The sequence below is a fragment of the Vulpes vulpes genome, chromosome 1 (genome assembly GCF_048418805.1).
Source record: "Vulpes vulpes isolate BD-2025 chromosome 1, VulVul3, whole genome shotgun sequence".
In the NCBI taxonomy this organism is placed as follows: Eukaryota; Metazoa; Chordata; class Mammalia; order Carnivora; family Canidae; genus Vulpes; species Vulpes vulpes.
In genome coordinates this window covers 182778687-182922865 of record NC_132780.1, presented here as the reverse complement: position 1 = coordinate 182922865, position 144179 = coordinate 182778687, and the positions used below count along the sequence as shown (strand labels likewise).

The following is a 144179-nucleotide window of genomic DNA, read 5'->3' as shown; positions in this document are numbered from 1 at the left end:
CTTTGAACAATTTAGCCTGTATTGCTTTTCTCCAAGAAGCCCCTTGTTGTTCCTGTTTCATTTTCTAAAGTTTGATGTGGGGATGGAGGTAAACTTTTCTAAAAGGGAAGTGGAGATATGACCGTCTTCTTAGAAGAGGAAAAAGAGGAAAAGAAGGAAATAGATAGAAAATACACATAGGATACACATGAATCTAAAAGGAATTTGACAAATTTCATGAAATAAGAGTTTAGAACCACTTTAACACTCATGACAAGTACTCTTACCTCTCAGAACTATGGCCTAATAATGTTCTTCTATATGATTCCCAATGTTGTTTCTTCTTTTTAAGAGGTAGAATACAGAGGGCCTGAATTCAAGCTGGCAAGACTCAAGTTTTCCATTAGTAATCATGGCCTGAACTCCAGTAATGGCAACATGGGGGGAAAAAAAGGAAATAAATTGAGAGATGCTGCAGAGGGATAAATTAAAGATGGGCGTTTCAAGAATTAAAACGAAAGAAAATTGTGGCACCATTTATAGTATATGGAACTTATATATAATTGACAAGGATACAAAAATATGAAATGTCTTGGATGTGTGGAAATGGGTCTAATTTTGCATGTACTGAATTGGAAGTGCTACTGTAGCACTGAGGTGAAGTTGTGCAGCTGATAACAGAATAAAGAGACATATATTATGTGAGCTGTTGGAATTGAATATATAGATTTTAAAGTGATCTGCTTGAAGGTGACTATAGATAGTTAGAAGGTAATCAATGAAGAAGTTGACATTAAAGGAAACAAAAGAAAGCTTGAGATAAAATATGGAGTAAATTGGACAGCTGAGTCAAATGGAAGATGAGCTGGCCAACATAGATAAAGGGTGGTGAGAAGTGCGATTTCCAGTGTTCAGTGGGTAAATTAGCTTGCTTGTGTGATATTGTGGTTATAGTAGGAAATATGTTTTTTGACATCCTTTCAGCACAGAGCTCCTAAAACCCTTAGGTTTTCTCTAAGTGATGGGAGCAACAAATGAGTTTTCATTATGGTAATGAGATGGCTTTTGGAACACACCTAAAGAAGAGGGCTGGTTGCCAGGAGAACCAGGCAGAAGGTTAGAACTTTAAGTCCCACTCCCCAAAAAAACAACCTGGGAAGGGAGAGGGGCTGGAAATTGAGTTCAGTCACCAATGGCCAATGACTTAATAAAGCATGCCTATGTAATGAAGCCTCCATAAAAACCCCAAAAAGATGGGGCTTGGAGACCTTCCAGGTTAATGAACATGAGAAGATTAGCAGAGTGGCAAAGCATGGTAGCTCCACATGCTTCCCCCATGCCTTGTCCTATGCATCTCTTTCATCTGTCTGTTTCTGAGTTATATTGCTTTATAACGATCTGGTTATCTAGTAGGTAAGATATCTCTGAGTTCTGTGAGCTGCCCTAGAAAATTAATCAAACCCAAGGGAGGGGATCATGGGACTCTCCAATCTGTAGCCAGTGAGTCAGAACTCAGATGACAAGTGTCAGATGACACTTCGAGTTGGCACTGAAGCAAGCATGGGGGAGCAGGGCAATCTTGCAGGACTGAGTCCTTAACCTATGGAATATGATGCTATCTCTAGGTAGATAGTGTCAGAATTGAGTTGAGTAGGACACCTAGCTATTGTCAGAAAATTGGTGGTGGTATGGGGAATACACACACACACACACACACACACACACACACACATTGGGTATAATACCCTTAGGCTGCTGTAACAACATACCATAGATAGGTGGCTTAATCGACATTTGTTTTCTTAACCTTCTGGAGGCTAGAAGTCCAAGACTAGGGGGTCAGCCAAGTGTGAAATTCTTCTGAAGCCTCTGTCCTTGGTTTGCAGATGGCTGCCTTTTCACTGTCCTTTAGGGTCTTTTCTCTGTGAAGGAAAATCCCTGCTGTGTCTCTGTATGTCCTAATAGCTCTTTCTTATAAAAACACCAGTCAGATTGGATTAGGGCCTACCCTAACAGCCTCATTTTTACTTAATTACATCTTTTAGGCCCTATCTTCAAATATAGGCTCATTCTGGGGACTAGGACTCAACATATACATTTTGAGGGAATACAATCCGACCTTAACAGTGAGGGAGAAAAAAAGCATTTCAGGAAAGGCATACTGAAGAAATATCTACAATTAATTATAGGGTGATCAAGGATGAAGAGATTATAAAATACAAGCTATGGAATTCATAAACAGAATAGTGTGATAGGGATAGAGCACAAAGTAAAGGGTTTATGGTTCACTGGTTGAATGGGCAATGATGACATAGCTGTTGAAGTTTGAGACTAGAAGTACTATTTTTTTCGAGTGCAAAGATTTGAGCATATTCTGTTGAACAGGGGAAGTTGATGCTACACAACAAAATAGATATAGTTGGAAAAATTGTGAAGGACTTTGGAAGAAAATGGATTAAAAAGAAAGGGGTTGGGGCATTTAATTTGCATTATATATATAATATATAAAAAATATATTATATATATATATTTTCTGAGTTATGGATGAGAGAAGTTGAATATGCCAGTTGGTCTCAACCTTCATTAAAATAGGTTGCTAAGCCATCTTGAAATAAAATGAAAAGTGTTTGTCTTTCTCTGACTAGCTTATTTCACTTAGCAACTTGTATGAGGTATCTAAAATAGTCAAAAACAAAGAAACAGAGTAGAATGCTGGTTATCTAGAGGCTGGGGGAATGGGAAATGGGAAGTTGCTGTTCAACCAGGTATAAAGTTACCATTATATGAGATGATTATATTTTAAAGATCTGCTATACAACATTGTATCGATAGTTACAATACTGTTTTTTTACACTTAAAAATTTAAGAGGTATTTTTCATTTTAAGTGCTCTAACAACAACAACAACAACAACAGCAACAACAACAACAACAGCAGCAGCAGCAGCTCTACCTTACTGGTAATGAAAACAAGTAGGGAATGATGGAGAGAATATAGAAATTAATATAATGTTGGTGTTGGGTAGGTTTAATAGGATGGAATGAATGGGAGGTTGAAAATAGGAAATTGTATCTAAAGATGTGTTCGGTGGAATGCTGGAGAAATCATAAGAATAGAATTTTTTCTCCTTCAGAAGAAACCATGCTAATACTATGGGTTTCAAGGATTTGGCAAATAAAGAAAAGTAGTTTAATTTTACTGAAGGATGGGTGAGAGAGGAGCTAATATCAGGCAGCTGACATTAACAGAAGTAATCACTTTTTTTTTTTTTCTGTCTCTCTTAGTGGCTCTGCTCACTATAATAAAACCACATTAGGAGCTAAGGGGTTATTTTAATTCTGTAACAGTGCCTCATCTTTGAATTATCTGAGTGGTTTTCATTATAAACTTTTGTTGCAAATTTTAATAGGCTGAATATACAGAGCCTTAGGAAAGCTAATTTGTTTCTAAGGAATTCTTTAATAGCTATTACAAAAACTAAGAAAAAAAAAACAGGCCTTAAAAAAAGGATTAAAGTTGATTTATTTATGTCTCAGAAATTGCAAGCTAACTGAAAATACAACATGCCTCAATGCATGGAAATTGTTGTCATAAAAATAAATTATCTCAGTGGATATGCATTCAGAAAGTGGTAAATAATGCTATTCACTCATAGGAACACATTTTAAACTGGCAAAAATTACAGACATCTCCCATTAAGAAAGATAGCCTCTTATGTTCTTGTAATATAGACACAGTAAATGGTATAAAATCACAACACAGTCAGCAAGTCTGGAAACTCATGAGGTCATATCTACATAATGATAGTACTAGGATCCAGGTTCAAAAATTATATTGTGCTCATGTTGCCTGTTCTCATTCTAGAACAAAATAGTGTAGCTAAAATAAAAATAGATGAGCAGATTTTTTATCTATGGTTTCCTAGGATCAGAAAAATTTGGTACATAATCACACTCACAAGGACATAAATTTGGCAGGTGGCAGGGTAACATATTCACTTCCATTGCAGTTCAAAAGCAAAAAGAGTGCATAAACCTTCTATTCTTTTTCTCTGATCTGTTCTTCCTTAGAAGCCCCAACACCCCACTGGGCAGGTGAAAGAAAGAAAACTAAATTTACCTAGTCCAGTAATCTTAGTTTGGGTCAATAATATCAAATGACTCTTTAAGTTATTCCATTTCTTTGGACCAAAAGGTTTTCTTTCAAATGGCCGTCTCTTCCCTTTTGAGAGAAGGTGGCCATTTATGCACTGTCATGTCAGCAGAAGAGATTTAGGCTGTAAACTCACATGTTAAATGCAGGAGCTCTGATAATACTAACTCCACTTTGTTTATGTCTCAACCATGACCTCCCTTGGGACTAAGTGTTCCAGGCTCTTTGGAGGTTGATACATACCTGACCAGAATTCAGGAAAGCTTGTTCTGATCTTCCCTAAAGTGTAGATAACTAGTAGACAGAACATAGTTTCTTCCCCTCTGGCACACAGACTGTGCCACTTTAGATAACTACCCTTTGACTTCACCATATTGCCCCTACTCTATAAAATCCGGATATTAAGGTCCAGACTTTGTGGAGAATAGCTGTGTACTGCCCTGCCCATTGTCCACCCAATCTTTCCATAAATTACCCTAAACAAAACTCTGTGTAAGTGGTATGGAGTGGCTTGATTACATTTTTTTTTTTTTTTTAATCTCAAAGTGACTTCTCAGTCTGGATAATTTTTTACTGCCCCTTCTCTACCTTCTAACTGTGCCCCATGCATCCTCTCTGATCTTGGCTGTGGAGGGTCTTAGACTGGTCAACTCTCGAGTTCAGTAAAGTACGACTAATCAAATATCACTCTATGTGTGTCGTGCTGGCACCCACTTTTGGATTATGGCGACAGATACTTGTCCTATATCTCAAATTTTCAATCTGTAATAGCTCTGTCAGAAAACTGGAGGTTGGACACGACGTCTCCTATCCCCCTTTGCACATCTGCTTTCCCTCTCAAGGTATGTCTGAAGGCACAGAGCCTTAGTACAACAAATAAAAGCCTAGAGGAACATGTGCATGCACAACTTCAAGTCTATCTACATACCTCTGGCCATCACCGTTGAACCAGTACTTTTATAGCACCTTGACACATTGGATCCAGAGCATTTTACCAGGGATTTACAGTTCCCATCACAATTCCTATGGAACTATGCCATTTGCTACAATGTTTCCAAATTCTAACTTACAGGAATGCATGTTTTTTAAAACCCTCACCTTAAAGTTTGGGTACTGAGTGATAAAGAAAGGAGTTTTGACCTCGAAACTACCTTATCTTCCTTAGGAAACTATCTTACCTTCCTATAAACTCAGTTTATAATGTTCAAAATAGTATTTTGATGAAAAACAATTATCTTCTCTGCAATATGAAAGAAAAATATGAATGGAGTCTATTAGGGTTATTGCTTAATATACTAAAAAGATTTAGAAAATTATGTCTCTCTGGAAAAGTTTAGATATCTAGATAATTGTTTTTCATCAAAATACTATTTTGAACATTATAAACTGAGTACAGCATTAATTCTTTAATTCCCTTTGCATTCCTGCTGCATCAACTATTACTCTCCACACATAAACTGAAAAGAATGCCTTGATGTACTAGTGGGACAATTACAAACCCATTACAGAAAAAAATGGTGCCTTAATATATTCCAAAACATCAGATCCACTACACCTGAAAGTGAAACTGTAGACTTAGGGTGGAACTGATTTGAATTTGGAATGTATTATCTACTAATTTCCTCCAGACTTTCCACTAACTTCTTTTGGATTGAGAGAACCATGCAAGTATAATTCATATTTTATCATTTCCCTATTACCAGAAATCAGGTAATTTCTAAATCAGAAATTGACTCCCTTGTGTAACATGAGCTATCCTTGAGAACCTGTAACTCTAAGATGATCCACTATCTGATGAAAAAAACAAAATTTTAAGAATCCATTTTTTGATGTATGGTAGGATTCTATTAATGTCTATTAATTGTCTACCTTTGTTACTGTTCTTACAAAAACCTAGACCTCATTCGTCTCTCATATGGCTTTGTTTTCTTTATCACCTTCACCCTAAATTTGACCTTTATAACCTGTACCAGTCATACCTATTTGTATCTATTCAAAATAATTTCTGTATTAGTTTTCAATAACTGAGTAACAAATTACCTCATAATTTAGTTCTTAAAACAAAAGACATTATCATACCACTCTGTGTATCAAGAACTGGAGAGCCCTTGAGGGTACTTCTGGCTCAAAGTTTCTCATGAAGTTGCCATCAAGATTTCAGCTAGGCTGCAGTTGTCTGGAGGATTTGCTGGAGCTGAAGGATTTGCTTGGAACCTCACTCATAAAACTGTTGGCAAGAAGCCTTAGTTCCTTGCGGTTGTTTGTCAGAGGCCTCCATTCCTCAGGATAGGGGCCATAGGAAAGCTCTAGTGTTCTTATGACATAGAGAAAGCTGCGTACCTTTTATGATCTAGTCTCAGAACTGTGACTGGCTATTACTTTCACTTTCAACATATTCTATTTGTCAGGAGCAAGTGATTAAATCCAGCCCACATTTAAGGAGAGGGGGAAGTAAGCTTTACTTCTCTAAAGGGGGAACATCAGATAATTTGTGGATATATTTTGGAACCACAACACCCTCCTCCAGAGAACTACTTTTCTGTCATAATAATGCATTTGACTTTCATAATGCTCTCCTGAACCCAGGAGTTATGTAATCAGATAAAGCCAGTGACTTCCATCCACTGGACAATGATGGTGCATTTTAGAGTTTAGTGCTAAAGCTTTTTCACTCTTCCACCCAAGAGATGTGTCTATACTTACTTGTTATAATCCCCTTACCAATATGCTCTTTGCTTTCCCAAATCTATAGATTTGTCCACGAGATTCCTGCCTGAAATACATTTCTAAATAATTTCTTCATCTTACTATATCTTCTGAATCTTTATGTATAAAATCCTAATATATCTCTGAATTCTAGTTCAAATACTACCTCATATTAAGGTGCTCTGTATTAAGAGTACCTTACCCCCCTTTCCCATCCTCTTATATTCTCTCAGTCTATCCTTTATTTCAGCCATTGCCACAGATTCACACAGGTACCCCCATGAGCTATACCAGTGATCTTTTACTTTCTGTCCCAAGCTTCTCTGACACAGAACACCTGTGGGAACCAATCTGGGCAACCTTGGAGTATGAGAGCATTAATGTCCCAATGGGCCACTATTAATAGACAGGAAATAATTGCTATTAAGTTCTGACTTCCTTTGTCCTTTAGACAGGCAGTTCTGGGACATACCCTTCATGGCTCCACAGAAGGTCAAGGGAGAATCAAGCCAAGTTGCCATCAGTTGTGACTGATGTAAGAATGTACTCTGGGGCTGGCATTTCCTTCTTCCCTATTTCCCTCAGCCTGATCTGACACTCCTCTTCCCTGTGACTATTCCTGAAAATAAACTACCTCTTAGCAATATTCTCTACTTCTGTTTCTAGGTCAGTAGCTTGAGGAAGACATTCTACTTGGTGATAATGAAAAGCAATCACTTCTTTCTTTTCTATCACAGTAGGTCTTCTATGTTGTCCTTATTATGCCCCCCTGTCCTTGGCTGTAAAATTTCTTAAAGTGGAAACAGTATGCCATTTATCTTCACAGCCATGATGCTTACCCCAGTGTTTTTAACATCATAGGTTTTTAATCATTTCTTGAATGAAGACGTAACTCTTAAATTCCTTAAAAGGAGATGACATAGTGAATACATATGCATGTTGTCCACAGAACCAGATATGTAACTTCGCTGAAATGTGCACTATAGCATTTAGTCAATGAGACAAGTCAATTTCAACTTGTTTATATTCTCAAAATAGATGCAAACTCTGGCAGTTTGGATTTTGGGAGGCATCTCTTCTAGCAAATTATAGCTGTAGATTTATGGGGAACTTTCAGGGATTTTAAGGACTTAATAAAGCCCAAACTTCTTGGGAGAATCATCTGAGGCTGTGTTTTGTGACACACGCACACACGCACACACACACACACGAAAGAAAATAAATTACAGCATAGCCAGATTAATATAAGATTGAAAAGCATTATTTTAACATAGAAACCAGCCCTATCATTTCCCTTTGCCTGTGTTTCACAATGTTCTGCTGTTATGTAGGAGATTTCTAGAAAAAAATTCCTTATCTTTTGGTTTGTCTATTTTCTAAATCTTCACAAAGTCAACATCTTTCATTTTAAAGAGTTATAAGGTATAAATGTTTTCCCTGTTCTCATTTGACTTAAAATTAATTTCCCACACACAGTGCCAAAATATTTTTGAAAATGCCTATCAGATCATGTCATCATCCTGCTTAAAAAAGGGGATGTTAGAATAAATCCACCTCTTACCCAAATTACATAGCTCTGTATCATCTGACTCTTGTCTCTCCCAGGTTTCATACCATTCTCACTGTTGATTATGGTGCTAGGCACACAGTCCAGTATTCTTTAACATTCCGGTTTTTTCTCATGTTGGGATCTTCACCTTACTTCCCTCTATCTGGAGTGCTCTTTTTGCATGTCTGAGTCCTTATTATCCATCAGTATCAGTTCAATGTTATCTTCTTAAGATAATTCTCCCCTATAATTGTATCTAATGAAACCATACTTGATCATTTCTTTCACAGCACCTTTTACAATCTAACATTAAATTACATGTTTATTTGATTATTATACATTTTCCTTGTCTCTCTCCACCCCCATTAGGTCCATTAAAGCAGAAGGGTCTTTTGCTATATCCCTCTTGATCTTCCCATAGCAGGGGGTATTCAGTAATTCTATATTGAATAAATGAATGAAAATCAGTATATAGCAAGGTAGGAAGAGGATGGGGTCTTAGAGTCAGACCGCTTGGTTTAGAATATCAGCCACACTGCCCACTAGCTATACACCATAAGCAATTTACTTGCTCTCATTATGCCTCAGCAATATGGAATTGATTAAAAAAAAAAAAAAACCTCAACATTATTGTGAAGATTAAATGCCTAGAACACAGCTCAGATTAACAAGCACTCAATGAACTTAGATTTGTCAGGTTAGGGAGAAATATGGCCTTATTTTAAAAGATGAAAACTGCCTATATCTTTACTACTCATTTTCAAAATTAGGGATGCTAGTAATTAGAGGAAAAGAGAGTGGTGGTGGATATTCTTTGTTATCTTTACGTAGAAAGAGAAAATTTTAAATGTTTCCATCAACAAGACCCCTGAAAAACTGGGCATAATCATGGGGTGATGTAGGCTTGCCCAAGAAAAATGTCTAGGAGGCAGTGATGGTTCTTCATGGAGTACCACGCATAATGACATGAAAGATTCTCAGAAAGAAAGGTCAAGATGGGTAAATGCTAGAATTTCCTTAGACTAGCTTATGAAAAGACTGAATAATTTTCCGAAAGTGGTTTTGTACAAATGAAAAACACTATTTTGAACCAGAAGTAATGGATAAGCCAAATTCAAGTTTGTTTTTTTTTTTGTTTGTTTTTTTTTTTTTACTTTATTTCAGTCTTTTGAAACTAGGGTTAGATAGCATGATGAAATCAGTAATAGGAAATAAAATTACAGGATTTGTGAATGTATTATAACACATACATTTTGAAATTCTAGATCCACACAATACACTCATTTTGAAGATTTTAAAAAATATTCTATGAAAAAATTCACCAATTATGCCATATCTAACACCAAGGAAAAGGTCCTGAAACTTCAATAGGTAAAATAATTGTATGGTAATATTATGCAACTATAGATATGTAGTATTTAACTCCAAATAGTCTGATTCAGTAAGGTTGAGTAGGCTTGGAAATCCGTTTTAAAAAAAACTCAATGACCAGTCATATGACAGGCTGCATGAGGACTAAACTTAAAACTCTTTGTGTTAAAGATCTGTCAAACTGGTAGTACCAACAAATTAAGAAGGCATTTTCACAGGGCTTATTCCACAAGGGAATAACAAGCCCAGATTTTAGATGGTATGAAAAGAGGGGAATAAATCATTGAAAATATAAATACCATCTGTTCACAATCTAAAAACCTGATAACTAACATTGGTTGTATTAACTGATAACCAGAAAAAGTTGAAATACTTTAGAGAACGCAAGCTCTGTATAATTACAAAGCTTAGGGAAAAGAAATATTACAATGAAATGAAGACAAAATTTCATATCTTTCTTTCTTCTACCCTTCCTGAGTATTTTATTTCCAAATAGCTACATTATACCTGAAGTAAATACAAGGTGTGCTAACTGTTCACATGTACCTTAATTTTATACCTATGAATGTGCATAATCAAGGGCAAATATGTTCCCATTGGAGCCTCAAGTGACATGAGCCAATTTGTCATTTCTAAAAGAATTTTTTTCCCACTGTGTGATTCTTTCTGTGTTTTACATTCAGCAACAGGTAAAACTAATCTATACTGTTAGAGGTCAGGATTGTGGTTGGAGGGGTAGAGACTGGGGTTGGAGGTCTGGGGAGAATGAGGAGGCTTTGGTGGTGCTTGTGATATTCTACTTCATGATCTGGGAGCTAGATACACATGTACTTTCTAAAACTGTTTTGTAAAATAACATTTGTTGTTTTAGAATAGTTTTAGATTTATAGAAAGATTATAAAGATAGTACTGAGAATTTCCATATACCTCACAACCAGTTTCCCCTATTAGTAACATCTTATATTTGCCATAATTAGTTTATTCAGATTTTCTGTTCCAGGATTCTATCCAGAATTCTACATTGAATTTAGACATCATGTCTCCTTAGCTGTAACAGTTTATCAAAGTTTTTTGAGTTTTGATGACCTTGACAATTTCAAGAATATGGTCAAGTGTTTTGCAAACTATCCCTCAATTAGAATTTGTCTCATTTTTCTCATTATTGATTGAGGTTATGGGTTTTTTGGGGAGAAAGTGCCATTCTCATCACATCATATCGAGAGTACATACTATCAACCTGATTTACCACAGTTGATGTTAACCATCTTTACTTGTCTAAGATAGTTATTGTCACTGTAAAGTCATCTTTTTTTCTTCCTTTCTATACTGTGCTCTATGGATGGAAATCACTATGTGTACCCACACTTAATGAGTAGGAAGTTATGCTCTAACTACTTGAATTTAGGTATCCTAAATTATTATTTAGGTATTATTAGGTATACCTAAATTATTTTAGGTATCCTAAATAAATTATTTGGAATTCTTCCACACAGGAGTTTTATCTATTTTCTTCTGTTTATTTGTTTATTCTGTTAGTTATATCAACATAAACTCATAAATATTTATGTTTTACTTTGGATTAAACTAATATTACTTTATTATTTGCTCAAACTTTACCAGCTTTGGTCACTGGGACCCATTTTAGCTGATTCCAGTGCCCTTTTTATGTATCCATACATTGTACCTTTTTTGTTTTGTTTTTGTTGCATTTGTTTATTTGTTTTGGTGAGCATTTCCTTCCTTCCTGGCATGACAAAAAGCTCCAGGCTCCTCATATATTTCCTGCCTCAGGCCTAGAATCAGCTATTTCTTCAAGGAGCAACTGGCTCTTTTTATTGGAGAAAAATAAAACCAAGATTTGAGAGCTAAACGTGATCACTATTACTAGGATGTCATTGATTCTAATCCTTTTCAGCTTACACAAAAACGCGTGTGTGTACCAGCTTATGTATGTTTAAATATCCATAAATATTTCTATATGTCATCACCTATATCTACATTAATCTGAATATAAATATAACATAAATATAAGAAAACTCTATTCTATTACTCCATGAATCCTTCCAGCTCTTCCTCTTACCTGTAACCTCTCACTCTAATAATAAGAATCTTGGTTCACAATGTATGCAGTCTATTAATTGGTCAGTTGAAGTATACATGTAAAACATTATCAGAATTATTAACCAGTTATGCTGTGTGAAACGGTTTTATCAATTAGGGTACAGTACTTACATGCAGTTTCTTTTGCCTTTTGTCTTACAGACTTCACACTTTTCCAAAGTCACTTCAGTCATCGCCTGTCACTCCATCCCCTTTAGTGAAATTGTTTTAAACATTTAACTCTGCATTCTATCCTATGGTATCTTTTTAAATATTTAAATGATTAAAAATTTTCATACATAAAGGTTCATTCTTTTTGCTATAAAGTTCTATGGGTTCTGCTAAATATGCAGTTTCATATATCTATCATTACAGTATCATACCGAACAGTTTTGCCTCCCCTCAAAATTCCATCCCCCTCCCCTTCAAAATTCCATCCCCCATCATCTTCACCCACAACCACTGAACCCCTAGAAGACACTGATCTGTTTATTGTCTTTATAATTTTGCCCTTTCCAGAATATTATATAATTGTAAGTATATGTATGTAGCCTCTCAGACTGGCTGCTTTTCTTTAGTAATATGCATTTTAGATCCAACTATGTGTTTGTGTGGCTTGATACTTTGCTCCTTTTATTGTTGAGAGTATTCTGTTGTATGAACATAAAACAGCTTGTTATCAATTTACCTATTGAAGAACATCTTAGTTGTTTCTAGTCTTTGGTGGTTATATGTAAAGCTACTATAAAAAATTGTATGTGGGTTTTTTGTGGATATACATTTTTAAATTATTTGAGCAAATGTCTAAGAGTTTGATTGCTGAATCACAAATTAAGGTTATGTTCGGCTTTGAAAGAAGCTGAAATGTCTTCCAAAGTGGCTGTGCCATTTTGATTTCCCTCCAGTGATGAATGACAGTTTCTGTTGTTGTATATCCTAACCAGCATTGGTAAATGTCACTTGTTTGGATTTTAGCCATTCTAATATGTGTATATGGTATCTCATTATAGTTTTAGTTTCTTTGTCTTAATGACATACAACATTGAGAATTTTTTCAGGTGCTTATTTGCTATTACTATATCTTCTTTGATGAGGTATTTGTTCAGCTCTTGTGCTAATTATGTTCCGATTTAACTTAATTTTGTGTTTGAAGAGTTCTTGTATATTTGTCATTTGTTCTTTATCATATATGTGTTTTACAAATATTTTCTCCTAGTCTGTGGCTTGTCTTTCATTCTCTTAATATTATCTCTTGCAAAAGCTTTTTATTTTTTTAAAGATTTTATTTATTTATTCATGAGAGACAGAGAGAGAGAGAGAGAGAGAGAGGCAGAGACATAGGTAGAGGGAGAAGCAGGCTCCATGCAGGGAGCCTGACATGGGACTCAATCCCAGGTCTCCAGGATCACGCCCTGGGCTGAAGGTGGCTCTAAACTGCTGAGCTACCTGGGCTACCCGAAAAGCTTTTCATTTTATTAAAGACCAGCTTACCATGTTTTTTCTTTTATAGATTGTGCTTTTAGTGTTGCATCAAAAATTAGTCACCAAATTTAAGGTCACCCAGACTTTCTCATATATTTTCTTCCAACAGTTCTGTAATTTTCCATTTTACATTTGGTATCTACATTTTTTATGTAAGATATACATCGAGGAAAAAATCTTTTTGTTTTTTGTTGTTAGTTTTGTTAAGATGGATCTTCTATTCCAAAACATTTTTACCAAGGGCTCAGCCACCAGAGATTGAGTTGGATTAAAGAAAAGTTGTCTCCAGGAGTTGTCTGACCTCAATTAGACGTACCAAAACTTTGGCAATGTTTCCTCTAAGTGTGATAGCTGTGTTGGCTGCCAAGACCAAGCTCCAGCTTGGTGCTATGAGACCTCAGAGTTCCAGTCCATTGCTTATTGTCCATGCTTCTGGATGTGGATCTTCTCTGGCTTTAGGTGAACTTGAGGGCTCCTAAAATCTTAGGTTGAATCTTTAAGGCTGTATCATGGAGAAGGAAGGTAGAAGGTAGTGGTGGGTTCTACATGGCATACACTTGTATCCTTAGTTGCCATGTTTGAGGTTCAATCCTATAAATGGTTTTATGCTAAAGAAAAGACAAAATAGCTTGACCTGATTATATAAATGAAATTTACTTTGTTCTTGTGCAAATCTTACTTCAGCAATTGATACCAGGAGGTCAGATTGATAGACAGCTCTTTGGAAACCATAGCACAGTTAGAAACGCAGGTGGGTGGGCATGGCTGACATTTTAAAAAGTAGATTTATTATACAGCTAATTCTAAGGTTCAAGTATTCTCCCTTAGGTTGGAATTCAGTTTTTTGTTAATTAAAAACCCATTTATCTAAATTGTATTAGGTTTCCCACAAATCTGAAATGTGAACACCTGCAAGTGATATTGACATTCTAAAGCTCTGGCTGCATAAGGGTGGGTGAGTTATTTTTCATTGTCAGAAATGCCCTTTTTCCAGATCTCTATATGAAGAAAATAAGTATGTAACAGAGAAAAAAAATGAAGCCCAGCATTATCCTCTGAGAAGATGGATATTTTTTAGAAGCAAGGGAATGTCACTATATTGATAAATCCTTATTCTGAATTATTTTGCAGTGGATATTTAGAAGTAGTAGAACATTATGATAAATGAAAGCTCTGAAGCCAAACTACATGGGTTTGTATCCCAGGTCCAAAAATGACTGAATAGTTGATCTTGCACAAGTTACTTAATCTCAGTTTCCTAATGAAAATAGTATGTTAATTACATACATTATCATGAGTCTAATGTTACCTATGCTCACAGGGAAATATGCTGGCTTAACTTAGTGCTGCTTTGGTCAGGGGTGAGGTTCTTGCTTCGGCCCTGTTTCCATCAGGATGTTCAAATTTCCTACCATCTTTTTAAGAGGGAGTTTACAAACATCCAAACTGTGAAAGAGCAAGTTGTTTACCGTTGATACATTGGTAGGAATAGGGGAAATTAATGACCAACCCCAGTTCCATCTTAGAGGTCTCTCCAAACAATCCAGTCTCTCCTTTAGGTTTTAATGTCACATCATTTTTTATCTCTCGTTTCCACAGGCTATTTTATCTCACAAAAAGCCTGTTTCTGAAAAACAAAACAAACCAAAAAAACAAAAACATGTTTTTCCCTTTAGATTGGCAGTTTTTTTATATCTTTCTTTTCCCTTTAGTGTAAGATAGACAGAAAGAAAATAGCCCCTGGGTTACAGGTGTGAAAGAGGAGGGAAGAGAAGCATGGAAGGTACTTATATTAATTAATACTTCAGGATATAATTTGACCATACATATAATGCCCAAAGTTCAGTGACTGGCACCCGTAAAAAGACTAGTAACAGACTTGTTATTATATAATCATATCACCACTATTATGATGACTGTCTTAGTCAGTTTGGGCTGCTGTAACAAAATACCACAGATTGAGTAGCTTATAAACAACAGAAATTTAGTGCCAGCATGGTCAGGCCAGGTCCCTATCACAGACTTCTTATTGTATCTTCCTTTGGTGGAAGGGGCAAAGGTACTTCCTGAGGACTCTTTTATAAGAACACTATCTCATTCATGAGGGCTCTACCTGCATGACCTAAGCAACTCCCAGTGTCCCCACTTCCTAATACCACCATTTTGAGGCTTTATATTTTTAACATATAAATTTGGATGGGTAGGTGGTGGATGGGACACAAACATTCAGACCATAGAAATGACCCAGAAAGTTTCCCTGACATGGGGTTTGGAAAAGGTTATAAATAAGAATTCCTGACTAGAGAGACTTAAAAAAAAAAAAAAGAAGAAGAAGAAAAAGAAAGAAAGGAAGAAAGAAAGAGAAAAAAATAAAGAAAACTGTCCTGACCACTTCAAATAGCCACCAAACCAATAATAGAGACCAAAGAGAGAGTGACCCATGGGATAAAAGGAATCAGAATTGTCCTGAATGCTTTCTTGGACTAGTTTGTACATCACTCTAAATAGCACCTTGATCTCAGATCCAGGAAAGACAAAATCAGTCCTTCTTAGGCACCCAAATACATTTTGGTAAGTGACAACAGATCATTGTGCAATGAACAGCAAGATAAGTAACACACGTAACTTTCACATCAGTCTGGTCTTGAGTGTTGGTCGCCTCAGAGCCTCAGATGGTGCCAAGACCAGGGCTCACTACAAGGTCCAGGCTGGGTGACCCCTAACATTTTCCTTTTCTTTTCAGGACAAATGATTTCCAAGTCATTTGGAATAAAGCAAATTTAATAAATAGGAAACTCTTATGCAACTGGCTAATGTTTATTAACCAGAAATGGTGAGGTAGTTAGAAGATTGATCCTATATTAAGGGTTTAAACAATTTGAGAAATCATTTTTTTATTTCTTGGGTCACTTTTACATGTTGTAACCAGAAGCTAGCGTTATTCCCGTTACTAGTCATCAAGCCTATTCCTTTTCCTGACAGGATAGTCTCTGAAGCTACTCTGCAGCTACAATGACTTAATCATAATTTTTTATTTGTTTTCACTGAACATGCAGATTTTTAGCACTGAACCTCAACTTGACTTTTACATAATAATGGCCTATTTGCATATGCCTTACATGTTAATTATTATGCTGCTAATCTCTTTGCTATAATTAAAGTTAGCACTTCATTATAAAAATCCTATTTTCTAAGTTTTATAGCATGGCAGTAAATATTTCCTGAAGCTAATATTAACCTACCCACTTATTTGCAGTTACTTTTTATGTATTGAGATGGATGCGTGTGTGTGTGTGTGTTTGTGTGTGTGTGTGTGTGTCTGTGTGTTTACCCAAGTGTGAGGATGGTAAAGTTTAGAAAGTTTTGTATTTTTGTTGTTTTCATTACTTAACCTAGAGTTAGTTTACGTGTTTCACAGTGATTGCACAGATTCATTAATGGTTGTTTTATCTTTATATTAATTTGTGTTACATATATCTGATGCAATATTTCCTATATTCCATTTATATTCCTATAAAATAAAACCTTTTATTTTAAATCACTTCTACCATCTTATGATTTGTGTGAGTTTTGAATAATCTAACTATTTGAGTGTCTTCTTCCAATGGAAATAGACTCTACCAGAACTTTGCTAAGGGCTGACACCAATATTGACTCTGCCAGTCTTACTAAATTTAGAGACTCCAAGAGAAACACAAAGCACAGATATCATTTACTTTCCATCTAATTTCCAAACATAAGCCATATCTATTGTCTCTTCAAATCCATCTTTACTAACTGAAGAAAATATTCTGAAAAGAATTTGTAACAGTATGATTGGTTGTCAAGAGACCAAAGTTTTGTCTAGCAGTTTGACCAGCTACATGCCTCTTAACTTCTCTGGTATTTGGTTCAAAATATGAGGTTTTTGATGAGATCATTTGTAGGATCTACATGCTTTAAAATTCTGAGATTCTGAGACTGAAATTTTAAAGACCTATGCTCAAATCCAAATCTACTCTGATAAGCTATTAATTGGTCAATTGATCTCCCTGGGGTTAGGTTTCTCATCTGTGAAACAAAAGAAAGGGCAGTTTGGGTGGCTCAGTGGTTTAGTGCCGCCTTCCACCCAGGGTGTGATCCTGGAGATCCGGGATCAAGTCCCACATTGGACTCCATGCATGGAGCCTGTTTTTCCCTCTGCCTGTGTCTCTGCCTCTCTCTCTCTCTCTCTCTCTCTGTGTCTCTCATGGATGTATGTATGTATGTATGTATGGATAGATAAATAAATAAATAAATAAATAAATAAATAAATAAATAAAATCTTAAAAAAAAAACAAAAGAAAGAAGCATCTGATATCTATAGGCTTTTTCAAATGTAACATTAAGGATTATAAATTACAAGTGCAGCAAAATAATGAAACCAGAAACAATGGCATGTTGAATGGATGTATTATGTTCTGCTTCTTCCTAAAATACCATTAAATGACCCCAAAAGAATGTTTATAAGATTTGGAGATTTGAAGATTTGGAAAGAAAATCTTATAAGAAAATGACAGAACAATGAGAATGGGAAAAGACACAATAGCAACAAAATTTGGAGCAAATGACTTGGTACACGCAAGAAAACTGAACCCTAAGCAACGGTAGGGAAAGCAGAACAGCAACTATATTTATACTGTGACCCTTGAAAAGGATCCAGAATTCATTTTACTAGTTAATTCTTAAAATGGGGCAGACAGTAGGGCTATACAAGGTTGATTGGATATCTCTTTAAGATATTGGTAGACTTCCACATGCCCTTCTCAATTTTACAACTGAACAATGCCTCCTCCTCTATCTAGAGAGTGACTGAAGCTCTGTTTAAGGATTGAATCATAGTGAGGGTTTCTGAACTGGGGGAGAGCAGACCAAGTTGAAAGTTAGATTCTATACAGAAAAGAGGCAGAAAATTAAAGTACACATATTGATTAAGTCCTCAAATTGTATCCCTCACTTGGTCCCTAGAATCTAGCAGCCAAGTCAGGAGATAGAAAGAATCCAACTACTCTTGATCAATCAAGAGGAAAAACCTAATGATATTGACAGAAAATGTCTCAATAAATAAATAGTCCACATGAACATCCCACATTAAAGCTACACTCAATACAATCTTACCTAGATGTCCCTATCAGTGTGTTATTTTCAACTCTAAAACATAGATGGACAGCCAAGGATTAGTAATCTGACATTTTAGGGATGCATTTAATATGAAAGGGAAGGCCAAAAATAAACACAGAAACAGAATAAAAGGATAACTTGGAAAAAACAATCTTTTTAAAAGCAACGTGATAAGGAATTACCAAAAAGATTTGAAAAGATGAGGCGGAAGTATAGGGATCGAGGGATGAAGAGCAGGAGGGGGAAGAGAAGCCATTCTCTGGATAACTGATGTAGTAAACTGAGCCAAATTTCAACCAATCAATACCCAGGAAGGAAACTTTCTAAGTTATTGACCAATTCATTCCTTTCTTTAATATGAAGAATCAGAGGTAAATTTCAAGCTTAAGGAGTATTCAAACATAAGATCCTAAAATAAGAACTTACAATGAACTTTTATTTCAAAGGCTCTTTTAGTCATGGTTATTTGGATTCATTGTCTCAATTTTCTACTCAATTCTCTTAGCTACATTCTGGCTGCAGTGACACAAACATGCTGAATTCTTTCTCTTTGCTTGTTTTGGAACTGATTCAGAGGGAAGTCTCTTTCATATCTCTAGAGGTCCTCTGGGGGACTAACAAGGGCAATCCCAGGTGTTTGAAACACACATACATTGGGGGACCCACTGATTTACTCCTGTCATTTTCAGAACATTGTGGTAAAGGGGTGTATTAGAAGTATGAATTGGCAAGGACTGTGGCAGATCTGTCTGAAACAATGGCACAGTCACCAGATGGAGAGGAGGGACTCACTTAATGGTCTGGGACCCCAGTGGAGAGCATATGGCTGTGCTCATGAAAGGAAATCCACATGTACGTGGATCCATATGTTTCATCTCCTTCCCGTGGCATTATCCAGGGAAAACCAGGAGCCCAGGCCCAGATTATCACTTTACGTGCTTACTGTAACACAGTGGCCTGCTTGGTATGTGCAATTCACAGGCTGAATTGCTCACTTTTCTTTCAACTTTGTAGGTGTCCAGTTTCTATATTTTAACCCAGTGGTTGGCCTGGCCTAGGAGCTCCCAGCTAAGGGAGGAGGCTATGCTGCATGAAGTAGCCCCTCTGTTTTGTGAAGTAGATTTGAGAGCAAGTGGAAGAGGCAAGACACAGCTATTCTAACCTATTTTGTGGGAAAGGAAACCAATATGCATCCTGTGTTTGTTTCTCTGCTACTGCTTTTTTTTTATTAGTATGCAGGAGGGTAATTATTCTTAAAACACCAATTTTTAATTTGATTGGTATTTACTTTGTATTCTTAGGTGTGGAAATACTATTTAACTATATAGCATGCCAGTGATATCTCTTCTTGTTCCAATATTCCCTACTTACTTCACAGAGGTGAAAGAGATTGTCACACTTCAATGAAGGATCCTTCATAAACTGCAAGTGCTAGTTTGAGAAAGCTGACATTTGAGAAGTCATGCTGTGTTTCCATGGAAACTACTTGCAGTTTTAAGAAAAATTCTTAGAGCCAGATTTTAATCTCAAATGCAAGAAGCACAGAACTACACATTCTAAATGGAGAAGAGAAATGGAGGGATGGAAAAAAATGCTAATTTGAATGCACAGAATGATTGTTCTTTGCAAATTTAAAACCTCATCCTAAAGTTGTATTTGTTGTATGTATATAGTTTGCTAATAGTGCATCCAAGTTTGATTTTGTCAGAGGTCCAAGTGCTTTGATTTAAAATGAAGCATTTTAATACGAGACTCATCTTCAATTTTGGAGGGAATTTGAGAAAGCTATTTAAAAGGAAGAACTCTGTGAAGGGCTACTTTTGCAGTAACCCACGATGAAGCTATGAAAGTTTGGCATAAACTCATCTCTGTGGAAATATAGCACCATTCTTAGGCACTAAATGACAAATTGGCTGTGTGTTAAAAACTTATTACAAGGATGGGCAGGGTGTGATAAATAAAGACTTAGAATAAAGGAGTAGGATTCTTTTGTAATATTAATAATGAAAAAGAAATGGGAAAAGGGAAAAGCTTTATGATAGTCTCAAAAACATTCATACGTATGTTGGCACATTTTAAAAGTAAGTTGGAAGGAGATATGAGGTATTGCTAGCTAAGACAAAATGTCTTTCAAAAGTTTTGAAAGGTCTTTTGAATGTTCTTGCCATCTGTGAAAGATCAAAGCCAACTAGAGGATTAGTGAATAGGTGATGAATGTTATAAAATGTCCTAAATAATTCTTTTTTCTCAGTGAAATTTTCAGAAAAGGATAAGTTAATGAGAATTTCTTAAAAGCCTAGATAAATACTGCTATGATCGTTGAAAAAGGAGAATGGAGAAAAGGTCCCTTATTTCCCAGAAGAAAAATAATGAATCTATCAGAAATGTGATAAATCATCAAAACCATGTATATAGCTACAAATAAATCATAACACTAGGTGACAGATCTATTGCATAACAAAATTCTTTATCAAGATATAAACATTTTAGTGGAAAACTGTCTTTTTTACAACCCAACAAATGGGAGTATTTTGATATTTTAATTTTTATGATTTGCTGCTTTGCTAATGCTTCATCTAACTCTGGGAACTTCTATGCATTGAGATGTAGTAGTGAGTAAACAAAGAGAGGACCTAACAGGTCATGGAGCTTAAATTCTAGAAGGAACGACAGACTATAAAACAGCTATATAATATTGTCTTTTGGTAAAAGATCCTTGAAGCAAAGTGATATACTACAAGGAAATAGAAAGTGATATGGCTGCTATTTTAAATAGTATAGTCAGGGAAGGAATTTACAAATATCTTGGGGAAGATCATTCTGGACAAAAGAAACAGCAAGTACAGAGAAAGGAGGAGCCTGAGGAGCACACCCATATAGAGCACTCTAGACACAGCAAAAAGGTCTGTGTGGCTAGGGTGGAGTGAGCAAAGGAAGACTGAAGTAAAGATGATCAGGACAGGCTAGATCATGCAGGGTTAGATGCCTACTAAATACTTTAGATTTTATTCCTAGTGTGAGGGGAGTCTTTGGATGGTTTTATGAAATATCATGATATAACTTAACATATTAAAAAGAATCACTCAGCTACTAGGGAGGAGATAGATGCATGCTTCCAGAAATAGAAACAAGGTGAGAAATTACATTCAGGAAAGAAATGATGGTGCCTATCCAAAGTGGCCTTAGTAAATGAGTGAGAAAGTTTCATATTTGGGACATATTTTAAGACAGCACTGGCATATTCTCCATTAAGAAAATGGATGTGGGATGTGAAGTAAAGATTGAGTCTAAGGATTTTGGTATGAAGAACAGAAAGTATGCTGGGAAAGCAAATGTTTGTGGGATGTGGAAAATTGAATTCAGTTTTTAAAAAGTTAAATTTAAGTTACCTATTAGACATCCAAAAATCAGACTAGCTATATAAGCTTAGTCATTCAGGTGAAAAGTCAGGGCTTATAGATACAATTTTGGAAGTTATATCCTATAGATATAGTTTTGGACGTTATATGCATATCCATGAGATTTAAAGACATGGAACTAGACAAGTTTGCCTAGAAAAAGAATGTGGATAGAAAACAGAGATGTACAAGAACAGAGCCCAGAGCCTTGTAACTTTCATGAATATGCAGCAAGGTAGAATGCTAAAGAGCAATGAATGTTAGAAGGAAAACCAGAAGTGGGTGATATCACCAAAACTAAGAGAAGAAAGTTCTTTGGGGTGCTTTGGTGGCTCAGTTGGTTAAACATCTGCCTTCAGCTCTGGTCATGATCTCAGGGTCCTGGGATAGAGCCCCATGTCAGACTCCCTGCTCAGCGGGGAGTCTGCTTCTTCTTCTTCCTCTGCTTCTGCTCCTTCTGTCTCTCTCTTTCTCTCTCTCTCCTTCAAATAAAATATTTTTTAAAAAAGTTCTTCAAGGAGGAGGAAGTGATTCACTGTGTCACTGCTGAATTTGAATAAGATGGAGACTGAGAATTACTTTTTAAATTTGGCAATTTGGAGGTCATTAAAAACTCTAATAAGAGCATTTTTAGTGAAAGAAAGATTAATTGGATCTAAAAGAGAATATCAAGAGATGAATTATATAAGAGAGTATAAACAACTTCCTGAGTTATTTGCTATATAAAGGAACAGAGGGCTATAACTGGTAGGAAAGAAAGTCAAAGGAAAGTTTTATTGTTGTTTTATGATGGGTATATTATATATTCTTCTATGAAAATAAGAACCATCCAATAGATTTAAAAAAATGGAAGATAGAGAGGGTATAAATAATTCTGGAAGCAAAGTCTTTGAGGTGAAGAGAAGGAATTGGGTTAATTGCACAATTCAAAAGATGGCCTTAGGAGCATGGAAAGTTTATACATTGTAACAGGAAAGACAGTTGAATAATCAAGGAAAAAAAAATTAGGTAGATTGGAATACTTGCTAATGGATGTAGAAATTCTCTTCAGACAGCCTCCATTTCCTCAATGAATTCCAGAGGTCATGTACAAAGAGTTTTTGGGATTCAGGGGTGCATTAGTTGTATATTGCTGTATAACAATATCACAAATTTAGCAGCTGAAATAATGCAGATTTATCATCTTCCAATTTCTGTGGGTCAGGAGTCTAAGCATGGTTTATCTGACCCTTTAAAAGGTTGCAATAAACTAAAAATAAAAATAATAAACAAAAACAAACAAACGAACAAACAAAAAGGGTTGCAATCAAGGTTCCAGCCAAAGCTGTGTTCTCAAGATTTGACTAGGGAAGGATTCGCTTTCATACTCATGTAGCTGTTGGCAGGATTCAGATACTTGCAGGCTGATGCATTAAGGGCCTTAGTTTCTTGTTAGTCTCTTGCTTCTGTCAGCGGATTCCCTTCAGTTCTTTGTCATGTAGACTTTCCAAGTAAATCCGCTTGCTTCATCAAAACCAGCAAAGGGGAGTCTTCTAGCAAAGCAGAAATCATAATCTCATATCATAACCACGGAAATGAAGATCTATTAACTTTTGCAGTATTTTCTTGGTTAGAAGCAAGTCCCAGGCCCCCACACACACTGAAGAGGAGGAAATTATACAAAAACTTGAGTATCAGGAACTTGGGATAGCTGAGGTTGTCTTAGAGTGTGTGGACCACAGGAAAGAATGGGAGTTTGTGTCAGATTAAAAAATATTTAGTCCCATGTGCAGACAAATTGAGAGGGGATATGGGGTATGGACTTTTTGTCAGGGGGACTAAGATAAACAGGAAAAAGACACAATGTTATTTATACTGATAGTATCTTATGGAGAGATGGATGATTAAGTCTAATTATAGACCCATCTAGGAACTGGTTCAAGGTTAGGTTTGGATAGTTGGAGGATGGAAAGTTATGGTCATAATGAAAGTTAAGCCAACTCCCCCGCCTTACCCCGACAATACCTGATCTAATGGATGGTTCTTTCCAGCAGCAGTTAGCTTTTAGTATGTCATTATAGCACAATTAAGCACGGAAGCTCTAGAGTTGAACATGTCTAGGTTTAAATCCTGGTCCTATAATTGTTAGGTCTAGAACCCTGTGCAGGTTACTGTGAATCATTTTCCTCAACTAATACACATACCTCCAGGAGGTAAGTGCTACTATTATTTGCATTTTTACAGATGAAGAAACTAAAACTGGAGTTAAATTAGCTCCTTTAACCTCACACAAATGATTTGAAGCTTAAGGAAGCAACAAACTTAAAATAGAGCCAGTAGATACTCAAAAACTATTAGTCATAAATGCTATTTTCATCCAAGATGGACCAACATGCTCTAATCAAATTACATGTAGGAAGAGTAATAAAAGTTCAAATATTACCTTAGAGTTTATAACTTATGAAAAATGTAATAGATCATCACCACTAAAACTTACTTTCAAAGACCACAAAGTTCAAGGCAGGTTATAACATGTGAAAGTTTCTTTGGTATTTATATTTAACAATTGAAAAGAGAATTTAAAAATGTATGGCATCATACTTTGTATCCCAATAATTCTATCTATAAGAAAAAAATCTGGTCTGGAGAGATGTTATTTGTAGCATTTAGTTTTTATTTTATTTTGTCTTATTTTATTTCATTTATTTTTAGAAAGGAAGGAAGGAAACTGGGAAGGAAAAAGAAGGAAGGGAGGAAGGGAGAGGGAAGGAAAAGGGAAAGACAGAAAGCAAGAAAGAAGTGAAGAGAAAAAAGAAGAAAAGGAGACCCTAGAGAAATTTTTAAACTTTGAAAATGAAGTACATGTAAGCTTATTTCCAACTTGATTATCAAGCTTTCAGTGAAAGTGTCACTATAAATTGTCAGCTCACTTGAAACTAGTTAGTTAAAATAGGTTTCTCAAATTCATAGTTGAAAACATTTTATTTCTTAGAACACAGTAATTACCACTAAGAAAGCATGATGCTTATAAATGGTGAATAAAAAGACATTTCTCTGGAGTTCTTGGAAATCAGTGCACAATAAAGTAGAAATATTTCAGTTTATGAATTCTTGGATTGATGCCTACAAAAGGCAAAAAGTCAAAAAGACTGAAATGTTCCAGGGTATCATTAAAGAAAATCAATATTTTCTCAGCTATCTTAATAATATATAATGCCATAATGCTGAGCAACAAAAGAACAGTTGTCAATTAGTGAAAGATACCTTAATTAAAGAAAAGTTTTGGGTGTTTCACTAATGATAGAGAGATTACTGAGATCAATCTCCATGACTTTATAATACATCTGCAGAATATCAGATATTACTTGAAGAAAGTGAATGTTTGAAAATGTGGAGAAAAGGGAACCCTTGCACATTGTTGATGGGAATGTAAATTGGTATAGCCGTTACAGAAAACTGTATGGAGGCTCCTCAGAGAATTGAAAATAAAACTGCTATAAGATCCAGTAATTCCACTTCTGGGTATTGATTTGAAGAAAACAAAGGCACTAATTCAGAAAGATACTTGTACCCCTATATTCACTTCAGCATTATTTACAGCAGAACAGATATGGATATATCCATAGGCTATAGATAGATGAATATAGAAAGTAGATGTAATACATCCTCACACACACACACACACACACACACACACAAAATGGAGTATTACTCAGTGATAAAAAAAACAATGAAATCTTGCCATTTGATATGACATGAACCTAGAGGGTATTATGCTAAGTGAAATAAGTCAGAGAAAGACAAATACTATATGATTTGAAACAAAACAGAACAGGACTCACAGATACCAGAAACAAACTGATGTTTGAGGGAGACGGGGGGATGAGGAACAGGTGAAAAAGTTAAGGGGATTAAAATGTACAAGCTTCTAGTTATAAGATAAATAAGTCATGTAAAGTACAGGATAGGGAATATAGTCAATTATAGTATAATAACTGTATGGTAACAGATGGTAACTAGACTTAAACTCCATCATTTTCTAAAGTATTTAAATTACCTTAGTTAAGTCAAAGTTAGAACATTTGAAACTGCTATCATATTGTATATCATCTATATGTCAATGAAAGATTAAATTAAAATGAAATAAAATAGAATAAAATAAAACCTTTTTAAGTGAATCCAGGTCTCAACCATAAAAGAAGGAATTTTAAGTTTATTCATACTTATGTAATGTAAGAAATCTAAGGATAAAGAAACTTATTATATGTGAAAATATCCATTATTAAATGTGTTTCATATAATTATCAAATACTATAATTATCAAATACTATAATCATGAAAATTTCCAAATATGAGTCTGTGGCAGCTGACATGGAGAAAAATATATAAAATAGTGGGTTCTCAATTATTAGTCATCCCTGCATAAATGTATTTTCTTATTTTTTAAATTTTCTCAATTTATAAATTATTGAATGAAACTTTATAAAAACAGCTGACTTTATGTGGTTTTTTAATTATAACAAAACAATTTACAGCATCCTTTCTTGATTAAAACTCTTCACAGTATAGGAATAGAAGGAACATACCTCAATATCATAAAGGTCATATGTGAAAAGCCCACAGTGAATATAATTCTCAATGGAAGAAAACTGAAAGCTTTTCCCCTAAGGTCAGGAACATGACAGGGATGTCCATTATCCAGTATTATGTTCAACATACTAGAAGTTCTAGCCTCAGCAATCAAACAACAAAAAGAAATAAAAGGCATCTGAATTTGCAAAGAAGTCAAGCTCTCACTCTTTGCAGATGACATGATAATATATATGGAAATCCCAAAGACTCCACCCCAAAATTGCTAGCACTCATACAGGAATTCAGCAAAGTGGCAGGATATAAAATCGATACACAAAAATCAGTTGCATTTCTATATATTAACAATGAGACAGAAGAAAGAGAAATTAAGGAGTCAATCCCATTTACAATTGTACCCAAAACCTAAGATACCTAGGAATAAGCCTAACCAAAAAGGCAAAGGATCTGTACTCAGAAACTATAGAACCTTCATGAAAGAAATTGAGGAAGACACAAAGAAATGGAAAAATGTGCCATCTCCATGGATTGGAAGAACAAATACTGTTAAAAATGTCTATGCTACCTAGAGCAATCTACACATTCAATGCGATCTTTATCAAAATACCATCAATTTATTTCAGATTTGGAACAAATAATCCTAAAATTTGTATGGAACCAGGATAGACCCTGAATATCCAAAGGAATGTTGAAAAAGAAAACCAAAGCGGGAGGCATCACAATTCCAGACTTCAAGCTCTATTACAAAGCTGTAATCAGCAAGATGGTATAGTACTGGCACAAAAACGAACACATAGATCAATGGAGCAGAATAGAGAACCCAGAAACAGACCCTCAACTCTCTGGTTAACTAATCTTTTACAAAGCAGGAAAGAATATCCAATGGAAAAAAAAACAGTTTCTTCAATTAACACAGATTTAAACAAAAGATCTGTGTGTATGGTTTTGTTATTCAGTCCTCCTTACTGTTGAATTAATTTAATATTCATTAATAAGCACCCCTTTTAACATAGGCAGAAAATTATTGGGTTATATTGTAAATGTAGCATATTAAGAAATAATGTCCTTATTGAAGCTAAACAGGCCATGCTTACTTGAGGCAACAAAATCAACATACTTAATTTAAGTGTTTTTTTCTTCTTTGTAAAAATCTACAATGGTTAAATAAATAAATCATGAATAATTTTCAAATTAAGCTTAAAATGGATTTATAAGAAAAATATTCATAAAAGAACAAGTTCAAGAAGCTGCAGCATGTAGAAAATTCTATATCACTTGGTGTTAGATGTTATTAGATTTTGTGAGCAAATCAATCTGAAGTTTTCTCAAAACTGCCAATTCTTAGAGGATTATTCATGCATCCTCAAAAATACTTGCCACTTTTCCTTATAGAAATTAACATATTTTTGGTAAAAAGTATCTTACTATTCTATTATTCAGAAATAAAGCGCTTTAAAACTGGCACACTTAAGTGTCTCAAACTCTTTCTTTTTGCTTGACTAAGTTCACTCATGGAGAGAACACCCACAAACTCATCCAAGCAGTTGTCACCAATTCTACCTGACTCAGTGGTTCAACCACAGTAGGGCAAATACTTGATTACCATAAGAAATTTTTCAAATTGTAGATGCTTAGAAATAACTGCTCCACCTAGGGATCAGCAGTCCACAGGTAGTAGACCACTAGTCAATAAACTCAGTTATTCTTCTTAAGCCCCATTTCTGTTTTATCCATCAGTCCTTAGTATATTATTCACCTTAAGCAAAAGTTTGATGGTTTCAGGGCTCAAATTATATACCTTTTACAGGAAATCCAATCCACAACAAATAAAGTTTTTGTGTATTAATTTATAATTCTCAGAAGGTGGCAAAATGTCAAAAATTATATATCATAAAACTTGTTTTCCTCTTTTTTTAAATTAATTAATTAATTATTTATGATAGTCACACACACACACACACAGAGAGAGAGAGAGAGAGAGAGGCAGAGACACAGGCAGAGGGAGAAGCAGGCTCCATGCACCGGGAGCCCAAGGTGGGATTCGATCCCGGGTCTCCAGGATCGTGCCCTGGGCCAAAGGCAGGCGCCAAACCGCTGCGCCACCCAGGGATCCCAAAACTTGTTTTCCTAAAAGGTGTGTACAGTGGAATTTGGCTCTTGATTCAGTTATTTGATGTAAACTTGGGCAATTTATTAACTGCTTTCTCTCTCCATTAAGAAATTGATGCCAATAACAATCTATTTCCTAACATATGTGATGTACTTAAGACAAAGCTGGCTCATAGTAGGAACTCAGAAATTCAATAAGGTATTTTCTTGGTTAGCCCATGTGTTGGGTTCTTAGGCTTTAAAACTTTAGTGACTCCTTTGTGAATGTTTCCTAGCCTTTCAGAGAGGACGTCTTTTTCCTTATCTACCTGATGTCTTTTCCTTATCTACCTCTATGTTCAGACTTACAACAGTATATGCAGTTGTATTAATCAGAACTATTTCAGTTTCGTGAATGAAATCTAACTAAAATTAGCTTAATCAAAAAGGAAGGTTTACTGGCTTATGGAATGGAGCCGAAAGGCAGACATAGATTAGGGTAGAATTTGAGAGTTCCAAATATGTTATCAAGGCTATTTTTTCCCACTTCTTGCGTCCCTCTGCATATATTTTTCTCAGATCAAAGACTTCCATGTAGGACAAAATATATCTATGGAGTGCTCCACGCCTATATTATTAGAGCATAACTGAGCTTGGTTCACATGCCTAGCCCTGGAGCAATCACTGAAGCAAAGAGAGTAGATTCATTTGCTAGTTTATACTAACCCAAAGATACAGGGATTAAGAATACTGCCAGGACCACACAGAATAGGGAAAGATTGTCCCTCAAATACAAAGCCAGACCTTTTATCATAAGAGTCAAGGGACACTGGGCAAGCGGAAATGACAATTGTGAAGAAATTATTCTTTGGCTTCTAACATGTGAACTCCTTCGGCATGGAGATATTACCTTCATTTTATTTCCTCATTATCTAAAAGTAAGTACATTATATATGTGTTTGATGAAAATAATGGGTGTAATCTAAACTAAAATAGACTAGTCAAAGGCAGCCTGCCTGGAAAGCCCTCACTGATATTTCAGCAAATTGAAGAAGGTGAGGGACCACCATGGTATATTTGTCAAAACTAAGAAAGGAACACTGATTACTTCAGACTTTATTCAGGCTTTATTTATCAATTTATTCAGTAATTGTTCCCTTAATGTCCTTTTCTTGTTACAAGGTCCAGCCCCAGAAACCATTTGCATGTAGCTGCCAAGTTGACTCAGTCTCTGCTGGCCCGGGACAGCTAGCCTTTTTGTTTCATGACCTTGGGAGTTTTGTGGAGTTTTGCTTAGATATTTTGTTGAAAGTCCCTCAGGACTAGACTGAGATTATTGTTTCTTGAAGAGGGGACCACAGAAGCAGTATATTTTTTGAAGTCAGAAGAAAACAGATCCTATTTGCTGATGAAATGAGTCAGCAGAAAAGGGGAGATTTAATGCTGTTCAAGTAAGAAAGGGCTACTTACTGTCAGAGTCATGCCTTTGAGCACACAAGAAAAAATAGGATTTCGAACCTGGAGGAAGAAATTGGCCTTAGATGAAACAAGGATGGTTTATTCATAATTAAAAGAAGGTCTGATAGAGTTTATGAGCATAGCGGCTTGCAGGGCAGTGCAGGTGGTGGCAGTAGCTTATGCACATTTTCTTTTGATTGTGTGTTAGTTTTCCATGGCTATATAACACATTATCACAAATTTAGCAGTCTAAGATGAATATTTTATGATCTTACGGTTTCTGTGAGTCAGGATACCTGGCATGGCCTACCTGGATTCTCAGCTCCAGGGTCTCATAGGGCTGTACTTAATGTGTCAGCTGGTGCTGAGGCAAATGTAAAGCTGAGTCTTCCCAGCTCATGGGCTGTTAGGGGAATCATTTCCTTTTAGCTGTAGACAGGGCTCACCTGATTAGATTAGCCTACCAAGGATTAATCGCCTTTTGATTAACTTAAAATCAACTGAGTAGGTATCTCAATTACATCCTCAAAAATCCCTTCACCTTTGCCATATAATAATTGTGGGAATGGTAGCGCATTAACTGTGATATATTCTGTTTAGAAATAAATTAGAGATCCTGCTCACACTTAAGGGGAGGGGATTATATAAGAGCATGGCTCATTGAGCATCATCTTCAATTGCTTCTACTTAGTTAAGTAGGGAGCAAGATCACAAATTGGATAGAAAAGGTAGTGGAGGTTTCAGGAAATGGGAAAAAGGATGACCTACATCTAAAAATGTGTACCGTTTGACTAAACAATCTCTTCAATATTTCTCCAAAATGTGGTTTCCTTGGATAATGGCTTATTCAACCCAAATATCATACTTTTGTCAATTACTTAATATTTTGAATGGTATTTCACAAATAGTTAAGAAAAAATCGACTCTACTGTCTTTCTTAAGATTGAATGATCTATGAGGAATTATGATTAATGGAGAAATGAGGTTAATATTCAACACATGTTTTTCTCAATCTTAATATTGATTGAAAAGCATGTCAATATTTACTTTTAAAAAATTTCTGGTGCATGTTCTCTTTTAATAGCTGTGTTAAATTTAGCAAAACATTTAGTGGAAAGAGCACAGGGATTATGCAAATAGCTTAGAAGCTATGACTATCTCAAACATTATACTGTTAGGGTAAATGACTGATTACGAGTCTGTTTAATTGGGACACTTCTAGAATTTCTGCCACTAATGTGTTCAATCAACAAAATAGCTTTACTTTTACATAAGCAATGCATTTTTTTTTTTGTCTTTTTGGTTTTGTTTGCATTACACAACTTTCCTGAAATTGACTTCATAAAAAAAAGGGTCAGAAAACAAACAAAAAATCTTATGAGACACAACTACAATCTTATTTCTAGTATTTTAGTTAATGAAGATAAAAAGAAATTGTATCTGCCAATATTATTTGGTTATAGCCATCAACTCATAGAACACATCTATAATTTTCTTGCCAGTAGCTCGAGGAATAGAATAACAATAATAAATGTTCATGAACAGAAGCTTCTGTGTAACACATTGTTTTATACATGCAAAGCTTCATATAAATCTGTCTTCAACAATAATTTAATTGGCATCTACTCTTTGCCAGACATTGTGAGTGTAAAGGTGGAAAAGACACATTCCCTGAGGTTTCAAAGTTATAAAGAATGCTACATTTCATTACATTTAGTATTGGGTCTATGTCTGCCTTTTAAGAAAATGTATATATCTATTATGTTATTTTTTCTATATGTGATATATTTATATTCTTAAAAAAGTGAAACCAAAGATATTTCCCACCCCCAGAAAGATAGTCATGAAGCTTATCTCAAAACAAAGTAGCAGAGTACCTGAACTGGGTGATTGCAGGGAAAGTGTTGGGTGTAGGCAAAATACTTCTAGATAAGTTGGCCCTATAGGAGAATGAGATAGTTTAGTCAGACTCACCTCTACTCAGCTGTGGGACATTGGCAACTTCTGTAATATACTTTATTTAACTATAAAGTAAATAAAAGCTACCTCAGAGTTGGATGCATATTACATGAAATAACATGTATAACACTTTAACACAGCATTTGATAGATATTAGATATTTTTTAGAAATATTTATTTCCTTTCTTGCTTTGATTTTCTGATCCAGTCTCATCCTTTTTTTTTTTTCCAAGTAGGAGCAAATAAGTGAGGGACAATGAGAAAGACATCGCACACACATGCACACATACACACATATGTTTCCATGGGTTTATGAAATAGCAAGTTGTGTTTAATAATCCCACTGAAGTAAAATAATATTGTCACAAAAATTTTGAGGGAAAAAAATTAACCAGGAGATGAGACTGTTGCTATATGAATAGAACAGTAATGAGGCATCTTCTATACCTTTGAAATTTGTGCTTTTATTCTACAGGAAATTAGCTGTCACTTAAAGGATTCAAAGCAAGAGAATGACCTAGATTCTGGGTCTGGAGATTGATTTGAATTAAGCAATACTCTAGTTATGTAAACCAGTTGAGGAAATCTAACAGGCCAAGTGAAAAATGATGATGTCCTGGGTATGGTCAGAGGTTATACAGATAGAGAATGGCAGAGAATGGCATAAATATTTAGGAAATGTCTAGGGGGAAAAAGGTAGCAGTACTTAACTGGCTGATGTGATTTAGGGCACTGAGAGTGTGTAGTAGGGCAAAGGATGACTCTACATTTCTGGTTGTGTGGTATGAATGACAATGTTATGAATTGAGATAGGGAAGCAAAAATGAGGGAAGATGTGAAATTCTATTACTAGTGGAAGTGACATTCTTGGCCATAGTGTAAAGATATGTTTAACTTGGGATGCCTGGGTGGCTCAGTGGTTGTGGGCTCTGGGTGTGGTGCTGGATCCCAGGACCGAATCCCACGTCAGGCTGCCTTGAGGAGCCTGCCTTCTCCCTCTGCCTATGTCTTTGCCTCAATGGGTCTTTCATGAATAAATAAATAAAATCTTAAAAAAACGATATGTTTAACTTTATAAGAAATTGCCAGTGTTTGAAAGTTGGGGAAATATTTTATACTAGCACCAGAAAAGTACGAGTCCTTTAGCATTGTTAAGTCTTTTTTTTTTTTTTTAATTAATTTTTATTGGTGTTCAATTTACCAACATACAGAAAAACACCCAGTGCTCATCCCGTCAAGTGTCCGCCTCAGTGCCCGTCTTTTTAATCTTAGTCATTTGTATGAGTGTAGTAGTACCACACTGTAGGCTTAAAGAACACTAAGATACAGACAATTCATCTCTCTCTCTCTCTCTCTCTCTCTCTCTCTCTCTCTCGCATATGTATGTGTTGACTGAGAGGAGTTGTATAGCTCTGAATTTTGGCAAACGTATAGTGCTGTTGAGTAACCAAAAATAATTTTGTGCCGCCTCTTTGTAATCAAGGCCCTGTCCCCGAATCCTAGACCTCGGGGACCACCAATCTATTTTGCCTTTTCCAGAATATCATAGAAGAAGAATCATAAAGTATATACAGGCTTCCCCTGCTACCTGAGGGTTTGCTTTATGCCACTTTTCTTTCAGGAAAGACCTACATTAGTATCAATTTTTGCTAACCAGAAGAAATTCGAAGAGGATTTTCACTTTTGTGAAATGGTAATTGCTTCTGTCTTCACATGAGTTTAGCTCACAAAGGTTTCATAGGAACATTCTTTCAGATAAGTGGGGAAAACCTGTACTCCTTGGCAGCTGACTTCTTTCACTGAGCATAATGCACTGAGATTTATCTATGTGGTTGTATGTATCAGTTTTTTTTATTACTACTGAACAATATTTTATTATATGAATGTATAACAGTTCATTTGTCCTTCTGCTTACTGACAGACATTTGGGTTGTCCTTATTTTGAGTATAAAAATGACAGAGGTGGCCGACATTTACTGATCATTAGCATGTTTCAGGACTATTTTAGGCACTTTATTTGTATTAACATATTTAATACCCACAATGATGTTATTTGAAAGGCAAACATTGGAGTAATAAAATCCAGGGTGGATGACAGATGTTAATTTTAAGGTTTATATGATTATATCAAATCTGCTTTTTTCACATAGTTTATATGTCTGTAGAAATGCAGGCTTTTACATTTTTGTTGATGTTTTGATGTTTTAAAAGATATAAATTATGTTGTTTTGATGTTTTTAAAGATATAAATTATTTATTCATGACAGACAGAGAGAGGCAAAGACATAGGTAGAGGGAGTAGCAGGCTCCCTGCAAGGAGCCTGATGTGAGACTCAATCCCAGGACCCAGGGATCACACCCTGAGCCCCAGGTGACCCTTTTTCGTTTTGATTTTGATGCTACTGATAACATAAAATATTAGTTCTAAATAGCAATCTTAGCTGTTATCCAACCCAATGCCTTCATTTTAAAGATAATGGAAACCTGGCAGATGAGTTATCAGTAAACATTTTAGTCTCCTTTTTTGTAAATGAATGGTGATGTACTACCAATTCAGCAAATATGAATCTTTTTCTGTATAAAATTGTAAGCAATATAATTTCTTTTCCCTTCTGGAACTAATATATATTTGACTCAGCCTTTCATTTTGATTATTTGTAAGAAAACTTCTGTTACAAATATAGCTTATTGGGTACAAGGGATCAAAAAATGTTAACTGCATCACCTGAAACATAATGCTTTGTTAAACACTTTAAGTATTCTGAAAGCAGGAGGCTAGCACCTTATTCATGTGTAATCCCCTTCACCATTATACACTCTGGCAAAAATTCAAGAAATATTAATATTTTTTAAAATGGGAAGAATTGCTTGAAAGATACATGGACTTTTTGAGACAAATGGATGGGTGCGTGGGTTGGTGGATAGATATATAAATGCTTTTAGTGATTGTGTTTTAGCATGATACTGCAATCACATATTTTAAGAAAAAGCCTTATGAAATTTGGTCTTGACATATGATAATGAGGATTTTGATAAAGGTATCATTCATTATATTACAGTTTCCTTTCTGAGAACTCTCAAAAAGAAATTCCTCTCTTAATATTAAGACAGATATATATATATATACATGTCAATTATACATAATTGATATATATTTGATTGATATTATATATATAATTGATATATATATATAATTATATATATATAAAATTGACATGTTACATCAGTTTCAGGTGTACAACATAGTGCTTTGACAAATCTATACATTATGCTATGTTGACCACAAGTATGGCTACCATCTTTCACCGTACAACACTATTATAATACCATTGACTATATTCTCTGTGCTGTACTTTTCATCCCTGTGGCTTTTTTATTCCAGAACTAGAAGCCTGTGTCTCCAAACCACCCCCCTTTACCCATTTTGCTCATTCTTCCACCCCTTCCCCTTCTGGAAACCACCACTTTTATTCATGTGTCTGCTTCTGCTTTACTTGTTCACTTTTGTTTTTTAAATTCCACATAGAAGTGAAATCATACGGCATTTGTCTTTGCCTGACTTACTTCACTTAGCATAGTACCCTCTATGTCCATCCATGTCTTTGCAAATGGCAATATCTCATTCTTTTTATAGATGAGTAATATTCCTTTGACTCTGTTTACCACATCTTCTTTACCCATTTATCTATAGATGGACACTTTGGTTGCTTCCTTTATCTTGGCTACTGTAAATAATACTGAATAAACAGGGATGCGTGTATCTTTTCAAACTAGTGTTTTCATTTTTGTGGGTAAATATTCAGTATTAGAATTACTGGATCTTATGGTGTTTCACTTTTAATTTTGTACAAAACTCCTCCCATAGTGGCTGTATCAATTTATATTCTCACTAATGGTCAATGAGGGTTCCCTTTTTCTCTGCATCCTTGCCAACACTTTTTTTTTTCTCTGAATTCTAGCCATTCTGATAGGTATAAGGTGATATCTCATTGTGGTTTTAACATTTCTTGATGATTAGTTGATGTTGAGCATCTTTTCATGTCTCTGCTGGTCATCTGTGTATCTTCTTCGGGAAAAAGTTTATTCATGTCCTTGGCCTATTTTTAAATCACATCTGTTTTATTGATGTTGAGTTGTGTAAGTTCTTACATATTTTGGATATTTACCCTTTATTGTATATATTATTTGCAAATACCTTCTCCCATTCAGTAGGCTGCCATTTCATTTTGGTGATGGTTTCCTCTGCTGTGCAAAAGCTTTTGATTTTGATGTAGTCCAATAGTTTAATTTTGTTGTTTCCCTTCCCTAAGGAGACATATCCACAAATATGTTGCTAGAGTTGAGGTCAGAGATTACTACATATTTTCTTCTAGGAGTCTTATGGGTATAGGTCTCACAATTAGGTCTTTAATCCATTTTATTTTTGGGTATTGTGTAAGAAAGTCGTCCAGTTTTCCCAGTGCCATTTATTGGAGACTTTTTCCAACTGAATTCATAGATTAGTTGACATATGAGCATGGGCTTATATCTGAGTTCTATTCTGTTCCATTGATATGTCTGTTTTTGTGCCAGTGTCATACTGTTTTGATTATACAGCTTTGTAGTATATTTTAAAATCTGGGAAAGTTTTGTTTTTCAAGATTGATTTGGCTATTTGGGACCTTTTGTGGTCCCATATATATCTTAATATTATTCTCATTCTATGAAAAATGCTGTTGGCATTCTGATAGAGATTGCATTGAATCTGTAGATTGCTTTGGGTAGTATGGACGTTTTAGTAATATTATTCCAATTGGTGAGCTGGTGTATCTTTCCATTTGTGTTATCTTCACAATTTCTTTCACCAATGTTTAAGAGTTTTCAGAATTCAGATCTTCTACCTCATTGGTAAAGCTTATTCCTAGGTAATTTTCGATAGTTTTAAATGGGATTGTTTTCTTAATTTCTCTTTCTTGTCATTAGCATACAGAAGGACAACAAATTTCTATATGTTTTTTATCCGGCACCTTTACTGAATTCACTTATTTCTAATAGTTTTTTAGTGGAATCTATAGGGTTTTCTGTGTTTTGTACCAGGTCATCTGCAAATAGTTTTCGTTCTTTCTTACCAATTTGAAAAAATGTGGTAAGAGTAGACACCCTTAAGATATAAATAAGTTTTATCTTACTCTATGAACATTGCACAACATGTAGATGATGTTTGTTTCATATTGGCTACTCAAAAGCTTAAATTTGTAATCACCAGTATAGCAGTGTATTTTCCATAAGATTGTTTTCCTTTTAATGCTGGGTTCAACATGTATTCCTATTCTTGTTCAACTGAGACTTTTTGTCACGCTATATATTCTAACAGATCACTAATATCCTCTTGGAAACAAAGCAGATAAGAAAGGCAGGTAAATAGAGAACAAGAAAGAAAGGTTGAATAGCAGGCCTCAAAAAGGCAGAAAATAGGTTGCAGAAGTGGGGGCTATAATTAAATACGATTACAGGGTTTTCTACTTACTTTCCAGGCTTTAAACATGGATTCATATCTACTAAGTAAAAGAGCCAAAGGACTTCAAGTCCTTCTCAATAAATAAAATTAATTCAAATCAGCTATTCAAAAGCCAAATTAGGGTAAAGGGAGAAGACTGGCTAAGAGATATGAACCTCATTGTTGGGGTACTTTATTTCCGATCTTCCATAAAACCTGGGAAGACATCATATAATCAGAACCCTCATGGATTCACTTTCACTGAGTTTTGTTACATACTTAGGATTTACTCAATAATCATCACCATAACTAGTCCCATGATAAATCTTTGTAATTTTATAAATAATGTTCTCAATAGTTTTATATTCTTTATATCAGAGGTCACAAATTAGTGACCCTAACCAGAAAATACTTTTAAAATCTTTTCTGATATTTGCCAAAATGTTATAATTAGAAAAATTTATAGACACGTGGGCATACATACTTCATTTTAGTGACCCATAACTACAAAATGAACATTGACAGAGCTAACTAGCAATTACTCCTTTTAGGTGAGAGTGGTCCAAAGTTCCTTGGACTCTCTAGGGTCTTCAACCTGATGCATTTATTTACATTACATTGCCTGACAGGTTCCTGTAGGTTTTTACATTTTTATTATGAGGTATAATAATGCCAATGTGTGAAATTGTTTTTGAAGTGTTTTTGTTTTTTTTGTATAGTTAATATACGTTACATTAGTTTAGCTGTACAACATAGTGTTTTAACATCTCTATACATTATTGCTATGCTCACCATAAATCTAACTACCATTTGTCCCACACTATTACAGGACTGTTGACTATATTCCCTATGCTTTTTTATTTTAAATTGTGATGACAAGGTAAAGTTTACCTTGTAGAGGAAAGGAGGTGCTTCTTTCTTGACCAAAAAAAAAAAAAAAAAAAAAAAAAAAAAGCCATATAATATCTTGTATTAACTACTCAGAAGCTTGATACCAAATATGTAGTCAATCATATATGCTAGCATTGTATATATATTTTTTCAAAATCCCATTTTTCATTGTTCATGTATTTTTAAATTCTCTTTATGGAAACAATACTTTAAATCCTGTCTTCAAATAGAGTACACATTTTATTTATTTTTAAATATTTTATTTATTTAATCATTGAGAGACATACAGAGAGAGGCAGAGACACAGGCAGAGAGAGAAGCAGGCTCCATGCGGGGAGCCTGACTTGGGACTTGATCCCCGGTCTCCAGGATCAGGCCCTGGGCTGAAGGTGGTGCTAAACCGCTGAGCCACCCGGGCTGCCTGAGTACACATTTTAAAAAGAGAAAACATTACCTACACTTGATATAGGAGTGACTCAAGTAAAAAGAAAACAATGAAATAAAATATTAAACATTAAAATAATATTTTATTTGGGGATTATATTGTCTTTAGCTAAGAATACATAATATTCATGAGGAAAAATAGAATTTGAGCTCAGCTACTATTCATAAAATGATCGTCACTCAACATTTTTTTTTACAAGACAGCTAAAAAGAGTGTAGTTTTCAAGAATGTACTTTAATTAGATATAACACCAAGTTTTCAAATAAGAATTTAGCAGCCTTGCAGTTAACTTTTTACAAGAAGCCAGAGATTAGATTGCTCTATTTTAATATTAATGGCTTAATAGCCTGCCACATGGCTAATGAATCTAAGTAATTAAAAAACAATACATAGAATGGCAGCATTCAATAAATACAAACTTTGACTATAACAAATGTTCTGGCACGCTCTTCTTAGGTGACTATATAAATTTCTAAACTTTATTGCATTTATTACAATTGAATTTCTTCTAAATATTTTTCTCTTTTGTATTTGATAGTTTCAAAATCAGGGTAAAGATCACATTAGACATTATCAAATTAATATAGTACTGTTTTCATAATGGCCTTTTGTAAAATGCACTCAAACACTTTCATGCATGAACATAATTAATACATCTTAAATGTGGCTGAATAGTTAAGTAGTTATCCCTTTATTTCATGTTGTTTACAACAATCTTTGGTCAGACTGACCAATTCTTTCAAAAAGTCAAAAACAAACCATGATGATATAGTCATAAGTTGAGTTATGTATATAGAATTATCAAACCATAGAAACTCATTGTCTTATTTCATGAAATATTTATTTCATGGGGTATTTTCTGAAAGTCTCTTTATGATTTATGATAATTTATGATTAAATTTATGGCTAATTTTTTAATATAAATTGAGAAACAAAGTAAGATGCTTTTAAATGAAATCTAGAACATCCAAAGTAAAAAGTGCTGTTTTAACTTCACTAAACTTCAGATCTGTTACCATATATAGTTATTTTTAATACTATAAATTATGTAACAACAAAAGCCACATTGAAAAAATGTTCCTCTCTTCATTGATGAAATCTAACAGCACTACTCTAAGTTCTTTGATCAGACTGGAATGAGTCTCTATAAAGTAAGTAAGCCAATGTAGTACTTGAATTCTCAAGAATGATGATCTTACAGGAAGCATACAATAACATTTAGACTTTGTTATGTATCCACATAAAGTCAGTATATAATTTAATTTGAAGTACATTTTTTAAAAAGAAGTTCTGAACCAAAAAAATTGTTTTGCTTGTGGCCTGGCCCATTTATCATTTTGAAATTGTAGATATTTATAAAAATAACTGAAATTTTGCTGGTCATAAAATATTGCTTCTATGCTATGGGACATGAAAGTGTTCGACTTTAATTCAAAATTTAGACACAGACTTTCAAGAGCTGTTTCTGTAGGCACTGTAGAGTTCAGGAACAGTCTTCATGTTTAAACTGAGTAACTGATCAGTTTGAAAAAGTGCAGGGTTAGAAACTTGGTAGATTCTCTGGTGGTCTGTTAGAGCTAACATATGATTATGCCCAAAGAATAAAAAAAATAAAACATCTCCAACCCACCCACCCCCCAAAAAAAACCCCCACATTTTTTGTGGGTGTGTTTAACTAATTCACAGATTTAAAATGAATATATAGTTAAAGACACAGACTTTGTGTTACATATTTAAATAAAGAAAATATACAGAGTGCTGAATGAATATTACTTTTCATCTGTTAATCAGAAATTAAACATATTTCATAAATAGAAAGGAACACATTTTTATATCTAAGATACACGATTTCATGTATGCTTTTATTAAATGAAAAGTTAGTTACTACATATAACAAAATAGCCTTTTAATTACTTTTAAAACAGAAAAAAAGTTAATGTATAACTTAAACATTAATAACAGCAGTTTTTGACAATATTAATCCTCAAGGGGAACAATGAAAAAAAGACTGTTTTCTATAGAGTCAAAACAGATTGATTAAACCATAAAAGAATTATGATTCATGCATTGCATATATTACACTGTTTGACAGTTATTTTAGTTTATTGAATTCACATCTAGATAGTTTAAATTAGGTAACCAGTTCTTTGCTTTTACATGTGATCATAATGATCCAAACTGTGTTATAAGTCCAATGATAAAGGCAGCTGTAATGAATACCTGAGGAAGATTTTTGAGAGCATTCCTCCCTAAGAATAATGAAATTATTAAACAGGCAAAAAGACACAGGATAGTCATATAATTATAAATTCTTAAACCACTCTGAGATCAGATTCCAAACATTTTCCCTTGAGAACAAATCTTTTTGTTTTACTTTGAAATCTGATCATTACAGGCTAGTTTGAGTAATGTATTGGGAAGCACAACAAAGTTCAGAGGTAAAGAGTACTGCTGTACTAGATTATCTAGGCTTGCAAGGGGAGCAAGATAGAAAGTGGTGGTATTTGTGCTGAGGTTTTGTAGACCTTGGTTTTATAATTTCAGAACTATTTCAAAAATTTTTCTGTTACAGTAGGTTCAGATATGCAGTATAAGCAATGACAAAAATTCCTCTGTGGTAGTTATTTCTCTAAATTTAATAAAATATGGTAAAAGTGATTGTTAGACATATTTACAGTTTATCCTATGATAACATATAGTGGCTAACTGGATATAAGAAAAAAAAATCCACAGGTTAGGAAGAGGCTTCATTATATCATTATAGTGATTTATTATGATAATTTCTTCTAGAAAGTAGATTACTACTATTGTTTGCATTTCACATGGCCTGATCATTCTCTGAGAAATGGCAAATTCTTAAGGTTTAAATAAGTTTTATATTAATCATGCCTCTTTTCAAATAAAAGATATTTTATTTCAAAATTACTAACTAAAAATAAATTTCACCACCTGGTGGGCTATTTTATGATAAATTCTACTGTTACCTTATTTCTGAATGAGTATCTCTAAAACCTGAAGATTTATATGTATTATTGTTTAGTACTGCCCTACTGCTTCTCTTTAGTAAATTAAATATCTAAGGAATAATCATGTCATAGTATATTTTATAGTTCTACTTAACTCTAAGAATTGAAGAATAACAATCTATTAATGAGATTCATTTTTTAGCATATTGATGGATTAATTTGTCATAATATGATAAACAACTGATCACAAGTATTGAATATGATAGGTACTGTCAAAGTATAATGTTTTTACATGGGGATATTTTGTCTTTTAAATGAGATTATTCCCATCACTAAGTGTTAAACTTAAAAGTCAAACTTCAGGAATGAATTTAAGATATAAAAGAATTTTCATTTCTATGTCCTTAAAATGCAAAGTAATTTTTCTTTATTTTGTTAAAATAGCTTAAAATATTAAGAAGGGAAGCTAATGGTTGGTAAGAAAGAAAAAGATTGATACTAACAGTTGGTCTCTGATTAACATTGAATTAAAAACATGAATGACAAGGCAAAGATTGACAGGTATCCAAAAACTTGTATTTTGGTCATTCTATCTTCATAATAACTATAAACCAACTAGGTTTTCTTAACAGAGAAGCAATCATTAACTTCTATGACAGAATTTTTCATAGCTTTTAAAGCAGACACAGTAGACATGCAAAATACCTAGCATGCTATGTTATCAAAAAATCTTCAAAGAATGATGCATATTGTGCTGCAGAAAGCAGGCCTTCCTAACACAATATGATTCACAGTAAGGCTTAAGTTAAGATTTTATTTTCCTTAAGAATTCTTATTGGAGACTGGACTGTATTAGTGAACAGACTGGATGACTGAATCTTTGAAAAAAAAAAAAAACTAATGAAATATACACTATCTTGTAGATCTTATTTTCTTCACTAGACATATCAAATATACACATTCTCTCTCGTTGGGCCCAGAATACAAGCAGGATTTAACTGTGCATTCTCTATGTAATAATGTCAAATAACATTATTTGCACAACTTTTCTCTCAGATTTTTTTCAGTGCAGAATTGTGAAGGGTGACAATGATGATATTAGCATTTTTTTAAAAATTACAAATTCTTTTTATTACATATATACTGATGGGATAACTGCCAAACAACACGAAAGGTGTTTATTGAAATTAGGTGATTTCTATAATTATTTATGCATTAGGAAGGAGGCAGCTTCTGATCAACTGTATAACCTGCTCTTTCCTTACTATATTTCTCAGACCACTTGCGAGTTAGTTCTAGATAAAGACTTGGTTTATGAGGCCGGTAATCCAGGTATATTGTATTACTGGTTCTTTTGGGAATAGCTTTTTCAATCTGAGTTCCTTCATGCCACTCATTGAAAGAGGTGATAGAAATTATACTGGGATGGGCATGGAGTGCAGCATCCAGAGCAGTTTCATAGTACTTCCCGTTGATTCGGTTCCGAGTGTTCTGAGCGTTCCATGGACGGATGCTGGTATCTATATATCCTGGGCCCACACTTGGGATAAACAGGAGATTGAACTGATCACAAAAAAATCTTAGCCTTGCCCAATTCTCATATGATGAGCCATAAGTAAAGCCATTTGTGGCAAAATATGTGTAAATTCCATCAAAACCACCTTCAAGAATATCATATCTGTGTTTGCTCTCTACTAGAAGTGCAATAAACAGTCCATCATAAGGAGAATTGCGGATGCTCTGAGACCCTGTGGGGGTTAACAAATTGGCCCATTTTTCAGGCTTTGTGATATAAGAATCATAGATATAAAACATAGGAAGAGCATTGCCGGTCCTAGTCTTGTACCTATAAAAGGCTGGATGATTTCCATATCTAGAATACAAAAATATGTAAAAGTGAAGTGAATATCTGCAACTCATTTTCCACAGACAATAACTGTTTCTATATTGAAAATAGTTGAAACACGCTATCCACTTTCTTTGGGGGATCAGTTATATTAAGGGTAATCATTAAGAATGCATTTTTAATTTTGCAGATTGGAAAAGTGAGACACTGGATACATCAAGACATTACCTAACAAGAAATTAATTATCTTATATTGAAGTTTACAAATGATGACCAATACTCTAAAAAGCCTATTTTCTATATGAATATGTCAACTGCTTTTTTTCTACCAGTGATAAATGTCTCACTGTTGCTGGTAGGTTTCCTTTTAAGAGTACAGTATCTGTCACAGGTTCCTATCAGTAAAAATCCTTGAACACAATGAAGCTGTAGAAATTTTTTTTCTTGTAATCAGACTAATTATAAATGAAAATAATGGATGTGGGCCCACAGATATAAAAGCAGTTCACATTTTATAATTTGAACCTTCTTTTGAAAAGGCAAAACTCTGTATTAGTGATTTATGGATACCAATTTAAAGTATCAGCCAACAAATCATAAATAAAGCTTAATAAACACAAAATCAGTAATTAGAATCTATACAAAAAGTGAATCATAAGGAATTTCAGAAATGTTCCTCAAAATGATTATTTATTATAAAATTTAGTATATCAGACCATAAGTCTTCAAACTCAAATATAATTTAAATGTACTCTTATAACTGTATATTATCATTGGGTCATAAAACAGTAATATAAACAAAGAAACTCACTTGTCTATAATATATTTGACATTTTTGTACATGTTTTGATCATCTCGATTGCTATATGGTTCAATGTGAAAAGTGACCTAAAACAAAACAAAAAAATCGATTAGAGAAAAAATTATCTATAATGTAAAAATAAAAGTATATATTTTTAATAAAGTGATTTAACAACTTTAAGATAAATACTTATTAAACATAAATATTAACAGAATTCTAGCAGAAAAAGCCCTTAGTCAATTTTGTTACTGTGAAATAATATGCTCAAGAGTCTACTTTTTAACTACTTTAGGGAACTATGTGAAGGGAGGTACTAAATGAGGTAGATGGTTGGAGGCAAAATGGACAATCTGAATTCAGAACTCAAATGTTTGACTACTATGCAATACTTCTTCCTATATGTTTATTTCTTATAAAGAATAAATAGGGATATACTCTACATCCAGAGAAGTCTCTTTAAAAAGAATATGGTACAGAAAAATCTGGATTCTATTCCCAGGTGTGACCAATCAAGTTTACATCTAAATGGAATCAATAGCAACTTTTTTTTTTTTTTTTTTTTTTTTAAGATTTGAGAGGAAGTGTATACCAGTGGGAGGAGGGAGAGAATCTCAAGCAGACTCCCCCCTGAGCTCAGAGGCTGCCTAGGAGCTAGTTCCTACCATCCTGAGATCATGATCTGAGCCAAAATCAAGAGTCAATGAGCCAAGCAGGCACCCCATTAGCAAATATCTTAAAATGACAAAGTCCTCTATCATTAAAACATTTACAATTAATGTAATCAACATTTAAATAATCTACATTTAATGTGTACTATTACTCAAAGAATTTGTCATAAAATTACCGGAAAAATAACACCCACTAGTACTATGAATGCTTATTATTATGGTTTATAGATGTCTACCATAATTGGAGAAAGCAGTAATCAAAAGTATTTTTTTAAATACTGTGCACAGAAGATTCATTCTTTAAACTAAAAAACATTAGTTATATATAAATCAAGAAAAATTGGTTATGGCTAGTAAAACTATTTGTATGAAACTTCTAAAGTAGTGTAGATTGTCACTTAGATCTGTAAATCAAATTTTGACCAGTAGCCATTGAACATCTTTATGACAATCTAAAAAACTTCTTGATGTTACTCTGATTTAGGGTTTAGTCTCTATGAAGCATGTATGGAATTAAAAACTTCTATGCTACTGCAACATAAAATGCTTTTGTTTTCGGGTCACCATGGTGGCACAACTGGCTAAGCATCCCACTCTTGGTTTCCGCTTACGTTGTGATCTCAGGCCCACCTCGGCTGTGGCTGTGCACCGAGTCTGCTTGGGATTCTGTTTCACTTTCCTTGTGGCCCTCCCTCTCATGCTGTTTAAAATAAATAAATCTTTAAAATGCTTTTGTTTTCAATTACCCAATTAATGTAAATTGAATAAATAAGTAATATGAATACTATGAATAATAAAATGAATTTTACTTCTTGTCACAGAATTTTAAAGTCAGACAGCATGTAGTGAAAATATTCTTAGTATTATTGAAATCCCATTTTTATTAAAAGGGAAGTTTTATCAGTAACGAAGGTTAAAAACAATTCTGTGTATCGGAAGCATTGCTAGGACAGTCATGGTTTTCAGTAGCTCTGGTATTTGCTTTTTAACTTCAAGTGAAGCAGATTGGCAAGGGTATAGGTATTTTCGTGTTCTTATCTAATGTTACCTCGGGTAATTCTCCCTTTAGATGGAATGTTGTATTTTCTAAGCTTCCATTTTATATATAAAGGGTACTATATTTAAGCAAATAGTACCATGGCATCCTTTCCTTCTTTTGCAAATTATAGATCAAAAAAAGCTGTTATTGAAATACATTATTTTCATTTTCCCTCATATAGTTCAAACTTATTATAATAAAATTATGATGTGATCTAGTTACTAGTCCTCTTTCATTGGGAAAAATCAATTAGACCAATACTAAAGTAACCTTATAAATGACAAAATATTCTCTATATAAAATCAAATGTTTGCATTAGCTTTAGATTAGGAAATAACAGTCATAAATATGCCCTCATTTCATGTTTCTACACTTTTGACCTTTTTAGCTCTTCCTCACCCTGCAGCCAAAGTGAACTTTCTAAAGTGAACATCTGATGATTCTGGAGAGTGGGGTCAAGCAACATGCTTGCCATAAAATATTCCCATTTATCCTCCCTCCAAAATCAAAGGATTAGACATTCATACATGAACAAAAGGACTCTCGTGGGTGTTTTTAGCCCTATTATCTTATACTCTAAGGAATCCTCTGTATGGGCTGGGAACCACAGGAGCCAGCCAAACTTCCTAGACCCCTCTTGCCTCTACAGGACAAAAATCAGGTAAGTGTAGAGGGAGTAGCATGAGAAAGAGAACTTGCCAGAGTTTCGCCTTTTTTTTTTAAAATTTTTATTTATTTATGATAGTCACACAGAGAGAGAGAGAGAGAGGCAGAGACATAGGCAGAGGGAGAAGCAGGCCCCATGCACTGGGAGCCCGATGTGGGATTCGATCCTGGGTCTCCAGGATCATGCCCTGGGCTAAAGGCAGGCGCTAAACCGCTGTGCCATCCAGGGATCCCGAGTTTAGCCTTTTCTAAGGCAGACTCTGGCACACCACTGTAAAGGGGAGAAAATAGAGGAGTTTGTCTGCCTGAGAGATAGTAAGAGAAACTTTCACTGGGCAGTGGGGTGGTTGCCAGGAAACAATGAAGAGTGCTACTTTATCTAGTGGTGGTGACCTCTCCTGCAGGGAAAAGAGAAAAGCAGTGAGTGCCTAGTTATGGCAACTGGAGAAATCCATTCTCTCCCTCAGCACTGGAGTAGGTAGGAGATCTATAACTCGGGGTTGGGAGGATATTGGGAAAGCAGCAGATAAGAATTTCAAATGGTGTAAAAGGGATTGTGCTTAGCAGGGAATACTACTGCTGGGATCATCCTACTGGGTGTAAATGCACCGGATGCTAAAGCCACATCTCTCTCCTCATGCTCTGTTATTTCTTATGCAGGATCCCATGTGCCACTGTGAGAGCAGTCTCCAGGAGATAAGAGAGCGGGCTCAGAAACCACAAACTTGAGCTATAGCATTACTTCTAGAAAACAAACAAACAAAAAGATTTTTGGCCTGGTACATGATAAGAACCAGGTAAGACATATAAGCTTTAAAAAACTGCCACAAAGAAGGTACAAAACTGGAACAGGTGCATCTTCATAAACACAGAGGAAAAAGATGACAATAGCAGTACTATAGAACATAACACCCATCTGCAGAAGACAAAAAGAAGAATTAAAGAGGTATGTACTACTTCAAATGTGAAAGTACTAATGAATTTCTACAAAGGTTATGAAAAATCAAGGAAATATGGCACCACTAAAAGAAAATTATAATCTTCAGCAATCAAGCTCACTGGCACAGAATAGTTTAACTGATAAAGAATTTTAAATAGTTGTAATAAAGAAACTCAACAATTTATAAGAAAATTCAGAAAGACAATTCAATTAAGTTAGGAATCAAAAACACAAATAAGGGCAGCCCAGGTGGTTCAGCAGTTTAGCGCCACCTTCAGCCCAGGGCCTGATCCTGGAGACCCAGGATCGAGTCCCACGTCAGGCTCCCTGCATGGAACCTGCTTCTCCCTCTGCCTGTGTCTCTGCCTCTCTCTCTCTCTCTGTGTCTTTCATGAATAAATAAATAAAATACTAAAAAAAAAAAACCACAAACAAAATGAGTTCTTTACCAAACAAATTCTGGATCTGAAAATCCAGTAAATGAGATCAAGAATGTAACAGAGAACATATATATGAGGCAGACCACAAGGAAGAAAGAATAACTGACATGGAGGATAAGAATTTTGACATTAACACAGAAGAGGGAACTTAGAGTTAAAAAAAAAAAGTGAAGAAAGCCTAATGAGTGCTGATTATCCATAAAAAAAGACAAATATCAGAATAAAAACAAAACAAAACAAACAGCGGAGGATTTCCTAAACCTGAGAAAAGGCTTGCCTACTGAACTCATAGATTATCCTTTTATCTCTAAACAAAATGACCTTGTATAAGACATAAATTCTCACAAATCAGTACTAAAGAATCATAAAGGCATTCAGGTTAAAAAAAAAAGTAACCTACATAGGAATTCCCATTAGTCTATCAGATTGCTCTGTAGAACCTCTACAGGCCAGTAGAGAATATAAGGATATTTGAAGTGTTGAAAGATATAAAATTGTCAGCCAACAATACTTATCTGGCAAAGTTTTCCTTCAGATGTGAAGAAATAAAAGCTTTTCCAGACCAACTAAATCTAAAACAATTCACCACCACCAGACTTGCCTTGCAAGCAATGCAATAAGGGATTCTTCAAGCTAAACAAAGACAGGCTGACCAGCCACATGAAAACAGAAAAGTACACAACACACTAGGTAAACGTAAAAAAATATACCTTTCAGACTTAGAAAACTAACTGTAAATTAGGATGGTGTGTTAGCTATTCATCTACGGTATAAAAGTTAAAGGAAAAGCAAGAAAAATTACAAGTTGTTAATGCAACTCAAAAAAAAAAAAAAGGTATACATACATTGTAACATCAATAATATAAAATAGAAACTTTCTAGGCAGTCAGAAATAAGTTATCCTCAGCCTGAAATGGTTTCATCTCTAAGATATTTTATGCTAGCCCCATGGTACATACAAGACTAAAAACCCACAGCCGATCAACAAAGAAGGGGAAAACAGAGCATACCACCATGGTAAATAACCAATTTACAAAGGTTTCTACCTAGAAAGAGAGGGAAAAAGGAAAAACTGAAATACAAAACCAGGAACCAATTAAAATAGCATCAGTAAGTCTCTACATATTAATCATTACTCTACATGGAAGTGGATTGAACTCACTAATCAAAAGGCACCCTGGTTGGCTGGACAAAAAATATGACCCAATTATTGGGTGCCAATAAGAGATGTACTTCAGCTTCAAGGATGTGTATAAGACTTGAAAGGATGGGAAAAAAATACTCCATGCAAGTGGAAACTGCAATAGAACATCAAATATCAGCATATAAATTCAAGAGGACTGAAAAATTAAGTGTTCAAGTGAAAATCATTAATATTTTATGGGAATATTTTCATTGGCTGGGCAATGATGCTATATTTTAGTGTTGCTTCTGGTAATACTTTCCCTCAAAATATCAACAGATATAATTTATTGTACTTACACTAATTACTGCTAACTTTCATCTTTACAAAATTGTGTCTCTGTGTCAAATACTTTTGTTTCTTTGTAGTTTTACTTTATAATTTTGTTGAATAATAACTCTAGTAGGAAAAGAAAAAAAAAAACAGTTCCAATTCAAGATAGGGACCTAGGAAGAGCCTATAACTCATCTCACATGGACACACTGAGTCTATAGTTATCTATAGAACAATTTCCTCTGGAAAAAAAAAAGAAACCCTAAAACCTGGTACAGTGACCTCTTCGCATGTGGTATGCAAGGGCAAAACCACATCAAAGTGGGCAGGAAAGGTGGAGGCACAATCTCACCATAAACCCCCACCCCTGACCCATAATCAGATAGGGTTTTAAAAGTTGGAGCCTCTCCCTGAGAAGCAAAGTGTTTGATCCCACATTGGGCATCGTAACGTTTAAGACTGGCACCTGAGAGATGAGACTCCCATACACCTGGCTTTGAAAACCAGGGTTTATACCTACCAGATTAATGGGGATACAGTAAACTGAAAAATGGCTCTTCAAAGACTCGTGTGCAGATTCACTTGTCCCAGGGCCCAGTACGGAAGGAGTCCTTGGCAGGTGCCCAGACTTTAAGATTAGCAAACAAATCCTTCAAATAAAGCAGTGGTCTGAAGGGCAGGTGTCTACTCTGGTGAGTGCCATGTTCCTGATCTCTCTTGGTTGTGCTATAGAGTAATAATATCTTCTGGAGAAGAGCTTTTATCCATGCCCAGGATCCTGGTTTTTATGTCTGGTGCTCCAGTTTTGCGGTTGCCACCCAGAAACACCCCTTGATCACTTGGTTCTAGAGAATGAGCAGCTTGTTTTTGTGGGTCCCACAGGACTGTAACAATCAAAGAGGCAGTTTGGCAGACCAAGACTTCCAGGGCAGAGTACAGATAGCAGACCGAATCTCACTCCCAGTCTGAGAAAGAGGCCCATTTGCTAGTCCAAGAGCTCTGACTGGAGGGTTTGATATGACGTTCTTGGTTTGGCACATTTATAGACATCCACAGAATTGAGTTCAGTAAACAGAGGCCAGTTGATGCAATGTTTACACTCTCCATCTGCCTTGCTTAAGCTTGCCCTTAAGAGAGGAACTTCTATTCTTGGCTGGTGCCTTGGTTTTTACAACTGCTTCTGGGGGACACCTCTACATCAACTGGCTCTGGAGGCCAGTGGAGACAATGCTCATAAATCCCACAGGATTATAACCAATAGAGAAAGAGTTCTTAAACAGCTATCACCCCCAGGGCACAGCAAGAGGTAGAGAACTAGGAGCTCAGTCTTTTTGTGAAAGAGGCCTATTAGCTTATCATCATAGCTGCAATCTGAGAAGCAGGCTTCTAATTAAACACACATTTAAGGGATGACTGTAAACCTTTCCCCGAGCCCTGAGAGGGCAGGTATTATCTATCATTCTCCCTCTTTTGTACTCCAAAGTATCAGCATCTCTTAGGAGGGAGGCCTTACATGTGTCTAGTGCCCTGATTTTTGTGGCTACAACCCAGAGGATAACCCTTCATTACCTGGCTCTGGTAGCAACTGAGCTTGAGTTCCTGAGTCCCCCAGAACTGTAATAATCAGACAGTTCTTGGGGTACCACACAGAAGACTGAAACACATCCCCATTCTGTTAAAAATGGTGACTTGCTTGTCCTGGAGCTTCAGCCCTAGGGACAGGCCTCAGGTTTGGCACCCAGCTAGAGCCTACAGAAGTGCTCTCAGGGAATGTAGGCCAGGGAATGCTATCTTTGTGCTCTCCTTCTGCCTCATTATAGCTTATGGAATCTTCAAGAAAGGAGCTTATAAATTTGCTTAGAGCCCTAATTATCACAACTACCACTCAGACAATGCCTCTAGATCACCTGGCTCTAAGGGCCAGTGGGTCTTATGTTTGTGGTCCCACTGGACTATATATATTTGCATTGTTTAAAAGCTACTGCCTAAGGGTCTGGCTTCTAAATCAGCCTGAATCTAGATGCTGACTGAGGCCCTCCCCCACTTTGGGTTGCTAACTGGTACTGGAACACCACAACTACAAGGATCTACTAGAAATAAGAAGATGCTTGGACAAACACAAAGAATTGAGAGACAACCAGAAGCTAGGGCAGGGTTGAATGTTAAAAAGTGAGAACTTTGACAAAGGGATAGGGAACATAAGAAAGTACCAAGCAGAAGTCAGTGCTAAAGAATAAAATAGCTGAACTGGAAAAAATACAAGAGGGGTTCAATACCATGAAACAGAGGAAAGGCTCAAACACAGGACAAAGAAACTCCTCAATCAGAGTAGCAATGAAACAGAGGAAAGGCTCAAACACAGGGCAAAGAAACTCCTCAATTAGAGTAGCAATAGATAGATAGATAGATAGATAGATAGATAGATAGATAGAATGGAAAAACAGTGAAGCTCGATTAAGGGACTTACAGGATAAAATCAAGCAAACTAACATTTGCATGATAGGACTCCCAGAAGGAAAACAGAGAGAAAGGGGCAGAAAACTTATCTGAAGAAATAATGACTGGAAATTTCTCTGAGGAAGGAAAACACCTCCAGATCCAGGAAGCTCAGAGAATTCCTAGAAAGATGAACCCAGAAAGATGCACAGTTAGACATTACCAAATGTTTTCAAATGTAATTAAAACATCAAAAGTTAGGAACAAGGAGAAAATCTTAAGAAGACTAAGAGAAAAAATAGTTGTAACCATACAAGGAAGCAGGCCAGAAGAAATGTCACAACCAAGAACACTCCACCTAGCAAAGTTATCATTCAGAACTGGAGAGATAAAGAGCTTTCCAGACAAGCAAAAGCCAAAGGAGTTTATCACCACAAACCTGCCTTACAAGAAATGTTAAAGGGACTGTTTTAAGTAGGAAAAAAAGTGTGCTAAATAGTAACAACTTGTGAAAGTATACATTTCACTGGTAAAAATAAATATATATTGAGGGTAGTGAATTAATCATAAAGCTAGCATGAAAGTTAAAAAATAAAGAGTAAAAATAACTACAATAATTAAAAGATACACACAATAAAAAAAATATAAAATGTGATATCAAAAACGTAAAACAGGATGTGAAGAGAGTAAAACTGCAGAGCTTTAGAATGCATTCAAAATCAGCTTAAATCAGATTGTTATAAATTGTTATATGTGAGCCTCATGGTAAACACAAAGCAAAAACCTATAGTAGATAAGCATATACAAAATAATGAGAAAAGAATCTAGAAACACCACTAGCAAGCCATTAAACCACAAAAGGAAGTAAAAGAAGACAAAAGAAACAGAGGAATGGAAAGAAAACCACTAACAAAACAGCAAGAAGTGCATAACTATCAAATTACTTTAAATGTAAACGGACTAAATTCTCTGATCAAAAGATCGGGCAAATGGGTTAAAAATAAAAAAAAAATAAGATTCTATGTGGTACCTATAAGAGTACTCAGATATAAGAATATGCAGTCTGAAAGTGAAGGGATGAGAAAAGATATTCCATGTAAATGGAAACCAAAAGGAAATCTGGATTCGCTATATGTATATCCACAAAATAAGGTTTTTTAAAACAAAGACTATCATAAGAGGTTAAAAAAGGAGATTACATAATGATAAAAGGATCAATTCAATTAGAAGAAAAGCATTTGTAGATATTTATGCATTCAGCCACAGGAGCACCTAAATATATAAAGCAAATGTTAAAACATCTGAAGAGAGAAAAAGCAATTCAATAACAGTAAGGAACTTCAATACCCACTTATATCAATGGAAAAATCAATTAGTAAAAGGAATTATAGGCCTTAACATGTCAGAACAGATGAGCTTAACAGATATTTACAGAAAATATAATTCAAAGCAACAGACTGCACCTTCTTAAAGTGTATAGTCATTCTCCAGGATAGATTAGATGTTAGGCTATAAAACAAGTCTTAACAAATTTAATAAGAGGGCACCTGGTTGGCTTAGTGGTTGAGTGTTGTCTGCCTTTGGGTCAGGTCATGATCTCAGGGTCCTAGGATCAAGTCCCACATCAGGCTCTTCACAGGGAGTCTGCCCCTATCTCTGCCTCTCTCTCTCTCTCTCTCTCTCTCTCATAACACACACACACACACACAAAACAAATAAACTCCAAATTTAATTTAATAAGATTGAAACCATATACTACATGGTCAGAAAAGATGTCTGATAAAAACAATTATAAGAAAACTGGGAAATTCACAAACAAGTGGAGATTAAATAACATGATACTGAACAACCAATATATCAAAGAAGAAATTAAAGGAAATTTAAAAATTCCTTGAGACAATGAAAATAGACCTAAAAAAAATACAAAAACTTAAGAGGGGGAATTCTTAGCAATAAATGCCTACCTCCAGAAATAAGAACAAATCTCAAGTAAACAACTAACTGTATGGGTCAAGGAACAGGAAAAAAAAGATAGAGCCCAAAGTTAGTAGAAGGAAGGAGATAACAAATCTGAAGCTATATATATAAATATATATATTAATTAAAAAGTTTGGAGTTATTTATAGGAAACAGACTAAATGACAATGGAAAAGAAACAAAGAGCTGTTTCTCTGAAAATACAAATGAAATGGACAAACCTTTAACTAGACTCACCAAGAAAGCTCATAAAAAAAAAAATCAGAAATGAAAGGTATGTTACAAATTAACCACAGAAATACAAAGGATCATAAAGACTACAATGAACAATTATATGCTGATAAACTGAAGAACCTTGAAGAAATAGATAAAAAGACAATCTAAACAAACCAATTACTGGTAAGGAGATTGAGTCAGTAACCAAAAACTTCCAATAAGCAAAAGTCCAGGACAGAATGCTTCATTTGTGAATTCTATCAAATATTCAAAGAATTAATAACAATCCACACTCTTCCAAAAAATAGAAAAGGAGAAAAGAGCAAATTCTTCTAAACTGTTTTTACAAAGCTAGCATTACCCTGATACTTAAACCAGACAAGGATGCCACAAGAAAAGAAAATTATAAGCCGATATTCATGATAAACATAGATGTAAAAATTATCAAAAAATATTACTAAACTCTATTAATTACAATAGCCAAGACAACAGAACCTACATGTCCGGTGAAGGATGAATGGGTAAAGATGTAGCAGTATGTATGTATATATTCTCTCTCTCTTTCTCATACACACACACACAGACACACACACACACACACGGAATATTATTCAGCTATAATAAAGAATGAAGAATAAAATCTTGCCATTTGTGAGAACGTGGATAAGCCCTGAGGAATTTATGCTACGTGAAATATGTCAGATAGTAAAAGAGAAATGCTAATATGATCTCACTTAAATGTGGAACAAACAAATCAAGCTAACAGCTACAAAGGCAGGGGTGGGAGGTTGAGACATGTGAGCAAAAGTATTCAAAATGTACAAATTCCCAGTTATAAAAAATGTTAGTCATAGGGATGTAATATGCAGCATGGTGACTATAGTTCCTAATAGTTTCAAACTGCACATTTGAAAGTTGCTAAGAGAGCAAATCTTTAAAGTTTTTATCATGAGAAAACTTTATAATTACACGTGGCTGATGTTCACTAGCTTTACTGTGGTGATTATTCCACAATATATATAAATATAAAATATTTACATTTTAAACCTGAAACTAATATAATGTTACATGTCAGTTATACCCAATTAAAAGAAAAGAAACAGAGTATCTCAAAATAAATGAAAATGGAAACACAACATACCAAAACCAATGGGATGCTGCAAAACTAATTTGAGACAGAAGTTTATAGTGATGAAAGCACATATTAAGAAATGAGAAAGACCTGAAATGATGCTACACGGATGGAAAACTATAGACTCTATGAAGAGAGGCAACAGCCTAACTTTACACCTCAAGGAACTAAAAAAAGAACAAACTAAGCCCAGAGTTAGAAGGAGGAAGGAAGTAATAAAGATCATTGTAAAAGTAAATGGAAACCAGAAAAGCAATATAAAAGACTAATGAAACTAAGAGCTGTTTGTTTTGGAAAGATTAGCAAAATTTACAACTCTTAAAGGAAGACTGAGAATATGAGACTGAAGACTCAAATAAAAAGAAATTAAAACAGACACTACCAAAATAAATAGGATCATAAAAGACTACCATGAATAATTATATGCCAACAAATTAGATAACCTGGAAGAAATGGATAATTTCCTAGAAATACAAATAGGAAGTCTGAACAGTAGCAAGTAAGGCGACTGAATCACTATCAAAAACTTCCTGACAATGGAAAACCATGACCAGATGTCTTACCTAACTGGGAAATTCTACCAAATATTTAAAGAAGAATTAATGAAGCCATTTTATGAGGCCAGCATTACCCTGATGCCAAAGCCAGATAATGATGCTACACGGATGGAAAACTATAGACTCTATGAAAAGAGAGGCAAATATTTTCAATATTAACAAACTGAATTCAGGAACTCATTAAAGGAATTATATACCATGACTAAATGGGATTTATCCCTGGGAATCAAAAATTGCTCATACTTAAATCAATGAGATATATCACATTAATAGAATAAAAGATTAAAAACATAGGATCAACTCAACAGACACAGGAAAGACATTTGAAAAAATACATCCTTTCATGATAAAACCCTCAACATGTATGATATAGAAAAAACATACCTAATGGCAATAAAGTTAAAATACAACAAACCCACAACTAACATTATAGTCAGGGAAAAATTGAAAATTTTTCCTCTAAGATCAGGAATAAGACAAGTATGCTCACCTTACCACTCTTACTCAATATAATTGGTATAAGTCCTACGTAGAGTAATCAGTCAAGACAAAGTATCCAAATAGGAGAGGAATAAGTCATTATTTGCAGATGATAGGCCCTTATATATTGAAAACCCTAAAGACTCAAAGTATTGGATTTAATCAGTGAATTCAGTAAAGTTGCACAAATTAAAACCAATACATGGAAATCAGGTGCATTCTATATACTAACATACATCTGAAAAGGAAAATAAAATCGATCTCATTCACAAAAGCATCAAAAACAGTAATAAATACAGAGGAATAAGCTGAGAAGTAAAAGATCTGTATATGACTTTGCTAAAAGAAATTGAAGACAACATAAACAAATGGAAAGATATCTTGTGTTCACAGTTGCAAGAAATAATATTGTTAAAATATTCATGCTACCCAAAGCAATCTATAGATTCAGTGAAATCCTTATCCCAATCCAATGTAATTTTTCACAGAAATAGAAAAAACTATCTTGAATTTGTTTGGAACCACAGAAGACTCCAAATAGATAAAACAATCATGAAGAAAAAAACAAAATTAGAGCTATCACACTTCCTAATTTCAAACTATCTTATGACGCTATGGTAATTACAATAGCTTGGTACTGGCATAGGATAGACAGACATATGGACCCACAGAACAAAATAAAGAGCCCAGAATTAAATCCCTGCATATAAGGTCAACAAGTACTTGGTAAAGGGATCAGGGATATCCAGTGAGGAAAGGATAATCTCTTCAAGAAATGATGCTGGGAAAACTGTATAACCACATGTAGGGGGGGGAAAAAAAAAGGAGCCCTATCTTATACAACTCACAAGAATTGCCTCAAGGCGGACTTAAAGACTTAAATATAAGACCTGAAACTGTAAAACTCCTAGGAAAAAAACACAGGTAAGAGCCTCTCTGACATCAGTCTTGACATGATAGTTTGTGTGACACCAAAAGTACAAAACAAAACAAAAACACAAGAAAACTCCACAAAAAGCAGTAGGTGGGACTATATCAAACTTAAAATCTCCTACACTGTAAAAGAAACAATAAAATGAAAAGAGAACTATGGAATGGTAAAAAAATATTTGCAAACTATGTATTAGATAGAAGTTAATATCTAAAATTTATAAAGAACTCCTACATTTCAGTTAAAAAAATCTGATTAAAAAATGGGCAGGGGAACAGCTGAGACATTGTGTCTAAATACACAGACACAATATCCAAATGGCCAACAGGTACATGAAGAGGTGCTCAATATCACTAATCATCAGGAAAATCAAAATAAGATACTCATAATAAACAGATGTGAGGTGCTATCATCAAAAAGAAGTGTTGATGAGGATGTGGAGAAAAGGAAACCCTTGTGTACTGTTGGTGGGATATGGAGTTTCCTCAAAAAATTAAAGATAGCACTATCATAATATAGAAATTTCACTTTATTTATTCAAAGGAAATGAAATCACTATCCCCAAAAGATACCTGCACCCTTCCATTCCTTCCAGTATTATTTACAATAGGCAATATTATGGAAACAATATTAAGTGTCCAATGGATGAGTGGATAAGGAAAATGTGGTATACATACACAATGGAATGCTATTCAGCCATGAGAAAAAAATAAATCTTGCTTTGTGTGGCAACATGGGTTGATCTTAGGTCATTAATCTAAGTGAGATAGGTCAAACAGAGACAGACAATGTAGGATATCTCTTATATGTGGAATCTAAAAGAAAATGAATGCAAAAAACACAGCAGAATGGTGGTTGCTAGGGCCTGGGGCCTGAAGGAATTGGAGTGATTTTGTTTAAGGGTATATACTTGCAACTAGTAGATAAAAATCATGGAGATCTAATAAACTGTAGTACAGTGGTTATACACAATAAAACTATATTATAAACATTAAACTTGATAAAAGACTAGATCTTAATTGTTTCCACCACTGGAGAAGATAATTATGTGACATGATAGAGGTATTAGCAAGTGCCACAGTGGCAATCATACTGTGGTAGTGTAAATTTTATCAGTGTGTTGTAAACCTCAAATTTTCATGTTATATGCCAGTTATAGCCCCCAAAAAGGAGCTAAAAGTCAGATCATGCCTCTTCCTCCAATTCCTCCATTCCCTACCTTTACTCCTTTATACCCTTCATCTCCCCCTAGAATACAAATGAGGTCTTCCTACACCCATATGGTGCTTTAATACTTCGTCCTTTTCTTGCAGTTACTTGTGTTTGTCCCTGACCTCCACCAAACTGCAAAGTTCCTTAAGGTACAGGGGTTATATTATTTGTAATAGTGCCAGCATCTGGAACAGTACCTGCCAGGTAGCAGGCCCTGCATGAATGCACACATGAGTGAGTAACTTCCATGCAAAACTGGTAACAAATTGAAGTGCAGGTCTGCCATTAAATACCCCATTTGTGTAAGATTTACCAAGTTTTCACCACAAATTCACCCTATTAAAATAAGAACAAGAAGACAAAAAGGGGGAAAAAGGAGACCATGGAGAGTATAACATCTTCCAAATGGAGCTAAAAAATAATCTTAAAGGGAACCACATACTATATGCAACTTTTAACATAGCCAAAAATCTGTGTGAGCCTGAGAAACAGATAGAATGATGACTTGAGAGCCATAGGCCAAATAAATATTGGATGCTGATAAATCAACAGTATGAGAAATGGGATTTATATATATAACATAGAACAACATTTGTTATTTTAAATACTAAAAATGTTGGTTCTTTCATTGAATCTGCTGATTTTCTTTTACCTAGATGGATGGGTTAATTCAGTCAGATTGTAATGTGATGATGTTGTATAATTAACCACTCACAATCTCAGTGGCTTTCAGAGACAAACATTTGTTGCATAGTTATATGGACTGGCTATGTTGGCTCTGCTCCAGGCTGTGGATCAGGTTCAGATCTGCTCCATGTGCCTATCCTTCTGGGTCCTAGGAAGAAAGAGCACCTGGAGCATGCTGTTCTCATAGAAAAGAATACAACCATGGAAGCATATACATGTTTATGCTCAGACATGGTACATATTCTTTCACATCTCATTAGCTAAAGTAAGCCATGAGGCCAAGCCCCACATCAATGGGTCAGGAGGTACACTCATTCTTTTCCATGGAGGGAAAGGAGGAAAGGAATATCTACTAAACAATGACACAACCCATCAAAAATATGTCTCAAACACTGTTTCACTGTTGAGCTCTTTTTTTTTTTTTCTTTTAATTTAATTTGGAGAAAAGTATGAATGGGAGGTAGGGCAGACGGACAAGGAGAGCAGCAGAGTCCCCACTGAGCAGGGAGCCCCACAGGGGGCTCCATCTCAAGACTGTGAGATCAAGACCAGAACCAAAATCAAGAGTCTGATGCACAAGGAACTGAGCCATCCAGGAGAGCTCCTCACTGCTGTGTTCTTAAAGGTACAGAAGGATGGCAAAGATAGAGTGGAAAAGATCTAGCTCTGATTTTTATTATATGATTTCTACAAAACCACCTACTCAGTGACAGTTAAAAGTACAACAGCAGCCCTTGTTCCAATGAATATGCTAACAAATATATCAAAGAGCAGATATCTAAATCTCTTTGAAAACTTCTAATTTATATTTTACTTTTATTCATTGACTCTGCCCCCCTAAGAAATTAATTAGTCCATGTTTGCTAAAGATAAAGCAAAACAAGTAACTAAAGTGTCAAACATTTTTGTTATTCTTGCTCATTTGACTTAAAGCACTCACCTAAAATTACTCTTGGTTGAAGGTAGTAAATAAAAGCTGCAATTACAAATTACTTAGTGACTAATACTAGTTAAACCATTATGTAATCAGAACTAATGAGGTGTGACAAATGCTTTACTGTGAGACAAACTCATTCTTTAACAAACTCTCTATTCCTAAACAAAAAACAGAATGAGGATAAAAGGAAAAACATTTTCAGCTCAAAAAGTAGAAAGAGTATAACAAACCCAAAGAATGATTAATTTTATCAATCAAGATTGAAGAGAACGAATACATTAAAACTATTAGAACATTTAATAAAAATTATTCAAATATTTTAAAAATAAAATTGATAAATTGAAGGGCTGCTTTTTTGGCAGGAAGGGGCTAAGCAACTCTGTACTAATCAAATTGTAGGAAAGGGGAGATTATTTCCTTGTGCTAAAAAATTAGCAAGGTAAAAAGAGTTGTTACTAATAAACCCACTTATTTTAAAATTTCAGATGTGGGAAGTTATGCACATCGTAGGCCCCAGTCTATTAGCACAGAATTCACAATATTATTCATCTCTTCTATCATTGCCTTAGAACTTTAATTTTAGTAAGTTACTGTCATTATTTAAGCATTAACTTTTCTTTGTATTAGCAGGCAAAGTTTCCATTCTTTATAAAAACAGGATATATTACACTTTATCTAATTATTAAAAAAAAAATCTGTTCAACACTACAGAAATCACACAAAAATCCAATAAATAAAATCATCTTATGGTTTCATCCTGTCATTCTACAAATGAAGAAGATAAGCCAGGAAGATAAAGTAACTGAGATAACTCTAGTCTCTTCCTGTTCTATTTTTGTAAGCACTGCATAGTCTCTCGCCAGACACAAGGCCAAGAAATTATCCTAAACATTTTGTAAAATATTAGCCTGTCTGGTTCCAAGTGTTTCTGACCATTAGATATAAAAACTAAAGTACAGAGAGACCAAGTATGTTGACAATTAGACATCTTTGCCACATTCTCCTAAACAGGAGAAAACCAAACCTATCCTCAAGCATCAGAACACCCTCATTTTACCTTTAAATTCCTGAAAGTACGTACTAAAAAGCCAGCTTTCTTGAGTTGTGAAGGCCTTTTCCCTCTTATCTCCCAGGATTAAAGTACCTATAATTACATGGACAGAAGAGTGGTCTCTGGACCTGTTTTGTGGAAGATAAATCATATTATTTATCCAGTTTCAGACCTGGTGCCAGAATTTGCAAGGTCTGTGTATTTGCAGATTTCAAGTGCCAATGAGAGCTTACTGAATGGTACTGGGGGATATGGCAAATGACAGCTCTTTCCAGTCAGCTAATTTAGGAGATGCAGCCTTAAGAGCTTTAGGATTATAAAGTAGAAAAATAAGGCTTTATGGACAGGAATGGGGGGTGGGGAGAACCTGCCTATTTAGCTGATCCTGTTTCCCCAGAGTTCCAGTTCTACTCCCCAATAAATTACTGAATCCTTATGCTGCAAAAGAAGAATTAAAACTAATTTTTCATATTTTTATTTGGAAACAAATATTTCTACAGTGATCTATATCATCTCTTAAAGAACTCACTTAATTTACCTTGACTGGACAAACAACCCTGTCTTCCATTAGGATATATAAACTGCAAGGCATTTCAGACAAAATAAAAACCCTCAGTGATTTTTAAGAGTAGTAACAACCTGAGAATTCAGAGTAAATAGTCTGTAGTGAAAAGACACTGAGTCACATTTTCATTAAGATTTGCTAACACACTACCTTAAAAAACAGGAATAAACTTGAAGAAAAATGAGCAATCTAAGAATTATCAGACATGAAAATTATTGCCTAAAACAGTAGAACAGATAATGCAAAAAAACAAAACCAGTATCATGAAAATAAGATTATTAATAAACATTCCTTTTATATTTCATTCTAAGTGATTCTTGAATTATATACTATAATCTCATATCAAGTGGTTTGTTTCTGTACTATTATGTTTCATTGATCTTTCTGCATACTAGTACTAATGCCTTACTCCTAATATGTCATTTTATAGTACATGCAGTTATTTGGAAAAAGAAGTTTTCCCTTCATTAATAAACATTAAAAAAATTTTTAAAAGATTTATGAGTGAGAGCATGTGGGAGGAAGCAAGAGCAGGGGAGGGGCAAAAGTGAGAGGGAGAAGGAAAAGCAGACCCCTGCTGAGCACAAAGCCCAACAGAGCGCTCAATCTCAGGATAACCCTGAGATCATGACCTGAGCCAAGGTCAGACATTTAACTGACTGAGCCATGTGGACAGCCCTAAAAGTCTTACTTCTGTCTAACTTATTTCTATACTTTAGGATTAAGTGGTTAAATTCCGCATTTAAAATCTCATCAGAATTTTTTATTGCACTTAAATTTTTAAATCATATTAAAATATAAAATATAAAATACAGGGGTCCCTGTGTGGCTCCATCAGTTAAATATCTGCCTTCAGCTCAGGTCCATGATCCCAGGGTCCTAGAAACAAGCCCCCACACAGGACTCCATACTCAGTGGGGAGTCTGTTTCTCCCTCTGCCCCTCCCCCTGCTAGTGTACATTTTCTTGGTCTCAAATGATAAAATCTTTAAAAAAAAATGGTTATTTGATAAGTGAAGTCTTTTACTAACCTATATCAAGTTGAACTCACATTATTAAAAGATGAATGAGTTTTTATTTCCTTGAAATTTCAGTACCCATTAAGATGATATTTTATCTCCTGCAAATAATTTTTACTTAACACTTATATAGTGCTATGTATGACATTGAGTACTTTTCAAATATTACCTCACTGTAAAGTACAGTTTCTTACTTCTTCCATTTGAGAAATGAGAGAACTGAGGCATAAGATAGTTACATAGTTCTTGTAAGTGGTTGAGCCAGGACTGAATGCTGAGATACGGATGCAGATTTTATACTCTTAAAACTATTCTTAGATTCTTACTAATAAATGCTTCTTACCTAAGTATTCTTCTGAAATTTTGCATATATTTTCCTTAGTAAGATCAGTCTATAATCTTTTTTTAAAGATTACTTATTTGAGAGAGAGAGAGAGAGAGAGAGAGAGAGCAAGCACTGGTACAGTGAGGCGGGGAGGGAGAGGGAGAAGCAGACTCCCAACTAAGCAGAGAACCCAACTTGGAACTCCATCCCAGGACCCTGACATCATGACCCAAGCTGAAGGAGACACTTAACTAAAGGAGCCACCCAGGCGCCCCAGGATATAAATCTCTCTCATGCTATATAAACTTGTTTGGTTGGAAACCAATAGAACAGGGCAAAAGTGAGTCACTTGTAAGATTATGTCAAGAAAACACGGCAGCTTCTCCACTGGACTCTGTCCCAGATCATTCACTATGAGGAAACTAGCTTCCATGTCCTAAGGAGACTTAGGTAGCTGTGGAGAGGCTTAAAAGAACCAAAACTCCCACTTCAATAGCTGAAAGGAATGGACACCTGTTAACCTTCACATGAGGAAGCTTGGAAGTATCTATAGCCTTCAGATAACTTCAGTACCAGTAAAGAGATTGCCTATAACCTCTTGGGAGAGCCTGAACCTGACTCACCAGGGTAAGCCACTTGCGGATTCTCAGCTTTTAGACAATGTATTCGATAATACAGGCTTGCTTTAAACTGCAGAATTTTAGGGTAATTTGTTATGCAGTAGTAGACAATAAGGAAACTTCTTATTATATTTCAGTATCATAAGAATCCACTGTTTCTCAAAGGTTGACTAGAAGTGCCAGGTGAAATCTGATGCTATGGGAAGACAAGTTCAATAAACTTTTAGAATTTTATAGGACACAATTAATTTAGATTATTTAAATTTCTTCCTGCACATAATTTTTTTTTATTTTCTAAGAAGATAGCCCATTTCTCATACATTTTAAATATGGTGATATAAAATCTAAACTCTCTTCTGTCTGGGGTATTTTAATATTTGGCTTATATTTTCTTTTCTTTTTTTCCTTTTTAAATCTCACCAGTGACTTTTATAGTTGTAAGTGAAAAAAAAAGATGGATTTATCCAGGATACTGTTTTGAAGGTTTTGTGTTCTATTTAATTGCTTGCTTCATCCTTATTAATTCCTCTTCCCCTTTATTATCAATATCCCAGTAGTATTGGTAATGCAATAATTTTATCAGGGCTATTTTTATGTCTTAAATATCACTCTTGGTTTTTCTTTTCAAGTAGTATTTTAACTAGAATTTTACAATTAATTTTTTTATTTGATAACTTTTATTGTTTCATTATACGGAATAGGGTCAAAGAATGCAGAATCTATGGTTATATTTCTTGTGAATTTATTAAGATTGATGTTGCCACCTACTACATATCCAATTTTTGAAAATTATCTGTGTATAAATAAAAACAATGGTATTGTCTTGCTATTTAGTATAAAATTTTCGTTTGCGGTGCTACTGAAAACCTTTAAAACATCATTTGTTTCCATGATTCATTGATTTCCATAAGAAATAAAATCTTACACTGTGAAAAAATATCCATTTGTAACACACTTTAATGCTACTACTGTGGGCAGCCCCAGTGGCGCAGCGGTTTAGTGCCACCTGCAGCCTGGGGTGTGATCCTGGAGACCCAGGATCAAGTCTCACATCAGGCTTCCTGCATGGAGCCTGCTTCTTCCTCTGCCTGTGTCTCTGCCTCTCTCTCTCTCTCTCTCTCTCTCTCTCTCTCTCGTCTCTCTCTCTCTCTGTGTTTCTATGAATAAATAAAAAAAAAACCAAAATCTAAAAAAAAATACTACTACTACTACTATTACTACTACTTCGTCTTACACCTGTCTTTAGACTTTCACCTGCTTTTATATGTAAGTAGATATGTGTGTGTAGAGGGTATATGTATTAAATACAGTTTAAATTACCGATTGTGACAAATTTTTGAGCAGCAGTTTGTTTTCCAACTACTTTATAAATACTTAATTTCACACAGTTAACACTTATTTTTAATATATCTTTGATATCTAGAGTTAAGAATATAAATCTACTTACTATATTATCTTCATAAAAGAACATTTCAATCCTTTTCTAAGTAAATGTAAATGAAAGTAATATATGCATATAAAATAGTAATGGATCTTTAATAAATTATAATGTATACAAGTTTTGGAATTCATGATAGGATTTTTTTTTACAAAAAATACAGTATTGGAAAAGATTCCCATTCATATTTTCATACACTTTTAATAAAAATAAATATTCCAGAAACTAATATCCTCATGTCCAAAAGAATTAACTTATGAGTAGCTTGATAATAAAATGAAATATCTTCAGAGGGTCCAGCTTAAGATGGTGACATAGGAGGACCTTAATTCATTTCCTCCCATGAAAATAACAAATAAGTACAAGAGTACAAATACAACTAAGTAAAGAGTAATTTCCTCTGTAAGAAATCCAAAAAGTAGCTGAGCTACTTCTATACGATCAAGCTAACAAGAAAAAAACCCCATGTTGAAATGAATACGACAGGCTGAGACACAATCTAACCATAAACTCCAATATCAGTGCAGCAACCCACAATCATGAGGGACATAGATGCAAAAATTTTCAACACAATATTAAACTGAATACAACAACACATGAAAAAGATAACACACCATGATTAAATGGGGTTTATTCCAGGAACACAAGAGTTATTTCATCAGCAAATCAGTCAATGTGAAACACATTAATAAGTAAAAAGAATATCATCTCAATAGATGGAGAAAAAAACATTTGACAAAATTCAACATCCATTTATGATAAAAGGTTCAACAAAGTGGGTATAGAGGAAATGTACCCAACATCATAAAGGCTGTATAGAACAAGCCCCCAGCTAACATCATACCTAATGGAGAAATGCTGAATTTATTTTCCTCTAAGATCACAAATAAGACAAGGATGCCCACTCTCACCACTTTTATCCAACAGAGTAATGGAATTCCGTACCAGAGCAACAATGAAAGAAAAAGAAATAAAGGAATGCAAATTAGGAAGAAAGAAGCAAAACTATCATTATTTACAGATGATATATGACATAGAAAACTCTAAAACTTCATCAAAAAACTGTTAGAATAAACAAAATTTAGTAAAGTTGCAGAATACAAAATCAGTATACAGAAATATGGTATTTCTATTCAATAGTAATGAACTATCACAAAGAGAAGCTAAGAAGATCCCATTTATAGTTGCATCAAAAATAATAAAATACCACAGAATAAATTTAACCAAAAAGGCAAAAGATCTGGATGCTGAAAAGTATAAGACATTAGTGAAAGAAAGGCAAGAAAATCAAATGGAAAGACATTCCGTGCAACAGAACTGTTAAAATGTCCATACTACACAAAGTAATGTATAGATTCAATACAATCCCTATGAATATTCCAAAGGCTTTTTCAACAGAAATGGAGCAAATCCTAAAATTTGTAATGGAACAACTACAGAGAACCAAAGCAATCTTGAGAAAGAAAAACAAACCTGGAAGCATCAATGTCTTTGATTTCAAATTGTATTACAAAACTATAGTAATCCAAACAGTAGGGTACTGGCAAAAACAAAACAAAACAAACAAAAAACTAGACACAGATCAATGGAACAGACAGAATAGAAAGCCTCCCTCTCCCCCAAAAACCACATGCAGATATGGTTAATCTTCAACAATGGAGCCAAGAACACACAATGGGGAAAGGCCAGTCTCTGCAAATAAATTGTGTTGGGAAAACTACAGCTACAAGCAAAAAAAGAAAAACTGAATCACTAAATTATACCATATACAAAAGTAACTCAAAATGGATTAAAATTGGGACACCTGGGTATCTCAGTTGGTTAAGCATCTGCCTTCAGCTCAGGACATGATCTAAGGGTCCTGGGATGGAGCCCCTCATCAGGTTTTCTGCTAAGCAGGAAGTCTGCTTCTCCCCCCCCCCCCCCCTGCACCTCACTCCACTCGTGCTCTCGATAAGTAAAATCTTTTTAAAAATGGATTAAAATCGAAAACATAAGTCTAGAAAGTATAAAACTTCTGGAAGACAACACGGGTGGTAAACTCCTTCACACAGGTCTTAGTGATGGTTTTTTGGATCTGACACCATAAAGTAAAGACAAAAGCAAAAATAAACAGTGGGATTACATCAAACTAAAAAGCTTCTGCACAGCAAAGTGAAAGGCAAATAGCAAACGGGAGAAAATATTTACATAGTACATATTTAATAAGGGTTTAATATCCAAAATCAATTTAAAAAGTACAACCCAGGGTCACCTGGTTGGCTCAGTCAGTTAAGTGTCTCCCTTTGGCTCAAGTCATGATCTCAGAGTCATGGGATCAAGTCCCACATGGGGCTCTCTGCTCAGTGGGGAGTCTGCTTCTCCCTCTCTCTCTATACCTCCCCCTGCTCAAATAAATAAAATCCTTAAAAAAAAAAAAAAGAAGTACAATCCAATTTAAAAAGGGGCAGTAGTTTAGACTATCTTTCCTAAGAATATATCCAGATGGTTAACAGGTACATAAAAAAGAACTTATCATCACTTCTTATCAGGGAAATGCAAATCAAACCACAATGAGACATACCTGTTAGTATGGCTATTATCAAAAATATAAGAAATAACAAGTGTTGGGCACCTGGATGGCTCAGTCAGTTGAGCATCTAACACTTGGTTTCAGCTGAGGTCACGATCTTAGAGTTGTGGGATCAAGCCCCGTGTCAGGCTCCACACTCAGTGTGGAATCTGCTTGAGATTCTCTTTCTTTCCCTCTGCCCCTTGCCCTGCTCATGTGCAAGCCCCTTCCTCCCTAAAATAAATAAATCTTTAACAAATAATAAGTGTTGGAGAGGATGTAGAGACAAGGGAACACTTGTGCACTATTGGTGGGAATATAAATTGATGAGGCCACTATAGAAAACTTTATGGAAGTTTTTTAAAAAATTAAAAATAAAACTACCATATGATCCAGTAATCCCCTTTCTGGTATTTATCCAAAGGAAACAAAAACAAGCTTGAAAAAATACCTATGCTTACTGTATCCGTACAACATGCTTCAGAGACATTACGGGTTTGGTTCCAGACCATCATAATAAAATGAATATGGCAAAAAAAAAAGTGAGCCAAATGATTTTTTTTGGTTTCCCAGTGCATAAAAAAGTTATGCTTACACTACACTGTAGTCTAAGTTTACAATGGTATTAGGTCTAAAAAAACAATGTATGTGTCTTAATTAAAAAAAAAAATTTTAATGCTAAAAAGCACTAGCTATCATTTGATCTTTCAACAAGTCATAATCACTCATCGCAAATCACCTTAACCAATATAATGAAAAAAGTTTGGAATACTGTGAGAATTACCAAAATGTGATGCAAAACATGAAGCAAATACTGTTGGAATATAGTGCTGATATATATATGCTATATGCAGCCTTGCCACAAAATGTCAATTTTTAAAAAAAATATAGTATCTGCAAAGCACAAAAAGCTAAGCACCACAAACAAGGTGTGCCTATATTTACAACAGTCAAGAAATGAAAATAACCTAAATGTCCATTAATGAAGAAAATTTATATAGACAAGGTGAACATTATTTTACTACAAAAAGAAGGAAATTTTGTCATTTGCTACAACGTAGATGGACCTTGAGTTCATTATGCTACAAATAAGTCTGTCAGATAAAGACAGATATCGTATGATCTCACTTAAATGTAGAATTAAAAACAAAAACAAAACAACAACAACCTCATAGATACAGAGAACAGATGTTCTGAGGTGAGAGGGGGGAGAGGGTGAAAACTTCTGGAAGACAACACGGGTGGTAAACTCCTTCACACAGGTCTTAGTGATGGTTTTTTGGATCTGACACCATAAAGTAAAGACAAAAGCAAAAATAAACAGTGGGATTACATCAAACTAAAAAGCTTCTGCACAGCAAAGTGAAAGGCAAATAGCAAACGGGAGAAAATATTTACATAGTACATAGTGAATATGGTTAAAAGGTACAGACTTCCAGTCATAAAATAAAAATATACCTAGGTATATAATGTATAGCATGGTGACTATAATTAACATGGTATTATACATTTAAAAGCCAATAAGAATAGATCTTAAAAATTTGTATCACAAGAAAAAATAATTTGTAAAAATGTGATGATGAATGTCAACTAGGTTTTTGTGATGATCCTTTCACAAAATAAACATATCAAATCATTATGTTGAACACCTGAAACTAAATATGTCATATGCCAATGATATCTCAATAAAAATATAAAATTAAATACCTTCAGATTATATTTATGAGCTTTATCCAAAATAGTTGGTACCAAGTCATCAGTATTTTCTCCATTCTCATCATTTGTACCAGGTGGGTACCAAGATAGGGCTAGTACACCTAATAGAAAAGGCCAAAAAGAAAAATAAATATAGGAACAGGAGTAACTAGAGGTATTCTAAAAAAGTTTTTAAAAAGGTAGAATAAAGATCAAATTGTTAATAATAGAAAAGAAATACATTATCATATGAGTTGTTTTCTTACTTAGATACTATGTATGGTTATTTACTTTATATAGTCATATTTGTGAATTTTTTTATCAGATATGAATATATTTTAGTTAATAGGTTTTACTTTCCAGAATAAGTTTAGGTTTACAGAAAAATTACACAGAAAGTAGTTTCCATATATTCTCCTCCTACACCCCTCTCCAACTCACATACAGGGTTCCTGTTATTAATATCTTGCAGTAATGTAGTATATTTGCCACACTTGAACCAATATTGATACATTATTAAGCAAAGTCCACAATTTACATTAGGGTTCACTCTTTATGATGTACAGTTGTATGGCTTCTGACAAAAGCATATGTGCCCACGATTACAGTATTATGCACAATAGTTTTACCAACCTCAGAATCCTTTGGCATCCATCTATTCATCCCTCCTTCCTCTCCCTCTCAATTCCCTGGATAATAACTGATCTTTTCAGTATCTCTACTGCTTTGTCTTTTCCACAAGGTTACATAGGTGGAATCACACAGTAACTCTTTCGGTCAGCCATCTTAATTAAGGTTCATTTATGTCTTTTTATGAATTTATAGAGCATTCTTTTTACTGCTGCATAATATCTCATTGCACAAATGTACCACAGTTTATCCATTTACATACTGGAAGATACTATGGATACTTACCATTTGGCGCAATTATGAAAATTCAAGGAAAAAATTAGTTTCTCCTTGTATTACTTACTTACTTTTGAAATGATATATTACAAAATAAGTTTTAGAAACATAAGCCTGCAAAAAAAAAAAAACCACTAACTTTGAAGGAATATTGGAAATCAACTAATTCAAAGCCTCACTAATATATAAAGAAATGAGAGGCCATTAATAAAATGCTACTTATTTCTAAATCATTCAAAATACTCTTCAAGGCATGGAGATAAATACAATAGTACCAAAAGAGAAGCATGTGGAAATACAGAAGTGCAAGGTTAGAAACTGGCAGAGAACTAAATTATAAGCCTTAAACTTTATAGTAGAACCACAATGTACAGAGCAGCCCCATCTAGAGAAATAAAACAGAACTGTCATCAAAGTTTACAGAAAGAGATGTCTGTATCATCTATCCACTCTGAAAATAAGGAATTTTTTTTTCAAATTTTTATTTATTATAGTCACAGAGAGAGAGAGAGAGAGAGAGAGAGAGGCAGAGACACAGGCAGAGGGAGAAGCAGGCTCCATGCACCGGGAGCCCGATGTGGGATTCGATCCCGGGTCTCCAGGATCACGCCCTGGGCCAAAGGCAGGCGCTAAACCGCTGCGCCACCCAGGGATCCCTCCACTCTGAAAATAAAAATAGCAATAAGAACACAAGAAGTAGAAAAAAAAATCTATAATACATCAGATGCTTTAGGGAAGCTTATGGCTAGCCACGAAGGGAGTCCACCATATAGAGAAAAATGCTGGTAAGAAAGTGTCTGGAAACAATGGATCAAACATCTAAGCTGCCTACTTAGCCTAGCTTATAAAAAGAACACTATCAGTGAAAAGTCACAATCAAAATATTCTCAACATAGAACTTATGAAAAAATCCTGCAAGAAATAAATGAAGAAAACAAAGTTGAGACAAAATAGTAAAGGAAGAATATACAAAAGAAAGAAAATGCCGTGAAGCCTAGGAAAATTGTAGGCATAGCATTCTTCCATGAAATACAAAAGATTCCTGTTTCTAATAATAGATTAGGCTACACAGAACATTTCCAATGAAAAAACTTATTAAATAAAATGTGGATTACAAAAATCTTAAAGAGGTGGAGAGTAAGGAATTACTTGTCCAAACTGAGGCAAAATCATGAAGAAGAGAAGTAAATGAGCAAGGAAATCAGTCTGCCCAAAAGAGTTGGCAGAAGTAAACCAATCCTCAAAACTGTGGATTAAGTCCCAGGTTGAAAACACTTGGGAAATTCTCTAGCTTTAAAGTGACAAGTATTTTCTACTGTATTGAACAGCACAGATATGGGACATTTTCATTATCAAGAAAGTTCTATTGGACAGCATTGCTAGATTATTGATTCTCCTAATACTCTAACCATTTCATTCTTCTCTACTGATTTTTCTTCCTCATTTTCCTCGTTGAAGTTATATACTAAGGCTTGAGAAGAATGTTCTTTGTTCCTCATTTTCTTTCAGATTTTTATTGTATCAAATTATCCTTTCCATATGTCTAATTCTATCCCCATACTGTGTTCCACAGTCTAAATTATCTTTGTACAGTGTCTCTTGGACTATATGACTCATGAGTTCTGAGTAAGTAATGGCCTGTGAAATAACCCAATGATGATGGTCCTCCTCATGAGGAGGGTTGGACCACTTACAGAGGTAACGAATCATCACAGCAACCAGAAAACTTTCTCTAAACACATAAACTAGGTATCATTTACAAATATGATTACTGTGTCTTTCTACTATTTCAAATGTGTAGTGAAAATAGATATTCTTTGAGGTCTATTCCTAGAATATTAGCAGTTTGTTTTTTATTTTTTTAAGATTTATCTATTTGAGAGACAGAGTGTGTGCCAAGCAGGGGGTGGGGCAGAGGGAGATAATTTTCAAGCAGACTCCCTACTGAGCTCAGAGCCTGATGTGGGGCTTGATCTCATGACCTTTGAGATCGCAACCAGAACTGAAACCAAAAGTCAGACACTTAACCAACTGAGCCGCCCAGGCACCCCTAGCATTTTATTAAATACAGATGTCCTATTGATTATGTTGTTCCTCCATAGCACATACCACAGGGCCTTCAATATAAATGAAACCCAATTATGTTTTCTTCCAATGTAGTCAAATAATGAATCTAGACAGATAATAGTTAAGAACACAAGACATGAAATCAAACCTAGAGAATCAAGTTCCCATTCCATTATTTGATAGGTATTTTTTATTTTACTTAAATTTCCATTTGTAAAATGGATATAAGTTCAGTTCATTCTCTAAAAGTATGTTTTAAAAAGTACAGAGAATGAATTAATAGAATAAGACCCCCACATAATTACAAGGAAATAAAAAGACAATGACAAATAAAGTAGGATGCATTTAACTCCGCAAAGTTTATAATAGCTTCTCATATAATTTACTGTTTCTTTCTAACATATCAAACGTTATTCCAAACTAAAGATTTAGAAGAAAGGCAAGCCCAGTTCTAGACATGAATACTATTGTCACTATATAAGATAACCTATGTTCAACAAAAAGCATAAAGCATATAAAAAAGCAAGAAAAAAATAACTGTCAAGAGCCAAAGCAGTCAAAAGAACTAGACTAAGATATGAAACAGAAATAATTAAACAATGAGTATAAAATTATTATGATTAAAACATTAAAAGGTCTAATGGGAAAGAGAGCCATCATATGTAGATCAGCTGAGATGAAAACTAAGAATCAAATAGAAATTCAGGCAAGATACGCAGGATGATCCCAAACTCACCTCCTCCCATGGACACACCTCTAAGATTATAGCCACATATATGTAACTAGCTCTGAAAATAATCTGAAGACTGGCAGAGAAGACTTTCCACAGTTAAATCACAGACAGGTAGTCACATCAAAAAGGATAGAAGAGGTGGAGGCACAATTAAGAATCAAAACGCCAGGTGAGATTAACCACAAACAGGACTTATACCACAACTAAAGAAAAGGAAGAGGATTAAACCCTACACCAGCATGCAGGGCACTGGGGAATGCACTGGGAAGATGAGTTCCCATAACATCAAGCCTTGAAAACCAATGGGACTTAACTTTAGGAGCTTTATATCAGCAAGACTTAACTTCGCATACTTTAAAAATCAGCTGGGATTAACTTCAACAGGGTCAGATAACAATAGGGAACAGAGTCCTGCCTTTAAAAATCCATCATAATTATTAATTCAACCAGAGACACAGCACAACAGCAGTCTGAAAAGTGCCTGGGGTATACATGAAGGAGATTTATTCAGTAATCTTAGAACATATGCCAGGGGGAGGGGGCGGGGGGGGGAATCATCAGAAGACTTCTTTAGAAACAAAAGTATTGGTAAGGTGTCATTTCTCTCACCCTCTCCCATCCTAGGTAGTCGGACACTTGCAGGAGCCAGTACTAACACTCTCTACCTATCTTGCTAGTACTATGGGCTCTGTCCCCACATTCACCTGCAGACCTGACCATCCAACCCTCCTGCCGCCCTGTTAGGCATTCCACCAAAGTGGTTCCTGCCCCACCATAACCCGCAAGCAACCCCAGCAGGGACCAGCATCACTCAAAAGTGATTCCTGCCCTGGGGAAAGGGGAAGATAATCCTACACACTAGAATGCCCAAAGTTCCAGCATCAAAGCCTCTTTACTGGCTGAACAGAAAGAAGGTTTGCTGTTTGGTATCCCACAGCTGTGGCAGAAAGGCTAAGGGCAAACAGCCTGATTGCTGACCCTACCCACCTACTAGCCTGCCAAGGCCTCAAATAGACTTCTCAATTGCACAAACTGCCACTACAATGGGTCACTGCAGTTGGCTGAGCTGAACACAAAAGCAGTTCCACCACAACATTAGGGCACTGCAGTTGGCTGAGCTGAACACAAAAGCAGTTCCACCACAACATTAGGGCACACACCGCCTACAGAGGAGACACCCCACGTGTACCTGTTTCTGGTGACCAGGGAGGATTGACAGGGTACCACAGGACCTCTTCTACAGGCCATTACTTTTTAAAAAGCAGGAGACATAAATGATCTCCCTAATATATGGACACAAACACAGAGTTAGACAAAATGAGGACATGGGGAAATATGTCCCAAATGAAACAAATCATAGAAAAAGAATTAAATGAAACTGAGATAAGCAAATATGCCTGACAGACAATTCAAAGTAATGATCATGAAGATAGTCACTGGACTTGAAAATAGAATGAATGACCTCAGAACTTCAACAAAGAAATGTATAAAAGAAGAGCCAGTCAGAGATAAAGAACTCAATTGCTTAGATTATGAAACAAAACCAAAAACCAGAGGTAATCCACAGAAGATTAGAGGATGTAGAAGAACAGATCAGTGATCTGGAAGACAGGGTAATGGGAGGAAGCATCCAAGCTGAACAGCAAAGAGAGAAAGAGGTTAATGAAAAGAAGAGGAGGAAGAGGACGAGGAGGAGGAGGAGAAGGAGGAAGAGGAGTAGTAGCAGGAGGAGGAGGAGGAGAAGAAGAAGAAAGGAAAGAAAGAAAGGAAAGAAAGAAAGAAAGAAAGAAAGAAAGAAAGAAAGAAAGAAAGAAAAGGAAGAAGAGGAAGAAGAGGAGAAGATGATTAAGGAAACTCATCACCAAGTGTAGTAACATCCACATTATAGGGAAAACATAAAAAGGAAAGAGAGAAGGCAGGAGAAAATCTGCAAAAGTAAAGCTGAAAACTTCTCATCTGGGAAAGGAAACGGACATCAGATCCAGGAAGCACACATAGGCACCAACAAGATGAACCCAAGGTCCACACTAAGACACATAGTAAGTAAAATGGCAAAACATAACGATAAAAAGAATTTTAAAATCAGCAAGAGAAAAGAAAAAGTTATATACAAGGAAAACTCCCTAAGGCTATTCGCTGATTTCTCAGCAGAAACTGTAAAGGTCAGAAGAAAGTGGCATGATATATTCAAAAGGATGAAAGGGGTGGGGGGGGAACAAAACAAAACAAAACATAAAATTTGCTACCAAGAATGCCCAGCAAGTTTATCATTCAGAATAGAAAAAGAGGTAGTGGGATGCCTGAGTGGCTCAGTGATGGAGCACCTGCCTTTGGCTCAGGTCATGATCCCGGGATTGAGTCCTGCATCGGGCTCCCCAAGGGAGCCTACTTCTCCCTCTGTCTATGTCTCTGCTTCTCTCTCTCTGTCTCTGATGAGTAAGTAAAATCTTGAAAAAGAAAAAGAAAAAAAAAAGAAAAAGAAAAAGAAAAAGGAAAAGAAGTAGCTTCCCAAACAAAAGTTAAAGGAGTTCATCACCACTAAACCAGCCTTACATGATAAACAGAATTCTTCATATCAAAAGAAACCATAAGTACAAGTAATAAAATTATAAAAGAAAAAAATTCACAGGTAAAAGCACACATACTGTAATGGAAGTAAATGAATTACTTATAAAGCCAGTATGGAAGTTAAGACACAAAAGCAGTAAGATCAATTATACCTACAAAAATCACCTGAAGCATATACAAACTAAAAAGACATAATGTATATATATTTAGTACTATTCAGAATGTGTTTGAACTTAAGCAATCATGAACCAAGACTCGTATGCACATTATATATAAATTAATGGAAACCAAAAATCAAAAACCTATACATGGATACGCAGAGACACACATAAAGAATCCAAGCATAACATTAAATAAAACCATCAAACCAAATTAAAAGAAAGATACAGAGAAAAGCTAAAACAACCAAAAAAAGCATTAAGTACATACCTATCAATATTAAATATAAATGCACTAAATGCTTAAAAGACACAGGGCTACTGAATGGCTAACAAAACAAGACCCATCTATATCCTGCCCAAAAAACATTCACTTCAGACCTAAAGATACACACATACTGAAAAGAAGGAGACCTGGAAAACCTGCACCATCCAACAACAACAACAAACTTTGTTATCAATACTAATGGGACAGAATAAACTTTAAAACAAAGACTGTAGCAAGAGACAAAAAAGGGCATTACATAATAATAAAGGGGTCAATCCAACAAGAAGATATAACAATTGTACATAACTATACACCCAAAATAGAAACACCTAAATATATAAAGCAACCATTGACAGCAATGGAGAAATTGACAGTATTATAATAATAGTAGAGGTGTTTATACCCCACTTACATCAATGGAAAGACAATCCAGAGAGTAAAATCACCAAGGAAAAAGTAGCTCCGAATGACACATTAGATCAGATGGAAATTAAAAGATGTATTCAGAACATTCTATTCAAAAACAGAAAAATATACATTCTTTCCAAATGCACATCGAACATTCTCCAAGACATATCATATGTTAGGACACAAAACAAGTGTCAATAAATTTAAGAAGATTAAGATCATATATAGGATCTTTTCGCCATGATAATGTGAAACTAGAAGTCAATTACAAGAAAAAAATCTGTAAAGATCATAAATACAGGAAGGCCAAACAACATGCTACTAAGCAGTGTGTAAGTCAATCATGAAATCAAAGAGGAAATTAAAAAGCACTTAGAGATAATGAAAATGAAAATATACTATCCAAAATCTTTGGGACACAGAAAAAGTAGTTCAGCTCTAAGAGAGAAGTTACGGCAATACAGGCCTGTCTCAAGAAACAAGAAAAGTTTCAAATTACCAAACCCAGGCCTAAGAGAGCTAGAAAAAGAACAAACATAGCCCAAAGACAATAATAAAGTTCAGAGCAGAAACAGAGATAGATAGATAGATAGATAGATAGATAAGTAAATAAATAAATACCACCAAACAGAAAAAAGAAAAAAAGATCAATGAAATCAGGAACTGCTTCCTTGAAAGGAAAAACAAAATTGATAAAATTTTGGCCAGATTCATCAAGGAAAAAAAAAAAAAAAGAGGACTCAAATAAATAAAATCAGAAATGAAGGAGAAATAACCGCCAATACCACAGAAATGTAAAGATTTATAAAAGAATATAATGAAAAAAAATGTGTTTCAACAAATTGGTGCAACAGGCAGCTTTGTGGCTCAGTGGGTTAAGTACCCAAATTGATTTTGGTACAGGTCATATCAGGGTCATGAGATTAAGTCCCATTTGGGGTTCTGCACTGGGTATGGGGCCTGCTTAAGATTCTTCCTTTCCTCTCCCCTTCCCCACCACTTGCACATCCATAAAATTGGGATAGCCTAGGAGAAAAGGATTAATTCCTAGAAACACATCATCTTCCAAAACTGAATCAGGACGAAATAGAAAATTTGAATAGGCCAATGACTAGTAATAAAATTGAACTGGTTATAAAAAAGCTCCCAACAAATAAATGTTCAAACCCAACAGATTTACAAGTGAATTCTACCAAACATTTCAAGAAGAGTTAATGTTTACTCTTATCAAACTATTCCCCAAAACAGAAGGAAAATTAACAAATTAATTCTATGAGGCCATCATTAGACTGATACCAAAACTAGACAAAGACAATACATGGAAAGAAAACTGGAGACCAGTATTTCTGATTAACATGTAAATATAAAATCCTCAACAAAATACCAGCAAACAGAATTCAACAATATACTAAAAGGATCATTCACCACAATCAAGTAGGATTATTCTAGGGATGCAAGGGTGTTTCAATATGTGCAAAACAATCAATGTGATATATCACAGTAACAAGAGAAAGGATAAAAACCATATGATAAGCTCAATCGATGCAAAAATAGCAAATGACATAAACATACACCCATTTGTGATAAAGACTCTCAACAAAATGGGTTTTGAGGTAACATTATTCAAGATAATAAAAATCACATTAGTAAAACCCCACAATTAACATCACAGTCAATGGTGAAAGATTCAAAGTGTTTCCTTTTTCAGGAATGAAGCAAGGATGTCCACTCTCACTATCTTTATTCAATATAGTACTGAAGTCCTAATTGCAGTAATCAGACAAGAAATACAAGGTATCCAAATTGGTAAAGAAGTAAAATTGTCACTATTTGCAAATGACATGATACTATATATAGAACACCCTAAAGACTCCACCAAAAAACTACTAAGAACTGATCAATGAATTCAGTAAAGTTGCAAGATACAAAATTAATAAAAAGAAATCTGTTGCATTATCTATACATTACTGACAAAGTAGAAGAGAAATAAAGAAAACAGCTTCATTTATAATCACACCAAAAATAATAAAATATCTGAGAATAAACTTAATAAAGAAGTTAAAAAAATTATACTCTGAAAACTATAAAACACTGATGAAAAAAATTAAAGAACACTAATAAATGGAAAAATGTTCCATATTCATGGTTTGCAAAAATACTGTTGAAATGTCCATATTAACAAAAGTAATCTATAGACTCAATGCAAGCTCTATCAAAATACCAACAACACTTTTCACAGAACTGAAACAAATAATCCTAAAATTTGTATAGAACCACTAGACCTCAGTCAAAGCAATCCTGTGAAAGAAGAATAAAGTTGGGTCACCTAGGTGGCTCAGTCAATCAAGTGTCTGCCTTTGGCTCAGATCATGATCTCAGGGCCCTGGGAGTCCCGCATTAGGCTCTCTGCTCAGCGGGAAGTTGGCTTCTCCTCTTTCTCTGCCTCTGCCTCTGTGATCTCTCTCTCTCTCTAATAAGTAATTTTTTTTTTTTTTAAAGGAGTAAAGTTGAAGGTATCACAATCCCAGATTTCAAGGTATACTACACAAAGCTGTAGTAATCAAAACCGTATTGTATTGGATAAAAAATAAGATACATAAATCAACGGAACAGAACAGAGGGCTCAGAACTAAACCCACAGTCAATTAGTCTATAACAAAGGAAACAAGGATATACAATGGGATAAAGATAGACTTGTCAATAAAGGGTTCTGGTAAAGCTCGACAGCTACATGCAAAGAAGTGAAACTGAACAACTTTCTCCCAATATACAAAAAAATAAACTCAAAAGGGATTAAAGACCTAAGTGTGAGACCTGCAACTCAATATCTCCCTAGAAGAAAATAGTAATGTCTTTTGACAATGGTCTTAGCAAAATTTTCCTAGTTTTGTCTCATTTGGCAAGGGAAACAAAAGCAAAAATAAACTATTGGGACTATCCCAAAATAAAAAGCTTTGCCCAGCAAAGGAATCCATGAACAAAATGAAAAGGCAACCTACTGAATGGGAGAAGATATCTATAAATCATACGTCATATCATATAACTTAACACCAGTATCACCCATAAAAAAAAAATAATAATAATTTGATTTAAAAATGGGCAGAAGTCTTGAATATTTTTTCCAAAGAGGACATACAGATGACCAATAATCACATGAAAAGATGTTCAACACCACTAATCATCAGGGAAATGCAAATCAAAACCAAAATGAAATATTATCTTGTATCTATCAGTATGGCTAGAATAAAAAAGACAGCAAATAACAAGTCTTGGCAAGAATATGGGAAAAAAGAAACCCTTATACAATGTTGGAAGGATTGTAAACAGGTGCAGCCACTGTGCAAAAAACAGTATAGAGGTTCCTCAAAAAATTAAAAATAGAAATACCTTATGATCGGGGGCACCAGGTGGTTAAGTGTCTGCCTTTGGCTCAGGTCACGATCTCAGGGTCCTGAGATCAAGCCTCACATTGGGATCCCTGCTCAGTGGGGAGTCTGTTCTCCCTCTCCCCGTCTCCTCTCCACATTCATGCATTCTCACACTCTCACACAGATAAAGAGATGATAGATGATAGATAGATAGATAGATAGATAGATAGATAGATAGATAGATCTTGAAAGAATTCAGAAAGGAAAGAAGAAAAAGACCTTTTGATCCAGTAATTCTACTACTGGAAATGAAAACACTTATTTTTTTCTACAGAAAATGAAAACACTAATTCAAAAAGATATATGCACCATTATTTACAATAGCCAAAATATAGAGGCAGACCAAGTATCCTTCCATAGATGAATTGCTAAAGATGATGTGGTGTGTGTATATACATGTATATATGTACACACACACAATGGAATATTACTTAGCCATAAAAAGAATGAAGCCTTGCCATTTGAAAAACATAGATGGACCCAGAGCATATTAAGTGAAATAAGTCAGGGACACAAATATCATGGTATTTCATTTATATGTGGAACCTAAAAAATAAAACAAACAAACAACAAAGCAGAAACAGACCCATAAATATGAAGAACAAATTGGTAGCTGCCTGAAGGGAGAACGGTGGGGGGATGGGTGAAATGGATAAAGGATATTAAGAAGTACAAACTTACAGTTAAGGAATAAATAAGTCAGAGATGAAAGGTATAGCATAGGGAATGTCATCAATAATATTGTAATAACATTGTATGGTGACAGATGGTGACTACACTTATAGTAGCACTAAGCCACATATGTTGAACAAGTATGTTGAGCACTTGATATTAATACAACACTGTATGTCAGTTGTACCTCAATAAAAAGAATAAGAAATTTGGGTATGAAAAACATGTTAAAAGATGAAGAATACCTTCAACAGACTCATGAACAGACTGAACAGAGCTAAGGAGAGTAAATTCAAGCAAGTCACAAAAAATTATAGTAATTAAAACATAATAATAAAATTTAAAACAAAACATTAAACATTTCTAGGATAAACATCAACATTCTACCATTCATCTCATTGAAAACTCTGAAGAGGCAGAAGGTATACATGTCAAAGTAATTGCTAAGAATTATCTAAAGCAGATGACAGACAAAACGACAAATTCAAGAAGCTCAGAATACCCAGGATAAATACCAAAACCAACATATACAAATATCTTTAAACTGCTAAAAATCAAAAACGAAGAAAAAAACATTTTAAGTCAATGCAAAAAGACAGAAACATTCAGAAAAGTAAAGATATGAAAAGATTTGTAAAAATTATAGTATACTTATCAGAAACCAGGATCGAAGATAATGGAGTAACATTTTTAAAGTTCCATAAGAACACAGAAACCTCTAAAATCTGCCCACTGAGAATTCTATAGCAGAGGAAACATCATTCAAAACAAAGAATATAAACAACACTTGAAAGAATTCATCACAAGCAGATTAGTATTATAAGAACACTGGAAATATAAAAGATAAAATTAACATTTGTCTTTTAATTATTTATAAGATGAATGATTGTTTATTTTACTTTTTTTTTTTGAATGATTGTTTAAAGCTGTCATCAACAAACTATGGCACAGGAGCCAAATCTTCTCCTCTGTAAGTTTTCTATACATTTGTTTACATATGGCCACTTTTACATTTAATGGCTGAGTTGGGTAGTTGTAATAGACAATGTGGCCTACAAAACCAAAAATATGGCTGGTCCTTTAAAGAAGATGTTAGCCAACCTCTTATCTATAAAAAAAAGAGTAATAATGTACAGTGTCTTATGTCTTATGTGACAGTTATGACAATAGCAAATGATATGGGATGGAAAAATCTGGAATATATTGTGATGAGGTCCTTATACTATATACAAAGTATGTATTATTTGCAAGTGGACTGATCACATAAAGGTGTACTTGGTAAACCTTATGTCAACAACTAAAAAAAGAAAAAAGAAGCAAATAGTGAAGAGTATATGAATCATAAAAATTATTCAATTAATCCAAAGAACACAGAAAAAAAGAGGGGAACAAAGAAATTGAATAAATAGGGAGTGGCAAATGACACACTGCAATCCATCTAATCCTGTAACAATCACACTGAGTACAAACAGTCTAAGCATACCATTTTAAGGACAAAATTTTCAAATTGGTTTAAAAAAAGCAAGACCTGATCAGACTGATTTCCTTGAACACAACTTAAGTATGAAGACATAGATGGGTTAAGAAAGAACAACAAAAAAAAAGATTTACCAGGTAAACACTAATTAAAGAGAGCTTGAGTTGTTATATTAACATCAAAGAAGACCTTAGAACAAAGAATATTTCCAGCACTAATAAGGGATATTTCAGAGAGGCATGGGTGGCTCAGCAGTTAAGTGTCTACCTTCAGCTCAGGGCGTGATCCTGGAGTCCTGAGACCGAGTCCTATATCGGGTTCCCTACATGGAGCATGCTTCTCCCTCTGCCTATGTCTCTGGTTCTCTCTCTCTGTGTCTCCCATGAATAAATAAATAAAATCTTTAAAAAGAAATAAGGGATTCTTCATAATAAAGGACTCCATCCAAATGATATAGCAGTTCTCAATGTTTATGTACTTAACAAAAGACCTTCAAAATATAGAAAACAAAAAAAAATGGCAGATCTGGGAGGGGAAACAGATTAAGTCCACAATTACACTTGAAGACATCAACACTGTTTTATCAATAATTGACAGAACAAGTAGACAACTGGCAAGCATAGAAAAGACCTGAACAATACTATCAAGAACTTCAATTGACATTTGTAAGATATAATTCCACAGCAATCAACATTTTTCCAGATAATGAAACCAAGTATTGGTTGCCTGAAAGGATCAGTAATATTAGATACCCTTGACAAAATTAAAAAAAAAAAAAAAGAGGAAAAAAAATATTAAAAGCACAGATGAAAGAGGTAAAACATTCAGAATATAAAGACCTCATATATTTTAAAAGCGTAATGGAGGGATAATATAAACAAATTTTTGTACATAAAACTGACAAATATGATGATACTGACCAGTTCTTTAAAAACTGAAAAAGGACCAAACTCACTCAAGAAGAACTAGATAACATGGATAGTCCTATTAATGAACTTGAATTTAAATGAAATAAGAAACCACCAGGCAAAAATGGTTTCACTGGAGAATTCTATCAAATACAGAATATGAAATACCACCAACTCTACTTAATCTCTTCCAGAAAAAAAGAGGGAAGTTTTAACTTGTTTTATCAGGCTAGCCTTTTTATTTTTGATTTTTTAACATTTTAATTATTTATTAGAAAGAGAGTACAAGTGTAAATGAAGGGAGGGGCATAGGGAAAGGAAGAGAGTATCAAGCAGATTCCACACTGAGTATGAAGCCTAATGTGAGGCTGGATCTCATGACCCTGAGATCATGATTTAAGCCAAAATCAAATGCTAGACACCTAACTGAGCACTCCACCAGTACTACTTTAATAACAAAAAGACAGATATTTCAAGAAAAGAAAAATTGCAGACCAATCTACCAGCTGAACATGGACATAGACAAAATATTTTTAAAAAGATTAGCAAACAGGATATACTATTATATAAATAGGATAATAAATTATCAACAAATGGGGTTTATTCCAGGAATGAAGAATAAGATTTAACATTAAAGAGTAAATCCTCTCAAGTCTATATTTAATATACTATATTAAAGACTAAAGGATTAAACAACAGTAGATCAAAAAAGAAATCATAAGCCAAGTGTTTTCTAAACACTTAGAAAAAAATAAAGCAAACATGACATATCAAAACTGGATATGGACAAGGTGATACTAGCTAAGGGGATAAACTGACAGCCATAAATACTTACATCTAAAAAACAAGAATGATCTCAAAACCACCACCTAACTTTACAACTTAAGGAATTAATACAAGAAAAAAGTAGTAAGACTTCTAGAAGGAAGGAAATAATAAAGATTAGAGCACAGATAAGTGAAATAGGGAATTAAGAAACAGAAAAATCAATGAAAACAAAGGTTGGTTCTTTAAAGAAATCATCAAAACTAACAAACCTCTAGCAAGATGGGCTAAGAAAAAGGAAAGAAGATACAAAGTACTAAAATCAGAAAGACAAGTGGGGACATTACTAATAATTCTACAGAAATAATTATCAGAGAGTACTATGAAAAAATATATGGCAAAAAAATTGGACAACCATATTGAAATGTACAAATTCCTAGAAGCTCCAAAGCTACCAAGACTAAATCATGAAGAAATAAATAGAATGGACTTATAACTAGTAAGCAAAGTAAATCACTAATCAAAAATCTCCCAACAAGGAAAAGCCCTGGACCCAAAGGCTTCATAGGTGAGTTCTATCAATATACATTAAAGAAGAATTAAGCCAATTCTTCTCAAACTATCCAAAACATTAAAGAGGAGGGAATACTTTTTAATTCTGAGGTCAGCATTACCTTAACACCAAAGCAAAGACATAACTAAACCATTATCCCAAACGAATATTGATGTAAAAATTCCTCAACAAAATACAGATGGTACCAGATACGAGATGGTTCAACCTAAGATTTTTCAACTTTATGATACTATGATAGTGTGAAAGTGATAGGCATTCAGTAGAAACCGTATTTTGAATTTTGATCTTTTCCTGGGCTAACAATATGTGGTATAATACTCCCTCCTGATGATGAGCAGCAGCAGTGAGCCACAGTTCCTAGTCAGCCAGGTGATCATGAAAGTGAACAAGCCATACATCTACAATCATTTTGTACCCATACAATTGTTGTTTTTCACCTGCAATATAGTATTCAATAAATTACATGAGATTTTTGACACCTTATTTATAAAAGAGGCTTCATATTAGATGATTTCCCAACTACTGGTGAATATAAGTGTCCTAAGAACCTTAGCTATGTTAGGTTAGATGTATTAAATGTATTTTCAGGGCACCTGGGTGGCTCAGTGGTTGAGTGTCTGCCTTTGGCTCAGGTCATAATCCTGTGGTCCTGGGATCGAGTCCTGAATCAGGCTCCTCACAGGGAGCCTACTTCCCCCTCTGCCTATGTCTCTGCCTCTCTTCTCTGCCTCTCATGAATAAGTAAAATCTCTAAAAAAAATTTAAAATTTTAAAAAATGTATTTTTGACCTATGATATTTTCAACTTACTATGGATTTAACAGGACATAAACCCATCAGAAGACGAGGAAGATCTATCATTACTTAAAAAATCAACAGTATAGTAAAAGGATTACAAACCTTGATTAAGTGGAATTTATTCCTGGAATGCAAGGATGGTACAGTATGTGGAAATAAATAAATGTAGTATACCACAGAGTGAAGAAGGAAAAAAAAAAATCTACATTGATGAGAAAAAGGGCCTGACAAAATTCAACTCTTCCATGATAAAAATACTCAAAAACTGAGAAGGAAATTATCACAACGAAAGCTATATATAAAAATACCAGAGTGAATAGCTAAGAGTGAGACTAAGTTTTTCCTAGAGAATGAAGAACAAGGCAGAATGGTCACTTTCACCACTTCCATTTAACACATATACTAACACACTAACCATAAAGCATCTGAAAAACATGGAAGAAAACTCCAATTCATAATACCATCAAAATAATAAAAAAAAAGGTATTCACAAAATAACATAGGCATAAAACTAAATATGAACTGAAAGTTTTCTTCCTAATCACGATTAGATAATAACATACAAAGTATGTCATTTACATATTATTTCTTTATATGAACATATATGGGGGAACACTCATTGCATAAAGTTCAGTTTGCACTTAAAATCTGAAACTTCCATGGATATCCATTTTTTTGTAAAGCATAGCTTTTATAGTTACAATCAACCTTGAAATAACAAAAATGACTTAAATGTGATATAAACTCTTTGTACAAATAAGAAAAGCCATTTGAAAGGTTTTTCTCCCCAAAAGTAAATTGTGAACACAGATGGTAGTCAATGCTGTCTGATATTTTATGTCTTTATCACAGACCATAGAAACTGGAGCTTTAAGTATATATTAGAAAGGTAGATTTTTTAAATAAGAATTACAGAAGAAAAACAAGTCATCTTACACATAGTTGATGTAGATTCACAAAATTCTACATTTTGTTCAGGAATAAGTCTTGCACACCTCTGATGTACATATCAGCTCAATAGTGAGTTTGTGCTTTTTGTACAGCTATAAAAATGTGAGAATACTCAATTTGTTTTTATGGCCCTGGTGTTAGGGTCACTAATAAGACAGAGGAAACACAACAACACAATTTGTTGTTGTTGTTGTTTTTTTAAGTAGATTAACAAATTGAAGAATTCTCAGGGATCTAATTATTTTTTTAAATTTTTTTTTTACTAATTACCTATGGGATAATATGGCTTTATGTAAACGTGTGCAATTGGAGTGCCAGAAGTTAGAGGGAAGAGCAAGTTAAGGGGAAAAGTGAACAAAAATAACAAGAGACTTCTGATCAGATAAAGTGCATATTACAAATTTTAGAGCAATCATAAAATAACAAAGATGAAAATATATGAGAAGAGAAAAAATGGAACAAGCCTATTTTATACAAGAGAAGGCAGAAAAAGAGGAAAAAATAACAGATGGGATAAATAGAAAACAGCAAACAAAACATTTAAAATAAACCATATCATCATTACATTAAATATAAATAAATACAAATTTAAAAAGAGATCATTAGACAAGTTTTAAAAAAACAGAAAAACAAGACCAAATTATATACTACATGCCTAAAATTTGAGACTGCCCAGATGTCCATCAAGATGAATGCTGAAACAAATTGCTATAATCGTATAATGGAATACTACTCAGCAATAATGACTAAACTACTGACACAGTTAACATGAGTAAACTTCAAAATGATGTGCTATGCTGAACAAAAGACTACACACACACACACACACACACACACACACACACACACAAATGCTAGATGATTCTATTTTCATACAATAAGAGAATACTCACAACTACTCTACAGTGACTGAATCAATTTCCTGGGGAGGAATACGGGGTATATAAGTGAAGCATGAGGAAAGGTTTTGGGCTATAGAATGTTTTACTTCATGTTGGGGTAATATTTAAACAGGTGTATACTTTAGAGAAACATAATCGAGCTTTATACTTCAAGTGGGAGAATTCATTGTATCTTATGTAAATAATAATTTAATATAATTAAGAATATTAAATTAGAACCCGATAAAAATATATCCGGAAATGTTCCAAATATTAGAAATTAAACAATGTACTTTAAAGTAATGTTAAAAAGTGGTGTCCTGGGTGTTTAAGAATATATATACAGCTTAATTTGGTATTTATAAGTTTAAAATTATAATTAATAACAATGTGAAGAGTAATTAGCTATTTAAATATTCTACATTTATATACACACACAATCACATACCTAAGCACACACATATAAAAATAATTACCAATTGAAGCTGAGTACATTTGTTTCATGTGACTTTCAATGACAGAAGGATCCCGAGAGCTGTAAATTCCCAATTCAGGGTAAAAGCTGGAGCCAATGTCATCCGGGGGACTGTGTTTCCCTTGTGGATAATTCTTGGTTATTCTAGGGTCCCAATGCTTCAAGATTGGATGGTTCCAATGTATATATTTACCATCAAATTGTGGATTTCCATACCAACTGTAATAAAATGCATGTAAATAATAATTCAGGGGTGGCAGCTCTTCCAGGTAAGGTTCAGAGGTTTTGGAAGGTTTCATAGTGATTTCAACACTTTTTAAGTTCTTGATATTTGTTTCACTGTTGACTTTGTCATTGTTTTGGGAATCAAAGCTTTTCCTTAAGTGAGTTTGTTGATGAAGTTCTGGAAGAAGTTCAAGTCCAAAAGGATCTCCGGAAGTAGCTTTATTTGGTCTCAGCATTTTTAAACCCATCATCAGGGAGAAAATAAATAGAATAATAAGTGACAAAATGATGCAAGTCCTTCTTCGAAACTTTGCCATGATGACATACTTTAAACTCCAAAATGGTAAATGTTTAGCTGTAATTTATTGAAAAATGGTAATTAGTAAATGGTATTGACAATATTTCTCAATGTATTTGAAATGAAAACTAAAATCCATAAATTTCATTACACTGAAGTTTTAAAAGTACATTATATTAGTTGTATCATCAATCAAGGTCTAAGAAATATATGGCTAGACCAAATGGCAGTATTTACTTGGAGATACCACAATTATGTTTTGTCGGATAAACATCTTGGGAATTTTATTTAAGAAAGTGTTTTTTCATTATTTAAACAGATTTTGTGTATGCTAAATATATAAAATTAAAGGCTCATAGTTTAAAAAGGCAAATACTCATGAATTAGATTAAAAGCCTAGTCAATATATGAATTTTCAACAAACTTTTTTTAACTAAAATAATGATTTTACAAGAGAGGAACCACACATTTTTGAAATGAAAAGAATGAGATAAATAATGATCACAAGTGAGAGATTCCTAATTTAAAAATATATCACTACTTTATAACTTTGAAAATCTTACTACTGAACAGAGGTTATAAATACGGACTTACAACTTCTAAAATAGTATTGTGTTTGTATTTTTGTTTCAATAACTATGTATATAAACATATGTATAGGTATCATGTTACGTATCTATGTACATATACAGATACATATACATACATAATAAAATTTTTGTACAAATTTCTTATTAGAAAGGTTATCTGAGGGATCCCTGGGTGGTGCAGCAGTTTGGCGCCTGCCTTTGGCCCAGGGCGCGATCCTGGAGACCCGGGATCAAATCCCACATCGGGCTCCTGGTGCATGGAGCCTGCTTCTCCCTCTGCCTGTGTCTCTGCCTCTTTCTCTATCTCTCTGTGACTATCATAAATAAATAAAAATTTAAAAAAAAAAGGTTATCTGAGGAAAAATTGACATTGACTATATTAACAAAATATGACTTTCTATAATAAATCATGCTGTTGTTATTCCAGAGAATTAAGTTACAACAAATTAACCTTAATAGAAAAAAACAAGTAAAACTTAATCTAACTAGCAAGTAATTGTGTCTCTCACATAGGCACACACAAATACTTTCTATAAATTGCTACTTCTATTATGCATATATGCAAGAATTACTAAGATGAGCAAACATATTTCTTTTAAGGCAAAAATAAGTCATAGATTTTTCTTGAAGTTAACCTTGTTTAATTGTGAAGCATGACACCTTAAGATTAATATATAAGACTTAGATCTAGGTTGAAATACAAACATAGGCAAAGGAAATGGACAGTTTAAAACCCATCTCCATCTTTTGTGCCCCTTGCCAATCACTAGCCCTCCCCCTTCACCTTGCTTAAGAATGACTTGACTTTTGTATTTACCATTCTCACCTTTCTTTATAGTTTAAACAGTATAGTATAAACATAAACATACCTAACCAATATTAATTGTTTTGCCAGTTTCAAAGTTTTATTTAAGTATATATGGTATATCCATATAAACTACATACATACACATACACACATTACTAATATGCTTATTAATCTTATACATAGATTATGTATGCTTTACATATACTTACTTACATGCTATAAATACATATAATCAGATATAATTAGATATACATAAAATACACAAAAATATTGGGAAACATTATTAAACCTTGACACTTTACTTTGTATCCTCTTTCTCATCCCTGCATTCCACCACATGAGTCCTTCTGCTCTTATTTTAAAAAGCCACGAAAGTGGAAAGGCATAGGTAGACAGGTCTGGAGAATTTTGTTTTACAACTCTATTAATCCACTAGTTTAATGGAAATGCTTTCATGTCAAATAGTCTCCTTCTTAAACTTTGGAAACAGAAAGTAACCCTTCCTCTACTGTCCCTAGACTCTAGTTTAGGGACCCCCCTCCCCCAAGTTTTATTACATGGATACACTGTGACCATACCAATAAACTAGACTCCTTAAAGTGTGTCATGTAACCAATCGATAACATTACACATAAACTAAGCATTATGAAAGTAGACATAGTTGACTTTAAGATGAGAAACGGCTAAATTCTTACTATTGTTCAAGGAAAAAACAAAAATTTATTTCATTTGGTTGAAATATCAAAAAAAGTCTAGAAAACTAAAAAGATGTGTAACTCAGTTTAACTGAACAACTAAACTTGTGTAAAAACTAGTATGCTAAGCACCACATGAAATTGCTTGATTAGTAACACACAGTTCTTATGTTCAAGGTGCTTAGAGTCCATGAAGAAAGCAGAAGACATATATGCAAATAACTATGATTCAAAGAAGAAAAGTCTCAGAAGTGAAAGACATAAATAAAACAATAAAATGCCTTATATAAATTAGGACTTGAATAAAATGGTAAAAAAAAAAAAAAAAGGTAAAATCTTAGAAGAATGAGCACAATATGAATAGGCTGGTGTAAAAGGAAAGGAAAAAGAGAATGGCCACAGTGTCAGAGAAAGGATGTGCCCAGAGATATATTCACTGGATATGAAAGATGCTGTGAAACAAAAAGTCCTCTGTAGGCTGCAGCCAAGAAAACAAGATGAGGAGGAAAAATAAAGTTGTAGGGCCATGCTGGAGCCATACTGTACCAAAGAAAGAGGACTTTTCTGGTAAATAGGGAAACACTGAAGACTTGTAAATAAAATATTGGCATAATGAGAGTACAGATTAGAAGGATAGAGCCCTTATAAAGAATATTCAAGACATCAAACTTAACCAATTTCTCAATCTAATAATCTCCCATTCACTGATAATTTTAACTAATTTTCTCTTTTCCTACATTACTGTTTTTAGTGACTCTACCAACATGGATGATCCATCTAGTAGTTTAACCTCCTAATTCTTTTTCTAAAGATTTGTTCTTCCATTCCCACTTCACCAATTCAGGTGTCATACTCTTCCCTCTTGATTTTTTTTATTAAATCACTTAACCACTTCAAAATCTTTAATTTTTCCCCCCATTTTCCAAACAATCTTTTGTGCTTCGAGGCCCTCTAATTCAGTATTCTCATTCTGGCAATTCCTGGACCTTAATGAGATGTCCAAGCTACTGAGTCCACTGTTTCTGTTATTTCTCCTTTTCGTCATGTTTTGTCTCTAGTATAACCCTTCACTTCTCGCCTTTCTTGACACATACCTGGTAAAATCTTAAATAAATGACGTGTGTCTTGATCTTGATTCAGAACCACAAAACTATACCGGACAAAAACATGCAACCATGACTTTTCCCTATGAATTCATGACCATAAATTTCAAATGAACACTCAAGAATGCTTAACTATCCTGTTACCACACTCTAATATGTTCACTTTTCTAACCTCAGAATTTCATTTTCAGTTTTCATCAAACATACTGCTATGTCACCAACTTCCTTTATTATCTTCAGATAGTTATGTCGCATACAGTTGACCACTGAACAATGCTGCAATCAATTGTGCAGGTTCCTTCATATGTGGATTTTTTCAATAAATATGGTACAGTACTAAAAAATGCACATTTTTAGATTTTCTTAATCATTTTCTTTTTTCTAGCTTACTTTATTGTACAAATACAGATATAACATGTAGGACATACAAAACATTTTAATGAAGTGTTTGCTCTTGGTCAGGCTTCCAGTCAACAGTGGGTAATTAGTTATTGAGTTTTGGAGTCAAAAGTTATATGCAGATTTCCAACTGCACAAGAGTCAGCACCCCTAACCTCCATAGTTTTCAAGGGTCAACAGTACTTCATAGAGAAAACAGAAACAATCATACAGGAACTCCCTTATCTTCCCATTAAGAAATTAACTAACCTATTGGCATCAACTTTATCAACAAATGTTTCCAATTATAATTGTTTTAATATTTAATTAAATATTTAATATTTCACTGCCTTTTTTTTTTTAAGATTTATTTATTCGAGACACACAGAGAGAGAGAGAGGCAGAGACATAGACAGAGGGAGAAGCAGGCTCCATGTTAAGAAGCCTGATGTGGGACTCGATCCCAGAACTCCGGGATCAAGCCCTGAGCCAAAGGCAGACACTCAATTACTGAGCCACCCAGGCGTCCCTCACTATTGCTTTTAATTTTACAAAAATTGTTTTCTTGAATTTTGCTCAATTTTTTCAATTGCATTTTCTTTTCAATTTTTTGTTTCTTTACACTCTTTCTCATAAGGCATGACCTGTTGTGTTTATCTTGTGTCATTTATGAAATAATTAGCTCATTTCTGATTTTTCAGAGTTTAATTAGCTCATTTCTGATTTTTCATAGTTGTAATTTGCTTATTCATTCATATCTCCTAACTTTTAGTTCTATTTAAATATTAGGTTACAGTGGTCATATTTTGTGAACATGTCTCTCTGGCATGTCTTCAGTGCTTACAAGTATGTTTACTTTTTTGCCTATAATGACTTTGTATGGGATGTGGCTGATCTTTTTCTGTTGCTAAATATTGCATGAAATAATCTCAATTTTTAGAAGTGAGTGTTTTATCATGATAGTTTTTCTAACTTCATGCTCCAGAGAACTTCCATTGTTTTTGTGAAATCTTACTACGGACTTAATTTTTTTCTGAGATCAGCTGGATTTTTCTCCATTCTCACATATACCCGGATATTTTAATTTCCTCGGCTTCTATTTTGTTATCCTGCTCAACTTTAAAGTTATTTCCAAAAGTGAGTCTTCAATACGGGGTTTTGTCCTAAAAACCAAGATACTCTAGCACCTTCAGGTAGAAAACTTCAAAGTTTCCCCTCCTCGTCCTTGCAGCTATTATTCTCAGAGTGGGCTGTCACTCTTTCATATAAGTATATTTAGGAAGGTTCCTGTTTCCAGTTGAAGCAGATGCATTACTGCTTTCCTCTCCTTCCTCCAGCAAAACAATTAGAACACAAGTCTTATAGCTGTTATTGAGCAGTCCCCTTCCACTCATACCTTGGGGGTCCATGGGGATAACTTGTCATTTTTTTGTTAGATATTTGTTTGATTTCAGAATGATTCAAACACTATACCGTTGCTGTTGCCATGACCCCGAACTGTATACTTCCCTTAAAAATCTGTTAATACCATAATTTTACTGCTCAGTACATCTTTAGCACTATCTTGTGAGTTTTAGACCCCTGTATCTCCATGACCACTTAGTGCAAAATATATTCAGATTTCCATCCTTTCCCTTAATGACTTATTTGTAAACATATTATATATTTGGGAGACTTCCTAGTTTTTGTTATTGATTTATAGTGTGACTCCACTGAAAACATCCCCTATATGATTTCAGCCCTTTGAAATATGTTGAGACTTCCTTTAAGGCTTGACCTATAATTCTGTTAAGTGTACCATATACACCTGAGAATACATATTCCACAGCTAGTGGAATATATTTATAACATTTACACATGTCTACCAAACCAAATATGTTGTTTTGCTTCTATTTTTCACATCCTCACTTTCTTCCGTGTTAAAAATCCCCCACTACCAAATTTATCTCTATGTTTACATTACATAATTTTAATTGATATTATGTAGAGACAGATTTGAAGACTATTTTCCTAAAGCATTAAATCTTATAATGAAATTTCCTTTTCTACTGATTGGTTCTCTTACATTTTACTCCAATATTAATATAGCTACAATGGATTTCATTTGGTTCACGCTGGAAAGAGTATCATTTTCATCATTTCATCACCTTATATGGTTATTTTTTAAAAATATGACATTGTTTTATTATTGTTGCTGTTTTTAATCTAATCTATAGTCTGTCCAGAAATTGTATGATGCAGTGCATTTACAGTTCTGCAAATATGGACATATAAATATACATCTTACCCATATTTTTCCTTTTTGGCCTTCTTACAAGCTCCATTTTTCTCTTACCTTTTTTTTTTCCCCTACTTGTTAACTGTATATTTACATTCAGTTTGCCATTATTTTTTTTGCCATTATTTTTATTATCTTTGTGATTATAGCAGGCATTCGTGTCAAAATCCAGGATGAATTAGAATTTTTTTTACTAGATCTCAAACAATAAAAGCACACTTAGAAGATTTTAGTTCCTTTATCCTTGGCCCAACTTTGTGCTCTGTTTTGTTGTATTTTACTTTTTACACAAATCTTTAACCCCACCAGATAGGATATTGTTTTACACACTCAACATTCATTGCATTTACCCTTTCTTTTGCTTTTCACTTCCTCCTGCATCCTACTTACATTCAAAGCAACTTTCCTTATGGTGAAGAAAGTATTCCCTTCAATGGGACTTTTATTATCAGCCTGCTGCTGCTAAATTCCTTATTTTTTTTGAAAATATATTTTGCCTTCACTGTAACATGCACCTCTAGACTTCTATATTGGTAATTTTCTTTCAGCACAATCCATTATCTTCTGCCCTTGTTTCTGTTGAAAACTCAATTACTGTTTTGTGGGGTTTTTCCTTTGTTCTTTAAAGACTTCAAAGGATTTCTTTATCTAGCTCCTTTTAATATTTCTTATCTTTGGTTTTTCAGCATTTTCCTATGGAATATACATGGAATATGGTCTTCTTAGTATTTATCCTGCTTTAGGTCAAAAGTGCTTCTTCAATCTGTGTGTTTACAGCTTTCCCTAGCTTTGTATAAAATTCTTGACCACAGTCTCTTCAAATATTGCTTTTGCTCCATTATTGCTTTCTCGTTCATTCCTCATCTTGAAATACAATACACATTAGAATTTTATTCCCATTGTTTTTAAGCATTTTAAAACTTCCCTCTTCTCCCCATGCCTCAGTCTGAGTACTTCTGAACTCATTTCCTAATGCTCTTCATCTGTGGTTTGTTATAACTTTACTCTTAAAACTTTCATTTGATTCTTTTCAAAGACATCAGTTCTTGGCTAAAATCTTCGATCTTCTAATTCCTTGAATATGTTAATCCCACTTATTTAAAGTCTACTTCTACTAATTTGAATTGGATCTTAGGGATTCTGTTTCTATTGCCTGTATTTTTTTGGTTTGTTCTCTCAATATCTGGACACTTTTTTTGTATGCTGGGTACAGTTTTTAATTGAATGCCAATCATTGTGTATGAAATTTTTCTAGAGACAATGAAGCTCTGTATATGATTTTCCTCCAGAGAAAATTTGTTTGCTTCTTAAAGATTGCTAGGGTAGAGAAGATTATCTTAACCTAATCAGAGTGGAATCTTCAAAACTAGTTAAAGTCCTTGTAAATATTTGAACTATTTCTGATTAATCTTATTCCCTTACAGGCATGGGTAATGAAACTAAAGCCATGGGTTTTATCAACATCCTGCCACTTTCTATCTTCTACTTAATGTTCTTAGCTTCTCCGCTACTTTTGAATCAGGGGTTTTAAACAACCCTTCCCTATTTCCTCCTGTCTTTGGGACAGTCTCCCAAAGAATAACATATGTTGCAGGTCTCAAAGCCATTGAAATGATTAATTTATAATCATTATAATCTGAATATAATGGAAAGCTTTATAACAATGACTTAAAATTCAGATGCAATAAATAAAAAAGGCTTAAATTAACTGTATAAATTTAGATGTATATTGGAAAACACTATAAACAAAGGACAACTGATGAACAGTGAAAATATTGGCAGATCTTCTACCTCACTCAAAATTTTTTAAAAATGCGAGTTAAAGAAGCTCCTGGGTAGCTCAGTAGGTTAAGAATTCAAATTTTGATTTTGGCTCAAGTGGTGATCTTAGGGTCATGAGTTCAAGCCTGCTTGAGATTTTCTCTGCCCTGTTTCCCCCTAAAGTTAGTAAATCTTCAAAATAATGCAAATTAAAGCTACATAAAGATATCATTTCTTATCTGTAAGACTAACAAAAACAAAAATATATTATATTGGCAAGATGATAGGAAATCAAGCACTTCCAAACACTGCTAGCTGAATGCAAACTGTACAGCCTTTTTGTGAATTTGGCAATATCTAACAAAATTACACATCCATTTATCTTTGGACTCAGAAGTCCTACTTCATGGAAATTACCTTAAAAATACACAACCACATAAATAACACATAAATCCATATACAGCACTGTAATTCTAAAATACTGGGATATCCAGCTGAATAAAATGAGGAAGAGCTCTCTGAAATGACATATTGATTTTCTAGATATACTGCGCTAAGTGAAAAAAGGAAAATGAAAATAAGGAAACATACATTTTCTCAAATGCACAAAAAATCAGTGGAAGAATAAACAAGACTCTTAAGGAGGTTATGTATAGGGGTAAGGAGAAACAAGACTGAGATTGTGGGGTGAGAACAGGTAGAAGGTTGGAGAATGGAAGGGACTCTTCTTTTTGTACAGTTTTGGGTTTTTTGAGCTATGTCCTATTTCACATACTCCAAAATTCAAACATTAAATGTTAAACTCCTGTTAGTATGTTTTTGCAATGATACATATTAGCAATTCTTAACACTTAATGTGAATTCTACAGGTAAGCAAATAATGTATGTTGGAAACTGGGGCCCAGATTTTTCCATGGACAAAAAAGTGAGTTATGTATAAAGTGGGAGGCTGGAATGAAACTTTTGTTGTCAGATTGTAATTAGCAATATGAATATGTGGCTTTTTTCAGTAACAAGGGGTGTGTGTTTGTGTTATGTCTATGCATTAATATATTCACATTATTTCCTAGTTCTCTCCACCGACAGAGTCTACAAGCAAAGAAACCCCAGTAGCAATGAACACATCTGATGCCAAGATTTTTGTTTTTAAATATCCTTCTCTACTTAAAAGTAGGTCCCTCGTTGAAATGTTGATTCCCAAACTGTGGCTGGGAAAGTACAAAATGAGCCTTGATCATCTTACCAGAAAGTAAGAAGTACTCAAAAGGTGTTGGAGACATTTCCATTGGACAGAGGAGCTACTGTGAAGGCGCAACCACTGGCTAAATCCCGGACAATTTCAGCATCAAAACAGAGAGTAATAAATGACAGGTATTAAGATAAGAATTCATGAATCCATACTGATTTATTTTTTTATACTAGTATTTTTTTGATGCAAAAATAAAAGGAATGAAGAAAACTCCTATTAGAATGCCAACTAATAAAATTCAGATGGAATAATGGAATATCATTATTTGGCAACTACCATAATTGTCCTAGGCAAAAATCATCAATGGGTATCAAATGAGGGAATAAAAGTCTCATGAGAAACAGGATAGCCATATATGGGCAAAGAATCTCCCCAAAAGACACCTGATTAACTACAAAAGGAACAATAATAACTCGGTGCCTAGCAGACACCACCTTAAACAAGTGATCAAAATGAACTTTGTCAGTTAATTTTGGTTAAGTATTATGAGTCTCCTGAGAGGATACCCTAACAAGGAACCAAAAGCACTGCTACGGTATTTGTCAAAATTTAACTTGGATCAAAACATGAGGAAACATCAAACAATACATTAGTCATTCACAAATATATCCAAAATACATATCTAGGTACACACATACATGTTACATGTAATATATATATATATATATATATATATATACATACACACACACACAATGTAATACATAAGTATGTGCACATCAGTATAATGATAAAGCAAATATGGTAAGATGTTACCATTTGGTGAATATACAGGAAAAATACACAGGAACTGAGTTGTTTGTACTATTTTTGGGACATTTTTAAGTCTAAAATTTGAAAATTTAAAAAAAAATGAATACCACCAACAAACTGGAGACATGAGCTGATAAACCTAATACTTATTTTTGGGAAGGGCCAACTCATATCATCTTTCAAGCTCTGCAATACATGACCCCTGGGAGTAAAATTCTAATGTATGGAATGTGGCAGCCTTACAGAGAAGAATAGAGATGACACAACAATTTTGGCCTGCCTCTACTATTTATTGTCCTGAAATTTCCAAGTTATCAAGATAAAAACAAATCCTTCCCTAAAGACAGTAAGAAATTTCACAAGCCATGAAGTAGAAAAAAATAATTATTGATATATAGGATCTCAACTACATTAAAGATACACACATGAAAAAAGAAAAGTACTTAAACATGTAAAATTATTACCTCTGGGTGATAAAATCCAGTGGTATTTTCTAGTTCTACCTTCTAAAATTAGAATACTTCAAAAGTAACATTTGGGAAATAGCAGCAATGAACACTATATAAGTCACAGAGCATGGGAGCTATAACTTCATGATTTAAAAATTAGCAAGACCTTGTTTTTTGAGAGGCTGACCAGATGAGTGGTGAAATGTTGGAAGAGTCAGGATATATAACAGAATATTGGCCTTGCAATCTAAAAACCAAAGTCCAAATCAGCCATATTTGCCTTCCTGTGGGACCCTAGGTCATTTAATCTCTTCTTTAGAAAACATTATCTGTTGTGTTTTCTGACAAAGTCTTTCTGTGAATCATACAAGCTAATATACGTGGAAGTCTGAAAGGGTAGCTTTAATCTATGATAAATACCAACTGATTTAAAAATAAAGGTGAAGTTAAAGGTGAAGAAATATAGAAAACAAATAGTTCTGAAATGTTCATGTTTGTTGGATTCATTTCTCAGATTCGTTTCTCATATCTACACAAGAATATGAAACAAAATGTACATTTATGGAAGCCACCTTGTCCCTTGCAGTCCTTGCCCATAAATATAATTGAGGTCAATCCCTCTTCCTAACATTACTTAATTCACTAACTTAAAATGTTCATTTATTACATCATTATAGATGATTCACTGGCTTTAGCCCAATCCTCACAGCTCAATTAACAGTAAGTCACCTCAACCTAAAGTTAGAACACTGTGATTAAAAGCAAATAACCTCCAGCTGTGCCTTTTAGAAGGCTATTTCACCTATTCAAATGACCTCATCTTTCTCTGCTTTTCTCATCTTTACAATGAATTATTACCTCATTCACAGATTTTTGAGCATAAAATAAGTTATTATAAAACTTTTAGAATCACTTCCTGTTTAGGGTAACACTGAATAAAAATGAGTATTTATTATGAAGATGATTATTAAAGATGGGCATCTGGCAAGCAATTAATAACCAATTCATCATTTTCTCTAAATGTGTATTCTCTACATGACTAACTTTTAAAATGTTACTCATCCTTCAAGATAAAGCTGAATCGTTGCCTCTTCTTGATACCTTCCCTAGTGATTCCAGGGTGCAAAGTACTCATTTTTTTTCATTCATTCTATTGTTACGGTACTACCTACTTATTAAAATAGCATTTCTTTACATATTGCATTATGCTATTTACTTACATGCATTGTATCCACTATTACATTGTTCCTTAATGTCAAAAAAATGGAGTCCTTGTCTTTACAGTGCAGAAGAGCCCCATATATCTCATAGTCAGTGACCATCAAATATTCAGCTTAACCGATTTGAGGCCCTTTTGTTTTTAACACTGGTATATATTTGGGCAGTCTGTGTATAAACAGACTCTGACTGTACAAATGGTTGACCTTTCCATAATCTATACTGGATATTATTTAGGAGGAAATACAGATCCAATAATTTTAAAAATTCATTTTAATAAAATTATCATGTTCAAGATAGCAAGACCACAATGACCCCTGAGATGTGTTACAAGTCTAATGATGTAGCAAGAAAGGAGTGGAGGAATTATTTGGCTTCAACATAAGAAGTTTCAGAAGTCGCATGAGAAAATAAAATTATAACTGCAGATGTATGGGTTTCCAAAGTTGCAATCTACTCAAGATATTGGCTATTGAAGGCCTGTTTACTTCCAAGGACAGTTTTCATTACATAATAGGATACACAGAAGTTATACCAAACGGATTCTCTTGAAACTCTATGGTTTCTACTTTTGTGTTTTATGCTTTTAATCTTCAAAATGCTAGTTTTTGACTTGGAGGTCTAAGAGATCCAGAGCAGTGTAATATCAACTTATTTCGAGAAGTATTTGCTGTCGATCCAGTTAGGCCAAAAGATTTCACTTTTTAATTATTATTAAATTATATGGACTCCTAGTAATTTTTTAGCATCAACTTAGAAGCCACTGTAGATAAACACAACTAATAATAGAAGACACACCTGGGACTTTCAAAATCAGTTTGGATACCAAGGCTTCTGGCTCAGGGGGTTTGACACCTACAGTCTCTGGTTAACAGAAATTAAGTTAGGCATAATCTCATCCTCCCATTTTCGCCTTCACAACTACCTACGAAGTACAACTTTTTAACACCATTTTACAGATGACATAACAGAGGTACAAAGCAATTAACTGTTAAGTTTTCAGTAGGTTAGTGAAGGGCTAAGTAATTTGCCTGAGGCTAGGCACCTGGAAGAAGCAGAGCTAAGTTTGGCTCTAGAACTGAAATTCCTGACTTCTCAGTGTCCTACAAGGGATGTAATATACAAATTAAGCTTAGAGACTTTTTGTTTTCGGTGGCAGATGAAACTGTGACATGTGGTCATGTTTTCATTTAAATAGGGGATCCCTGGGTGGCTCAGCAGTTTGGCGCCTGCCTTTGGCCCAGGGCCTGATCCTGGAGTCCCGGGATCAAGTCCCACGTCCGGCTCCCTGCATGGAGCCTGCGTCTCCCTCTGCCTGTGTCTCTGCCTCTGTGTGTGTGTCTCTCATGAATAAATAAAATCTTTAAAAAAAAAATAAATAAATAATAGTATGGGCTTAGAAAAGAAGGATTATACTCCCTACTAATAAATTGCAGCTCAACTCTAATCTGAAGACAGTTTCTTTTCCGATCTTACACTTACTATTCATCACCTGACTACCAGAAACAGCTCTGGTTAAGGTTTTATGCACAGGGCGTCAAAGTTTACAAGATTCACTGCACCCCACCGGTTTTCTAAGCTCACATATAGTTCAAGGAGGAGGAACTGAACACTTTGCCACGAAAACGATTTGTAACGTGACAGGATTACCAGACCTACATTTTGCTTTTCTTTCTTTCAAACTACTCTCTAAAAATACCTAAACAACCCACTCCAGTCCTTTTCGTCCCTTTTAAAGTCCTATAATATGATCCTCCCTTGTTCGACTCCTCGTTAAGTTACTTCCACGTTTTCTCTGAACATTTATCCATAGGGGTCTTAACGCTCTTTAAAAGTAAATAATCTTTTATAGTCCTATAATGTCTTTTTTTTTTTTTTTTTTCATTTGCCACAGGAGCAAACTGAGATTCAGGCGTTTATCATAGTTTTCCTTTTATTACTGTAATATTATCCTCCCTTGTTCGACTCCTCTTTAAATACTTCCACGTTTTCTCTGGAGATTTATCCATAGGGTCTTAGGGTCCTAAAAGGAAAACTATCATCAACGCCTGAATTTCAGTTTGCTCCTGAGGCAGATGGAAAAAAAAAAAAAAAAAGACGTTAGTCCGGCAGAGCCGCATCCTGAAACTTAAGTCTACGCTGACAGAGCCAAACGTGTTGACAAGTGAGCCGAGGAAAAATAAATAAATAAAAAAGAAAGAAAGGAAAAACCAAAACAGCCAAGTCTGGGCGGCCTCGCCGTCCCGCTCTCCCCCGGGAGGCCCGAGGCGCTGGAGGCGGCGGCCGCGACCCCCCGGACCCCCCGAGCGCGGGCGGCCTCGACCCTCCTCCTCTCCCCGCAGGCTCACGGCGCCGGCCCGGCTGCAGTTTGCACACAAAAGGACGAGGCGTTCAACGGCTTCCGTCCCTCGGGGAATTTCCAAGTCGCCGGGGAGAGGAGGGACAACCGAGGCGACGGGAGGTTCCGCCCCAGAGAAGCGGCGCACGCCAGGCCGGAGGGTCGGGAGACAGCCGGCAACCCGCGAAGGCGACCCGACTAACCGAGGCACCAAGGAGGGCGCAGCGCCGCCGGCAGGTACCCCGGGGTCCCGCGCGCCGCCCGCCGCACGCGCGCGCCTCTCGCCGGCCGGGGGGCGCGGGGTCAAAGGCCGCCCGCAGACGCTGCGCGCGCATTGGCTGGCCGACGGGCGCGCAGGCGCCGGGGGTGGGTCCGGCCCCGCCGCAGCCGCGTCTGCGGAGCCCTGGGGCCGCCGGCTACTCACCGGGGTCTGGGAATCCGGCCACCAGCACACGCTCCAGCCAGAGCCGCGGGGGGTGAGCCGGGCGGGCGGCGCGGGTACCGGATACCGGATGTGGAGCCCCGCCTCCCGGAGGGCGCGCGCAGAGCGTCCGGCAGCCCCCGGGGGCGGGGCCTGGCCCCGGCTCTAGGAGGGGGCGGGGCACCGGCTTTCCCCGCGCGGGCTCCCCTCTTCTGTGAGCGTCGGGAGCGGCGCGGGGGGAAGGAGCGGAGAGCTCGTCGGGGCGTGCGGCGCGGGTGGAGCTCTGGCTGGACGCACACCTTCCCTCTCCGATTGGAGGGGACCCACCTCTCTTAAAAACTGTTCTTTTTCTTTATTTTTTTTTTATAAATTTACTTTTTATTCGTGTTCAATTTGCCAACATACAGAATAACACCCAGTGCTCATCCCAAGTGCCCCCCTCAGTGCCCGCCACCCAGTCACCCCCACCCCCCGCCCACCTCTCCTTCCACCACCCCAAGTTCGTTAAAACTGTTCTTCTCCCGTCCCTCCGGGAAGCTCTGGCTGACAGAGGACAGCTGGCCTGGGTGGGGGAGGCCTTCCAAAGTTGCTGCAAACTCCACTTGTTTTCAGACTCTTTGAAGGGACCGTTTTATCATTAACAGAACACTGGAACTTCGCTTGAACCCCTAAGTAGATGAAGATGATCTTGGATTTGCAAACGTATGAAATCACACTTGTAGTGGAAGTACAGAAATAATCGGGAGCCATGAGGCGGGTGTAAAGAACAAGAATTTTCGAAGGAGAGGTTACAGCTGAAGGTTTCCGTCTTACATCAGCCAGAGAAGCCAGGAGAATTCTCTATTTTGTTTGGTTACGTAGTAACAAGGAAATCGTGTCTCACAGCCTAGAACTTGCTGACGTAAGCAATTTTGTAAGGGCTGGGCCCTAAAAATCACACTGGATTTGTTAAGAGGAATTTTAGTTGTGAAATATGCGGATATGAATGTATCCCGTATGCGCACATTTTTGAGCATAATGAAAAGAATACCCTGGTATCCACTGCAGAGCTGAAGATGCAGAAGAATACCAATGTCCTTGAAGGCTTCTCCAAAGCCCTCTCCATCTCCTTCGCAGACAGAAATAAACATTATGCTAAATGTTGTATTACTTATTTCCTTGCATTTTGAACACAGTTATATATGTATGACTGCCTAAAAATATGTTATTCTGGTGGTGTATTTTTTCTTTTTAAAATTTTATTTATTTATTCATGAGAGACAGAGAGAGAGGTAGAGACACAGGCAGAGGGAGAAGCAGGCTCCATGCAGGGAGCCTGCGGGACTGGATCCGGGGTCTCCAGGATCACGCCCTGGGCTGAAGGCGCTCAACTGCGGAGCCCGGCTGCCCTCCTTTAACTTTCTATAGTATCTTTTGATTACCAAAAGCTGTATATTTTAAGTACTGCAAGTTGAATTTAACAAATATTTTCATTATAGTTTCATGCATTTTGCTTTCTTTAAGATTTTATTTATTTATTTATTCATGCGCGACACAGAGAGAGGCAGAGAGAGAAGCAGGCTCCATGCAGGGAGCCTGATGTGGGACTCCAGGATCACGCCCTGGGCCTAAAGCAGGCGCCAAACCGCTCGGCCACCCGGTGATCCCTGCTTTCTTGTTTACAAGAGTCCCAAGCTATATCTAAGGTATTCTTTTTTATTTTCTAAAAGTTTTAAAGTTTAATTATGAAATATTTTTGGACACAGAAAAATAAATAACATGAACACCCATGCATTCAATTATACATATTGAAAGATTTTGCAAGCTCCTCTTATGATTCTTCTCTTAAATTGTCTTTACTCTTGGCTCTTTTTATTTTCATACAAACTTTAGGATGAATCAGCCAAGATCCATAAAAAATCCTTTTTGGATTTGTTTGGAATAGATTTGACTTTATAGATTAATTTAGCAAAAGTTGTTTCCTTATCAGTGAACATGGTAGAAATAGTCATTTATTTAGGTCTTTTATACTTCTGCAATGCTTTATAAGTTACTAAAATTTTGAACAACTTTCATTACATTACATTTTGAACATTTTATTGCTAAAATTGAAGCTATCTTTCTTTAAATTATATTTTCTGATTGGCTATTAATGGTTTATTAAAAAAAGACCTAAGTTTGTACCAATTTTTGTATATTGGTCTCATATCCACAAAACTTTGCTGATTTTTTTGTGTGTTTGCTTTGTTACCTCTCTGGATATTTTATATAAACAATCATATCATTTATAAATAAAAGTAATTCTTTCCTTCTTTTTTATTTCTTAAACCACCTATTCGTATTTCTTTGTTTTGTATTAATAGGGCCTTCATACAATGTTAATGGAAGTAGTGATAGCATCTTTATCTTGTCCCTAACTTTACTGCTGTATTTTTAAAATTTTATTATAAAGTATAATGTTTGCTATGGCTTTTTGGTAGATACTTTACCAGGATTATTAAGGGTTCTATTTCTAGTTGCTTACTGTTTTAATCAGGAATGGTTTTTTTTTTTTTTTTTGCATTTTTTGAAATAATCATTATTCCCTTCTTTAATATGTTTACAGGAGTTATATTAATAAATATTCTGATGTTGAATGAAAGAAAGGATATTTTATTTTATAAATATATCAGTGCATACCTACTTCTTAAAAACTATTTGATTATGCCTGCCAGCATAAATAAATTAGGACAAATATATTCTCTTTGCATGCCTTTTTCTATCCATCAGATCCAGTACATAATACTATTTATAAATTGGATTGGGATTGTAGATAATGCCCCATCCTATAACTCTGTTCTGTTGGTCCCTTGCTAATGGCAAGAAATGTTGAAATATCACTTATAGAGACAGTATTGTCATTGTTTTCTTTTTCCACATTACAATTTCTTTTCAAAGTGTTTTTCTTTCTTTTTTTTTTTTGTAGATTAATTATTGGGAGGAATGGGAATGGTATTTTGTTGTAATGATTATATATATTTTTACATACTAAATCCTGACATTTTCAAATAGAGAATGGCTGTAATTTCTACCAAGTTCAATTGTCTACTTTTCAGATGTTTTAACTGAAAAAGTAGCATTGGAGGAATATGCCATTCATCTAATAGATGAATTCCCAGAAGGAAAAAAGTGAAAGCTGCATATAAATTGATTTTATGTAATAGACATTTTAAATGTGTTGCATCCGCGTGGTCACTGAGATCCCAAAGAAAAAAAAATGATCCAAAAAGGGAATAATGGAAGAAAAAATACAAATTTTGCTTATCAAATTCTAGTTGAGAATTGTTCTAATGCATTAAACTAATATTAGCCTTTGGCTTCTCCTAATTACCATCTATTATTATAATAGTCTCTATTCCACGAGATCCTTGGGGTTGATCTTGTCTTGCTACTAGCTAAATAGCATCCTTTTTTCTTTTGGCATTAGCAATAAAGATCCTTCTTATTTTCCAGGCCTGTGCAAACTTTTATACCTACAGACATCCTTCTCACTCTATTTCAATGAACCTCAGAAATATACAAAATATACAGTATGTAAGGAGGTACACCAGTTAGGATAAGCTTTATTTACATAAAACAATCTTCAGCAGTTCACATTTTGTCAAACAGAGAATATTTATTTATTTATTTATTTATTTATTTATTTATTTATTTAATAAAATTGAGGCAAATAGCCTGCTTAGAGTGTATATAATGGGCTCTGTGGTTCTGAGTATCCCAGCCCCTAAATGGTAAATTCTAGGGTGTCAAGGAGATCAATATCATGCATACCTGTAACACATTACTGGCACCCTGAATGGCAAACTCTTCCCTGGATAATTAATTTCAATTCATCACAGCACATCGCCATACAAAGAGAAACTGGGGCTCCAACAAGTATGCCAGTGGGATGATAGAAGACCACAGTGCATGCTACTGTGGCTTGTGGATGGCATGGGAAGTCATCCATCTGGGGGAGAAGACTAGGTTCGGACAATCTCCTTATTAGTGCTGTATAAATAAGTCCCTGTGAGTCTTCCATAGATGAGGGTTATTACTTCACTCTGCATCTTGTAATTATATCTTACAGACTAGTGCATGTCTTTCTAGCCCTTTACTTTCCTTGAAGCAACAAAGGGTATGGAAAAGAGTGAGATATCAACATCCTTTTGACTGTGACAGATAAATTTTGTCATATCCCTTTTCTGTTTGGCTAGTGCGTTTACACCACTTCATTCTTTAAACTCTGTATTCTATTTGATTAGAAAAGAGGACTATCAGAATTGTAGCAATAGAATTTCAATCCAGAATTTGTATCCTGAAAGCCTCGACTGCACTGTAAAAGATGAGTGTCTCCTTGACAGCATGGATTTTGCCCTTTTTATATGTCCAGAGCCATCAAAAGTTGTTGACATATAACAAGAATGCAACAAATAATTTATTCAGGGGATAAAAGAATAAAAGACTAAGAGGTTACTTACTCATTATTATTTAATCCTACTTTCTGATACATACTATTTGCTCTAGTCCTACAACTGTCCTTACTGTCTGTCATCTGAATTGTTGATGTCTTTTTTTCTCTCCAGTCCCTGAAGTTTCATTAGAATTTCCTAGACATATTATGTCATTTTATACCTTTGTTCATCACTCCACTCACCTGACATGTCTTCTCAGTTCCTGTCTATATCATCTCTACTCATGTTAGAGTTCTTTTTTGTAAGCAATAGAAAACAATCTGGCACACTAAAGCCCAAATAGACCTCATGTAAAAGGTTATAGAGTATAGCAGGAAGGCAAAGCCTAGTAAATTAGACAATGGGCAGGACCCCAGAAGGACTGGACAATTGGGATCACAGCTTCTTACAATGATATAGATTAAGGCACTGATATTTTCAAGTGTGTATTGAACTCTCAATGTTGTTGACACAACCATGAAGAATTTATCGCTCTTGCCTGCAAGGTTTGCCTTATCCAAGATTCAAATCTTTGGTTGGAAAAACCTAATTACCTAAGCCTAAGTTATATGTCTGTATCTCCTAAGCTACCTTGAAATGGGAGTCAGTCCTTTTAGCTTCCTTCATGAGAAGTCAGGCAAAAACACACAGTCTGGTATTCCTCCAAAACCAGAAGTATTTTTGGATTCTAAATAGCCAAGAAACAACAAATGCAATAAATCCCAAAACAAAAGTTCAGTTATCTATTACACTATGCTTCAATGTCCATGTCAAGTCTACCTACTCTAATGCTATGGTATTTCATACAACATAATTATTATTATATACATACATTGATCCCTATTTCCTTATAGTCAGTACTGTGAAATGCAGGAATAATTTCTTCATTAATTAAATTGTCATACCATTCTTTACATCGTATTTTCCTTGATAAAGGTGTAACTAGGCTATCTCTTGATATCATTTAGAATGCAAAGATATAACTCCCAAGAAATCCTCTGAATAGAATACCAGAGCCTCTACCAGTTGATAACAGCAGATAATTCATAGATCCAAACTCTTACCCATCACCTAATGCTCTAATTTTCACCATGTATATCCAAAGATCATAAGTACCTACCAGTCTTGACAACAAAGAATCCACTCTCTCTTACATAAATTGATGAGTTGTGACACAGGTCTAAGAAGAAACTGGCCTTGGCAGATCATGTCTCTAACCCAGAGCTGTGTAATTCCCTGGTCTTGTGTGGCCACAGGAGCTAAGATGCCTTTTTTATTCATTAGTAGAGGCTGATTTAGGATTGACTCAGTGTAGGTATTTCCCAACTACTATGGTCTCAATGTTTGCATCTCTTTAAAATATGTTGTAACCAAACTCCTCAGGTCGTACTGTCATACCAGGAGGTTGAGACTTTTGGAGGTGGGGACTCTGGAGGTGATTGGGTCACTAAAGCAAAGCCCTCATGAATGGGTACAGTGCTTTTATAAAAGAGGATCCAGAGAGATCCTGGCCTTTTTCTGCCATGTGAGGATAAAATAAGAAATCTGTGACCCAAAAGAAGGCTTTAACCTGATGATGCTGGTCTTGATCTTGAACTTCCAGCCTCCAGAACTGTGAGAAATAGATGCTTAATGTTTATAAATCATCTGGTTATCATTATTTGATATAGTGTTCTTAAGCAGACTAAGAAATGAACTAAAAAGGCCATGTCCCTTGACAAAAGTTCATTTTTGATTCAAGCACTAGACCAGGTCATGGAATTCTAAGTGGATGGAGATGGGAGAGAGTTCCATCCATTATCATCTTCCTACACTTCTGGTTAATTGACGCTGCTAGATTGAATGCACTGATGACTGGATATGGGCCATCTCTCCTGGCAAGACCCTGTTCCACATGGCAGTTGAGACAGAGGCTTGTCTTTAATTGAAAGCTGGGCCAGAAGAAGAATAAGGCCCTTCCTGAGTGGGGGAACTACTCCACAAGTTAATACAGAGCCTGACAGTGTTTTGAGGGAACGAAGCTTCATGTGTTGTGACTGAGCATTAATTTCATATCCTAATTAGCAAACCTCCAAATGTTGTACTACCTATAGTCCAGATTTTACAGTTATTTTCCAAGGCATTAGGTTGTTTGTTTGTTTGTTTTTCCTTTCCAGGATAACATAGATTGCTTAACCAAATCGACCTAACCTTTATTCTGCCATAAAATCATCATCTCCTGATGTACAAAAAAAAAAAAAAAAAGTTTGCAAAGTCACTAAAGAAAAAAAGGCTTATTGCTTAAGATAGATAAGCCCACTCATCCTCTATTTATGTAAGAGAGAACACAAGTAATTTTTCTCAACAGTGAGTGCTGCAAGGTGATTTTCTGTGTCTGCTTATTCTAAGAAGTAGCCTGTAATTTCTCTTGCTAAAAGAGTAAAAGAAAGAACGTGCATTTTTTTCTCTGATAAAATATTCCTCTATTATACAAACTAATTAAAAAACAGGTCTGTGCCTTGTACATCTTTTCTACCTCCCATAATGTCAAGATCCATGAGCACAGATACAAAGATGTCTAATTCACTGCTGGGTCTCCTATATCCAGCATGTAGTAGGTGCTTGAAGTAGGATGAGTAATGGTCCCCAAGAGAACTAGCTCCAAATCTTCGGAAAATGTGAATGTTACTTTACATGGCAAAAAAGACTTTGCAGATGTGATTAAGTATCTTGAGGTTAAGATTGTCTGCGTGGGCCCTAACTATCATCACAAGTGTCCTTATCAGAGGCAGGGAAAGGGAAATTTGACAGAGAAGGCAATGGGGCTGCTGAAGCAAAATGCTATGCTTCTGACTTTGTAGATTGGGAAAGAGCTGCAGGAAAGGAATGAAAGGAATGCAGCTATAGAAGCTGGAAAAGGCAAAAAATGAAATTCTCCCCTAAGCCTCCAAAGGGAGAGCGACCAACCAAGCCAGCACCTGATTCCAGCCCAGTGAAATTGACTTCAGCTTTCTGAATTCCAGAACTGCAAGAAAATAAATGAATGGTGTTTTTTTAAGCTATCAAGTTTGTACTAATTGGTTCCCATAACTAAAGGAGACTAATATGGTGCTCAAGAAATGTGTTGAATAAGTAAAGCAACGAGCAGTAGGGATTCAGTAAATGTTACATTACAAGACACCCAGGTTGGTCTAAAACTAGTGTGTGAGAAGAGAAATGGTAGATGTATTGTTTACTCTTCTTTTTATTGTGGACATTAAAATGGTTTTTTTGGATGTGAGAGAATTGTCTTTCAAATAAATGCATGGAGTTAAAATTAATCATGCTGATCTAACTTGGGGTTTTCCTTCATCAAGTCTTATTCTGGTTGTTTTGTTTGGTTGCGCTTGCTCAACATGTTAGTTTTATGATAATTGGTTTTATTTGATTATGCATTTATTCACAATTTTTGTGGGGGGGCTGCCTATGGTCAGAATACATCAGTTCAGAAGAAATACCTGCCTTCCGGGAGCTTGCTATCTACAAGGTACAGATATACACACTATGTGGTTTATATTAATTACCCACTTACCACTGTATGGGCTACTGCAATTTTATTTGTAGATGTCTATATATGTTCAAGTTTGTGTTCCTGTAAGGTGGATTTTCCTTCCTTCATTTTTTTTTTAAGATTTTATTTATTTATTCATGAGAGACAGAGAGAAGGCAGAGACATAGGCAGAAGAAGAAGCAGCTTCCATTCAGGAAGCCCTTTGTGGGACTTGATCCTGTGACTCCGGGATCATGCCCTGAGCCAAAGGCAGATGCTCAACTGCTGAGCCACCCAGGCGTCCCTCATCTTTATATTTTATAGCACCTAGCTCAATGCCTTTACATAGCAAGTCTTCAAATATGTTTCTTTAATTGTATGTATCTAGTGGGTAGAAATTTATTCTTTATTGACTAAATAAGGAATAAAGCACTGTGTGTGTGCATGTTTATTCACATGTGTGAAAACTTGGTGATAACATTTTTATGTTCCTGCTTCTTTCAAAATAAATTCTTTGAGTATGATGCTTAATAATCTTTTACAATAAAAAAGTGCAACAATAAAAGCAGAACTTACCAAATTACCATTTATGATTCCACAGCAAAGAAATACACATGTATTCTCTAAACACTCTCTTAATATTTTATGATTCATTAGAAAAATATAATATGCTCCCAGAAAGATTAGAAATTGTTTTACCATGTAGTTGAACAGCTTTTGTATGTTTAAAACTTATTTCAACGTCTGAAATAGCCTTATTTTGCAACATTAATTTTTCTATTTTGTACTTGTTCAGAAAAAGTATAGAACATATCAAAAGAATGAGAAAATATTGACTTCAAAAACTATTTTTCAACTATTTTTTCAAGTGAATGTCAATAATATTGAGTCCATTTGAAAAAAAAAAAACGAGATAAGGAAATTTTAGATTGAGTTTACCAAGAAACAGTACGTTGGCTTCCCCAAATTTTTCTCTAAAATCTCTCGTTCAGTTTTGATTTTCTCCTATGTATGTTCAGGCTCCCCAGATGATTCTTATCTTCCTAGTTCTGCCTGGGGTATCTTTAGCTCCAAGCCTGAGATTTCTTTTTCCTCCAGCTCTTACTGTGGGTGGCTCTGTGATATCCCTCACAGACTAATCTGTAGTCCTGAAAATTCTGACTGGAGGTACCTAGCTTAGGCTCATTGGCTCCCCTTTGATTACATCAGGCTTGCATCTACTGGGGGCTTTGTTGGAGTTATGGCAACTCACAGAATTTTAGAGTGTGAAGGAATATTAAGTTCAGCTGGACGGTATTTCTCTTGGTAGAACAATCTCTTCTACAACATTCCAAACACATGGTTACTATAGTTTGCTTGGAATAGTGAAGAATAGGCAACTGATGCCCACAAAGTCAGAACAACTTGCTGTAAATTTTCCTCGAACTAAGCCAAAACTAAGCCTATCCCTTAAATATATTGGTCCTAGCTCTTTTTATGGAGTCACAGAAAATGCTATGATCCCTCTTCTGTAAGAAAGCCCTGAAAATAAATATGTTTCTAATTTTCTTTCCAAGTTTTTAGAGAGGAGTATTTGACCTCTTTAACATTCTCTGTGACTTTGCAGCCAGAATAAAGAACTGAGTTGCCAGTGAAGAATATACTCTATTTTTTTTGTCAATTTAGTCCAGGATGTCAGTATCATAAAGAAAGAAAAAGCCCTAATTTTTCACATCAACTTACTTTAAATATCAAGTTCCTGGTGAACACAATGTTGGATGAATTAACCAATGTAGACAGCCCCCTTCCCACACACATAGAAATGCTCTGTAAAATGTAATACCAAACTGTTTGGTTTTAATAACAGAGCAGTGAAAGAGAAAGAGACAACTTTTAAGTTTCAAAAACAAAGAGAATTTGAAGCCAAACAACAAAGGCAACAATTCAATTAATAATAGCAACAACCCATTAGTCACAGACTGTTTTAGAAGAGCTACTGAAAACTGTTCAAAGAAACAAGAAAACAAGATTGAAGAGTCAGGCAAATACAACTAAATTTTAAATGGATGGTAGAAAAGTAAGTAAGTAAGTAAATAAATAAATAGATGGTAGTTATATGCATTTCATATTTTTGAGCATATGGAAATATTTTATAATATAAAAAACTAAGGATATATGTTTAACATACTTAAAATATGAAATGCATGTACCCACAGTTTGCTGTCTCCTGCTCCCAAAGTTGTCTGGACAGGAGTGTTTCACTCATGGTAATTGTTACAAACTTTTTGTGGATAGTTGCTGGATATGTGCTGAGCAACCTGGACCAGTTCAGAACAGAGAAGGTAAAAGAAGATGAAGAGCTGTTAATGTCCAACAAGCTTTCAGAGAAAGCCGTGGCTTCTTTAAATGAACAAAATGATTGGGCTAATGACGCAATCATTGTGGGTATTGAGTTTCATAATGATATATTTATGGTAAACATTTTGCCCTTTTTTAGTATTATGCATTATAGGAACATGAGTTTGTATAGTCACTTAAAACATTAACTAGCCCCTCATCTGGCTCCCTGCTCAGCAGGGAGTCTGCTTCTGCCCCTCTTCCCTTCTCCTTCTCTCTCTCTCTTACTCACTCTCTCTGATACATACATACATACATACATACGTACATCAAAAAAAAATTAACCAGGGGATCCCTGGGTGGCGCAGCGGTTTGGCGCCTGCCTTTGGCCCGGGGCGCGATCCTGGAGACCCGGGATCGAATCCCACGTCGGGCTCCCGGTGCGTGGAGCCTGCTTCTCCCTCTGCCTATGTCTCTGCTTCTCTCTCTCTCACTGTGTGCCTATCATAAAATAAATAAAAAATTAAAAAAAAAATTTATAAAAAAAAAAAAAATTAACCAGAATCTCAGAGGAATCTTGGGAAACTTGGTAAGCAAGTGTAATTTTGGTTTTTAAATTTTTAAAATTTTTAAATTATTTTTTAAGTTTTTAGCTTTAATTCCAGTATAGTTAAAAGACAGTATTATATTAGTTTCAGGTGTACAATATAGTGATTCGACAACTCTATACATTACTCAGTGCTCAAAATGATAAGTGTACTCTTAATCCCCTTCACCTAATTTACCCATCTTCCTACCCATCTCCACTCTGGCAACATCAGTTCTCTTTAGTTAAGTGTTTCCTGGTTTCCTTTTTTTTTTTTCCTTTGCTCATTTGTTTTGTTTTTTAAATTCCACATATGAGTGAGATCATATGGTATTTGACTTTCTCTGACTGACTTATTTTACTTAGCATTATATTTGGTAGTTCCATTCCTATTGTTACAAATGTCAAGATGTCATTCTTTTTATGACTGCATAATATCCAATGGAATATTGGATATATATGCGTATATATATACATACACATATATAATTATACTTTTTTAAAAAATATTTTATTTATTTATTCATGAGAGACACAGAGAGGGGGAGAGAGAGAGAGAGGCAGAGACATAGGCAGAGGGAGAAGCAGACAGAGAGGCAGAGGGAGCCCGACATGGGTCTTGATTCCGGGTCTCCAGAATCATGCCCTGGGCTGAAGGCAGCGCTAAACCGCTAAGCCATCCAGGCTGCCCATAATTATACTTTCTTTATCCACTCGTCTATCAATGAACACTTAGGCTGCTTCCATCACTTGGCAATTATAAATAAGGGTGCAATAGACATATATCACTTTGAGTTAGTGTTTTTGTATTTCAGGGGTAAATACCCAGTAGTGTGATTACTGGATCATAGTGGGAGTTCTATTTTTAACTTTCTTGGGGGACTCCACATGGTTTCCAACAGTGGCTCTACTAGTTTCTATTCCCACCAACAGTGCACAAGGGTTCCTATTTCTCCACATTGTCACCATCACTTGATGTTTCTTACGTTCTTGAGGTTAACCATTCTGACAGGTGTGAGATGATACTACATTGTGGCTTTGATCTGTACTTCCCCGACGATGAGTGATGTTGAACTTTTTTTCATGCATCTGTTGACCATTAGTATGTCTTCCTTGGAGAAATGTCTGTTCACGTCTTCTGTCCATTTTTAATTGGATTCTTTGTGTTTTGGGTATTAAATATATTTTAAAATATTTTATTTATTTATTTATTTATTTATTTATTTATTTATTTATTTATTTATTCATGAGAGACACAAAGAGAGGCAGATGCATAGGCAGAGGGAGAAGCAGACCCTCTGCTGGGAGCCTGATGTGGAACTTGATCCCAGGACCCCAGAATCACAACCAGAACCTAAGGCAGACACTCAACTACTGAACTACCCAAGTGCTCCTGGGTGTTAAATTATATAGGTTCTTTATATATTTTGGACACGAACCCTTTATCAGCTACGGCATTTGCATATATTTTCTCCCATTCAATAGGCTGACTTTTAGTTTTATTTATAGTGTACTTTGCTGTACAGAAGCTATTTATTTTGATGTCATCCCAATACTTTATTTTTGTTTCCCTTGCCTCAGGAGACATGCCTAGAAAGATGTTACAGCTAGTGTCAGAGAAATTATTGTCCATGATGCCTTCTGGGATTCTTATGGTTTTAGGTTTCACATTTAGGTCTTTAATCCACTTTGAGTTTATTTTTGTGCATGGCTTTAAAAACTGGTGCAGTTTCATTATTTTGCAGGTAAATGTCCAGTTTTCCCAACATCATTTGTTAAAGAGACTTTTTCCCATTGCATATTATCACCTCCTTTGTGAAAGATTAATTGATCATATATTTGTGGTTTACTACTGGGCTATCTTTTATACTCTTTTGGTCTATGTATGTATTTTGGTGCCAATAACATACTGTTTTTATTTTATTTTTTAATAATAAATTTATTTTTTTATTGGTGTTCAGTTTGCCAACATACAGAATAACACCCAGTGCTCATCCCGTCAAGTGCCCCCCTCAGTGCCCGTCACCCATTCACCCCCACCCCCCGCCCTCCTCCCCTTTCACCATCCCTAGTTCGTTTCCCAGAGTTAGGAGTCTTTATGTTCTGTCTCCCTTTCTGATATTTCCTACCCATTTCTTCTCCCTTCCCTTCTATTCCCTTTCACTATTATTTATATTCCCCAAATGAAGGAGAACATATAATGTTTGTCCTTCTCCGATTGACTCATTTCACTCAGCATAATACCCTCCAGTTCCATCCACGTTGAAGCAAATGGTGGGTATTTGTCATTTCTAATGGCTAATATCCCATTGTATACATAGACAACATCTTCTTTATCCATTCATCTTGGACACCGAGGCTCTTTCCACAGTTTGGCTATTGTGGACATTGCTGCTAGAAACATCGGGGTGCAGGTGTCCTGGCGTTTCATTGCATCTGCATCTTTGGGGTAAATCCCCAGCAGTGCAATTGCTGGGTCGTAGGGCAGGTCTGTTTTTAACTCTTTGAGGAACCTCCACACAGTTTTCCAGAGTGGCTGCACCAGTTCACATTCCCACCAACAGTGTAAGAGGGTTCCCTTTTCTCCGCATCCTCTCCAACATTTGTGGTTTCCTGCCTTGTTAATTTTCCCCATCTTCCCTGGTGTGAGGTGGTATCTCATTGTGGTTTTGATTTGTATTTCCCTGATGGCAAGTGATGCAGAGCATTTTCTCATGTGCGTGTTGGCCATGTCTATGTCTTCCTCAGTGAGATTTCTGTTCATGTCTTTTGCCCATTTCATGATTGGATTGTTTGTTTCTTTGGTGTTGAGTTTAATAAGTTCTTTATAGATCTTGGAAACTAGCCCTTTACCTGATACATCATTTGCAAATATCTTCTCCCATTCTGTAGGTTGCCTTTTAGTTTTTTGACTGTATCCTTTGCTGTGCAACAGCTTCTTATCTTGATGAAGTCCCAATAGTTCATTTTTGCTTTTGTTTCTTTTGCCTTCGTGGATATATCTTGCAAGAAGTTACTGTGGCCGAGTTCAAAAAGGGTGTTGCCTGTGTTCTCCTCTAGGATTTTGATGAAATCTTGTCTCACATTTAGATCTTTCATCCATTTTGAGTTTATCTTTGTGTGTGGTGCAAGAGAGTGGTCCACTTTCATTCTTCTGCATGTGGATGTCCAATTTTCCTAGCACCATTTATTGAAGAGACTGTCTTTCTTCCAGTGGATAGTCTTTCCTGCTTTGTCGAATATTAGTTGACTATAAAGTTGAGGGTCCACTTCTGGGTTCTCTATTCTGTCCCATTGATCTATGTGTCTGTTTTTGTGCCAGTACCACACTGTCTTGATGACCACAGCTTTCTAGTACAACCTGAAATCTGGCATTGTGATGCCCCCAGCTATGGTTTTCTTTTTTAAAATTCCCCTGGCTATTCGGGGTCTTTTCTGATTCCACACAAATCTTAAAATAATTTGTTCTAACTCTCTGAAGAAAGTCCATGGTATTTTGATAGGGATTGCATTAAATGTGTAAATTGCCCTGGGTAACATTGATATTTTCACAATATTAATTCTGCCAATCCATGAGCATGGAATATTTTTCCATCTCTTTGTGTCTTCCTCAATTTCTTTCAGAAGTGTTCTATAGTTTTTAGGGTATAGATCCTTTACCTCTTTAGTTAGGTTTATTCCTAGGTATTTTATGCTTTTGGGTGCAATTGTAAATGGGATCGACTCCTTAATTTCTCTTTCCTCAGTCTCATTGTTAGTGTATAGAAATGCCACTGACTTCTGGGCATTGATTTTGTATCCTGCCACACTGCCAAATTGCTGTATGAGCTCTAGGAATCTTGGGGTGGAGGCTTTTGGGTTTTCTATGTAGAGTATCATGTCACCAGTGAAGAGGGAGAGTTTGACTTCTTCTTTGCCAATTTGAATGCCTTTAATGTCTTTTTGTTGTCTGATTGCTGAGGCTAGAACTTCTAGTACTATGTTGAGAGATCAACAAAACCAGGAGTTGGTTCTTTGAAAGAATTAATAAGATAGATAAACAATTCGGTGACTTATTAAAAAGAAGAGAGAGAAGACTCAAATTAATAAAATCATGAATGAGAAAGGAGAGATCACTACCAACACCAAGGAAATACAAATGACTTTAAAAACATATTATGAACACCTATACGCCAATAAATTAGGCAATCTAGAAGAAATGGATGCATTTCTGGAAAGCCACAAACTACCAAAACTGGAACAGGAAGAAATAGAAAACCTGAACAGGCCAATAACCAGGGAGGAAATTAGCAGTCATCAAAAACCTCCCAAGACACAAAAATCCAGGGCCAGATGGCTTTCCTGGGGAATTCTATCAAACGTTTAAAGAAGAAACCATACCTATTCTACTAAGACTGTTTGGAAAGATAGAAAGAGATGGAGTACTTCCAAATTCGTTCTATGAGACCAGCATCACCTTAATTCCAAAACCAGATGAAGACCCCACCAAAAAGGAGAATTATAAAGCAATATCCCTGATGAACATGGATGCAAAAATTCTCAACAAGATACTGGCCAATAGCATTCAATAGTACAATAAGAAAATTATTCACCATGACCAAGTAGGATTTATTCCCGGGACACAAGGCTGGTTCAACACTCGTAAAACAATCAATGTGATTCATCATATCAGCAAGAGAAAAACCAAGAACCATATGATCCTCTCATTAGATGCAGAGAAAGCATTTGACAAAATACAGCATCCATTCCTGATCAAAACTCTTCAGAGTGTAGGGATAGAGGGAACATTCCTCAACGTCTTAAAAGCCATCTATGAAAAGCCTACAGCAAATATCATTCTCAATGGGGAAGCACTGGGAGCCTTTCCCCTAAGCTCAGGAACAAGACAAGGATGTCCACTCTCACCACTGCATACTGTTTTGATTACTACAGCTTTGTAACATAGCTTGAAATCTGGAATCATGATTATTTCCAGTTTTGCTTTTCTCTTTCAAAATTCCTTTATCTATTCAGGGTCTTTTGTGGTTCCATACACATTTTAGGATTATTTGTTCTAGTTTCATGAAAAAATGCTATTAGTATTTTAATAAGGATTATATTAACTCTGTATATTACTTTGGGTAGTATAGACATTTTAACAGTATTTTTTCTTCCAATCCATAAGCATGAAATATCTTTCCATTTCTTCATGTTGTTTTTCCATTTTTTTTTTCATCATTGTTTTATAGTTCTCAGAGTACAGGTCTTTCACCTCTTTGGTTAAGTTTATTCCTAAGTATTTTATTATTTTTGGTATAATTATAAATGGGGTTGCTTTCTGAATTTCTTTCTGCTCACTCATTATTAGTACATAAGAATGCAACAGATTTCTGAACATTATTTTATATCCTGCAACATTACTGAATTCATTTAAGAGCTGTAGTAATGTTTTGGTGTTTAGGGCTTTAGGGCTTTCTATACATAGTATCATGTCATGTACAAATAGTTTTACTATTTCCTTATTGATTTGGATGCCTTTTTATTTCTTTTTGTTGTCTGCTATGGCTTGGATTTACAGTACTATGTTAAATAAAAGTGGCAAGAGTGGACATCCTTATCATGTTCCCTACTTTAGGGGAAAGCTGTCAGTTTTTCCCCATTGAGGTTGATGGCTAGCTATGGATTTTTCATATATGCCTGTTATTATGTTGAGATATGCTCCCTTTAAGTCTAGCTAGCTGAGGGTTTTATCACAAATGGATGTTGTACATTGTCAAATGTTTTTTTCTGAATCTATTAAAATAATCATATGGCTTTTATCCTTTCTCCTGTTGATGTATCACACTGATTGATTTATGAAGATTAAGTCACCCCTGCATCACAGGAATAAATCCCACTTGATTGTAGTGAATAATTTTTTTAATGTATTGGATTTGTTCTGCTAGTCTTTTATTGAGGATTTTTGCATCTATGCTCATCAGACATATTGTCCTGTAGTTCTCTTTTTTGTGTTGTCTTTATCTGGGTTTGGTATCAAGGTAATAGTGGCTTCAGAGAAAAAATTAGGAAGTTTTCCTTCTATTTTCTTGGGATAGTTTAAGAATAGGTATTAAATCTTCTTTAAATGTTTGGTAGAATTTGCCTGTGAAGCCCTCTGGTCCTGGACTTTTGGAGGTTTTTTGCTTATTGATTCAATTCCATTGCTGTTAATCAGTCTGTTTAAATTTTCTATTTCTTCCTGCTTCAGTTTTGGTAGGCTATATGCTAGGAATTTATGCATTTCTTCTAGGTTGTCCAATTTGTTGGCATATAGCTTTTCAAACTATTCTCTTACAATTGTTTGTATATCTGTGGTTGAGTTGTTATTTCTCCTCTTTCATTTGTGATTTTGTTTGAGTTCTCTCTCTCTCTTTCTTTCATGAGTCTGGCTAGACATTTATCAATTTTGTTCATCTTTTCAAAGAACTAGCTCCTGGTTTCATTGATCAGTTATCTTTGTTTGTTTGTCTCTATATCATTTATTTTTGCTCTAATCTTTATTATTTCTTTCTTTCTGCTGCATTTGGATTTTTTGTTTTGTTTTGTTTTGTTTGCTCCTATCGGGTAAGGTTAGGTTGTTCATTTGAGATTTTTCTTGCTTTCTGAGGTAGGCCTGCATTGCTATAAACTTCCCTCTAACAACTGCTTTTGCTGTATCCCAAATATTTTGGATTATTATGTTTTCATTTTCATTTCCATGTATTTTTTTGTTTCTTCTTTGACCCATTCATTGTTTAGTAGCATATTACTTAATTTTCATGTATTTGTGCTCTTTACAGATTTTTTTCCTGGGGGATGATTTCTAGTTTCATGGCATTGTGGTCACAAAATTGAATGGTATGACTTTTAGCTTTTTGAATTTGTTGAAACTTGTTTCGTGGCCTAATATGTCATCCATTCTGGAGAATGTTCCATGTGCATTTGAAAAGAGTGTATATTTTGCTGTTTTAGGATGGAATGTTCTGAATGTATCTGTTAAATCCCTCTGATCCGGGATCCCTGGGTGGCGCAGCGGTTTGGCGCCTGCCTTTGGCCCAGGGCGCAATCCTGGAGACCTGGGATCGAATCCCACGTCGGGCTCCTGGTGCATGGAGCCTGCTTCTCCCTCTGCCTGTGTCTCTGCCTCTCTCTCTCTCTCTCTCTCTGTGTGACTATCTTAAATAATAAATAAAAAAAAGAAATAAATAAATAAATAGATCCATCTGATCCAGTATGTCATTCAAAACCACTGATTCCTTGTTAATCTTCTGTTTGGATGATGTGACTATTGATTTAAATTGGGTGTTAAAGTCCTCTACTGTTATTGTACTAGTATAGATTACTTCATTTATGTTTGTTATTAATCATTTTATGTATTTGGGTGGTCCCATTTTGGGTGCATAAATATTTATAATTGTTATATCCTTTTGTTGCATTGTCCCCTGACTGATTATATAATGTCCTTCATTGTCTCTTGTTACACATTTTGTTTTGAAGTCTATTTTGTCTTATATAAGTATTGCCACTCTGGCTTTCTTTTGTAGTTCATTTGCATAATAAATGTTTCTGTATTCCCTCATTTTCAATCTGCAGATGTTTTTAGGTCTGAAATGAGTCTCTTGTAGACAGCATATAGATTAGTATTGTTTTTGTTGTTGTTGCTTTTAAAGATTTTATTTATTTATTTGAGAAAGAGAGAGACAGCATGAGCAGGGAGGAGGGGCAAAGAGAGAAGGAGAAGCAGACTCTCCACTGAGCAGAGGGAATTTGATGCAGGGCTCGATCTCAGGACCTTGGGATCATGACCTGAGTTGAAGACAGTCACTTAACCAACTGAGCCACCCAACCAACTGAGCCACCCAGGTGCCCCAAGTCTTGTTTTTTTTTTTTTCCCACTCTGTCTTCCTATGTCTTTTGATTGGAACATTTAGTCCATTTACATTCAAAGTAATTATTGATAGATATGTATTTATTGCCATTTTGTTACTTGTTTTGTGGTTGTTTTGTAGTTTTTCTCTGATTCTTTCTTTTCTTTCTCTTTTTCATGGTTGTTGGCTTTCTTTAGTGGTATACCTGAATTTCTTTCTCTTTATTCTTTGTATATGTGTTACTGGTTTTTGTTTTGAGGTTACCATTAGGTTTGTATGTAATATCTTCTGCATATAGCAGTCTATATGAAGTTAATGGTCACTTAAATTTGAACTTATTCTAAATTCCCCCACCCCTCACATTTTAGGCATATTGTCATATTTTATATCTTTTTATTTTGTGAATCTCTTGATTGATTTTTATAGATACTTATTTTTACTGGCTTTGTGCTTCCAACTTTTAAAAATATTTTATTTATTTATTCATGAGAGATACAGAGAAAGAAAGAGGCAGAGACACAGGCAGAGGGAGAAGCAGGCCCCCCTCAGGGAGCCCAATGTGAGACTCCATCCCTGAACTCCAGGATCACACCCTGAGCCCAAAGCAGAGCTTAACCACTGAGCCATCCAGGTGGTCCGTGCTTCCAACTTTTTATACTTTCACTTGTAGTCTTCCCTTTCCACTCAAAGGGTCCCCTTTAACATTTCTTGTAGGGCTGCTGTAGTGGTCATGAACTTCTTTTGTTTTTGTTTGTCTGAGGAACTGTTTACTTCTCCTTTTATTTTAAATGATAGCTTTGCTGGATAGGATATTCTTGGATGCAGAATTTTTCCTTTCAGCACTTTGATTATATCATGCCACTCTCTTCTTGCCTACAAAGTTCCTGCTGAAATTCTGCTGATAGCCTTGTGGGGTTTTCTTGTACATAATTGTCTTCTCTTCTCTTGCTGCTTTAAAGTTTTTTTTTTTCTTTATCACTACTTTTTGTCATTTTAATTACTCTGTACCTTGATGTGGATCTCCTTGGGTTGACTGTGTTGGTGAATTTCTGTGCCTCCTGGATCTCAATGTGTTTCTTTTTCCAGATTAGGAAATTTTTCAGCTATTTTTCTCCAAATAAATTATCTGTCCCCTTTTCTCTTCATCTTCTGGGATCCCTATAATGTGAATATTATTATGCTTGATGGAGTCACTGATTCTGTAAGTCTATTCTTGTGTTACATAATTCTTTTTCCTCCTTATTCTCAGCTTGATTACTTTCCATTACTCTGTCTTCCAGGTCATTAGTTCATTCCTCTGCTTCTTCTAGCCTATTTGTTCTATTGAGTGTATTTTTAAATTAATTTATTGTGTCTCATCTCTGATTGGCTTTTTAAAAATATCATTGTTAAGGGTCTCACTGTTGTTTTGCACTTTTTTCTCATCCCCAGTATCTTTATGATCATTACCTATCTGGGATATTGCTTATCTCCATTTCCTGCAGGTCTCTTACTGTGGTTGGTCCTATTCTTTCATTTGTAAGACATTCCTCTGTTTCATTTTCTCTAACTCTAGGTGTCTATTTTTGTGCTTTAGAAACTCAGTTATACCTCCTGCTCTTGAAGATAATAACTTTATTAAGAAGAGGCCCTGTAGTGTCCTGCAGTAGTGTCCTCTGTTCACCAGACCCTATGCTTCCAGAAGTATCTCCTCTGTGTATTACATGTGCCCTGCTGTTGAATTCTGGTCACTTTTTCCTTCAGTCTGGTTGTGTGCAGAGGCTCTCTTTGCCTGTTGTGGGCAGTGTTTGGTTCCTGGCTGGGTGGGGTACATTTTAAGAAGGTGTGCACTGCTCTGCTTACAAAATGAGACCTGCCCTGCTGCTGCCACCACTAGTGGAACTGAGGTCCCAAAAAACACACAGGTTGGGAGATGAGGTGTTGGTGATATTTGCACCAGTCTTCTAGGCAACAGGGCCCACATCACCAGAACTGAGGCAAGCATGGCTGGGAAGGATGGACCTACTGAGACAAGGTTTGGGTCAGGGGGTGGTATAAGCAAGTTTGGTAACAAGCGTGGAATCTGCACTGGGAATCTGTACTGGGAGGTGGGGAAAGGAAAGGGCACCTGCCAGCTCTTTTGTTCCTCGGCGGGGGGGGGGGGGGGGGGTCTTCCCATGAACCCTGCCTCTCTGGGCCAAGGTCTGTGATGAATAAATAACTTCTCTTCACTCTGGCCTGGCATTTTTTAAAGTTCTGCTTCCAGGCTCTATCCCTGCAGGGTGTTTGTCATGCCATCTCTTTAAGGGTGAAGACTCTACTTTCTAATACCATCTAGGCTCTCTCAGGCAGGCCTGCCAATTTTTAAAATTCCAGGTTTTAGTCTTACTTGTTGTAAGAACTCACAAGATTTAGCCCCCCGTTTTCAAAGCATAATATTATAGGAATTTATTTTCCCCATGAGGGCTCCCTAGTATGATAGTCTATTTTCCCATGCCTTTCCACATCCTGTGGGGTGCCTCCCTCTTCATGACAGATGGCCATGGTCCTTTTCACTTCCAGTGTCTTACACTTCCTAAATACTTTGATATGCCCTCTTCTCTACCTTTAGTTGTATAGTTTGTTCTTCCCATCTTTGGGTCATTTTCTGGATTATTTACACTGATGTGAGCATTACCTCATTGTAATCATGGGACCAAGTGAACTTAGGATCCTCCTACTCTGCCATCTTCCCAACCTCCCTAAGCCAGTGTAATTCATAATAGATTCCTTATGAGAATCATCTCTGATAAAGTGTATCTACTCTATGAGCTGTTCTATTTTCCAGTGAATTCTTCATTGATTAAAGATTTGCCTTAACTTACTATTGTACATTCAGAAAATATCCCAAGACACCTCCTATGTTTTGATTTAAGTTATTTAGGAAATAATACTCTTAGAACTTGGGTTGGGAAGGGTTGTGGCAATAGTAAGAGACTGGAGAGTGGCATTGGAATCTGGGTAAGTGCTGCTAACACCATCAACTGAGGTATATGAAGTATCTGATTGAATGTAAACAGTTAGCTACCCTTCAGTTAAGTCCAAACACAAAGTTTTGGGACTCAGAAATATGGACCTTTTATTCAAAGTTATCTAAATATTTTCTGACTTAATAATGAATTTTATGCTGCCAATTTCTCATAGACACAAAGAAAATCTACTAGGTTAAAAGGCCAGTCTTGTAAAATCATGTGTGGGCTTCTAGTATGTCACATTGGAACTCATGTAAGATTCAGACAAAGAATAAATAATGGTTTTCAATGGTCACAAAAGCAATTTTCATTCCTGTAAAAGGCAAAGGCCATGGCATTAAAATGACTGATAATACTCAGTTCGGGCTGGGGCACAGAATATGGACACTCTCATATATGATTAGTGGAAATGTTAGTTGAGAAAACCTTTCTGAAAGGTAATTTAGGTACATATGGTAAAGTCTATTCTTTGTGTGAGCTATTTGTGGCAGTTTCTCCTACAAATTACACCCACAGTGTGCAAGCTATACACATAAGTAAATGGCACAAAAAGATGTTCATGTATTTTTTTAAGAAAAATGAAGTTGCAAGTCATGTAGATAACTATAGAAATACATTTATGTTTATATAGTTTTCTATCACTATCCTATAAAATCACCATAAATTTAGTGGCTTAAACAACACAGCTTTATTATTTCACAGTTTTTGAGGTTTGAAGTCAGACTTAGGTCTCCTTAGGGTAAAGTCAAGGTGTCAGCAGGGCTCCCTTACTTATTGGAGGTTCTAGGGGTGATTTAGTTTCTTTCCTTATTCAATTGTTGGCAGAATTCAGTGTCTCACAGTTTAATGACTTGAGGTCTTCATTTTTCTGTTAGCTGTAAACTGAGGGCAGGTCCAGTTCATGGATTCATTGATTTTTTTTTTTTTTTTTTTTGGCTCATGATCTTGTTCCTCCATTGTCAAAGTAAGCAGAAACAGGTCAAGTCCTTCTAATATCACATTCATCTGACCCACTTTTCTGCTTTCCTCTTCCACTTTTAAGGACTCATGAGATTTTAGTGGGCCCACATAAGTAAATCAGGATAATCTCCCCATCTCAAGATCCTTAACCTTAATCCCATGTGCACTTTTGTCACATAAGGTAACATAGTCACAGATTCTGGGGAATAGGGTGTGGACATCTTCCAGGGCCTATCATTCCACCTACCACAATATCTATAAGTACATTATATATATGTATATATATATAAATTCCTTTGTGTACTTATGCATATATTTATATGCATATTTATATGCATACAACCACAGAGGTGAGGAAAGGGAGACAGACAACATTGACAACAACAAAAAATAAATATGTGTTCATGTAGAACAGATATCTAGAAATAAATATACCAAATATTTTTAGCTGGTTACTTCTGGGAATTGGGGTTTCAGTTTCTATGTATACTTTTAAGAGTGGTTTGCATATATACAATAAGCACATATTAATTTTGCACTGAAAAAAGTAATAAATTGATCAATTGGCCTCAAGACACTTGATGTAAATCACTTGCTACATCCCCTAATATAAACCCCTAGAGAAACAGTCTCTAAGTAAAATCAATGCTCCTTGAATTATTCATCAAAATAAATTGGCAGACACTTCACCACAGGTGTTATATGCTCTGAATTGAAGAAATTAACCTTTAAACTAGCAATTGGCTGATTTGTGGCATATCTAAATGTTCTTAGTCTCAAATAATCATATTAGTATTATTAATAATAACCCTCTTCTGAAATGGTAATAACAAGGCAAATAATAAATTGTTTTATATTTTAGTGATTTGTATGCTACATTTTCAAGTACTTTTTTTTAAAATTCTGAAAACTATCATATAATGCTAAATAGAAAGGATAACATTATCATCATATTTTGGAAGGGAAAATATTCAAAAGGCCTAGGTAAACTTTGTGAAGTTCCAATAACTCAAAATTATGCAGAACAAAAATAAGTACTTAAGTGTTCTATTTTGGGAACTATTATAATGTAAAAATAAAGATAATTTCTTCCCTAATGAAATTAACAGCATAGAAGGGGTGGTAAGACATGCATGTGGGTGGTCATACTCAAAGCAGAAAGTCATTAGCATTATATAAAGAGTACCAATGAAGTTTTTTATAAGAGTTCAGAGACAAGTAGTTGCTTGAGCATGAGATCATTAGGGAAATTTGATTAAACAAGCAGTATTTGGATTGAGCCTTAAATAATACAAATGGTATGATTTTCCATAAACAGGAATTGAAGCAGGAGTGTGAGAGTATAAGCCCAGGGTTGAATAAGAGTAGTCCTATTAAAAGCCATGACAAGGAGAAACAAGAAAGAAGCAAGAGTCATTGTGCATAGAATTAACATCAGAAGACAAATGAGAGGAAGGAATCAAAGATGAATCCGCATTTTCTATTCTGGATACAGAAAATAGTGGAACTGTTAGCAATACTCATGGGAAACATTTCCTTACCTTCCTTCACTTCTTGAACCTTCTGTATGATGTTATTGCTCTCAGTACTCCTTAGGAATTGCTTTTTCAAGGTCTCTAGTGATGTCCTTGGACTAAATAGAATTTTTAAAAAATGTAGTCTCTGCCATATTTGATTTCCTGATTATATTCAGCTCTATAGTCAGCTCCATCTGTCTTGAACACTTTCTTCTTCGACTTTCTTGACTCCACACTCTCCAGTTTTACATATGGCAATTTATGCAAACTGCACTGTACTTCACGCGCAGTGCACATACATGTTAGCTTAATCCTATGATTATTCCTATTACTTTTTGATGATCCCACAATCTCCTTTGTAGGCTTGTCTTTTTTGGTTTAGCCCTTCAGTAGACTCTCTTCTGTCTCGGTCCTCTCTTTTCTCATGCAATATACTCACTGTTGGCAACCTCTGTTCAGTTTCTTGGCTTTCATAATCATCAGTATCTTAAGAATCACCAAAGAAAAGTTTCTAGTTCAGAATTTTCTCCTAATATCCAGACCCATTGACTTCTTTTTGACTATTATGTTATTTCCTTTAAAAAAGCTTTTTCCTGGGATCCCTGGGTGGTGCAGCGGTTTGGTGCTTGCCTTTGGCCCAGGGTGCGATCCTGGAGACCTGGGATCGAATCCCACGTCGGGCTCCCGATGCATGGAGCCTGCTTCTCCCTCTGCCTGTGTCTCTGCCTCTCTGTGTGTGTGTGTGTGTGTGTGTGTGACTATTATAAAAAAAATAAAATTAAAAAAAAAAAAGCTTTTCCTGACACCGAATCAGGATTAGGTGACCCCTTTGTTCCTTCATCTTATCACAAGCTCATCATAACTTGGCACTTATCACGCCATCTCATATTTTTTTCTGCTAACTAGTGAGCATGCATGTCCCTTAATTCTGTATAAAGTCCCTCAGAGAAGAGATCTTGTCTATCATTTTCATCAATATACATCCAGCAACAAAAACTGATACAAAGAAAGTATTCAATAAATACAACAATGAATATATAAATGGTAGATGAATGAACAAGTAGAGAAATAGATTTAGAAAGGTATAAAATGATGCACTGAAGTTTGGACATGTTGCTTTAACTTAAAGTCATCATCATACTATCCAAGGCAGGAACAGGTATTCATCTGAATGGCTAAACCAGAGTTTACAGAAAATGCAAATGTAGATAGTAAGATCCATAAAGTAGAGATATCTGAAGCCACAGAGCTAGATGAAATTGTATATAAAAAATATAGAGAAAAAGAGAAAAGAATCAAAGATAAAACATTAGGTAATATCTAGGTTTATTTTTAGGTAAAAGCACAGAACACCTGGTCTCTGATGAGTAAAATCTCCATTAAAGACTTCAGAAAAACATAATTTGATGAGGATTTAAGTTTGTGAATGAGAAGCTATTGGTGATGACTTCCAGAAAAGTGAATGCCTTGAGTATTAGTACATCTAGTACATTTGCCAACCCAATGTTCTTAGTTACCTAGTAATTAATAACAAAATGCCCAAAGAAAAATAAAAATGGTGAAAAGCCTCTGTAATATTAGAAACCATGACTAATCAATATACCTCAAAACTGAGTTAATTTACCTGTAAACAAATAAAGGACTCATTGCTTCTTCCTGAGATTGTAATGTAACATTACAGAAAATAAATTTAGGAGATTCTGGCATTCACAATTTCCAGAAGAGAGAGATAGAGGTAATGGCACAGCATAAAATAAGCAGGGAGCACCTAAGATCCCTTTACTTGCTCAGATCAGCAGCATTTTTTCATTATCTGCCCTGGGAGGCATATAAGAATGTAAGCTACTCAAGGAGGAAGTCAGTAGGTGGTGGTTTACTCCCTGATCTACTAGGATTCTTCACAATGATTGGGTTAGTAACAGGGGAGAGGCAACAGGATACATCATATCTGTAGATTTAAGACTAGGGCAAATGGAAGATGAGACACAGAAAGCTGGTGCCTGGATAGCAGCCTCATAAATTATGATGAGAAATTATACACAGATTAAACTATTCCACTAGGCCTGCCCATGTCTTAACGTCCTTCCAGTTCTTTTTTAGAGTGCTGGATTACTAAATTTATGCTAACTGCCTTTCAGGTTTAAAATGTTAAAAATGAATTCTGAAAAATATATTAAGTGTATAATAAAGATACCAAAATGTATCTTCCCATGTGCTACTTAGACAAATTGCAGGCCATAAATGACCTCTCTATGTTACAGAATAAGAAAACAGAATGAAGCAAATTGAAAGTAATAATTTGTTTTAATAAAAGGAGTAGAATCCAACGCTAAAAATTGTTTGTTTGTTTGTTTGTTTGTTTTTTAAAAAAAACCTTCCCTGGGAAACAAAATCTGTTTTAAAGTGTCTGTCTCAGAAAAAGATATATACCCTTATGATCTCACTTACAGGTGGAATCCAAACAAAAAAATTAAAAAAAAAAAAACTTTAGTTCATGAGTATAGAACAAAGATTGTTGGTAGCCAGAGGTGGCTAGGGAAAACAGGTTCAGGGGGTCAAAAGGTACAAATTTAAGGTATAGTAATATAGAGCATGGTGACTATAGTTAATAATACTGTATTGCATATTTTAAAGTAGCTGGGGGAATGGATCTTGAAAGGTCTCATGACAAGAAAAAAATGTGTAACTATGTATGGTGCTGGATGTTGACTGGACTTTTTGTGGTGATAATTTTGCAATATATACAAATATCATACCTGAAGTTAATATGTTATATGTCAATTATACCTTCATATAAATTATTTAATTCGTTAATTCACAAAAAGAAATTAGTAATACATTAAAAAAGTACACTGCCACACATTTAATTTATCTCCACAATGGGATATATAGCATGTCTTATTAATTGGTCAAATGAGATTAAAAAATAAAAATGTCTTATACCATCAAAAGAATTCACGTGGACTCTTGAAGCAAAACATAAGATGAAATGATAATCAGAACACTAAGTTTGAATCTTATAACAGTCATTAATTTCTTAGTTTCAAGGAATTTGGACTGAAGATGTGTGCTATAATTGAAGCCTTACTCCCTGCCACACATCAATTAGAAGAGACTATTGACCTCAGACAGTTAAAGGTAGCTAGATGGAAAACTACCCAGTGCGACACTTTTTGCCATGTTTTCTCTTCTGGAAGTTGGCTAATAGCAAAGTATGTCGTTAGATGATGGATGTGTAACACATGGTTGTGAGGGTACATCTAAATTGCTTAAAAGACCAAATTCCATTAATGGAGGCCTACAGGTGAAGTAGGCCTACAGGTGAAGTACAGAGAAAACATGCATCTATGCAACAAAGACAAAGCCATCAGAAAGTTTTTTTTTTTTTTAATCTCTTTTAGATTCTTACCAATATGGCTGGTTCACAACACAGTAGAGGAGCAATCTCTAATACACATTCTTGCAATAGGTCAATATAATACCTCATTATTTAAAAAACAAAAATTCTTTGGCTTTAGTGATCTGAGAGTATATAGCTCTCACTCTCTTTAGACAGCTAAATATTTGAACAGGTAATAAAACCTTACACTCTTCCAATCCCTTAAACTTAAGTTCTGTGTTGATGATCAAATGAGGCCCAGTAAACAGAAGACTTAAGAAGAATTCAACCAAATTCTTGTAGCACATAAGTAACTTACCTGAAAATTATAAATGACATTCTCTCTAGGCTGACAAAATATTAAAAGATATCCTTTCCCTGTGATTTCAACTGAAAACCAGGAGACAAGGAACCTGATTGATTCAGTACCCATTGGACTTTGTCCTCTGACACACCACAGTGTGGGGAAAAATAGATCATAATAAGCAAACAGCATAGTGACCACTAACAATATTAATATACAAAACTAACAGCTTTTCTATCTTTTGAAAAGATCAAATATAAAAAAACAGTAAACTTAAGATTGTGCAGGATTTATATGAAGAAAGCTATATTTTACTGAGATACATGAACAATGACTTAGATAAATGGAAGTTCATATCTTGTTTTCCAGTGTTAAAGTTAATATTTAGAGACATCGATTTCTCCAGCTAGATCAACATATTCATTGTTTTGGCAATCAAAATCTCAGGAATTTTCCCAACTTCATGAAACAATTCAGAAATATATGTTAGAAAATTAACCAGAAAAAAAAAAAAAAAAAAAGAAAAGAAAAGAAAAGAAAAGAAAAGAAAAGAAAAGAAAAGAAAAGAAAGAAAAGAAAAAGAAAACCAGTACGAAAATCACCAGAAGGGACACCTGGGTGGCTTAGTGGTTGAGTACCTGCCTTCGGCCCAGGGTGTGATCCTGGAATCTCGGATCCAGGCCCACATCGGGCTCCCTATGGGGAGCCTGCTTCTCAATCTGCCTGTGTCTCTGTCCCTCTCTTTCTGTGTCTCTCATGAATGAATACATAAAATCTTAAAAAAAAAATCACCAGAAAAATTCTGAAGGAAGAAGAATCATAGAACTAAAGTAATTAAAATAGATTAGGTTTAGGGAAATATCACTCAGATCAATAAAAATGAATAGAGAATCTAGAAATTGATTCTACATTCTTACTGACCCATGAAAAATATGGCATTTCTTTTTTTTTTAAATATGGCATTTCTAATCTAAATATAGATTATAAGATAAATGATACTAGGTCAATTGAATAACCAGTTTGGTTAAAAGAAAATGCAGTTAAGATCTGACCCAAGTAAAAAACATTATAAGATTAAATATTTAAACATAATGTAAATGTAAATAAAACCTCATAAAATATAAGAAAAATTAAATAACGTTTTAGTAATTTAGGTATGAGGCATATAAAAAAATCTGTACAAATCAATAAAAAGATAGACTAAAACTGGGTGAAAATCATTCATAAACAGGAATCAGAACTAAATAAAAAGGGCTAAATATGCAATTGAAAAGCTAAGGCTGAGGTTAGCTTGCTGAATGTGAAACTTTTAGAGTCAATAGAGCCCCAAGCTTATAAAAGCCCCATGCTCAGTGTAATACTCTGTTGTTATATTCTTGAAATTTTTAATAATTTCTAAAAAAGGGTCTTGGACTTTCATTTTGCATGGGACCTTGCAATTTATGTAACTAGTCCTGATTTATTTTCACATATAGTCCACGAAATACAAATTAAACATGAATTTTAAAAACTGTTTTCAGATTGAAAAAGATAAAAAATCTTGATGATATAACATACTATTAAGAGTGTAGATAAGGGAGGTGCCTGGGTGGCTCAGTTGGTTAAGCATCTGACTCTTGATTTCCACTCATGTCATGATCTCAGAGTTCTGGGACTGAACCCAGTGTCTAGCTCTAAGCTCAGTGGCGAGTCTGCTTGAGAACCCTTTCTCTCTCCCTGTCCTCCTCCTGCTCATGCTCTCTCTCTCTAAAATAAATAAATAAATCTTTAAAAAGAAAAGAATATAGATAAGGCAAAACTCATAAAATTTTAGTTCAGTCAATTGCAAACATTCTAGAATCATATGCCAAAACTTAAAGTGATCCAGCCATTTTTCCTCCAGAAATAGATCTACAGAGACTAACAGAACCAATATGTAAAAATAAGGATATTTACCACAGTATTGTTTATAACAGCAAAAGCTCAACCATTTAATGTGCATAAAATCATTGATTATAAATTTAAAGATGCATTTATATTTGTATAACTTGAAGTGTTATACAAATTGTACATTTGCATAAACATACCCATATGATATATAAAGGTATATACAGTGATATGGAAAGATATCCGTGATCTACTGCCAAGTGAAAAGCAAGCTATGTAATAGGGAGAGTGAAATGCTATAGGTACCTATAGAAAACTTTGTGTGTGTGTGTGTGTGTGTGTGTGTGTGTGTGTGTGTGTGTGTATACAGAAGGTGGCTCGGAAGTTCTGGTGGAAGAACGTGAAGATGATTGTCTTCATCTGCGTGATTGTTTTTATCATCATCCTCTTCACGTGCTTTTCGCCACCCATGCCATGCCTACATAGGGAGCCCCTCCCCCCTCCCTGCCCTCTTCTTTAGGGCAACCCTCCATAGCAGGTGCCAAGAAGGGCCCTCTCTTCCATCCTCATCTGCAGGAAGTGCTGCTGAGTCCTCCTGCCCCTCACTCTGAGGCCCCTCTGCCATACTGTCGCCCCAGGCACCTTGGTCCCCCAGAAGGAGAGAGCTGGACTGTGGCTGTTTCATGGGCCCTCAGAGTTGGTTGAAGAGATATCCAGAAGGCCCAGCATGGGGCTAGGATACTGATGGTGGCCGGTGGGCAATAAAGACCTTTCAGTATCCCTTCAAAAAAAAAAATATATATATATATAATGTCTGAAAAGAAAAACACAAAGATATTTTTGTCTGGATTATGGTCAATTTTCATTTTTTCTTATACTTTTGATAGCTTACTTTTTTAACAATGACCTTTTATCCCTAGTAAAATTAAGAAAAAACATTTCATTATAAATTAATAAGAATCAGTCTATTTAATTGTGTGTGTGGTCATTAAAATACTGAAATACAGGCCTTCCTTCACTCAAGATGGGGTGAATAAACACATCCTATCATAAATTGAAAATGCATAATATACATAGCCTACCAAACATCATAGCTTAGCCTAGCCTAACTTAAATGTTCTCAGAACACTTACATTATAGTTTATAGTTGGGTAAAAATCATCAAACCCAGCCTATTTTATAAAGTGTTGAATATATCTCATGTAATTTATTGAATACTGTACTGAAAGTGAGAAACAGAATGGTTGTATGGATACAAAATGGTTGTAAGTGTACTGGCTGTTTACCCTCATGATCACGTAGCTAACTAGGTTCTGTGGCTTGTTGCTACTGTCCAGCATCATGAGAGTATCTACTATTTGGCACTAGCCTGGGAAAAAAAAATTTAAAATTCAAAATACAGTTCCTACTGAACACATTATTTTTGCACCATCATAAATTTGAAAAATTATAAGTCATACTATTGTAGGTTGGGGACTGTCTGTATGTAGTTGCAAAAATAATTTTAAAATGTCATCAAATAGGACAAATGACATAAAAAATTCTAAAAGAAAAGAATCAACAATGTTTAAAAGTTATAGTAAATTGTTTCAAACATGAAGATTATAGAACTAAAAATTTGAAGGTAGAACCACAAGTATACCCATTTCTTCCTCTTAAAAGGAAGCAAATAAATATACAGTGGTTCAGTTCTGACATAGATAATTAAAGAAGTATAGGTTTAATTTTGTTTTTGAAAAGCATAATTATAGTAGAATTTATAAGGATTTTTAGAAGCATGAAAAATATACCAGACAGCACAGGATTATGAGGTAGAACATAAGTCCGTATATCTTGAGTTGGAATGAAGAATAGTACTTAATGTGAAAAATAATAATGGATTTGGATTCAAATTTAATTAAAGAGAGGAAATCATACCACACTTAATGAACCGAAGAAAATTTCAGTCTTTCATCTAAAAAGAGAGCACACAGAGTGTAGCTGAATCCAGATGATGTATTACAGCCATTGAGTTAATTCTCCCTGTTGATTAAAATAAATACATAATCTCCAATAAATTGCTTCCTGATATTTCTTTAAGTTGTTTTACTTGAAAGAGACTTCAAATGGAGGAAAATAGCATACATCTAAAATAAATTCAGGACCACCTGCAGTTTGACTCTTAGAAGTCTGATGAGTGGAGATATTTTAGTCAAGTGTCTGATGTAAAACATCACATTTCTATCATCATTTTTGATTGGAAAGGGGATTCTTGGAAGTTATCCAGTACAGTGTGGTAGTCAAACTGAAAGGTAACATAATGCTAATTTTATCTGTATATCTTAGCTGTTAAAACTTAATTTTAAAGAACTTAATCAATGGGTGTTTCATTTTCTTGCCAAATTCACTTAAAGTTTATCAAGTCATTTCTTTTTTTGCTTTTTGAAAACATTGAAACCTATGCTATCAAAGTGATAGAATAAGAAAAATTACATAAAAATTCAAAAATTGAATCCATATTGTCTATATTCATTATATTGATAGCTGGATAACATGAAGGGATTGAAGAGCTTAAACCTTTTAATCATTAACTAGGGTCACCTGGGTGGCTCAGTGGTTGAGCATCTGCCTTTGGCTCATGTCATGATCCTGGGGTCCTGGGATTGAGTCCCCATATCAGGCTACCTGCAGGGAGCCTGCTTTTCCCTCTGCCTATGCCTCTGCCTCTCTCTGTGTCTCTCATGAATAAACAAAATCTTAAAAAATAAATAAATAAACATTAACTAAAATGCCTGTGTTATAGGTTGTCAAAAGTAATACTAAATTAATTGCCTGTGTTATAGGTTGTCGAAAGTAATACTAAATTAATGAATGCCCCTTTACAGAAAGCATTATTCTTTTTATATAAGTCTGACCCTATACAAAGGCAAATGCTTTAGTGACAAAATTTGGCCACCTTAAACAACAGAATGCTTGTGCCCACTTCAGAAAATAGGTGACCAGAAGAAAAACAATGAAATAGTAGCTTAGCTGTTTGTTTTTCAGCCTCTTTTCTGTAGACCATCAGCATAAGGAGTATCTGCCTGCTTTTTAAGAATTCAGATATTTAGCCCTGGTTTAAAATGACAAAATCCAAATTTCTGAGGTAAAACTCAGGAATATGCATTTTTGCCAAAACCTTACTAACATCTTTGAATAGTCCAGTACGTTAAGGTCTCTAAGCCACTGCTTACAGGGTGAGAGGCAAGAATTTGCAGGAGGAGACAAGGAAAAGCATGAAATGTGACACAAGGGCCACTAGTTGGTTCTCTGAGAGCAGCTGACTTCCTAGTTCTTAGGTGCCTCTAAGCAAGACTCTGTAGGTTCTGTGGGGTCTGCATCAGGAAGACCGATGTCCTGAGCATTAGGTGCAGAGAAGAGAGTGACCATGGAGGGTGCAAGTCCCTGATGTATCAGCAGTTTTGCAGATAAAACTTAGGAATGAAAGTTAAGAGATGTATACTTATCTTCCTACCTGCTGTATGAGTTTTGGGAAAAACATATTTTTATATCTATTTTGCCATCAGAAGTAAAAAAAAATAAATAAAAATAACAGATGCACCCTTCCAGCCCCAGATAAACATTTATGTGAACAATTAAATGTTTCAAAGAGCTTTGGCATGTCCATAGAACTGGTGCTTTCTTAACCAGGCTCACTACTTGCCACTATATCAATTTTCTTCCTTTCACTGAACCATATCCCTCTTTTGGGGAAAATATTGATAGACTTCCTTGTAGAGTAACATTTTAATACAATACCTAGAATTGTCAGCAGACATTTAATTTATTAATAAGGAATATTTAGTATTGTTGGCAAATTTCTTACATTTATGTTTCATGTTCGCCTATTTTCTTTTTAATTCATTGATCAAACATGTTTGAGTCTTTACTTGTATAAGTCACTAGTAGTCCCTATTCAGGAAGTGATATACTCAATAGACACCATCATAAAGTTTGCAGGATAATAAAGGAAACAAATATCAGACAAGTATTCAAGCAAATACATTTTTAAAAACTTGGAGATGGGATCCCTGGGTGGCTTGGCGGTTTGATGCCTGCCTTTGGCCCAGGGCATGATCCTGGAGTCCCAGGATCGAGTCACACATCGGGCTCCCTGCATGGAGCCTGCTTCTCCCTCTGCCTGTGTCTCTGCCTCTGTCTCTCTCATTCTGTGTCTCTCATGAATAAATAAATAAAATCTTAAAAAAAAAAGATTTTAAAAATAAATAAATAAATACATAAATACATAAAAACTTGGAGATGCTATCGACAAAAAAGCATACGGTACTGTCAGAGAATATAATACAGTGATTAGCACAATAATTTAATTAATGCAGTAATCTGATAGGAAGGTCACTAAGGCCTCTCATAGGGTGTCCTATATGAGGAGGTACTGGGGCCTGAAAGATGAATTTGTTAGCATTTGTCCACATGAGTGAGGGTGAAAGTGTTTCAGACAATGGAGAGGTTAAATAGTTATCTTCAAAATACAGAAAGTGGTCTAGTGTGGCTGAAGCATAATAATAAAGAGAGGGACTGTAGCTGGAAAGAAGCTGAATATGAAGACATGAGTCAAAGCAAAAACTTAAAAACTTGTGCTAAGGTAATGGTAAGCCCCTGAAGCATTTGGAGCAGGAGAGTGACTGGATCCTCCTGGCTGCCTCCATGGAGAAGAGATGTAAACATTAAATATGAGAACATTAGAGGCTATTTTATTCTGGGTAAAAGATAGTAGTGACTTGTTTAAAGTCATCTAGCGCAGTTGGTGAGAATTGGTTAGTTTTAAAATATATTTCACATGTGCTACCACCTAAATTAGTGGTGGGTTAGCCGTGCAGTTGGCTGGAATGAGAGGAAAGAAAATGCCAAGCTAACTCAAAGATTAAAAGATCTCGCTTATCTGACATTTTCTCATTTTTTTAATTTGACCAGGTATGATCTAGGAAATAAGGCTTGGGGTAATCCTGGAGAAATGCTGACCTAGAACTAGGTCTCACCATAATGGTGAAATAAAATTTGTTGCCAGGATTTTGGAAAAATGCAGTTCAGAGAGTAGAGTACAATGTTGAAAAGCTAGTATGTGTTAACTCTGTGGTATCAGAGGGAGCCTACTGAGAGGAACAGGTTTAAAAATTGCAGCAGGGAAGCAGGGGCAGCCAGGCAACAGCTGATTGTCCTCCTCAGATTGGGCAGCAGGTTTTGATCTTCAGGGAAGAATTACAATCCCTCACTTTGCTACAGAAGTAGGTAAATCCAGAGGATCTAAAGTACTGGGTAGGTAACCATGAGAGGGATTTGAACTCACAGAGGAAAAGGCACAGCTCAGTCTTCAGAACTCATATGTAAGAATAAAACCAAGGCAAAAGTTTCAAAAGTATGGCAAGACCAGTGGCACAGGTGACAACGCTTAGTGTCAGAAGGTGGGGCTAGGAGTCATTAGGCTTCTCTCTTAGAACCCATAGTGCTGTGGGTGCAGCTTAGGAATCTTCAATGGTGGTAGATCAGAGAGCAGAAGCTGGTAGGTACCTCCAGGTAAAAAATGCTTTGTATTTTAAATCACTGGATGATATGGTGCAATGTGTGTTATGGAATAAATGTCACTACAGAAACTTAAATGTGCCAAGGATGTGTGCTGCAGATTTAAAGTGATGGGTACAAGCACCAGAATCACCTCAGTTAGCAGTGCTCGATCAAATCTTTCCCAACTTCCAACTATAATATCTATAAAGAAATTAAACATAAGCATCTGTAACTACCCAAATCAATACACTAATATTATCTACACAAATTACACGTTACTTTGAACTGAATGAGAAACTATAATTAATGGGTGATGCTAAGACACACTTTGCTTTTTTGAGGGGTGTATTCCCCAGAGAAGCAGAACCAATAGGATAGATAGCTATAGATAGGTAAGATGGAGCTGATATAGATATATAGATACAGAATTATTGTGAGGCATCGGCTCATGTGATGATGAACGCTGAGAAATCTCACAATCTGCTATCTACAAGGTGGAGACCCAGAAAAATTGGTGATATAATTCAGTCTAAGTCTGACAGCCTGAGAGCCAGTGGAACTGATGATGTTAAATCCCAACCAGGAGAAGAAGATGAGATGAAATGTTCCAGCTCCAGCAGTGGGACAGACAAGGTACACATTTCTCTTTCCTCTTTTTTGTTCTGCTCAGGCCTCCAATAGATTGGATGATGCACACTTGGGGAAGGCCATCTACTTTACCAAGTTCACAGATTCAAATGCTAATCACATCTGTAAATGATCTGACAAATATATCCAGAAATAATGTTTAACCAGAAATTTGGGCATCTCCTGTCAGGCTGGCACATAGAATTAACTATCATAGGAGATAACGAATGTGTAAACCTAAAGATCATTCATCTTCACAGTTTTACCACAGGTAGACTCTTGGCCTCAGAGTCCAAATGTCTATACGAACCACAACACGAAACTTGTTTTCCTCTAATATGGAGGAAAGAGTTGTTTTCTAAAACATACAAGACCACAAAATCCTCCAATTTCTCTCATTTGTAGTTCCCTCTGTTCATTCTGGAAATAAAATTTCTATTTTAGCCAGAGGCAGACATGGAAGGTGTTGGTGCTCTTCAGGAATGTGGAAGGATCAGGAGGGAGGAACCATGATGGGAAGCAATGGAGCAGTGTATGCTGTGTGCTGTTATCATCATTGTCTAGCAAGGGAAGATAAAAATAATATTTTCAATCATTAAAGTATAAATGATCCTTTTCAAAAGACAACCAGATAGCTACAAGAGATAAATGTTTTCTGAATGTAAGAAATTTTGATAAAGACTCTGCACATAAACTCTGTGTCTCAAAGTCCTTGCAAGGGAGATTATAATAGAGTCAGATGGCCCATTAATTCATCCACAATGTTTATGGACAAATACCATATTTGGATACAGTCTTCCTTATCAGAAAAAGCAAATGTAAAAGATATGATTGACATAAAAGAAGTATAATGGTATTTAAACTGCAAGGACATATCTTTGGAAAGAGGAAGAGATTGGAAACGGTTTTCTATCAGAAATATTGATCACTTTTTCTTAGAGCATCTGCTTTGTGTCCTTAACATAATTTAAGAAAACAAGGACTCTGACTTAAAAGGTAAAAATGTGAAGTGAAAATGCAATAGATTGACAAGAAAAGGACACTAATTGAGAAGGTAGAAATTAAAAACAAAAATGCAATAACAGACTCTCCACAAAAAAATATATATATATTAAAAACATACATAAAGGGGCTCCTGTGTGGCTCAGTTGGTTAAGCATCTACCATCAGCTCAGGTCATGATCCCAGGGTCCTGGGTTGGAGCTCCACAACAGGCTCCCTGCTTAGCGGGGAATCTGCTTCTCTCTTCCACCCCTCTCCTGCTCATGTTCTCTCTCTCTCAAATAAATAAAATCTTGGGGATCCCTGGGTGGCGCAGCGGTTTAGCGCCTGCCTTTGGCCCAGGGCGCGATCCTGGAGACCTGGGATCGAATCCCACATCAGGCTCCCGGTGCATGGAGCCTGCTTCTCCCTCTGCCTGTGTCTCTGCCTCTCTCTCTCTCTCTCTCACTGTGTGCCTATCATAAATAAATAAAAATTTAAAAAAATAAATAAATAAATAAAATCTTTTAAAAAGTGCATAAATCCAGCTAAGCAATGAGCTCAAGTAAAAGACTCAATAATACATGGTATTAGGCATTAGAAACAGTGATACACAATATGTTGAATTAAATGTTATTGATAGGTTATGAGAAAAAATGTAAAAGTAATTCTTGAAATCATATATACAAAGTGTAAAAATAACAATAAGGATCTGGCTTCAAATTCCAGATTATGACAGACAATTGAAAGAGGTGAATCCCATATTATCCAACAAACAACTGAAGGAGGGATGAAGGAAGCAAAATAAAGCAATGCTAGAATCCAGAACTACATCAGATAGTATCAAAACACTACTTTACTTCTTATTTTGATTATTATAATTCATTTTTAACATGTATATATCTGTTAAATTTAAAATATGTTTTATAAAGCGCTAGCAAAAATTATAGTAAAAACATAGCCCATGAAGAGTCAGACAGGAAAGATAAAGATGTATTTAAAAATGTCAAAATTGAAAGGGCAAATAAACAAGCTTTTCAGGCATAACAGGTTTAAAAGATTTGAGGTTGGATGAGTCAAACTGTTCTATTGAAGACAAAGTTCAATCTATGTTATTCCCAAGAGACATAGCTACGGGGGGGGGGGGGGGGGGGGGGGGGGGGGAATATGATACAGAAAATTGAAAGAAAAAAGAACTGTCAGAGATGTATTGGGTAAAGAAAACAAAAGAGTGTAATATTAAAATCAATCATATTAGATTTTGAGGCAAATAAGTCATCATACAATAAAAAAATGACTGTCATTTTATGTAAAAATTGTAAGTTTTGGATCTATAATTACGGGAGATATTCAAAGCATATGCCTTTGTATGACAAATAACACAGTACAAAATATTTAGAGTAAAAACTACCCTATGAAACTTTACAAGAAAAACTTAGAAGAAAAAAGTAGCTTTGAAGACACATTTCTCAAATTCTGAAGAACCATGTAGAAAAAAGTAAAAATATACAGGATATATAATACTTTAATTTATAATTTAAAAGAGTCCAAATGTGTTTCAAATATGCAGTATATACACTTTCTTCTAAAAGTCAATGGATCATTTACAAAAACTGAACATCTAATCAGCCACAAAGAAAAGTATTTTAAATAAATTACAGAAAAGCTGAAATTGGGTATGCCATGATATTAGATCAGAACATAATAATAGCCATTAATAACAAAAGTTGAAAATTAATTATTTGGAAATAAACAATGCATGGCTCATTAACGTGGATCAAGGGGGATGGATTACTGATTGTTTACAAAGCAGTACAAATGAGAATGCTTTATTAAATATTTGATAGAAGCTTTATGTCTACAAATTCTTTGGCTTAAAATTACAAGATGGGATGAATTAACAGCTAGGAAGATAGTGATTAGCACTAGGGAAATACACCTTTAATGTTTATGGTCAAATACCATATGTGGGGACGCCTGGGTGGCTCTACGGTTGAGCATCTGCCTTTGGCCCAGGGCGTGATCCTGGGGTGCCGGGATCAAGTCCCACATCGAGCTCCCTGCAGGGAGCCTGCTTCTCCCTTCTGCCTATGTCTCTGCCTCTTTCTCTGTGTTTCTCATGAATAAATAAATAAAAATCTTTAAAAAAAATACAATATATGAATATTCTTTCATCATGGAAAAAAGCAGATTTTTTTTGAAATATTTTATTTATTTATTTATTATAGAGAGAGAGAGAGAGAGAACACAGGGAGGGGGATGGCAGAAGGAGAGGGAGAAGCAGCCTCCCCATTGAGCAGAGAGTCCCATGGGGGCTCAATTCCAAGGTCCTGGGATCAAGACCTGAGCCAAGGGTAGATGCCTAACCATGTGAGCCATCCAGGCACCCAAAAAGACAAGCAGATTTTTTAAAAAAGAAAAATGTGCATGGGTGTAGTTAAAAATGTAGCAAGCAGTCTGCAGCCAAAACAAAGTTATTTTAAAATTATTTTTAAATTTAAAAATTAATGCAGCCAAATTATTTTTAAAGACTTTCAATACCAAAAATAAACAAACCACCACCACCAAAAAAAAAAAACAAAAACAAAAAACAAAACAAAACAAAAAAACAAAGCACACCAAAGAAAGGAAAGAAGAAATAAAACTAAATATAAAGAAAAGTCAATCATCTGCTTATTTTATAAAAGGTAGGTATAATTATTTAGTATGGTGAGTCCAACAGTAAAAGAGATGACTGCCATGGAGAAGATAGTTTATTGCTCACAGTTCCCAGGACGGAGGCAAGGCATGCCTTCATGGGGTCCCGCAGGGAAGCACCAGTATTGATCAGGACACAGAGGTTACAAGGGAAAAATCTGGGTAAGAGCCTTTAGTGTGGTTTCCGTGGCAAGGAACAGACATAGCAGGGCAAGCAGGTTTAGGGTTGACTGTACTGAATAATTTCAGTGGGCTCTGGGGTGCGGGGGCTGTCAGTACCCAACTCTGGGGTGATTAGAGTAGGGAGATAGTGGCCTTGAGAGTAAGAGAGAAGGTGGTGGGGTGGGAAGACTCTGGATTGGTTGGTTTGCATATGAAAGGCATTCTCCTGGCCTCATCATTTACTACCTCTAGGAACTGGCTAACACCTGCCAGGCACATCTCTCCAGGGTCAGCAAGGCTTCAAGATGTCAAAGCTTTGGAATTACAGAAAAGGTGTGATTAATACACTGCTGATCCCAGCAGGTGGCCCAAAGCAGGCTTCCTTATCTCCCTTCCGCAGCCAAGGCAGATGCTGTGATGCACTGCTGCATTCCTAGTTAGAGAGATGAATGACTTCTCCCAGCTGCTGTCAGCAAACACCTCTCAGCTGCATTGCTCTTTCCTAGGTGGGCCCACATCCAATGGGGCATCCAATCTGTGCAGGACAGGGTTTCTCAACCTTGGTATTATTGATAATTTTAGACAGAATAATTCTTTGTTGTGGGGGTCTGTTCTGTGCACTGTAGGATGTTTAGCAGTATCTCTGGCCTCTACCCACCTAGATACCAATAATCCCAGCCCTCAGAATGTCCCCAGACACTGCCAAACATCCCTGAAGGAGCAAAATCACCTCCAAAAGAGAACCACTGGCATAAGAGTATAAAAGCCCACCTGCTTCTAATTCTGGACAGCTGTAATGTGTCATTCTTTCTTCCGCACATCCCACGAGTTCCATATGAAGCCCACGACTCTGGTCACACTATCTACTTTTTCAGGGCTAATTCATCCATTTCCATGCATCCATTTTCATGTATATACTGACAGGTTTTAGGTCCATATTTCCAGCCCAGATCTCTTGCTTAATCATCAAATCTGTATAGTTAACTATCTATTTATTGGCTGTGTCTTTTTATCAAGAGACATTTTATTTTTATACTTAGGAAAATGAGCTCTAAAAAAATAAGAAGAAAGGAGAAAGAAAAAACAAAAACAAGAACAAGAACACAAGCTCTAGAAGCAGTTGCTCATGTATGTACCTTGACTCATCTACTGGCTTTATAACTTTGGGATACTACTGAGCCTCCCTTTGCTGCTTCTTCATCATCTATAAAATGGACACATGACTATGATCTACCTTATAGGTTTGTGTGGAACTTAAGTGAGTTAATGTAGATAGAGAATTTAAAACAGTTCCTGGAAAATTTTAAGTTCTCAATAAATGTTAGCTATTACTATTAATCACTAGATTGTCTTGCCAGTACGAAAAGGAGTATGTTCAAGTCCAAACTAAATTCTCCATTTCCCAACTTGGGTCTTCTGTATTTATTTCCATAAATGACATCACCAACTACCTATTCAAGCCAGATGCTTATTCAGTGATGTTATTATTGATTGTTCCATCTCCTACACCAAATCATAGTGAATTTACTTTCTTAGAATTGGTTGGATCTGTACATTTTCTTCATCTCAATTGCCACTATCTTAGTGTAATCTCATATCTCTTATTGCAAGAGCCTAATGAAGAAATGAAGAACGTGGATGCTGGAGTCACAGCTGAGTTAAAGCTCAGCTGAATGATATTGAGTAAATTATATTTCCTCTCTCTATTTATTTCTTTGTCTGAAAAACAAAGACAATCAGGCTTACCTCAGAAGATTGTAAAGAATATTACAAGAGAAACATTGTATTACTTTCAACCTAAAATAACACAAATAACCTTTATTATAAGACTGGATTAGGGATCCCTGGGTGGCGCAGCGGTTTGGCGCCTGCCTTTGGCCCAGGGCGCGATCCTGGAGAACCGGGATCGAATCCCACGTCGGGCTCCCGGTGCATGGAGCCTGCTTCTCCCTCTGCCTGTGTCTCTGCCTCTCTCTCTCTCTCTCTCTGTGACTATCATAAATAAATAAAAATAAAAAAAAAAAAGACTGGATTAAATAAGTCATAATATTTTCATATAATAGAATACCATATAGCAATAAAAATAAGGAAAGTACCATTGCACAGTACAACATGGTTGAATCTTGAAAAGATAATATTGAGCTCACCTACCAAAAAAAAAAAAAAAAAAAGGCAAGACGCAAAAGAATACATGCAGAATTTATATAAAATTTAAAACAGGAAAATCTTAACTATATTATTTATTTAGTGATATATACCTAGTGGTAAAACTGTAAAGGAACACATGCTTGTAATTACCATAAAATTCAAGCTCATGAAAAGGTCAGGGAAATACTGAGGAGGGCTGATTTGGAAAATGACAATATGGTACCTTTTGAGATACTGACAATGTTCATTTTTTCAACCTAGGAGGTGGTTGC

The 144179-nt window shown here is 35.2% G+C and overlaps 1 protein-coding gene across 3 annotated transcripts; it reads right to left on the bottom strand.

Moving 5' to 3' along the window:
• Window positions 1-38823: 38823 nt before the first annotated feature.
• Window positions 38824-102161, bottom strand: MANEA (mannosidase endo-alpha). 3 transcript variants are annotated; one of them, XM_072737518.1, is made up of 6 exons: window positions 101795-101874; window positions 96828-96906; window positions 87450-88028; window positions 69425-69534; window positions 44385-44461; window positions 38824-43600 (listed from the first exon to the last, which is right to left on the bottom strand). In XM_072737518.1, exons 2-6 carry the CDS (start codon window positions 96868-96870, stop codon window positions 42943-42945), a joined length of 1467 nt encoding a protein of 488 aa, XP_072593619.1. In that variant the 5' UTR covers window positions 96871-96906; window positions 101795-101874; the 3' UTR covers window positions 38824-42942. The 3 variants fall into 3 exon arrangements, with proteins under 3 accessions (XP_072593619.1, XP_072593622.1, XP_025858680.1); XM_072737521.1 differs by lacking the exons at window positions 96828-96906; window positions 101795-101874 and adding an exon at window positions 102016-102161; XM_026002895.2 differs by lacking the exon at window positions 96828-96906 and having other exon boundaries at window positions 101795-101876.
• Between the last annotated feature and the right edge of the window lie 42018 nt (window positions 102162-144179).

Coding starts and splice junctions, on each gene's coding strand:
- MANEA (XM_072737518.1), bottom strand. CDS start 96,870: ATGGAAATGTCTCCAACACCTTTTGAGTACTTCTTACTTTCTG. Junction 88,029..96,827: donor TGAGTACTTCTTACTTTCTG/GTAAGATGATCA, acceptor AATAAATTACAG/CTAAACATTTACCATTTTGG. Junction 44,462..69,424: donor CTCATAAATATAATCTGAAG/GTATTTAATTTT, acceptor GTTTTGTTTTAG/GTCACTTTTCACATTGAACC.